The sequence below is a fragment of the Cavia porcellus genome, unplaced genomic scaffold, assembly GCF_034190915.1.
Source record: "Cavia porcellus strain 051 isolate PalLab524CR breed Dunkin Hartley unplaced genomic scaffold, mCavPor4.1 scaffold_7, whole genome shotgun sequence".
In the NCBI taxonomy this organism is placed as follows: domain Eukaryota; kingdom Metazoa; phylum Chordata; class Mammalia; order Rodentia; family Caviidae; genus Cavia; species Cavia porcellus.
In genome coordinates, this window is record NW_026947490.1 from 48,647,924 (window position 1) to 48,769,006 (window position 121,083).

Below are 121,083 nucleotides of genomic sequence, written 5' to 3' on the forward strand. Positions count from 1 at the left end.
TGGGGCTTCCATAGATACACACTGTCGGGGGATTGTGAGGGGAGTCCTGATATCTTATAGTGGAACTCACCCAACATACCCTTGACCCTCCCAGAAAGGACTTCGGCTTGAGGTCACCTTGGAGACTGCCTGCCAGCAGAACTATACTCAGTTGTGACCTCTAGCAAGCATGATTGTTCCCCTAGGTCAGAGAAAATTATATTGGTGCGGGTTCTTCTCCCCTTTCTCCCCTCCAGTCAATAAGGCTTTTGGCCAAAAGACAGTGATAAGCGATCTCTTGAGCCTCAGTCTTCCTCTCACTAGCAGTCTAAAAAAAGTCCTGAGATACTGCCAGGTGACCCTGAGGACTTCATTTTCTTTTTTCATTGCTCAGCCATCAGCTTGTCTGTTTCCCAGTTAGGATGAGGCAGCTTCACTGTCAAGGAGGACACTCAAGGTATAATGGAGAATGTCACTGAGGGGCACAAGTGCCAATCTTTGTGCCAATCTGTCTTTCATGGCACCTTTCTGCCATGGCCTGAAGCACAAGAAATGCAGTGTGCATGGTTCCACCCACACCTTAGAGAAGCTTGCAGGGAGCACCTCCATTGTACTGTTCAGCAACACAGGATCCTGTGTTCCTTGTCCAGCATCTAGCAGGACATTGACACAAAGATGTCATTACTGTGTGAAGCCTTGAAGCATAATGGATATACAAACAAGGGGCCTGGGAAGGGAGCCAAGTGTTACAGTGCTCACATCAGATGTGTGAAGCCCTGGGTTTGGTGTTCACCAATCCCTGCAAAACAAAACAGAAACAACTAGGGCTACAAATCTTGTAACTGTGCTGGGTGCATCAGAGCAGCAACTACAGAAGAGGCAACTTCTAAGCTGATTCTTGAGAAATAGGCAAAAATCCATGAGGTAGTAATGTAACATGTTGAAGGATGTATGCTCAGGGCTCCTAGTGTTTCAGAAGGGATGTGATGTTGAGGGAGCTGCAGGGTGTTTTGCAGCACTGGCGTATAGGGTGTAAGACCAAGAGAGTCTTACAGTCTTTAAGAAAGAGGGAGATATGTCCCCTCCTAGGCAAGAGCACCAAAGGAATTCAAGAAGAATTTTATCAGGGACACTGAGAATGAATGTTCAGAAAAGTGGAAAGAAAGTCATCAGGCATGATGGAAATAAAACTAAAGGAAGAGAGATTGTTATGAGTGTAATAGATCAATACGACCAAAGGACATTTCCAATGTGGAACAAAGACTTTGCCACTGAGATATCTTTAGCTTTACCTGCTGATCTCTCATTACCCTTTCCTCCTTTTTTTTTTTTTTTTTTTTGTAATAGGGATCAAACTCACAACTGTGTGCTTGCAGAGCAGACACTTATGCCACTGAGCTAATTCCAAGCTCTCCTTTCCTTCTTTTGTAGCATTGCGTTGGTGGAGGAGGCTTCTTCCCAGAGGGCAATCCTGTGCAGTGTGGAGACTTCTCTGCCTTTGACTGGAACGGATATGGAACTCATATTGGATCGAGCAGTAGCCGGGAGATAACTGAGGCAGCTGTGCTCTTGTTCTATCGCTGACACCGTCCTCCTATGGGACCCACGATTCTTCTCTCAACTGCCAGTCCCTGTGATGGAGACTAACTTACCTAGTGTCTAGAATTCAGTGGCTGAGCAAAGGAAAATAAATAAATTTTGTTGAAGGCTTGGTGTTTCTATGAATTTTATTTTTCATGCAAGGGTGAAGAACTGTAGGAGTTTTCAAAAGAGTGTGTACTGTGGAGTGATTCCATGTCAGCTATGTCTTTAGAGTTTGGAGTGTTAGAGTGTGACAGCACTACAGAAGACATTGTCTCCCCAGGACCCTCTCATGTAGCCCCTTTAAATAGTGGAAGGAATAAACGGCAAGGAGGAGGATTTATCTACCCCTTCCTAACTCACATTGACTGAGCAATCCAAAACTGTATATCTTAAAGAAGATAATAGTAGTGCACCACAGAAGAAAGGGATTACCCACATTCATATTTGGTCCATTCATAGGTATCTGTGGCTCTTTTCTTATGGAAAAATGGGCCCAAAAGGCATGTGGTGATGATGACTCTCGAGTGTCTTACACTGCTGTGCTTCCACTTTGAGGGACTACTTCATTTTTTTTTACATTTTATTTAAGGAGAAAAAAAATACAGAAAAAGGGTATAAGTTATAGAGAATTTCAGAAAAAATAAACAGTAGGAAATCACTAGTTAATTACATATTGTCATCTTAGAAATAGTTGTTGAAGTTACACAATTAAAGCATATAGAGGGGACTTTCAAACAGTGAGACGGCAAACAGTTTTGTTCAATGATCCAACAAAACTCAGCAATATGGTTATCTATCTTATACACTTAAATATATATGCAGTTATATCTTTTAGAGAACTTTCTTTTCCTTTCTTTTGTACAATGACAATTACACATTTTGGGTTTTATTACTCCCACAGTTCTTACTACTGTTTTTTTTTTAAGAAAGCAAAACCAAATGTGACATAACAGGATAGAGTAAGTCAAATCAAAAAAATGGACATAATACATAATGTAAAAACAAAATACAAGGTGATCAACAATGGTTACCATTATGCATCTTGTTATCTTAAAAAGAATTGCCTATATCATCAGTTACAATAAAATTGAACAAAACAGTGAAGAATAAGACCAATAAAACCAAAACATTGGAGACATTAGAGAACTTCAAAAGAAGATAATAGTCAACCAGAGTGGGCGTCACAATGAATCTTATTGTCTTCATAGTTGTTGCCTATACTTTCAAACTTGGTACTATCAAGCATAACAGAATAGAGGAAAATCAGTCAAAACAAGATGGTGAGAGCAATACAGAGTTTCAAATCAAGTTAATAGGAAATCAAAGTGGGTTACTACAATATATCCTGCTATTTTTTATTTATTTTTTCTTTAATTAAAAGGATAAAAATGAAAAAGTAGATAATAAAAAGGAGATTGAGATAAAAAAAGAGGGCATAACAACAAAACAGTGCAGGTCAAAACATAGCCATTTAAACAAAATAGTGTTTCACCACAAGATAATCTCAACATAATAGTAGTTACCATAGCGTCTCTTCCCTTAAAATCTTTGGGTAGAACTTCGTATACTGTAGCATCAAACATATCAAGACAATGTAAAACCGTTCAAGAGAATTACAGTATTACAGGGCATTTAGAATCAACTAACAGAAAAGGAACAATGGTTTCTTTATAATCACCTTGTCTATAAAAGTTTTTGTTTATATTATCACATATAATAAAATCCAAGAAGATACAACAGGTTAAAACCGATGGAAACAGAAGAACAAAAGCTCGATGGGACTTCAAAACAAGAGGATATTAAATCAGCACTACCTATTCTGATGTCTTTTTTCTCCAAAATGGCTGTTCCTACCATCCAACCTTCTCTGTCTCATTTCTGTTGAGCTCTTTTTCTGTCATTAGTTGTCAGTTTGTCCTCTTCATTTCGCTTTCTGCTCCATTCATTGTGGCCGCTCTGCCACTGTTTTTGGAATCTTGGTATTTTTCATTTTTAGAATATCCTGCAGTAATCTCTGTAGAGTTGAATTGGTGGTTGCAAATTCCCCTAGTTCCTCTTTATCCTGGAAGCACCTTGTTTTTCCATTAATTTCTAGGGACAGTTGTGCAGAATATATCAATCTTGGCTGGAGGTTATTATCTTTCAAAGCTTGAATTATTTCCTCCCGTGCTCTTCGTGATTTGATGGTTTGTGCCGAGAAGTCTGCTGTAATTCTGATGGGTGTTCCCTTGTAAGTGATCTGTTTCTTGTCTTTGACAGCTTTTAATATTCTGTTCTTATATTGGATTTCTGGAATTTTGTTTATTATATGCCTGGGAGTAGCTCTCTTTGGGTTGTAGGTGGCTGGGGTCCTGTATGCCTCATACATCTGAGTATCTTTACTTTTTGCTAAATTAGGGAAATTCTCCTGGGTTATTTCTCTGAATAGCTTTTGTAGTTCATTTGTTTGAGTCCCTACTTCTTTTTTTTTTATTTAAGAGGTAAAAGAGAAAAACACAAAACAAAACAAAGCGGTGTAAGGGTATACGTAATACGGAACTACAAAAAAACAAAACAAAACAAAACAAAAAACATAACAGTAAGGAATCACTTGTTAGTAGATTACATATTATCATCTTGAAAATAGTTGCTCAAATCACAGTATCAAAGAATACAAGGTGGACATTCAAACAGGGAGACTGCAAACAGCTGTGTTCAATGATCCAAAAACATTGATACAGTCAGCTATTTAACACCCCTAAACACACTTGCTGTTATATCCATTAGAGCTCTTTTTCTCTTTTTTTCCCCTCTCTTTTTTACAACAAAATTTACACTTTTTGGATTTTATTACATCTTAGTGCTTATTACTTTTTGGGGGGGGGGGATTCAGTCAAATATGGCAAAACAAAGCTGTCAGTCAATACCAAGGATAGACATAGCACATGGTGTAGAACAGAGTACAAGTTTATCAACAATGGTTATCAACGTTGTCCCTTGTTTCCTTAAAAAGAATTGTCTATCTCATTAGATATTATAAAGTTGGACAAAACAGTAGAGAACAAGACCAATGAAACTTAGGCATTGTAAACATTACAGGACTTCCAAAGAAGACAATAGTCAAACCAGAATGGGTATCTTAGTGAATCTTATTGCCTTCAAAGTAGTTGCCTATGTCTTCAAACTTGATACTATCATATAGAATGGAACAGAGTCTAATTAGTCGAAACAAGATCGTGGGAGTACTACAGGACTTCAAAACAAGTAAATAGGAAATCATAAAGAGTTACTATTTATATATCCTAATTTTTTAAATTTTTTCTTTAATTAAGACAAACATAAGAAATGACTAAATAATTTTTTTAAACAATAAGGGGGAGATTGAGATAAAACAGGACATAACAATATAACAATAGAGGTCAAAGCATGACTGTTTCAGCAACCTAGTACTTCACCACGATATAACCCGACTTAATAGTAGTTACCACAGTGTCTGTCTTTTTCCTTGAAATATTTGGATAAAACTTCATATACTCTAGCTTCAAATATTTTCATATCAAGAAGCCCAGAATAAAGCCTTTTTAATTAATGAGTGAAAACTTTATAAGGCTTCAAGGCCACATAATGGGGAATCATGATTACCACTTATTTTTATGTATTTGAATCATTACTTACATTAGGGAAACTATTCGGTATTCACACATGCGAGATTGATTTATTTCACTTATGAGTATGGTCTCAAGCTGTGCCCATTTATTGATAAATATCTCAATGTGATCCTTCTTTATAGCTGAATAATACTCCATTGTATAGAAATACCACACTTTTTTATCCATTCCTCAGTTGATGGACACTTGGGTTGTTTCCAAGATCTGGCGATTACAAATTGTGCTGCTATAAACATAGGTGCACATATATCCCTGTGGTATGATGCTTTCAGTTCTTCTGGGAATATGCCTAGAAGTGGAATACCTGGAATAAATGGGATTCCCAGACCCAACTTTTTGAGAAATCTCCAGACAGATCTCCACAAAGGCTGTACCAGTCTATACTCCCACCAGCAATGCAGGAGAGTTCCTTTTTCCCCACAGCCTCTCCAGCATTTGTTGTCGGTTTTCTTGATCCTGGCCATTCTTTCAGGAGTGAGATGGTATCTCAGTGTGGTTTTAATTTGCATTTCTCTAATGACCAATGATGATGAGCATTTTTTCATGTATTTATTTGCCATTTGCATTTCTTCATCTGAGAATTGCGTATTCATCTCAGATGCCCATTTTTGGATTGGATCTTTGAATTTTGGAGGTCTGAGTTTCTTTAATTCTTTATATGTTTTAGACAAGAGTCCCTTGTCTGAGAGAGAGTTCACTAAAATCTTTTCCCAGTTTGTGGGTTTTCTTTTCACTATGCTGGAGATTTCTTTTGACATGCAGAAACTTTTTAATAAGAAGTGGTCCCAGTTATTGATTCTGGGAAGTATTTCCCATGCGGTTTGAGTCCTGTTCATGAATTCTTTACCTACTCCTATGTCGCCAAGGTTTCTACCTAATTTGTCTTCCAATAGATTTAGTGTTTCTGTTTTAATATTCAGATCTTTGACCCATTTAGATTTTAATTTAGTACATGGTGATAGACATGGGTCTAGCTTTAGTTTTCGGCAAATGGAGAGCCAGTTTTTCCAGCACCATTTATTAAAGAGACTGTCGTTTATCCAGTGAACCTGCTTGGCTCCTTTATCAAAGATAAGGTGGTTGAGTGTGTTCGTAGTTGTGGTTGTATCTTCTAATCTATTCCACTGATCTTCGGCTCTGTTTTGATTCCAATACCATGTTGATTTTACTACTGTTGCTTTGTAGTATAACTTCAAGTCGGGATTGTGATGCCTCCTGCTTTGTCTTTGCTGCTTAGAATTGCCTTTGTGATTCTAGGTCTCTTCTGGTTCCAGATGAAATTTAGGAGTGATTTCTCTAGATCTATAAGGTATGTTGATGGTATTTCTATTGGGATTGCATTGAATCTGTATAACAGTTTTGGGAGAATGGCCATTTTCACAATGTTTGTTCTTCCTATCCATGAGCAAGGGATGTCTTTCCATTTTCTGAGATCATCTTCAATTTCCTTTTTCAGTGTATTATAATTTTCACTGTATAAGTCTTTCACTTCTTTCGTAAGAGTAATTCCTAAATATTTCATTTTTTTGCTTGCTAATGTGAATAGTCCAGTTTCTCTTATTTCCCTCTCTGTAATTTTGTTGTTCGTGTATAGGAATGCTATTGATTTCTGAGTATTGATTTTGTATCCAGCCACATTACTGAATTTATTTATTGTATCTAAGAGTCTTTCAATGGATTTTAGGGGGTCTTCTATGTAGAGTATCATGTCATCTGCAAACAATGATAATTTAACTTCTTCTTTTCCTATCTTTACCCCTTTTATTTCTCTTTCTTGCCTAATTGCTCTGGCTAGTACTTCCAGTACTATATTAAATAGGAGTGGTGATAAAGGACATCCTTGTCTTGTGCCCGATTTTAAAGTAAAGGCTTTCAATTTTTGGCCATTTAGTATGAAGCTGGCTGTTGGTTTGTCATAAATGGCCTTTATTATATTGAGGTAAAGACCATTTATTCCAATTTTCTGTAAAGTTCTTATCATGAATAAGTGTTGGACCTTATCAAAGGCTTTTTCTGCATCTATAGAAATGATCATGTGATTCTTATTTTTGGCTTTATTGATATGGTAGATTACATTTATTGATTTGCGTATGTTGAACCATCCTTGCATTTCTGGGATGAATCCCACTTGGTCATGATGTATAATCTTCTTGGTGATTTGCTGGATCCTATTTGCCAATATTTTATTGAGGATTTTTGCATCTGTGTTCATTAGGGAGATCGGTCTATAGTTCTCTTTTATAGTTGGGTCTTTCTCAGGTTTTGGTACTAGAGTAATATTTGCTTCCAGGAATGACTTAGGAAGGATTGCTTCCCTTTCAATTTCATTGAATAGTTTGAGGAGTGTCGGCATTAGGTCTTCTTTATATTTCTTGTAGAATTCTGCAGTGAATCCATCTGGGCCTGGGCTCTTCTTGGTAGGTAAGGACTTAATTACATTTTCAATTTCATTAGCAGAGATTGGGTTATTCAACAGTTTTATATCCTCTTGATCTAGCTTTGGTACTTCATATGCTTCTAAGAATCTGTCTATTTCTTCTGTGTTATCAAACTTTTGAGAGTAGAGGTTTTCGAAATAGGTGTTGATGATCCTCTGTATTTCTATTGGGTCTGTAGTGATTTCTCCTTTTTCATTTCTTATTGCATGAATTTGAGCTTTTTCTTCCCTTTTTTTAATAAGGTTGGCTAGGGGATTATCAATTTTATTTATTCTTTCAAAGAACCAACTCTTTGATTTGTTGATTCTTTGGATTGTTTTCTTAGTCTCTATTGCATTGATTTCAGCTCTGATTTTTATAATTTCCTCTCTTCTTTTGGCTTTGAGCTTGACTTGCTCTTCTTTTTCTAGCTGTTTGAGGTGTAGCATCAAGTTATTTATTTGTATTCGTTCTGTTTTCCTGATGTGGGAACTCAGTGCAATAAATTTTCCTCTCAGAACGGCTTTCATTGCATCCCACAGATTCCGGTAAGTTGTATCTGCATTTTCTTTTTCTTTTAGGTATTGTTTAATTTCTTCTTTAATTTCTTCTATGACCCACTGATTACTCAAGAGTGTGTTATTTAGTTTCCATGTGTTTTCGGAATTTTTGCAGTATCTTTTGTCATTAATTTCTAATTTCAGAGCGCTATGATCCGATAATATGCAAGAGATGATTTCAACTCTTTTGCATTTGCTTAAATATGTTCTGTGAGCTAATATATGGTCTATTTTAGAAAATGATCCATGTACTGCTGAGAAGAATGTGTATTCTGATGTTGTTGGGTGGAACATTCTGTATATGTCTATCAAACCCATTTGTTCACAGGTGTGATTCAGTTCTGTTATTTCTTTGCTCATTTTCTGTCTGGTTGATCTGTCCCTTGGTGTCAGTGGCATATTAAGGTCTCCTGTTACAATTGTGTTACTGATAATTTGAGTTTTCATTTCTGTTAATAATTGTTTTATATAACTGGGTGCTCTGGAGTTTGGTGCGTATATATTTAAGATAGTTATGTCTTCCTCTTGGAGTTTTCCCCTTACGAGTACGTAGTGACTTCTTTGTCCTTTATGGTCATTGTTGGTTTAAAGTTCACGTTGTCTGCAAACAGAATGGCTACTCCTGCCTTTTTTTGGATTCCTGCTGCATGGAGAATTGTTTTCCATCCTTTGACTTTCAGTCTGTGAGTATCCTTCTAGGTTAGATGGGTTTCCTGTAAACAGCATATGGTTGGATTTTGTTTCTTGATCCATTCTGCTAGTCTGTTTCTTTTGGTTGGTGCATTGAGACCATTTACATTAATGATTATTACTGTTAAATGCTGGTTAATTGTAGGAATGTTATCTCTCTGCTGTTGCATCTTTATCTTTCTGTTCTGTTTAATTATTTGCTTTGCTTAGTGGTTTTTCCCTTTGTGTTTCTAAACTGTCTTTCAATATTTTTTGCAGGGTTGGTTTGGTGTTCATGAAGTTCTTCAGCTGTTCTTTGTCATGGAAGTATCGTATTGCACCATCTATTTTGAGTGATAGTTTTGCAGGATATATCAGTCTTGGTTGGAAATCATTTTGCTTTAGGATCTGGAATACTTCACTCCATGCTCTTCTTGACTTTATCGTTTGTGCTGAGAAGTCTGCTGTGATTCTGATAGGTTTTCCTTTATAAGTGATCTGTCTTTTCTCTCTGACAGCTTTTAATAATCTATTCTTGTGTTGGATTTCTGTGATGGTGATTATTATATGTCTGGGTGTAGTTTTATTTTGGTTATGACTGTTTGGAGTTCTATATGCTTCACTGATCCTGATGTCAGTTTCTGATCTCATGCTTGGGAAATTTTCAGCTATTACTTCTCTAAATATCCTCCTGACATCCTTCATGTTGTCTCCCTCTCTTTCATTAATCCCTATCATTCTTATATTATTCTTCTTTGCATCGTCTTGCAGTTGTTGAATTGTTTCCTGATTCGTTGTTATTTTCAAAAGATCTTTCCTTTCCTGTTCACTAGCTGCAATCCTGTCTTCAAGGTCTGAAATTCTATCTTCACTTTCATTAAGGCAGTTTTTACAACTTTCAGTGGAGATTTTTATTTCCTGTATATCTCTGTGCATCTGCATTATGTATTCTGTTTGTTTCTTATATTGCTCGTCTAGGGATTCTATCTTTTTGTTTAGTTCCTCCAATTTTTTATCTGTGTTTTCTTTAGATATATTTAGAATCTCTTTCATTTCTTTTATCATTTCTTCTTTTATCTGGGAGATTATTTCGAGTTTGAATTTCTTTAAAGCTTCCTGGAGTTGCTTGTCAATTTCAGTGGCTATTGTGTCCGATATATGAGGTGGATGGGATATATTTTCTTCTATATACATCACTCCTAGGGTTTCTTGAGATGGGCTGGAGGTTTGAGGTTGTGATTTGGTCTTTCGTTTTGTCATTTTCCTATATTTCTGTGTTTCAAGTGTTATTTGAAAGCTTCCTCAGGATCTGTTGAAAATCCCCTTCTATGTTTGGAGCTACTGAGACTCTGGCACCACGCTACCCCAAGCCAGTGGGCCTACAGAACCAGTGGCCCTCCTGTGCCTGCTCAGAACTCTGCAGTTCCAGACAAGCTGGGCCTCAGGGACACTGTGCGCCCACCTGCCCCTTGGAAGCTCCACAGTTCTTCAATCGCAGCCGGGTTAGGGTACTCACCACAGGCCGCAGTGCCTCAGGCACCTGTGGACCCTCCCTGGTTGCAGAGATATCCACAGTCCTCCAGACACATGGAGAGGCCGACGCAGGCACCCCAGATCTGCCCAGCTCCTCCTCTGCAGACCGATGGCCAGGCTCGGCAGCTAAACAGGCTGGGCTAGGCTGATAGTGTGGGCCCGCCCACCCATCGGCAGCTCAGCAATTCTCCAAGTGAAGCCGGAATGGGGAGGCTGATGTGGAAGCCTCAAACCCACCTCTCCCCTTCACTGCACCTGGAAGCCTGGGGGAACTCCAGCAGTCTGGGCGGAGATATCCAGAGTCCTCCAGACATGCAGAGAGGCCGGTGAGGGCACCCCAGATCTGCCCAGCTCCTCCTCTGCAGACCGATGGCCAGGCACAGCCTTGAGTCCCTACTTCTTCTTCTAGTCTTTATATTATTGCTGTTTGTTTTCTTGTTATTTTTTAGAAGTTTTTCATTTCATGCTTCCATCTTACAAATCTGTCCTCCAGGTCTGATGATCTATCCTTAGTTTCTTTTCAAGCTGCTATGCCAGCTTTCAATAGAGTTTTTAGTTTCCTGGTAATCTCTTTGAACTTGCTTGATGCATTCTATGTTTTCTCTATTTTCTCCATCAAACAATTTTCCCCTTTTTTTCTGTTCTTACATTTCACCATCTGTTTTTTTCTTGGGTGGTGCTTAGTATTGCTCTAACTGTTCTAGGTATTTCTTGCTTTATTTCATTAAATACTTCATTTTTGAACTCGTCTATGAGGCTCCGGAGATGCTGCTTTATGTCTATAGGTGCCGTGTCAGATATTACATGTTTTATGTCTTCATTCTCTTTTGCATTTACCTTTCCTGGATCAGTGTTCTCAGGATTGGGGACTGAGGATCCTTTCTTATTGCTCTCTTTTCCCATACTTTTTGTTCCTTCCATACAAGCATATATAGGAGGCCCAGGTTTTTTTTTTTTTTTCTCTTTGTCTGTTACAGTTTGTTTGAATCTGCCAGCTAGGTGTTCCCGCCCATTGCAGTGTACTAGGGAGACACACACCTGGGCAGCCTCTGCTATGCCCGTCCCTCCCGGTCAACCTACTGAATGCTTCACTGCACACCAGGCGCAGGGACCTGATTTGGGCTAGCCTGATGAATCTTAGTCCGTGGTGTCACCAGGCCAAGCGCTCCACACCACTCCTGCTTGAGAGGGGAGTATGTGACTAAGTCACTGCAGGGCCCTGTTCCGGCTAGTCTGCTCATTCCCAGAATGTCCTCCATTGGAGCCTCCTAGTCTATGAAAGGGTCCCCATTTCTCTCACTCACTTCAGGTCGATGCAGGGCTCCTGCCAGTCATGCTCTCAACTTTCATTTTTTTTTTTGTCTTTTCCTTTTTATCGGTATCAGGGATCGAACTCATGACTGCCTGCTTGCAAGGCAGGCACTTATGCCGCTGAGGTAAATCCCCAGCCCCTGAGGGACTACTTCAAATGAAACCAGGTTGTCAAAGCATCCCCATATTGCTATTGGTACACATAAGATGGATAAAGACATCAGTCCCAATGCATAGAATGAATATTGGATGTTTTGTTGAGTTCCCTCCAGAATGAAAGTATTATTTTTTCAGATTTTTACTTTGCAATGCGTAATGATGACATTCATCCTTTGGAGTTGGTACATATAGATAACACAAAGCTATTTCCCATCTGGGCATTTTCTCAAAAGTGCTAAAGACATTATATGACAATGGTGTTTGCACACCCATGTTTAGACTAGCACAATTCATAATAACCAAACATTGGAAATAGCCTGTATGTCCATCAACAGATGAATGGATAAAGAAAATTGATGCTTTTTCACAATGGAGTACTATCTTGCCAGAAACCACGAAAAATTTAATCATTTGGAGGCAATTGGATAATCAGGAGTATAACATCAAGCAAATGAAATCAAATATATGAGCTTAAATATTATATAACTTCATTTATATGAGGAACTCAAGCATAAATAATTAAATAAGAAAATAAAGGATAGCTAATAGAAAACACCGAGATAGATCTTTTGCAAATGGGAGGAAAACCAAGAGATTGAGGGGTATCTGTGGCTCTTTTCTTCAGGGGTGAGAGAGGGAAAGGTTGGGTACATAAAAAGAATTAACACGCTAATTCCCAAACTGTAGGTTGTCCCTTCATTCTGTGGATTGTTTCCTTTTCTCTGCTATGCTTTTTAATTTAATATAACCCTATTCTTTATTTTTCACTTTATTTCTTGTGCCATTGATGTTCTGTTCGAAAGGTCCTTGCCTCAGGCCAGGAATGTATGGAATTCATCTCAGTGGTGTAAGTGCCTGCCTGACAAGTGTAAGGTCTTGAGTTCAATCCCAGGTAGATACACACACACACACACACACACACATGCACACATGCACACGCACACACACATGCACACAAAGTCCTTACCTATGCCTACTTCTTCAAGAATTTTATCTAGTGTATCCAGAAACTTAAATGTTTCTTTCTAAATATTTTTCTCGCTTATATCTAGTTGTCCACCCAAAAGCTCATGCAGCCAGAGGTGGGGCATTTGGAGGGACCTGGATCTAGCCTGTGTGATTTTTGAATTAAGGGTGTGATTCTGGTGTTAAAAATGCCCCAGTCTGTGTTTGAGTTAAAATGGAAGGTAGGGCTGCTGATGCTCTCTATTTTTGCTGTAACCTACTTTCCATGCTATGAACTGTTATTTCTTCTCTGTGATATGGTCCTACATTAGAGCCAGCTGATTATGAACTGAAACATCTTCAAACTGTGAGCCAAATGAACCTTTTCTTCTTTAACTTGGGAGTCAGGTATTTTGTGGCTGAAGTCACCACCGCGCCCTACTCCCGCAAGTCTGTCCAGTCCCGGAATGTCCTCTGCTGGAGTCAAACTGTGGTAGAGTGTCAGTTTCTCTCACTCACCTCACCACAAGTCAGTGCACACCTCCCTGCCCGTCCTGTTTTTGACTCCGTTCGCAGATTCCTGATCTCAGAGCTTCCGCGCATCTCTCTCCTTGCCGAGCCGATGTAGAAGCAGCCGCCTTTCAGCAGGAAACCCAAATCGCGGCTTCCAATGGTGCAGGCTCCAGCCTCCACACTGAGGCTTTTCTGTTCCTGTTCTAGCACCAGGACTGCATTCCAAGTTGGTTTCTCTCAGCCCAGTTCGTTCCTGGGTAAGCAGAGCATATCTCCACCGGCTTATGTCTCCTTACTCCGCACCATTCCTGACTTCTGAGACGGGTATTTCAGAGAACCCCCGCAGCTGCTGTTATCTGTCTGCCATGTTCTCCCGGAAGTCCCCATTCTGTTATTGATTCTGAACAATATTATGTTGTTCTTCTTTGCATCACCTTGCAGCTGTTGGTTTGGTTTTTAATTATTCCTTTTTATTTTAAATTTTAAGGAGCTGAAACAATATAACAAAAATTTGAAACAAGATATAAAGGTAACAATCACTTACATTGTCAATTGTTATCTTTAAATTAGTTACTCAGAATATAAGATATTGCATTTAGTTGTCCAAACAATATTAACACAATCCTTTCTTTTCAGTGAACTAAGAGAAATCAATATCATATCTATCATATATTTTTAATGTAATTTTTTTGCTTTTTACTTTCTTCTTTTCTGCTTTCCCTTAATCCATTTTCCCTTTCCTTTTGAGGATTCTTCCCATTTTATAATAGCTATTGTATATTTCAGATCTTATTTACTCTTTAAGCTTCTCACAGTAGGGAGACCTTTACACATATGCATCTAGTTTATTTCACTTAGGAGTGTGATCTCTAGGTGGATCAATTTACATATAAAAGCCTCCAATTTATCCTTCTTTATGACAGAGTAGTACTCCATGTTTAAAAAGGTCACATCTTTTTTACCCATTTCTTGGTTGATGAATATTGGGGTTGTATCCAAGATGTAGCTATTATAAACTGTGTTGCTATAAACATGAGTGTTCTGCTGGGTAGATACTGAGAAGGAGAATATTTGGCTCAAATGGAACCTCCAATCCTTGTATTTTTATTTATTGTTATTATTGTTATTTTTGCTAATGGGGATTGAACTCATGATCTTGTACTCACTAGGCAGGCATGTATGCACTGAATCAAATCACCAGGCCTTCCAATTCTCGTTTTTGGAGGAATCTCCACACTTATTTTCACATTGGTCATATCAATCTACATTCTAACCAATAGCAGAGAAGTGTTCCTTTTACATCTCAGACACTCCAGCATTTTTTATTGGTGAATTTCTTGATAATAGCTATTCATTTTGGAGTGTGACGGAATCTCAGTGTTGTTTTAGTTTGCATCTCTTGAATGACCAATGATGTCAAACATTTTTTCAGATATTTATTTGCTGTTTGTGTTTCTTCATCTGAGAATTATGTATTCATCTCAGATGTTCATTTTTGGATGGGGTCTTTAAATATGTTGGGTGTGGTTTTTAAAGTTCATTCTATGTTCTAATAGTAATCCTTTGTCTGAGGAACAGCTGGCAAACATTTTTTCCAACACTGTGGGTTGTCTCTTCAATCTGTTGGTGGTTTCTCTTGTATTGAAAAAGCTTTCAAGTAGCTCATAATTGTTGATACTTTGTGATAATTCCTGTGTGGTTGAGTTACTTCTATAGAGTTTTGCCTACACAAGTGTCTTCAAGGATTTTCCTTATTTTATCTTCCACCAGATTTAATATTTCATTTAGATCTTTGATCTATTCCAAATTTACTTTATGGCACGGTGAAAGTTATGGGTTCAATCTTAATGTCTGGCATGTGCAGAGCCAGTTTTTCCAGCACTGTTTATTGTTGCAAAACAGTGCAGCTCTTGATGTTTCCTGCAGGAAAGACAATGAGAGGGTAGGAAAATCAAGAGATGAAAACTGAGGTCAGGCAGGACCCTCTCTCTGAATGGGAGGAAGGAAGCTGCTAACCACTGTAATGCATTTATTTAAACACTAGCACTCAGCTTCACGTGGTAGTCTATTGCCTAGTAATCTGCATCCATGGCAACCTAAGAGCTTGGTGTTCTTGAGTCTGGAACACCTGTTTGGAGTAGTCATTGTTTTCTAACAGGCTTGCCTCACCCGGGAATGTGTGATCAGTCTCCAGCTTCAGCCATTCCCTACATCTCCCCAGTCTCTGTTTTTTAGTTGCAAGTAATGGGTTCTCTGTTAAAGATGGAGGATAAAATTGAATTATGTAATTGTTTTATGATTTTAGGAACTTATGGCTATGAATAGACTAGCCAATTTTTGTTGTTTGTTAATCAGCAGAACATTTTACAGGTTTCTTTTTTAATTTTTTATTTATTTTTATTTTTTATTTTGTTTTAAAGAGAATAAAACAAAACAGAGCAGAGTAAAGCAGATAAGAACAAAACAATGCAAGCAACACTGCACTTCACAACAAGAAAACCGGATATCACCAGTAGCTACTGTAACATCTTAGTTCTTTAATTGAGCACACCTTTATACACAATCATATTAAACATAACAAAATAGTGTAAAACAATTCAAGAAAATGAAAGTATTACAGGACATTGAAAATCAAATAATATAAAATGAACAATGGCTACTACATTGGTAGACCCAACAGAGACAGAAGAAAGAAAGCATGGGGGCTGGGGATTTAGTTCAGTGGCATAAGCACCTGCTTTGTGAGCGTGTGGTCCTGAATTGCATTCCTGGTACTGGTAAAAATACAAAAAAAAAAGAAAAGAAATCATGGTTGGACTTCAAAGCAAGATGATATTAAATCAGCAATGGCTGCCACAATGTCTTGTTTGCTTCAAAGTAGCTGTTACATACCATCACACATAATAAAATCAAAGAAAACAGAATAAAACCATTCCAACCTATGAATGACATATGACTTCAAAGCAATATAATGGGGAACCATGATTACCACATAGTTTTATGTATTCTTACTATTTCTTACATTTGGGAGACTATACAGTATTTAAACATGTAAGTTTGATTTATTTCATTTATGAGTATGGTCTAAAGTTGCGACCACTTATTTTTAAATATGTCAGTGTGATCATTCTTTATACTTGAGCAGTACTCCATTGTATAAAAATACCACATTTTTAAAAAATCTATTCCTCAGTTCATGGACATTGAGGTTGTTTCCAAAATCTGGCTATTACAAATTGTGCTGCTATAAACATGGGTGCACATATATCACTGTGGTATGATGCTTTCAGTTCTACTGGAATTTTCCCAGAAGTGGGATAGCTGGGTCAAATGGGACTTCCACTCACAGCTTTTTGAGGAATTTGTAGTGGCACCAGACTACACTCCCACCAACAGTGCAGAAGAGTTTCTTTTTTTCGTAACCTCTATAGCATTTGTTGTTGGTAATTTTCTTGATCCTGGCAATTCTTTCCGGAGTGAGATGGAATCTCAGTGTGGTTTTAATTTGCATTTCTCTAATGATCAATTATGCTGAACATTTTTTCATGTATTTACTTGCCATTTGTATTTCATCGTCTGAGAACTATGTGTTCATCACAGATGCCCATGTTTGGAATGGGTCTATGAATTTCAGGCATCTAATTTTTTAAAATTCTTTATGTGTTCTAGACAAAAGTCCTTTGTCTGAGGGAGAGTTCACTAAGATTTTTTTCCCCCAATTTGTAGATTTTCTTTTCACTATCCTGGAGATTTCCTTCATCATGCAGAAACTCCTTAATAGATGTTATCTCAGTTATTTATTTTGGGAAGTATTTCCTGTGTAGTTTGATATTTGTCCATGAATTCTCTTCCTACCTCTATGTTTTCAAGATTTGCACCTACTTTGTATTCCAACAGATTTAGTGTTTCTGTTTTTAATATTTAGATCTTTGATTCATTTAGACTTTTGTTTAGTACATGGTGATAGGTATGGGTCTAGTTTTATTTTTCAGCGTATAGAGAGCCAATTTTTCCAGCACCATTTATTAAAGGGACATTCTTTCTTCCAGTAAACCCCTTTGGACCATCATCAAAGATAAGGTGGCTGAGTGTGTTTGTAGCTGTAGTTGTATCTTCAAATCCATTCCATTGATCTTCAGGTCTGTTTTTGTTTCAATACCATGCTAATTTTATTAGAGTAGCTCTGCAGTATAAGTTCAAGTAAGGGATTGTGATGCTTCCTGCCTTGCCTTTGTTGCTTAGAATTGCCTTTGCTGGTCTAGGTCTCTTCAGGTTGCAGATGAATATTAGGAGTGATTTTTTTATGTCTATGAGGTATGCTAGTGGTCTTTTGATTGGAACTGCAATAAATCTATGTAACAATTTTGGGAGTATGGCCATTTTCACAAGGTTTGTTCTTCCTATCCATGCACAAGGGATGTCTTTCCATTTTCTGAGATCCTCTTCTATTTTTTTTCAGGGTATTATAATTTTTCCTGGATAGATCTTTTACTTCTTTCATTAGATTGATTCCTAATTATTTCATTCTTTTGGATGCTATTGTAAAGTATATGACTTCTCTTATTCCTCTCTCAGTGAATTTGTTATTAGTGTGTAGGAATGCTATTAATTTTTGAGTTGACTTTGCATCCAGCTACATTGCTAAATTTATTTATTATACCTAGGAGTTTTTCAATGGAGTTTTGGGGATCTTCTATGTAGAGCATCATGTCCTCTGCAAATAATGATAATTTAACTTCTTCATTTCCTATCCTTATTCCTTTTATTTCTCTCTCTTATCTAATTGCTCTGGCTAGTATTTCCAGTACTGTGTTGAATACAAGAGGTGATAATGGACATCATTGTCTTGTTCCTGATTTTAAGGTAAAGGCTTTCAGTTTTTGGCCATTTAATATGACACTGGCTGTTGGTTTGTCATAGATGGCCTGTATTATATTGAGGTAAAGACCATCTGTTCCAATTTTCTGTAAGGTTTTTATCATGAATAAGTGTTGGACCTTATCAAAAGCTTTTTATGCATCTATAGAAAAGATCATGTGATTCTTACTTTTGGCTCTATTGATATGGAGGATTACACATATTGATTTACATATGTTGAACCATCCCTGCATTCATGAGATTAGTCCCACTTGGTTGTGGTGTATAATCTTCTTGATGATTTGCTGCATTCTGTCTGCCAATATTTTATTGAGAATTTTTGCATCTATGTTCATTAGGGAGATTGGGCTCTGGTTCTCTTTTTTTGTTGGATCTTTCTCAGGTATTGGTACTAGAGTAATATTTGCTCCCAGGACTGGTTAGGAAGAATTGCTTCCCTTTCAATTATATTGAAAAGTTTGAGGAATTTTGACCTTAAATCTTCTTTGAATTTCTTGTAGAATTCTGCAGTAATCCATCTGGGCCTGGCCTCTTACTTATTGGTAAGGCTTTAATTAATTTTCAATTTCCTTAATAGAAATTGGGCTATTCAGCAGTTTTACATCTTCTTAACCCAGCTTTGGTACTTCACATGGTTCTAGGAATCTGTCTATTTCTTCTGTTTTATCAAACCAATGGGAGTAGAGGTTTTTGAAATAGGTGGTGATGATCTTCTATATTTCCACAGAGTCTGTAGTGATTTCATCCCTTTCATTGCTTATTGCATGAATTTGAGTTTTTTCTTTCCTTCTTGAAATAAGGTTAGCTAGTGGCTTTTCAATTTATATATTCTTTCAAAGAACCAACTCTTTAATTCATCAATTCTTTGTATTGTTTTCTTAGTCTCTATTGCATTAATTTCTGATATGATCTTTATAATTTCCTCCCTTCGTTTGGCTTTAAGCTTGACTGCTCTTCTTTTTCTAGGGTTTGAGGTGTTGTTTACTTGTGTTCATTCTGTTTTCATGATGTGGGAATGCATTACAAAATTTTCCTCTGAGGACTGCTTTTATTACATCCCACAGATTCTGATAAGTTGTATTTGTATTTTTGTTGGCATGTAGATATTTTAAATTTTTTCTTTCTGTGTCCCACTGATTGCTCAAGAGCTCCATGTGTTAGTGAGGCTTTTGCAGTTTTTATCATTAATTTCTACTTTCATGTTGCTATGATCTGATAACATGCATGGGCTAATTTCAATTCTATTGCATTTACTTAAGCATGTTCTGTGGGCTATTGTATGGTCTATTTTAGTGAATGTTCCATGTACTGCTGAGAAGAATGTATATTCTGGTGTTGTTGCTTGGAACACTCTGTATATGTCTATCAAGTCCGTTTGTTCACAGGTGTGATTCAGTTCTGTTATTTCTTTGCTGATTTTCTGTCTGGTTAATCTCTTCCTTTCTGTCAATGGCATGTTAAGCTCTCTTGTTATAATTGTATTACTGCTTATTTGGTTTTTCATTTCTGTCAATACTTGCTTTGTATAGCTGGGTGCTCTGATATTTGGTGCATATATATTTAAGATTGTTATCTCTTCCTCTTGAAAGGAACTAGTATGTAGTGACCTTGTTTATCTCTTTGGATCATTCTTGGTTTGAAGTATACATTGTCTGCAAACAGAACAGGGGTCCCTGATTTTTTTTTTTTTTTGGATTCCTGTTGCATGAAGTATTATTTTCCATCCTGTGACTTCCAGTCTATGAGTTTCCCTTTGGGTTACTTTGGTTTCTTGTAGACAGCATATGGTTGGGTGTTATTTTTGATGATTTTTGTCAGTCTGTTTCTTCTAATTGGTGAATTGAGGCCATTTAAGTTAATGGTTATAACTGTTATATATTGATTTCCTTTTGACATGTTATCTTTCTGCTTTGCTTCTTCATATTTCCACTCTGTATAATTGTCTGCCTTGTTTAGTGGTTTTTCCTATGTCTATCTAGAATATCTTACAGTATTTGCAGGGTTGGTTTGGTGATTATGAAATTCTTCAGCTTTTCATTGTTGTAATATCTTATTTTTCCATCCATTTTGAAAGGCAGTTTTTCAGGATACATCAGTCTGGATTGGAAGATGTTTTCCTTTAGGGTCTGAAATACTTCACTCCATGCTCTTCTTGACTTTATTGTTTGTGCTTAGAAGTCTGTTGTGCTTCTGCTAGGCTTTCCTATATAGGTGATTGGTCTTTTCTCTCTGACAACTTTTAATATTCTTTTCTTATGTTGGATTTCCGGGATGGTGATTATTACATGTTTGGGTGTAGTTTTATTTTGATTATGGCTATTTGGACTTCTATATGCTTCACTGATCCTGATGTCAGTTTGCAGTTTCATGTTTGGGAAACTTTCAGCTATTACTTCTCTAAATACCCTCTTGACATCCTTTATGTTGTCCCCTCTTTTTCATTTATCCCTATCAATCTTATGTTGTTTTTCTTTGCATCATCTTGCAGCTGTTGAATTGTTATTTCCTGATTGTTTCTTATTTTTACATCTTTCCTTTCCTGTTCACAATCTTGTCTTCAAGGTCTGAAACTCTATCTTCACTTTCACTGAGGCAGTTTTTACAGCTTTCAATGGAATTTTTGATTTCTGTATATCTCTTTGCATGTGCTTTATGTATTCCATTTGTTTCTTATATTGTTCATCCAGGCATTCTACCTTTTTGTTTAGTTCCTCCAATTTTTTAAACTGTGTTTTCTTTAGATATGTTCAGCATCTCTTTCATATCCTTTATCATTTCGTCTTTTATCTGGGAGATTATTTCTAGTTTGAATCATTTTAAAGCTTCTCAGAGTTGCTTCTTTATTTCAGTTGCTATCATGTCAGGTATTTCAGGCATAATGCATGTATTTTCTTGTATTTGCATGACTCCTAGGCTTTCTTGGGATGGGCTGGATGTTTGAGATTGCATTTTGTCTTTTTTTTTTTTTTTGTCTTTGTCTTGTATTTCTGTGTTTCAAGTAATATTCCAACTCTTCCCCAGGGCCTGGTGGAAAGCATCTTCTATGCCCTGAGCTCCTGGGACTCTAGCCACCCAGTTCCCTGGACTGAGAGAGGGTCATTGGGGTTTGGGGAGGCAAACCCAATCCCTGCAGGGCAAGGTGAGTATGGAGGATGCTAAGAAGTTTGTGGCTGGTGGGAGCAATGATCCCGAACTTCCAGGTTTGGGATGGTGCAGAAACACTTATGTCAGGCCAGCCAGTCTCCAGAATTTAGGGCACAGGCAGGCTCAGAACTCCAGAGTTCACCAAGCATGGCAGGGAGTGGGGAGGCCAGTGGTGGCCCAGGCATGCTCAAGGCTCACTGAGCTTCTCCAGTGCTACAGGAAGCCATGAAGTTCCCTGTATGGGCTGAGTGAGAATCCTAAACTCGGTGGGCTTGGGGGATGGTGCAGGTACACTTACCCCAAGCTGCCCAGCCTCTGGAACCAATGGTGCTGGCGGGCCCAGAACTCCCCAGCATGACAATTTAAAGAGGTGCAAAATATTTAAAAGGTTGTGAAGGAGCTCAGGGCAAAGGCCTTGTGTTCAATTCCCAGTAGAAGGGAGGAAGAACAAGAGGGGAGGGGAAGAGAGAAGGTGGAAAAAGAAGAGAAAAGGAAGAAGCCTCAACCTTGATTTCCAGCATTTTTCTATGCTTCTCTAGTCTTAAAATACATTTCTAGTTCATGCTGAGCAAGTTCTTCATTATACTTATTATAGCCATCATGAATTTTTGATCTGAAATATGATTTCTTCTTTGTTTCCTCTGTAGCCTCTTAGTTTTACTTATTTGTTTATTTATTTTTTACTTTTTTTGTAATTATCCTAGAAAACTGAGGGAGTGACTTCTGATTTGTCTTATTGCATCATGTCCTGGATTTGTCCTGGGTCAGCTGGAGGTCTGGTTACATTTTGTTTCTGCATCTTGTCATTTTCCATTTTTAAACTTTATTTTGTTTTCTGTGTTGATGCTTGTAAATTGCTCATAATGACAGATTTATGTCTAATACCAAGGCTTCCCTAGAAAAGGTCTATTCCTCCGATATGTCTTTTAGGTGTAGATGGTTCTGGGTCTTTGTATCTTTCCCAAGATCCTACATTCGCAATTTTTTTAATGTTCCCAATTTATGAAGGAAGAGATGTTGTTGTCTATTTGGCTCACCACTCAGATCTTTGGTACTGGACAATAGTAATGGTAATGACCTTAGTCACAGTGTTGCTTATAAAGGTAGAATAACAGATTATAACAAGTATAATATCCTGCCTAAGTAGTGTCACTAGCAATAGCAACAGATCAAACATAGCTTAGTATCTTAAAAACTATGGAGACTATTAATTTGGTATCTTTAACCATAGGGTAAGACCTATAGTTATATAACAAAATGTAATATAAGTTAAAAACTTGTGCTCAAATAGTTTTCCCTTAGAAGAGCAATCTTACTCTGTGGTGGGAGAATTCAAGAGGGCTAGGGGACAAAACACAGAGATAATTGAAGGGATATGTAGTGGAAGCAAGGATAAGGAACAAACATTGATCACACAAGCTTTGGGAAGCTGGAGAACAAGACAGGAAAGAGAGAGAATCCAGCAGAAGGCAAAAGGTTCTCAAGGTGGACCAGAAATACCTGATCCAATGTTTGCTCTTATGAAAATGTCATAAAAACAATAAAAATTTTGGCAGACAGAGAGAAATTAGATGAATATAACAAAACATACACAAAGGTAAAAATCTAAACACACTTAAAATGTAACACAAAACAAAACAAAATAAAAAGATTCCTGCACAGAGACAAGAAAATAAAACAGAAGAAACAGCTACAACAAATTCCTTTTGTAGCCACAGTTCTTTGGTAGTGTCTCTATCAGTTATATAAACTGCATGTTAAGCCATGGAGCTCTGCAGTAGGATTAGTGCTAGGTAGGGGATGATCTTGGCCTCCAGATAGGGGAACTGGGGCCAGGGACTTCAGCCAGTGACTTTCTGTATGTGCCTGCCAAACCACACACTCCTTACCCTGTTGATCCCTGTGTTGCTCTTCTGGTTGCTGTGGCATCCTCAGACAGAGGCAGGCTGACGGTGCTCCATCTTACAGAGAGTTGGCTTCTCCCATCATCATACAGGTATCTCTGTCCCATTTTCCCTGACTTTGCCTTTTGTCCTCTGTCTTCTTTTGCAAGATGGAGTGTGTGGGAAACTGTGACCTAACTGCTCCTGCTGCCACTGCAGTGTCAGTTGATCCCACTTTGATCTCCTCTGCCCATGGGAAGAGCGTCAGCCTCCTAGTTATTGCTGTGATACCGTGCAAGGTTGCTTAAATTCTCTGAAGTCCCTGGCCACATGGCATGAAGGATTTTGCTGTTTCATTTACTGCTTTTGCACAGCTGCTGCCAGGATGACACCAGCACCACCACAACTTCTGGAGACTACTACAAAGTTGCTCTGAGCAAGATTTAAAATAAACTAGTTGACTTTCCATGTTTATCAGTGTACCTGTTCTAGGTTTAGGTCCCTCGTTGGGAGATGGGCAGTGATTCATAGTAAGTGTATCTCTATGAATCACTGGTCCTGGCTGAATCCTGTAACGCCAGAGACACCTCAAAGGGCCATGTAAGGCTACAGCTGTGGACACCTCTCTCCAACCATAATTAACTAGGTAGAGACTGCAACTCCAGGCATCTCCCTCCTGCTGTGTCACTCCTACCTTAAATTTCATCATAGAGATAAGACAGTTCTCTTAAATTGGTATAATTTACTATGTGGAACAGTCTTTGAAGTGACTCTGAAGGTCCTTCTCAGTTCCCACACATTCCTCCTTATTCTCTTTTTTGTTTGAAAACTTAATAAATATAGGCCACCCACAGAAGATCTTTGTCTCTAACACTGCTAGAAGCTTTTTTTTCTCCCACAGCCCTAGAATCATATTACTTGTCTAAAATATTTAAGCCTTTTCTGTAAACTTGTTTGGTAGATTAGGAATCTTGACCAGTGCTCCTGTACAACACCACCACCCCTGCAGGAATCACTAACCATAGTGACTCATTGATTCTGTCCCACAATGGAGATAGCTCACAGTCTACCTGGTCCCGCTTGAATTTCCTTTCTCCTAGAGTGTGCCACAGTGTTCAAATTCTATGCATCCCTCTTTCATCCCTCTTTCACACTACAGGGCAGGAAGGGTTGTGGACTGCTTTTGCTTTGGTCTCTAACCTTTTTGGTGGGATTCCAATTAGCTGCTAGCATACAAGACAAAAAAAATCTGGGTGCCCATTGAGGAGGGAGTAGTGCTGGTGAAATCTTCTGCATCCTCAGCATGGAGGAAGGCGTAAGAATCAAGGTGCCTTTCATCCCAAATCTATCTTGTTTGGCTTGAGTTAGTCACACATTTGCAGTCTATCAGCTTCTTGAGGACATCTTAGTTTGGTGCTTCTTGCTCAGTACACAGGCAGTAGTGCCACCAGCAGCATGGTGATCTTGATCACCATTTCATAAAATCCTATGTCTATGGTTTGTTTGATGTGCACGTGTCCTATTTCAGGTTGTTTCGGGGGTCAGGATATATGTACCTCCATTTCCCCCAGTTACCTTTGTTTTTAGTTGATTTTCACCAAGTAATTCAATGTGGCTCCTTTTCTATTCAGCCACATTGAATTCTTTGTTTTTAATCATTGAATTTAATTCTTTTTTTTTCTTCTTTTGGCAAGTGTACCTAAGTATTTGTCTTTTTTCTTTCTTCTTTCAAAAACTACTCTTCAACTCATTGAGAGTTTTGTACTTTTTGGGAGGAGAGGAGAATGGGAAAAATGATTTAACACATATCACGTGCAGGTGTAAATTCTCTACTGTGAATGTGAACAATATGTATATCTAAAATATACCAATAAACTTAATAAAAATGAAAATATATGTATCTGTTTAAACACATTTTATCAGTTCTTGTTCACAGTACATAATGATTATACTCATTGCAATGAATTGCTACGTAAATATAAAACATCTTAGTTCTGCTTAGCCCCAATCCCCTCCTATGTGTACAGTCTTACACTTTTATTTTAGCATAAGTACAAAATGTACCTGAGTTTGACTATTCGTTTTCTTCCTCTAACAGCTTGATATTGTGCCTACAGTCTCTGATAGACTGCTGTGTTGTTCTTTACAAAAATTTTGTAGTTCTTAGGAAAGCATTGTGAGATATTTGCAGACAGTAAGATCTGCTGTACACCAGGAGCCCTTCCAGCAACTTGAAATGGTGGATGGGAAATTTGGAGATCTATTGAGCATGGTAAGCTTTGTTTTATTGTTGTTCCCATCTCTAGTCTTGAGCATCAAGAGTTCGCCTTAAGTCTTCTCTGCACCAAGTTGCCAATATCTGTGGAATTCTGTAGTTATACTTAATTTTGACATGTTTTCTAATTGGTGCTGGGTGATCTTCCTGGTCCTTTACAGGATAATCCTGGGCCTCATGACAGGTCTGAGGGTAGCCAGGATGCTGGGGAGCAGATGGTTGTCAGAACTGTAGGCAGTGTACTTTTGTTGGAGATTTTCTTAATGCATGCTGTTATTGTATTCCATTAATGTATTTGAGTATTTTATATAAATTATTGCATTGAACCTAGAGAGGCAGAAAAGAACCAAGAAGACAAAGTTTTTTCTCCAAATTATCACCACATTGTCAGTGCTATAATAAAGTGGTGTATGCAGTATGTGATATCACTGAGGTAGAGCTAAGCAGACTGGGATTTGAAAACTGAAGAAGGGCTCTGGGAAAGGAGATATATACGGATCTGAAGCATTAAATTCATTTTTAAAATGCAGATAGTCATTACTAAAGATTCAGCAGTTCATAACAAAGTGAGGAAATTAAAGATAAAGTCATGATATTGAACTAAATTTATTCAAGGTGAAATAAAGGTTTAGAGTTTTGTGAAGTGATCTTTTTCCTGTTTTGTTGTTCATACTTTCTTTTTATAAAATTATTATATAATGGCATATTTTCTTCTTCCTTTTTGAGACAAGTTCTTTCTATGCATTTCAGGCTGGCCTTGAGCTCACTTTGTAGCCCAGGCTGGTCTTGAACTTTGAAGGATCCTCGTGCCTTGGGCAGGATTACAGGTATGTGCTTACGAGTCCTGATGGTATATGATTAAATTTAATAAAGTGTGCTTGGTATGAAAGATACAAATAAAATTCCCCAAAATACAAATCAACTCTTCTTAGTGGTCATCTTCTAAAAATTTTGGGGGGTAATTGGTTCCTGAAATTCCTGAATCTGGAAGCAATGCTAGTAAATGGCCTTTCAGAATTGTCCTTGACTGCCAGCTCTTTCTGTTATCAAGAATAGAGGCCTCACTTGCACTGCGCATAATGCCAGTAGAGGGTGAGGCTGGAGATCTGGTCAGTACCCACTGGGATTTCTCCATAAAAGACTCAGAGCCTCACTCCTCCTCAGCATCTTTGTGGAAGGAACACACAGTCTCCACCTGGTTGGCAATGCTCAGCTCCAGGCCCAGTGTGGAGGGAAGAGAGATGCTGTCTGTGAGTTAGGGGAAGACTCATTTCTGCCCAGTTCTGATTTAGGTGCCAGATGTGTGGAGATTAAAAAAGAAAACAGGAAAAGAGCTGAGGACCCGTTAGTGTATATTAGACTAGATAGGAGTATGGTAGTGACAAGGACATGGAAGAAGGATGGTTACAACAGTGACTTTCATCTTGATTTTCCTCAGATTGCAGTGACCCAGCTTGGTTTTCTGATGCTTCTTATGGCAGCCACCCGAAGGTGCAATGCAGATGAGTCTCCTTGCACGAGCCTGGGCTTCCCAGCTCATCTTTACTTTTGGAAGAAAGTAAGTAGCTGAGTTACTTCCAGGATCTGAGCCTCTTCTGGGCTTAAGATGACATCTTTAAGATGAGCTCAGGTCACCTTGGATGTAGGCTGAATGCTGATTTCTGACCTCTTGAGGGATCTGACCTGTTGCAAGGAGCGTATTACTAAGGCCGACCTTGGTTCAGGCTCTGGGCCTCATTTTACCTGAAGGGACTCTGGGAGGGCCTGTTTGTCCTCCAAGCCATTCCTCACTCCTATGACCTGGCCTTGGACTTGTGTGGCAATTGCGTGGTCTGCTTTGTATCCAGAGACCGTTTTCTTTTTAGCCCTCCTTTCTGCAATGAGAAGCAAGGATTTTCAAGATTTCTCTTCATTATGTATTTTTTAAAGAGAGAAGCAAGTTTTGCTAAACATCCCCATATGTGTTCTTCATAAAAGCAGTATTTGTTAGTTGCATTTGAGGCATGGTGTGGCCAAGGTACTAGATGCTGAGATGTTTTTACAAGGACCATGAACTCGTGAGTATCAAATACCTTATATCTGAATGTTTCTGAATACAAAACTTGTCACTGCCTCTTTTCTTCTGATTTGTACTGGAGTGAAGATCAGTACTGAAGGTCCTTTACTCTATGTCCCTGTTAGTCTCTTAAACACAGCCAAAACTATCTGCCTTCTACCCTGTCTTTCAAGCACATCAACCTATCTATACTTCTTTGTATGGTGGATATTTTTTGCTTTATTCTTTTCTCTGGGCCTTTGGACATGTTGTTTCTTCTCTTGCATTTTCGTCTCTTTCATCCTACTGTTAGTAATATTCATTCTCTCACAATAAGCTGAGGTGTCATTGTGTTGGACTTCTGTGACTGAGACCTGCTGTGCTAGATCATTTCTCTACCTCCTGTCAGGCCTCTCCTTCTCCATTTTCTATTCTTTGTCTCTATTCTCATCTGAATCTCTCTTTGTTCTCCTAAACTTCTGTTTATTCTCAGTATACTTTTTTGTTGGATTTTTGGAAATGCTCTAGAAGGTTTTTTTTTTTTTCTTGGCAGCTTGGCCAGTATTAATTCCTTTGAATGCCCTGAGCCCTGGGCAAGGCCTAGCATCTCCATCAGGTTATGTGGGGAGGTATATGTTAAGTCTGTGCTGGATGCCAGGCCAGGTGGGCTGAATGGAGATGACACTGGCCATCTCAGCGCTTTTCATCCCAGACAGTGAAGCTCTGGTTCAGTGGAGAAATGAGTTTGAGATTAATGATAAAGGGAGGCTGGATTTTGTGTCAAACCAGCAATGAGAATAAAACTTTACATTTTCTCTAGCTTTGGCCAGTGCTTTTCTTGAGGAAGAGACTTGTTCTTTGTCTCTATTTCTGCCCCAAAGCTGCAGTGAAGCCAAGCAGAGGTGCCATAATGCCCATGGTAAGTGTGGTAGCACAGACATTGGAGCAAGCATGGGGTTTTATTTCTGGTAGGTTTTCATTTTTGTATAAAAAGAATGGGAAACTGTACATACATTATGTATTGGGTAAAGCTTGGGATTTCAATTATTTTTAAACATTCATTTGTGTGGCATAAATTACTTTCACATTGTTGTGCAACCATCACTGATGTCCACCCACTGAAAATTGTCATTTCCTCTAATTGGGACTCTATCTACTAAGTAACACCTTCATATCTCCTTTCCCCTGTTGTTCTATTTATGCTTTGGATAAATTTGCTTATTTTGGATACCTTTTAAAAGTAGATCATAAGTTAGTTGCCTTTTTATGCATGACTTATTTTTCTTAACGTAATGTCAGCCAGGTTCATACATATTATACCATGGATAATTTATTTATGTTCAACTTCAACCATTATGTTTGCATACCTTTATCAGTAGATATACACTTTCCATGTAATATACACTGTATTTACACACATAGGGACAATGTTTTGCTTATGCATTCATCTGCTAGGGAATATTTGTGTTGTTTCTACCTTTTGTATGTTGTAATCAATGATGCCATGAACAATAGCATACTGATATTGGTGGGAGTTCAGACTTCAGTCTTTTAGGTATATGTTTGGAGTGGAATTGCTGGACTGTGATAAATCCATGTTTAACTATAGGAGGAGAGTTTCAGGGAGTTTTGGTAATTCTGTTTTGACTCATTCACAAGGATGTGGTCTTCTGAGCTCAGGAGATCCAGTGGTCCTAAGGACACAAAATGATAGGCTTAAATGAGGAGTGTTGGGGTCGTGTTTATTTTTCCAGATGTGTCCTGCCTTTGTGGCTGAAATGGACCATGAGTGCAGACAGGTAGGCTCTGGGCTGCTTCTCCTTACAAATGGCCTGTATTGCCTTCACACCAAGAATGGCATCATTTACCAGACCTTCTGTGACATGACCACTGCGGGTGGCAGCTGGACCCTGGTGGCCAGTGTGCACGAGAACAACATGTATGGGAAGTGCACAGTGGGTGACCGCTGGTCCAGTCAGCAGGGCAATAGTGTCAACTACCCTAAGGTGACAGCAACTGGGCCAACTACAACACCTTTGAGACTGCAGAGGCGGCCACAAATGATGACTACAAGGTTGGTGCCTTTGCCACCACTGTGGGATGTGGTGAGGCCTGGAGTGTGGCAAGGCCACAAAAATGCAGGAGGGAGGCTTGAAATATGGGGTGTGGAGCTACAGCTGGAGCAGGTTAGAGAAATACATGTCTCCAATCTCAGCTTTCTCCCAACAGAGCCCAATAAAAATACAGCTCTTGGATGGTGGTGGAAACCATCATCATCTGAAATTGGGAGTGTTTGATTCCACCTGTCCATCTATAAACTTGAAACAGCTGTCAAAGTCAGCCGAGTGGTTCATGTGTGTGTCTTGTTTTTCTCATGGGGTCTCCTGACCTGCTCAGGCTCAGTGTTGGCTGCTTTCTAGAATCCAGGCTACTATGACATCCAGGCCCTCGACCTGCGTATCTGGCACCTGCCAAACAGTATCCCCATGGACAACTGGAAGAATAATTCCCTGCTGAGGTACCGCACGGCAGTTGGGTTCTTCCAGAACCTGGGACACAATCTGTTTGGCCTCTACCAGGTACATTGGGCTTCTGGCTGAGCTGATTTTCATGATATAGAGAGTAGTAGAAATTTGAATTCAGGAGGGAGTCATTCTCCCCTGGGGCTGTCTTGCCTGTTTACTATACCATAATTCATACCTAGCTTCTGTCTGATTCCATGAAGAATTCTTACGAAGGAAAAGCAATCTGTTAGAGTGAATTGGAAGAGAAAGACCAGTAGTGGCTAGAGCAAGAGAATTTGAGACTGAGACCAAAGGGAATGGTATGTTGGAGAAGCACAGACAGAGGGAAAGATTCTATGCTGTCCATTTTAAACAATGTCTGTGGTCTGGGAATGTGGATCAGCGGTAGAGCTCATGCTTTGCATGCTCTAGGCCCTAGGCTTGACCACTAGCACAACAAAAAATAAAAATGAATACAATGAAATGAAACACTGTCCGTTCATCAAAAACCAAATGTTTTTACTCTAGACAGCATCCTAGTGAGAGCCAACCCCATTTTGCTCGCTCAATGATGTTTTCACTTCCCACAGAAATACCCAGTGAAATACGGAGCAGGAAAGTGTAAGATTGACAATGGGCCTGAGAAACCTGTAGTCTACAATTTTGGTGATGCCGAGAAGACAGCATCTTATTACTTCCACTACGATCTCAGTGAGTCCTCAGTGCTCCTCTGAAGTCTTTGTAGGAAAGATGATAAATGCAGTTATAATGAGTAGCAGTTATCTATCACTTACTGCAGCCTAGTTCTCCTCTATGCATGTTATGTGTACAGTATTGCTCCCTTTAATCTACATGGCAGCTCTTGAGGCTTGAAGTAGTATAGCTTTTTTTGTGCAGATTAGGACAAAATCAGAAAGAGATTTAGGTAATTACCTTATTTCAAAGGCATGTGTGGATTGGCTACAATTTGAACTAGAGAAGTTTGCCTGTGGACTCTACTCCTAGAAACCATATTTCTAACCCTTTATAAGTTGTGAGAAGCACATCACATCCATATGAACAGGGAAGAATAACAATGTTGAGAAAATTGTATTTCTTTTTTCCAATTTTTTTTTTTTTTTTTTGGTACTGGCATACTTGCTTCATGCTTGCCTTGCCAGGCAGATGCTTATGCTGCTGAGCTAAACTCCTGTCCCTGCATTTCTATTTTCCATAGAAACTACAAATCAACTATAAATTTGTTTAATGTAAATCTAAAGTTTGGCAGCATATCCATCCTAGAGGCTCAGCCTGTGCTGTAAGATCCACATATGTTTTTATGTACATTTGCAATTTGAGATTTTACAATGAAAGTGAACAAAAAAGCATGAAGAAGATCAGTGTGAGTGCCTTGCCTGCTGCAATGTGCCTGGAGTGATGATATTAATGATGATTTTCTTGCATTGTTGAGTTTCCCTCTCTGCAAATCTCTGCCAGCACAGAGGCACCTATGAGGACCAACTCTTGGATTTTTGCGTGTGGCAAGGTTCCTTGTGCTCAGCCTTGGGCCTGGCATAAACCATCCATTGGTCACAGTGGTTTTGGAGTCCACTGGTGGAGCTGGAAATGGGCTGCATATTCAGTCTGGCACAGACGGCTTCTGTCCTTGTCCAAAGGAATCGATTTCTACTATCTTCCTTAAATTTTGTTTTCTCTCTCTTGTTTCCAGAGGAGTTCACTGCAGGATATGTCCAGTTCAGAGTATTCAATGATGAGAAAGCAGCGAATGCCTTGTGTGCTGGAGAGAAGGTCACTGGGTGTAACACCGAATTTGTGAGTTTTTGTGGATTCCAAAGGGATCTGTGAGAAATGATCTCTCTAGATCGCTCTCTCTCTCTCACTCTTTCTCTCTCGTTCTCTCTGTCTCTCTCTATGTCTCTCTGTCTGTGCCTCTCTTTGTATGTGTTTGTGTGTGTGTGTGTGTGTGTAGTGTGGTCTTCCCTTGCATTCCCCTGGATCTTGAAGACCAGAGGCATCAGTCTCTCTATCCAGGTATAATTGTTCTATGCTTTTGAGGCCCCAAATCAAGAATTGAGGTTGAAATGCACCATTGATGTCTACTCAGCTTTTGCAAAAAACACTCAGTTGCTTGGGGCTATGGTGTGGATTATGCTCAGGACTAATCTGTGAAACATTTTGGATCTAAGACAGACCAACAGCCAGCCATGTTATTCTCCACCTGACATTTAATTTTCAGAATGAATTTTGGTGTTCCTTGTGTCTAGGGTATGTGTAGATACACACTGTGGAGGGACTGTGAGGGGAAACCTGACATCTTATAATGAGATTCACCCAACTCATCCTGACCACTCTTACTAAAGACTTTGGACTGAGGTCATCATAGGAACTGCCTGCCAGCACAAGTGTACTCGGTTGTCACCTGTAGCACCATGATATCCCCCTAGTTCAGAGAAATATAGACTCATGCTGTTTTTTGTTTTTCGGTCAATAAGGCTTTGGCCAAGAGAAAAGGATAAGGGATCTTTGAGCTGTTCACTTGGGCCCCCGTTTTCCCCTCACTAACAGTCTGAAAAATGTCCTGAGCTGCTTGCAGGTGACCCTGAGGACCACTCCCTGTTGTTTTTTACAAGCCCTCAGCCATCAGGTGTCTCTTACCCAATTGAAGAGGATGCAACTTCTCTGGCAACAAAGGTATGAATGCATAATGGAGGATGATTATTGGGAGGCCCCCAAGGGACAGGTCTCTTTGTGACAACCTGTCTTCTTTAGCACTTTACTGACATGGCCCGAAGCACAAGTAACGCAGTGTGCATGGGTTCCACCTACACCTTAGAGAAGCTTTCAGGTAGCACCTCCCCTGTGCCATTCAGCAACACAAGATAGTGTGTTCTTTGTCCAGCATCTAGTAGGACATTGACACAAAGCCTCTGAAGTGTAATGGATATATAAACAAGGGGCTTGGGAAGGGAGCCAAATGTCACAGCCTTTACTGTGTATGTGTGAAGGTCTGGGTTTGATGTTCACAAATTTCCCTCAAAACCAAACAGAAACAACTAGGGGCTACAAAAGAATGTATCTGTGCTGGGTGTATCAGAGCAGTGACTATAGAAGAGGTAACTTCTAAGCTGAGAAATAAGCAGAAATGCATGAGGTATTAATGTAACTTATGTTGAAAGAACAGTATGCGCAGGGCTCCTAGTGTTTCAGAAGAGATGTGATGTTGAGGGAGCTGCAGGGTGCTTTGCAGCTTTGGCATACAGAGTGTAAGATCAAGAGAGTCCTACACTCTCTAAGAAAGAGGGAGATGTCTCCCCTCTTAGGGAAGAGCCCCTATGGAATTCACAGAGTCCCATCAGGGACATTGAGAATGAATGTTCAGAAAAGAGGAAAGAAAGTCAGAAAACGGGATGGAAATAAAACTAAAGGAAGAGAGGTTTTCACGAGTGTAATACATCAATACCACCAATGGAAATTCCCAATGGGGAGCAAAGACTTCCACTGAGATATCTTTAGCTTCACCAGCTGATCTCTCATTACCCTTTCCTCCTTTCCTTCTTTTGTAGCACTGCATTGGTGGGGAAGGCTATTTCCCAGAGGGCAATCCCAAGCAATGTGGAGACTGCTCTGCCTTTAACTGGAATGGATATGGAACTCATACTGGATGGAGCAGTAGCCGGGAGATAACTGAGGCAGCTGTGCTTTTGTTCTATCGCTGACACCATCTTCCTATGGTATCCGGCATTCATCTTCCATCTACCAGGACCCAGTGATGGAGACTAACTTACATAGTGTCTAGAATGCCAGTGGCTGAGCAAAGTGAAATAAATCATTTTTCTTGAAGTCTTAGTGTTTCTGAATATTTTTCATGCAGGGTGGAGAACTGTAAGGATTTTCAAAAGAATGTATATGGTGGAGTGATTTTGTATCAGCTGTATCTTTAGTGTTTGTAGTCTTAGAGTTTGGAAGTTCTACAAAGGACGATGTCATCCCCCAGGACTCTCTCAAATAGACCCTTTAAATAGTGAGAGAAATAAAGGGCAAGGAGGAGGCATTTTATCTGACCCCTTCCTAACTCTTATGGACTGAACAAAGAAAATCTGAATATTTCAAAGAAGATAATATTAGTGTACCACAGAATAAAGGGATTACCTCTATTTGTATTTGGTTCATTCATGGGTGTCTGTGGCTCTTTTCTTATGTTAAAATGGGCCTGACAGGTATGTGGTAATGATGACTCTTGAGTGTCTAACCCTGCTGGGCTTCCATTTTCTGGGACTTCTTCAAAAGAAAGGAAGTGGTCCAATCATCCCCATGGTGTTGATATAGAGGAATGAAACTCCCAACCTGCTATGTCCATGAGTTCCTGTTCTCTAAAATTGAAGAATGAATTTTGGGAACAATGGAGGTTAAGAGTAGAATATATTTATTGAGAGAAAGAAAGCTTCTGTCTGACAGGATATAGAAGGGGTCCTGAGTGGGTTGCCAAGGACTCTGTCTTTTCTAAGAATTTTTATAGAGCAAAATCATGGGGCGAGATTGGTTTAAGGCAAGGGAAGACTGGGAACTCATGAAGCAAATGGTCATAAGGTGGGTCATAACTGTAGTTATCCAATAAGATTAGTAGTTCAGGTAAAATTGATTAAATTGGGGACAAATAGGAAAGCAAGTCATGTAGGAATCAGGCATTCTTAGAGCTGTGACTCTTCCCTAAGGGGATAGGATGGTGACTCTAGGCTTCCTCAGGGTGATAAGGAACTAATTAGAACATCAGTCCTTAGGATGTGGATGCGTTTGTTTGATTTTTTGTATTGAGGCCTGGTCCACATCAGGAGGTGTCTTTCTCTCCCACAGTTGCAAGGTATCTTTAATGGCTCCATCAAGGACCCAGCCCTGTCTGACTGCCTATAATATTTCTAACAAACTCAGCTGCCTGCAAAAATCCCCCCTCTGAAGAAGTAACTCAAACTTCCATGAGAGGGTAACAGGCAGATGGCTGGCCTTGCTTGTGCAGGCTAAGAGGGTCGCAATTGTTGAATGGCAGTCAGAGGTTTCTCCACAGAGATCCTGTCTAGAGGCCCTCCATAGACACCAGGCACTTTCATCTTGGGTACGTGCACAGCTTTAAGATGGAGAAGAAAAAGCCAAATAAATAGTTAAGTATGGATGGGCCAAGGATAAGATTAATAAGACAATTATGAGTATAATTAACAAAGATTTCCATCAAGAAGAATTGTTAATAGCTTTCCATAAGGAGGAGAAAGACAAGATCCAGGGAATCTCAGAGTCTGACATGTTGTTAATTTGTTGTCTAATGTCTTGAATATCTGCTGAGACATTAGCAAAAGAATCAAGAATGCATATACAGCATTCAGTTTTTACAGTTGCACAAGCATCCCCCTGTGATGCTGCCAGAACATCTAATGCAATCCAATTTTGAAGGACAGCCTGTCTCATTAATTTTGTTTCTTCATTTAGAGGTTAGAGACTAGCAGCAGTGTCATCTAAGGCCCACTGAGTATAGTTAGTCAAGGCCTTGATAAGTTGCATGATGTTTTATAATCCTAGGGAAGGGATAAAGACAGAGGCCAAATGATCATAGCAGTGGAACATGCTTCTGGACCATCGATGTGATAGGTGAAGAAAATTTGCAGGTTTCTCAATACTTTTGACACTTCTGCCTTGTAACCATGCAAATCCTGATGTTCATCTGCATATCCCCCAGGGGCCAGCCAAGGTCACAGATTGGCTCCACAAGACCAATGAGTGCCATTGGGTCTCCCCATCTAATTCCAGGGTGATTAAATCAATCTGTAGCAAACCAGTCATTAGCCTGTAAAGTTACTGTGTGTACACATTGTTTAAGTGGTGTCCATCCCAAGTATTTAGTGGCATGAGGCCATTGGGAATAAGAGGGCTTTTTTGTTGTTCCAAAACATAAGGGAGGGGGCTTCCAAGAGAACATGGCGGATAGATAATAGCAGCTATGGAGGCTCTCTGAAAGACTCGGCTCATAATTCAGGAATGGTGCGGACTAAGGAGTCATAAGCAGGTGGAGATATGCTCTGCTGACCCAGGAATGAACTGGGCTGAGAGAAACCAACTTGGAATGCAGTCCTGGTGCTAGAACAGGAACAGAAAAGCCTCTGTGGAGGCTGGAGCCCGCGCCATTGGAAGCCTGGATTTGGGTTTCCCACCGCGCGACGGCTGCCTCTACGTTGGCTCGGCAAGGAGAGAGACGTGCGGAAGCTCTGCAGGACGGGCTGGGAGCCATGCACTGACTTGTGGTGAGGTGAGTGAGAGAAACTGACACTCTACCACAGTTTGACTCCAGCGGAGGACATTCTGGGACCAGGCAGACCTGCAGGAGCAGGGTGCGGTGGCGACTTCAGCCACATATCCCCCTCTTAGGTGGGATTGGTGAGAAGTGCCTAGCCTACGTGATGCTGCTGGTGGACCCAGTAGGCTAGCCCAATCCAGATCCCAGAGCCTGATGGTGGCCTGGAGGCGCAGCCCCTCATAGGCTGCCTGACTTGCAACTTCCTGGTGGGCTGCAGTGGGCAGGAACACCTAGCTGGTGCAATTCAATCAGGCTGTGGCTGACAGGAGGGAAGCTGGGCCTCCTATATAAGCTTGCATATTTAAGGAATAAAAAATATGGGAAGAGGCCCCCAATCCTAAGAAACAGGTAATAGCGGACACCGCACCAATAGACATAAAGCGCCATCTAGAGAGCCTCATAGATCAATTCAGGAATGAAGTTATCAATGACCTGAAGCTAGACACAAGCAGAATAGTTAGAGAAATGCTAAGGACCACCCAAGAAAAAACAGATGGTGGAATAGAAGAACAGAAAAAGAGGGGAGAATTGTTTGATGGAGAAAATAGAGAAAGCATAGAATACGTGAAGCAGGTTCAAAGGGACTACCAGGAAACTAAAAAGTCTATTGAAAACTGGCATAACAGCTTGAAAGAAACTAAGGACAGACTATCTGAACTGGAGTGCAGACTCGTAATATGGGAGAATGAAATGAAAAACTTCTTAAAAGTAACAAAGAAACAAACAGCAATAATATAAAGACAAGAAGATGATAAGAGGATCCATAACTTAAGAATTAAGAACATAAAAGAAGAAGTAGGGACACAAACAAATGAACTACAAAAGCTACTCACAGAAATAATCCAGGAGAATTTTCCTAATTTAGCAAAAGGTAAAGATACTCAGATGTATGAGGCATACAGGACCCCAGCCACCTACAACCCAAACAGAGCAACACCCAGGCATATAATAATAAAAATTCCAGAAATTCAATACTAGAACAGAATATTAAAAGCTGTCAGAGACAAGAAGCAGACCACTTACAAGGGAACACCCATCAGAATTACAGCAGATTTCTCAGCACAAACCATCAAATCACGAAGAGCGTGGGGGGAAATAATTCAAGCTTTGAAAGATAATAATTTCCAGCCAAGATTGATAAATCCTACACAACTGTCCCTGGAAATTGATGGAAAAACAAGGTGCTTCCAGGATAAAGAGGAACTGGGGGAATTTGCAACCACCAATTCAACTCTACAGAGAATATTGCAGGATATTCTAAAAAAGAAAAACACAAAGAATCCAGAAATAGTGGCGGGGAGGCCACAATGAATGGAGCAGAGAACAAAATGAAGAAGACAAACTGACAACTAATGACAGAAAAGGAGCTCAACAGAAATGAGGCAGAGAAGATTGGATGATAGGAACAGCTATTTTGGCGAAAATGATGTCTTAATAGGTAATACTGATTTAGTATCATCTTGTTTTGAAGTCTCATCAAACCTTTGTTCTTCTGTCTCCATTGATCTAAACAGGTTGTATCTTATTGGATTTTATTATGTACGATAGTATAAGCAAAAACTTTTATAGACAAGGAGATTATACAGAAACCATTGTTCATTTTCTGTTATTTGACTCTAAATACCCTGTAATGCTGTTATTCTCTTAAATGGTTTTACATTGTTTTGATATATTTAATGCTACAATATACGAAGTTGTATTCAAGGATTTCAAGGAAAGAGACAATATGGTAACTACTTTTATGTCAGGATTATCTTGTGGTGAAACACTATTCTGCTTAAATGGTTATGTTTTGATCTGCACTGTTTTGCTGTTATGCCCTCTTTTATCTCAATCTCCACTCCATTATTTACTTTTTTATTTTTAACCTTTTAATTAAGGGAAAAATAAATAAAAATAGCAGGATATATTATAGCAACCCACTTTGACTTTCCATTATCTTGATAAAGCCCTGTATTACTCTCACCATCTTGTTTTTGATTGATGTCCCCCTATTCTGTTTGCTTGATAGTACTAGATTCAAAAGTTTAGGCAACAGCTGTGAAGATACTGAGAGTCATTATGATGCCCATTCTCGATGACTTTTATCTACTTTTGAAGACCTACAATGTCTCCAATGTTTTGGTTTTGTCAGTTTTGTTCTTTACTGTTTTGTTCAATTTTATTATAACTGATGATATAGGCAATTCTATTAGAGATAGCAGGAGGCATTATGGTAACCATTATTGATCACCTTGTATTATGCTTTTACATTATCTATTATGTCCACCCTTTTGATTTGATTGACTCTGTTCTGTTATGTCACATTTGGTTCTACTCCCTTCCAAAAAAGTAATAAGAACTGTGGGAGTAACAAAACCCAAAATGTGTAATTGTCATTGTACAAAAGAGAGGAAAAGAAAGTGCTCTAAATGATATAACTGCATGTATGTTTAAGTGTATAAGATAGAAAATGATATCACTGAGTTTTATTGGATCATTGAACAGAACTGTTTGCAGTCTCACTGTTGGAATGTCCACTTCACAAGCTTTAACTTTGTGACTTGAACAATTATTTCTAAGATGACAATATGTAATCCATTAACTAGTGATTTCCTACTGTTTATTTTTTTCTGTAAATCTGTATAACTTGTACCCTTTCTCTGCTTTTTTTTTTCTCCTTAAATAAAATTTTTAAAAAAACATAAGGGAGCTTCTCTACTGCGATATCCTATGGTGGGAGTTAACCATAGATACTCATCCCATATTTAAAAATAACTATATTGATATCTATGGTTGTTGGCCCTTAAGACAGGACCTTTATTTTTATCTAATAGGGGCCATATTAGTGTTTGTAAAGAGGTTTTAGTGGCATTGTTAGAAAAAAATCCGATTATGTCCGGGATCATTAAGAGAATAATTTATAAGCCATTTTATTACTTTGTAATTGTGGGCAAAACTATGAACTACTGAATCTCTTTGTATCTCATTAATATAGTCTTGTAATTTATTCCAATCATCTGCTTGAATAGGAGATATCCACCAAGGAAGTCCTGATGTACTGCACAAGGACAGTAAGCCACATGTCCAGAAAGAGGTTTGTTGCAATGATTTTGCATATTTTTGTGCCCACATTAAAAAGGAATTGCATCCTCCTTTGAGCACTGAAGTGAACAGTAAAAGGGCTAATAGTAGCATTGCTTTTCTGAAGTCCTTGTTTTCTTTTTGAAGAAGAATCTTAAGTCTTCTGTGGGTTCACAGGAGTAAGTGGGTGATTGTTTAATTCCAGTGACAGTCTTTGGTTCCCAGGGTTTGAGTCTTGTGTGATGTATCCAGGTGTCCAAGCTTGTTGTCTTGACTGTGGAAGGAGCAAACAGAATCACAATATAAGGTCCTTCCCAAGTTGGTCCTAGGGAAGGAGATAATGAGGGAGGAGATTTTACCAGTACGAAATCTCCAGGGTGGAATATAGGATTTCCTTTTTCTGTGGGCTGAGCTTCTGTTAGCTCTTGAAGAGTTTGTTGAAATTTAAACAATGAAGTGATGTCTTTTAATAAAGCATCAGTTTCTTTGTCAAAGAAAAAATCATTAGTGCGGAAAGGATGTCCATAAAGCATTTCAAATGGACTGAGGCCTAAGATTTGAGGTGTATTGATAAGAGCTAAAGGCAGTAAATAAGACCACTGAAGATGGGTTTCCTGAACCATTTTATGAAGATGTCTTTGTAGAGTCTCATTTACCTTTTCTACTTTCCTGATAACTATGGCCTTCATGCACAATGGAGATGACAGAGAATGCCCGGTGCCTGAGAGATACTTTGTGTTACTGTTGCTTTAAAAGGAGGTCCATTATCACTTTGTAAGCTCTTAGGAAGTCCAATTCTGGGGATGATTTCTGAGACCAAAACTCTTACTACCTCCTGTGCTTTTTCTGTTTTGCAAGGGAAGGCCTCAACCCAGTTTGTGAAAGTATCTACCCAAACCAATAAGTACTGAAGTCCCTTACTTTTTGGCATATGAGTAAAATCAATTGCCAGTCTTCTCCAGGATATTTACTATGTCTCTGTATGCCTGGAGGAACCATGGTTTGGTTAAGAGGATTGTTCTTTTGACAGAGCTCACAGGTCTTAGTTACCTGTCTTATTGTCTGAGCAAGTCCTTTTCTATGAATAACTTTGAGGCCATCTGCTGAGGTTTGTCTCCCCCCAGAGGAAAGGTTTGGTGTAAAGAGTTAATTATTTTCCATTGACCAGCACTAGGAAGAAACAATTTTCCATCATCTGATTGTAACCATCCTGATGGAAGAAGCTGGCATCCATGGGAGAGAGTCCATTCAATTTTGGCCTGAGAGTATTTGGGTCGAATATGTTCAAGGGACCCCTCCCAGATCAGGGGGGCTTGAAGATGGGGTCCTCAAGCAGCCTTTTTAGGTGTTGCATCAGCCAGTTGATTGCCCTGAGATATTTCATCAACTGCTTTTTGATGTCTTTTACAGACTTGGTAGGGTAGATAAACAGATAATAAAAGATCACCTATTTCCTCATTATATTTTATAGGAGATCTGTTGGTTGTTAGGTAACTTTTTATTTCCATATGACTGCATGAGCATGTAATACTAGGAAAGCATACTTAGAAGCAGTATAAATATTGACCTTTTACCCCTTGCTGAATTGTAAGTCTCTGGTCAGAGCCATGAGTTCTGTTAGTTGAGCACTAGTTCCCAGTGCAAGTGAAGAGCTTTTAAGAACATGGTGTAAAGTTATCACTGCATATCTTGCTTTTGTTTTAATTTTCTATAAAGGAGCTTCCATCACAGAAGAGGGTTAAATCTGAGTCAGTAAGTGAAGTGTCTAATGAGTCTTTTCTGACTGCATATGTATGAAGAATTACCTGTTCACAGTCATATTTATCAGTCTCATTTCTTCCTCATGTTCTGGCAAGAAGGTGATGGGATTTATGGAAGAACATCTCTTTATTTGAATGGCTGGTCCTTCTAGAAGTAGAGCCTACTATTTAAGAAATTGGTTATCAGACAGCCATAGATGTCCCTGAAAAGAAAGGAGTCCTGACACATTGTGAGGTGTGTATACAATGAGATCTTTGCCTAAAGTCAATTTGGTTGCCTCTGGCAATAAGAGAGCCACAGCTGCCATGGCTCTAAGGCAAGCAGACCACTTCTTAGCTACTATGTCTAATTCATGACTCAGATACCCTATAGGCTTTTGAGCAAGTCCTTGATCTCAAGTAAGCACTCCCAAAGCCATGCATCACTTCTCTTCTACATATAAATTTTTTTTAATTTGACTTAAAGAAAGACAAGAACTTAGGATGCTGAGAAGCCAAGCAAGCACCTCTCTTCCCTGGTAAGCAGTGGCGGTGTGGTAGACTGTGGCCCTTCCAGGGGGAGAACCACCAGCAGCTCTTGAGATCCACACCAAGTTGGAACTTAGGACACTGGGAAACCAAGCAAGCACCTCCCCTCCCTGTTAAGCAGTAGTGGTGTGGCAGACTGTGGCCCTTCCAGGGGGAAAACCAGCAGCAGCTCCTGAGATCTGTGCCATGTTGGAACTTAGGACACTGTGAAACCAAACAACCAGCCTGCCTCCCTGCTAAGCAATAGTGAATCTACTGATGCACGGCCTAGAGTCAAACATCCCACTTCCCCTACCCGCTTTCTCCTGCCCCCCCCCCATTAGCAAATGGGAACCATAAATCTGAGCGTCTCCTGGGAGGTTCACCAGAGCAAATAAGGGGACTTCCTTCTACCATTTCGTTGAAGGCAAATATTTTTATTACTGTTTTGCTCTATTCTGATTAATGGTACTGCTCTATTCAATATTCTGTTTTGATAAGTTCTGTAATGTTCTGTATTTCTTCTCATTTTGATATACATGATTGAAAGAACAACCATTGAAAGATAATGAAATATACTGTGATACCTATTACTGTTATCCCGGTAACCTGCTGTGAAGTTCTGTACCAATTTCCCTGTACAACCTTAGTTGGCTTTATTCTGTCTTGTTCTGTTGTATTTTACTACATTCAAAATAAAATTTAAAAAAATAAAGACAAAACAAAATGGAAAATGGGTAGAAACAGTACATACTTTCAAAGAAAAAAATAAAGAGTAATAAATCACTTGTTGATGTTTACATATTGTCCTCTTACAAATAATCATTCAAGATACAAAAGTGGAACATATAAATGGGAATTCAAACAGTGAGACTGCAGATAGTTCTGTTCAAGTGTCTAATAAAAACTTAGTAATATGGCTATCAATCCTATACACTTAAACATGTATGCATTTATCCATATCTTCATTTATGTTGAGATTAAATAAACTAAAGCAGACTAAAATCGCTCTGAACAAAGAATAATAGTATTGCTGGATTTCACATCATGACACTCCAGAATCAGCATTTGGGTACTGAAGTGGTTTTTTTTTTTTCCTTCAAAGCATTTGTTCATTTCATCATGTGTCATAAGATCGGTTCTCGTAAACTGTTTATAAGTTTTACTCAAGCATGAGTCTTAACATGTATTTCTATCCTTTCTATATTAGAGGGAGAAACAGAACAAAGCAGGACAGAACTAAACATGTTCCTATAGACACCTAAAACTAAAAAGACATAAAACTGCTGTACAAGGAGTTCTACTCTGTTGTCTCTTGTTATCATCAATAGAATTGGCTATATCATCAGATAAAGTATAATTGAATATATCAGTAAATAACAGTATTAATAGAAATACAACCTTGTAGATAGTATAGAACTACAAAAACAGGTGGTAATCAAATCAGAATGGGTATCATAGTGAATCATTGTCATTTTCAGTATAGTTATCTATACTCTCTGACTTGATACTGTCAACCTAACAGTTTTGAATAAAATCTGTCAATAACAAGCAGCAATCAAACAAATCAGATCTATGATCAGTCATGATATAACAGTGTAAGTTATACAGCGATCCAGATTAAGTTAATAGGAAATTAAAGATGGTTACTGTGCTATATCCTGATAATTTTGGGATAGCTGTCTGTTCCCTCAGATCTAGTGCTTGTATACAAACTGGGAAGAAATAAGTTCTGTCTAAGCAGAGTGGTGTGAGTAATATGGGTTTTAATTCCTTTTTAAAGATTTTATTTAAAAAAAACCAAAACACTAAAAGGGTACAAGTAGTACAGAATTTCAAAAAAAGAAAAATAAACAGTGAGAAATTACTAGTTAATAGATTACATATTGTCAGCTTAGAAATAGCTATTCAAGTTACAAAATTAAAGCATACAAGGTGGACATTCTAACATTGAGAATGTAAACAGTTGTGATCAATGATCCAACAAAAACCTAGTAATATAGTCATCTATCTTACACTACTAAACACACTTGCAGTTGTATCCTTTAGAGCACTTTCTTTTCCTCTATTTTTTACAATAACATTTACACATTTTGGGTTTTATTACTCCCACTGTTCTTATTACTTATTTTTGAAGAGAATAAAACCAAATGTGACAAAACAAAGCAGAGTCAGTAAAAACAAAAGGACAGACATAGTACATGTGTAAAAACAGAATACAAGGTAATCAACAATAGTTACCATAATGACTATTGTTACCTTAAAAAGAATTGCCTATATATCATTCAGGTATAATAAAATTGAACAAAATAGTACAAAAGAAAACCAATAAAACCTAAACATTGAAGACATTACAAAGAAGATTCAAAAGAAGATAATAGTCAATCCAGGATGGGCATCATAATGAATCTTACTGCCTTCAAATTAGTTGCATATAGCCTCAAACTTGATACTATCAAGCAGAACAGAATAGAGTAAAATCAGTCAAAACAAGATGGTGAGATCAACAGAGGGCTTCAAATCAAATTAACAGGAAATAAAAAACGTTACTATAATATATCCTGCTAATTAAAAAAAATTTTCCCCTTAATTAAAAATAATTTAAAAATCCATTAAAAAAAGGGGGAGGCTAGGGCTGGGGATTTGGCTCAGCGGCATAAGCGCCTGCCTTGCAAGCAGGCAGTCATAAATTCGATCCTCAGCACCGATAAAAAGGAAAAAGACCAAAAAAAAAAAGGGGGGTGGAGATTGAGATAAAAGAGGACATAACAACATAATAATACAGGTCAGAACAGAACAATTTAAGCAGCATAGTGTTTCACCACAAGATAACCCGACTTAATAGTAGTTAGCATAGTGTCTCTTTCCTTGAAATATTTGAGTAAACTTCATATACTATAGCATTAAACATATAAAGACAGTGTGAAATGATTTAAGAGGATTTATTTATTTATTCTTTCAAATATTTATTTATTCTTTCAAAGAATCAACTTTTTGATTCATTGATTTTTTGGATTGATTTCTTGGTCTTTATTGCATTGATTTTTGCTCTGGTTTTTATAATTTCCTCCCTTCTTTTGGCTTTGGGCTTGACTTGCTCTTGTTTTCTAGATGTTTGGGGTGTAACATCAGGTTATTTATTTGTGTTCATTCTGTTTTCCTGATGTAGCATCTCAGTGCAATAGACCTTCCTCTGAGGACAGCTTTCATCGTATCCCACAGATTCCAGTAAGTTGTATTTGTATTTTCATTTACTTGTATATATTGCTTAATTTCTTCTTTAATTTCCCCTGTGACCCACTGATTACTCAACCGTGTGTTTTAGTTTCCATGTGTTTGTCGGATTTTTGCAGTATCTTTTATCATTAATTTCTAATTTCATAGCACTATGATCTGATGACATGCATGGGATAATTTCAACTCTTTTGCATTTATTTAAATATGTTATGTGAGCTAATAGATGGTCTATTTGACAGAATGACCCATGTACTTCTGAGAAGAACGTATAATCTGATGTTGTTGGATGGAACACTCTGTATATGTCTATCAAGTCAGTTTGTACACAGGTATGATTCAGTTCTGTTATTTCTTTGCTGATTTTCTGTCTGGTTGATCTGTCCTTTGGTGTCAATGGTGTGTTAAGGTCTCCTGTTATAATTGTGTTACTGCTAATTTGGGTTTTCATTTCTGTTAATACTTGTTTTATATAACTTTGTGCTCTGGAATTTGGTGCATATGTATTTAAGGCAGTTATCTCTTCCTCTTGAATTTTCCCCTAACCAGTACGTAATGACCTTCTTTATCTCTTCTGATCATTCTTCGTTTGAAGCTCACACTGTCTGCAAACAGAATAGCTACCCCTGCTTTGTTTTGAGTTTCGGTTGCATGCACTATTGTTTTCTGTCCTTTGACTTTCAGTCTCTGAGTATCCTTTTGGGTTAGATGGATTTCTTGTAGACAGCATAGGGTTCAGTTTTGTTTCTTGATCCATTCTGCCTTCTGTTTCTTTTAAGTGGTGTGTTGAGACCATTTATATTAATTGTTATCACTGTTATATGTTGGTTCATTCTTGACATTTTATCTGTATGCTGATGAATCTTTATCTTTCTGTTCTGTTTAATTGTCTGCTTTGCTTAGTGTTTTTTTTCCTAAGTGTATATAAACTGTCTTTCAGTATTCTTTGCAAGATTGGCTTGGTGACCATGAAGTTTTTCAGCTGTTCTTTGTCATGGAAGTATCTTATTTCTCCATCAATTTTGAAGGATAGTTTTTCAGGGTACATCAGTCTAGTTTGGAAGTCATTTTCCTTTAGCATCTGAAATACTTTACTCGATGCTCTTCTTGATTCATTGTTTGTGCTGAGAAGTCTCCTGTGATTCTGATAGGCTTTCTTTTATGAGTGATGTGTCTTTTCTCTCTGACAGCTTTTAATATTCTATTCTTATGTTGGATTTCTGGGATATTGATTATTATATGTCTGGGTGTAGTTTTATTTTGGTTATGACTATTTGGAGTTCTATATACTTCAATGATCCTGATGTCAGTTTCCATTCTGTCGTTTGGGAATTTTTCAGTTATTACTTCTCTAAATGTCCTCTTGATATCCTTTATGCTGTCCCCTTCTTTTTCATTTATCCCTTTCAATCATATTTTGTTTTTCTCTGCATCATCTAGCAGCTGCTGAATTGTTATTTCCTGATTACTTGTTGTTTTTAAAAGATTTTTCATTTCCTGTTTACTAGCTGCAATCTTGTCTTTGAAGTCTGAAATTCTATCTTCATTTTCATTGAGGCAGTTTTTACAACATTCAATTTAATTTTTGATTTCCTGTATATTTCTTTGCATCTGTTTTATGTATTCTGTTTATTTCTTCTATTGTTCATCCAGGGATTCTACTTTTTTGTTTAGTTTCTCCAATTTTTAGCTATCTCTTATTTAGATATGTTCAGCATGTCTTTCTTTTATCATTTGTTGTTTTACCTGGGATATCATTTCTAGTTTGAATTCCTTTAAAGCTTCCCACAGCTGCTTCTTTATTTCAGTAGCTATTATTTCAGGCATTTCAGGTGTATGGCATATATTTTCTTCTATGTTCATAGCTCCTGAGATTTCTTGGGATGGGCTAGAGGTTTGAAATTGCATTTTGGTCTTTCACTTTGCCATTTTCCTATATTTCTGTGTTTCAAGTGTTGTTCCAAGGCTTCCCTGGATGTGTTGGAAATCATCTCCTGTGTCCTAGGCTCCTGGGACAGAATGGAGGTTTCTGAGCCTCATCCAGTTAGGGCCTCAGGCCTTCCCTTGCCACCTTCAGTGTTCCAGGTAGCTGGGCAGGCACCTAACCACTGAGGATGATGGGCTAAAGCTCTTCCTTGGTGAGGACCAATGCCCTGGAATTCACTTCACTTGCTCTCAAATGCCGTAATTCAAGAAGGTCACTGAGCATAATATACTTGGTCCACAAAACCTCCCAAGGCTAATCTAATGTGGCTGGGCTCTGGCTGGTTCCTTGAGCTCCAGAAGAGATGATCTTAAAGTTTCCCAGAGCTTGTTGTGGTGTGCACACTCACTCCTGCTGCTAGCTGAGTCTCCTGGTTTGGGAGAAGGTCACTGGGCATTTCCTGCAGAGACCTGAAACCTTCCAAGATTAGCCTATTATAGATGGTTTCTGGGTGAGTCCTTGAGCTCCAGAAGAGATGATCTTAATGTCTCCCAGGGCTCTTGATGGCAGGCTGACTTTTGTTGTGTTTAATTTTACCACCCTTTATTTATATTTTAAAAGGGGTAAAATTAAACACAGCAAAACAGAACAAAAAAGCCATGAGAGCAACATAAGAGATAAAAATTTCAAAGCTAGATGACCTGATGTCTTCAGTATTGTTCATAGTCTCTTGTTTTCTTCCAAATAGTTGTCCATGTCTTTGCATACAGAGAATTCATACAAAACAACATGGTATAAAACTGATCTGAACAGAATGAGGATCACAGTTTAAGTCCTCAAGACTAGACAATAGGTAAGTCACTAATGGCTGTCATAGAGTCACTCACTCTCTTCAGATAGCTACCCATACTTTCATGTACACTGAAGTTCAACAAAACAAAACAGGCTAAAATAACACCATTAATTAGAAAAAAGCAAAACAGGGATAAAAGTGTTTGCTTTCAAAGAGATGGTAGAAGGAAATCCCTCTCAAGGGATGTCCAGATCACTGGCTCCCACTTGCTAATGAAGAGAGGGAGAAATCTGCGTGTGTGTGTGTGGGGGGGGGGGTTACTTGGTTTCCTGGTGCTCCAGGGCCCAGCATGGTGCAGGTCCCAGTAAATGCTGGAGGCACCCGTCTTGGGATGCCAGAGCCTGCCACACTCACAGTCACTCCCTGTAGAGAAGGGGTTGCTTGGTTTTCAGTGCTCCATGTCCCAGCATGGTGTGGGTCCCAGTAAATGTTGATGACTCCTGTCCTGGCCCACTGGAGCCTGTCACAGCCACAGCTGCTCATGGGGGGAGGGGATGTTACTTGGTTTCCTGGCACTCCAGGTTCCAGCATAGTGTGAGTCCCAAAATACCAGTGGCTCTTGTCCTGGGCCACTGCAGCCTGCCATGCTTTTGGCCACTTGCCAGGTTGGGGAGAGTTTGTTGGTTTCCTGGTGCGCCAGGTCCCATCATTATGTGGGTCCCAGTAAACTCTGGTGGCTCCCATCCTGGGCCACCTCAGCCTGCCTGTGGGCCATGCTCACAGCTGCTCACAGCGAGAGGGTTGCTTCAAGCTGTGTCTTTCTAATGAATTGACCATTTCACTGCCCAAGTTCTGAAATGGCCAACAGACCACAGAAAAACATCTCTTTAGGCTACTGCTTGAAACCAACAGCCTCAGGAAGCTGCCAGCCTTGATTCATGGCCAGGATCTGTGTTTTTGTGACAGCGGGGTATTAAATATAATTGTATTTGTGCTTACATGATTTTTAATGCTTATTAACATTTGTTTTACATAGTTGGGTGCCCTTGCATTAACTGTTTACATATTTATGATTGTTATCACTTGCTCTTGAATTGTTCCCTTTACAAGGGTGTAGTGACCTTCCTCAGACTTGGCTTGATATTCACTCTGTCAGCAAACAGGATAGCTACTTCTGCCATTTCTAGGTTCCTATTGCATGAAATATTGTTTTCACCCTTTGACTTACAGCCTATGAATTTTTTTACCATAAAGAGAAAAAATAAGACAATAATTCAAAACAATGATTAGCGTGTAACAATGGTTAATACATTGTTTTTTGTTGTCTTTAACTGAGTTACTCAGAGTGTAAGGCATCTGCATTTAATTATCAAAATATATTAGCCCAAGCATTTGTTTTCAATGAATGCAAGGAAATTAGTAATGTAACTATCTTTATGTGTGTGTGTATGTGTGTGTGTGTGTGTGTGTGTGTGTGTGTGTATTTCAGCTTCTCACACTAGGAGACAACATGATGTGTACACTTGTGAGTCTGATTTATTTCATCCATTAGTCACATCCATTTACAAGTTCCAAATTTATTCTTCTTTATGGCTGAGTAATTCTGCATTGTATAACAACACAACATAATATTTTTATCTATTCTTCTTTAAATGTGCATTTAGATAATTTCCAAGATGTAGATATTATAAGCTATGTGGCTATAAACATGAGTGCCCATATAACACTGTGGTATGATATATTTAATTCTGCTGGGAAGATATGTAGAAGAGGCATAGCCAGACCAATGGAATTCCAATCATAGTTTTTAAAAAAATTTTATTTAAGAAGAAAAGGAAGAAAAACAGAAAAAGGGTATAAGTTATACAGAATTTTATAAAGAATATACAGTAGGAAATCATTAGTTAATAGATTACATATTGTTATCTTAGAAACAGTTGTTCAAGTTACAAAATTAAAGCATATAAAGTGGACTTTCAAACAGTGAAACTGCAAACAGTTTTGTTCAGTGATCCAACAAAACTCAGTAATGTGGTTATCTATCTTATACACTTAAATATATATGCAGTTATATCCTTTAGAGCACTTTCTTTTCCTTTCTTTTGTATAATGAGAATTACACATTTTGGGTTTTATTACTCCCACAGTTCTTATTACTTTTTTTTGAAGAGAGTAAAACCAAATGTGACATAACAGAACAGAGTCAGTCAAATCAAAAGGATGGACATAATAGATAATGTAAAAACAAAATACAAGGTGATCAACAATGGTTACAATACTGCCTCTTGCTATCTTAAAAAGAATTGCCTATATCATCAGTTATAATAAAATTGAGCAAAATAGTAAAGAATAAAACCAAAATATTGGAGACATTACAGGACTTTAATAGAAGATGGTTCTTTTAAACCATCAAACAAAATGGGTGTCATGAATCTTATTGTCTTCACAGTTGTTACCTATACTTTCGAACTTGGTATTATCCAGCAAAGCAGAATAGGGGAAAATCAGTCAAAACAAGATGGTGAAGGCAATACAGGATTTCAAATCAAGTTAATAGGAAATCAAAGTGGGTTAATATAAGGTATCCTGCTATTTTTTATTTATTTTTCCCTTATTAAAAAAATAAAAATAAAAAAGTAAATAATTAAAAAAGGAAATTGGGATAAAAGAGGGCATAACAATAAAACAGCACAGGTCAAAGCATAACCATTTAAGCAAAATAGTGTTTCACCACAAGATATCCTGACATAAAATTAGTTACTATAGTCTCTTTCCTTGAAATCTTTGAGTATAACTTCGTATACTGTAGCACTAAACATATCAAGAAACTATAAAACCATTCAAGAGAATGACAGTATTACAGGGTATTTAGAACCAACTATCAGAAAATGAACAATGATTTCTGTATAATCTCCTTGTCTATAAAAGTTTTTGCTTATATAATCACATATAATAAAATACAACCTGTTAAGAACGATGGAGACAGAAGAATAAAAGCTTGATGGGACTTCAAAAGAAGACGATACTAAATCAGCACTAGCTATTATAATGTCTTGTTTTCTCCAAAATAGCTGTTCCTACATTCCAATCTTCTCTGCCTCATTGCTGTTGAGATCTTTTTCTGTCGTTAGTTGTCAGTTTGTCTTCTTCATTTTACTTTCTGCTCCATTCATTGTGGCCTCTCTGCCACTGTTTCTGGAATCTTGTTATTTTCCTTTTTTAGAATGTCCTGCAGTATTCTCTGTAGAGTTGAATTGGTGATTGCAAATTCTCCTAGTTCCTCTTTATCCTGGAAGCACCTTGTTTTTCCATTAATTTCTAGGGAAAGTTGTGCAGCATATATCACTCTTTTTTTTTTTTTTCGTCTTTTTCCTTTTTATCGGTACCCAGGATCGAACTCATGACTGCCTGCTTACAAGGCAGGTGCTTATGCCACTGAGCTAAACCCCCAGCCCCAGGATATATCACTCATGGCCTGAAATTATTATCTTGAATTATTTCCCCCCATGCTCTTTGTGATTTGATGGTTTGTGCCGAGAAGTCTGCTGTAATTCTGATGGGTGTTCCCTTGTAAGTAATCTGTTTCTTGTCTCTGATGGCTTTTAATATTCTGTTCTTACATTGGATTCCTGGAATTTTGATTATTATATGCCAAGGTGTAGTTCTGTTTGGGTTGTATGTGGCTGGGGTCCTGTATGCGTCGTACATCTGAGTATCTTTACCATTTGCTAAATTAGGGAAATTCTCTTGGATTATTTCTGTGAATAGCTTTTGTAGTCCATTTGCTTGTGTCTCTACTTCTTCTTTTATGTTCTTAATTCTTGAGTTATAGATCCTCTTATCATCTGCTAGCCTTTGTATTATTGCTGTTTTTTTCTTGTTATTTTTAAGAAGTTTTTCATTTCATGCTTCCCATTACAAATCTGCCATCCAGTTCAGATAACCTATCCTTAGTTTCTTTCAAGCTGTTATGCCAGCTTTCAATAGAGTTTTTAGTTTCCTGGTAATTTCTTTGAACCTGCTTCACATAGTCTATGTTTTCTCTATTTTCTCCATTAAACAATTTTCCCCTTTTTTTCTGTTCTTCCATTCCACCATCTGTTTCTTCTTGGGCTGTGCTTAGCATTTCTATAACTATTCTACTTATATCTTGCTTTATTTCTTTAAATACTTCTCTTTTGAACTCATCTATGAGGCTCCGGAGATATTGCTTTATGTCTATTGGTGCTGTGTCTGATATTGCATGTTTTCTTTCCTCATTCTCCTTTGCATTCACTTTTCCTGGATCAGTGTTCTCAGAATTGGGGGCTGAGGACCCTTTCTTGTTGCTTCTTCTTCCCATAATTTTTGTTCCTTCCATACAAGCAAAAATAGGAGGCCCAGTTTTCTTTTTCTATTTGTCTGTTGCAGTTTGTTTGAATTGCGTCGGCTAGGTGTTCCTGCCCACTGCAGTGTACTAGGGAGATACAGAATTGGGCAGCCTCTGCTAGACCCACCCCTCCAGGTCAACCTACTAAAGGCTTCACTGCTAGGGTGCACCTCCAGGCACTGGGACCTGATTTGGACTAGCCTACTGGGTCTTAGTCAGTGGCGTCATGCAGGCCAGGCACTCCCCACCAATCCTGCTTGAGAGAGGAATATGTGACTGAAGTCACTGCAACATCCTGTTCGGGCTAGTTTGCCTGGTCCCAGTATGTCCTTTGCTGACACCTCGTACTCTATGGAAGGGTCCCTGTTCCTCTCAGTCACCACAGGTTGATGCAAGTCTCACTGCCAGTCCCATTCTCAACTCTGTTCACCGATTCCCACTGTCAGAGTTTTCTCGAGTCTCTCTCCCTCCCGTGCTGATTTGGACGCAGCAACATCAGCAGGAAATTCAAATCACGGCTTCCAATGGTGTGGGATCCAGCTTCCGCGCTGAGATTTTATCTGTTCCTGTTATAGCACCAGGACTGCACTACCAGTTGGTTTCTCTTAGCTTAGTTCGTTCCTGGATTGGCACGGTATATCTCCCCTTGCTTAGGACTCCTCGCACTGCCCCATTTCTGGGTTCTAAGTGGGGTATCTCAGAGAGCCTCTGTAGCTGCTGCTATGTATCTGCCATGTTCTCCTGGAAGTCTGTAAGTGAATCTCTGTGAATCACTGCTCCTGGCTCAATCCTGTGATGCCAGTGACACCTCAAAGGGCCATGTAAAGCTATAGATGTTGACACCTCTCTCCAACCAAAATTAACTAGATAAGAGACAGCAACTCCAGGCATCTGCCTCCTGCTGTGTCACTCCTACCATAAGTTTCATCATAGAGCTAAGATAGTTCTCTTAAATTGATATAATCTACTATGTGAAACAATCTTTGAAGTGACTCCCAAGGTCCTATTCAGTTCCCACACGTGCTTCAGTGTTCTCTTTTTTGTTTAAAAACTTAATAAATATAGGCCACCCACAGAAGATCTTTGTCTCTAACACTGATAGAAGCTTTTTTTATTTTTTTTTGTCTTTTTCATTTTTATTGGTACCAGGGATCAAACTCACGACCGCCCGCTTGCAAGGCAGGTGCCTATGCTGCTGAGCTAAATCCCCAGCCCCATCTAGAAGCTTTTGATTCTCCTGCAGCCCTAGAATCATATTATTTGTCTGAAATATTTAAGCCTTTGCTGTAAACTTGCTTGGTAGATTAGTAATCTTGACCAGTGCCCCTATACAACACCACCACCACACTGCAGGAATCACTAACCATACTGACTCATTGATTCTGCCCAAAATGGAGATAGCTCACAGTCTACCTGATCCCACTTGAATCTCCTTTCTCCTAGAGAGTGCCACAGCGTTCAAATTCTATGCATCCTTCTTACATCCCTGTTTCACACTACAGGGCAGGAAGGGTTGTGGACTGCTTCTGCTTTGGTCTCTAACCTGGTTGTTGCTGGGATTTCAATTAGTTGCTAGCGTACAGACAAAAAAACATCTGGGTGCCCACTGTGGAGGGAGTAGTGCTGGTGAAATCTTCTGCCAGGTCCCTGCATCCTCAACACGGAGGAAGGCATAAGAAGCAAGGTGCCTTTCATCCCAAATCTATCTTGTTTGGCTTGAGTTAGTCACACATTTGCAGTCTATCAGCTTCTGGGAGACATGTTAGTGTGGTGCTTCTTGCTCAGTACACAGGCAGTAGTGCCACCAGCAGCATGGTGATCTTGATTACCATTTCATAAAATCCTATGTCTATGGTTTGTTTGATGTACACATGTCTTATTTCAAGTTAATCCGGGGGATGAACAAGTGAGAACATGGCGGACAGACAACAGCAACTACTGAACGCTCTCTAAAGGCTCGGCTCAGAGGCCAGGAATGATGCGGACTAAGGAGATATGAACCAGTAGAGATATGCTCTGCTGACTCAGGAACGAACTGGGCTGAGAGAATCCAACTTGGAATACAGTCCTGGCGCTAAAATAGGAACAGAAAAATCTCGGTGTGGAGGCTCGATCCCGCACCATTGGAAACTGCGGTTTGGATTTCCCGCCGCCCGGCGGCCGGCTGCCTCCACAGCGGCTCGGCAAGGAGAGACACGCAGAGGCTCGGGAACGGGAGTCTGCGAATGGAGTCGGAAACGCGACGGACAGGGAGGAAGGCTGACTGGTGGCGAGGTGAGCGAGGAACTGACTCCCTACCGCAGTTTGACTCCAGCGGAGGTTTTTCTGGGTTCGGGCAGTCCTGTAAGAGCAGGGCGCGGTGGCAACTGCAGCGGCACATTCCCCTCTCGGACGGGATTGGTGAAAGGTGCCTGGCCGGAGAGACGCTGCTGGCGGACTCCCTAGGCTGGCCTAACCCAGATCCCAGAGCCTGACGGTGGCCCGGAGGAGTGACCGACTCCCGCGTAGGCTGCCTCCTCCGCAACTCCCTGGGGCGCAGCGGTGAGCCGGAACAACTAGCCAGCGCAATTTGATCAAGCTGTGGCTGACAGGCAGGGAAGCCGGGCCTCCTGTGTAAGATTGCATTTTATAAGGAACAGAAAATATGGGGAAGGGAAGCAACAAAAAAGGCTCCTCGGCCCCCAATCCTGAGAATCAGGCAATAGTGGACACTGCACCAATATACATTAAGCGCCATTTAGAGAGCCTCATAGACCAATTCAGGAATGAAGTTATCAATGACTTGAAGCTAGAAGTATGCAGAATAGTTAGAGAAATGCTAAGCACCACCCAGGAAAAAGCAGATGGTGGAATGGAAGAACAGAAAAAGAGGGGAGAATTGCTTGATGGAGAAAACAGAGAAAGCATTGAGTATGTGAAGCAGGTGCAAAGGGACTATCAAGAAATTAAGAAGTCTACCCAAGACTGGCATAACAGCTTGAAAGAAACTAAGGACAGACTATCTGAATTGGAGGGCAGACTTGAAACATGGGAGAATGAAATGAAAAACTTCTTAAAAATAACAAAGAAACACACAGCAATAATACAAAGACAAGAAGATGATAAGAGGAGCCATAACTTAAGGATTAAGAACATAAAAGAAGAAGTAGGGACACAAACAAGTGAACTACAAAAGCTACTCACAGAAATAATCCAGGAGAATTTTCCTAATTTAGCAAAAGGTAAAGATACTCAAATGTATGAGGCATACAGGACCCCAGCTACCTACAACCCTAACAGAGCAACACCCAGGCATATAATAATAAAAATTCCAGAAATTCAATACTAGAACAGAATATTAAAAGCTGTAAGAGACAAGAAACAGATCACTTACAAGGGAAGACCCATCAGAATTACAGCAGATTTCTCTTCACAAACCATCAAATCACGAAGAGCATGGGGAGAAATAATTCAAGCTTTGAAAGATAATAATCTCCAGCCAAGATTGAGATATCCTGCACAACTGTCCCTGGAAATTGATGGAAAAACAAGGTGCTTCCAGGATAAAGAGGAACTGGGGGAATTTGCAACCACCAATTCAACTCTACAGAAAGTATTGCAGGATATTCTAAAAAAAGAAAAATACAAAGAACCCAGAAATAGGGGCGGGGAGGCCACAACGAATGGAGCAGAGAACAAAATGAAGAAGACAAACTGACAGCTACTGACAGAAAAAGAGCTCAACAGAAATGAGACAGAGAAGATTGGATGATAGGAACAGCTTTTTTTGGAGAAAATGACATCTTAATAGGTAATGCTGATTTAGTACCATCTTGTTTTGAAGTCTCATCTAGCTTTTGTTCTTCTGTCTCCAATGGTCTAAACAGGTTGTATCTTATTGGATTTTGTTATGTACGATAGTATAAGAAAAAAACCTTTTAAAGACAAGGAGATTATACAGAGACCATTGTTCATTTTCTGTTAGTCGATTCTAAATACTCTATAATGCTGTCATTCTCTTAAATGGATTTACATTGTTTTGATATACTTAATGCTACAGTATATGAAGTTGTACTCAAGGACTTCAGGGAGGGAGTCAATATGGTAACTATTTTGGGGTCAGGATTATCTGGTGGTGAAACACTATTCTGCTTAAATGGTTATGTTTTGATCTGCCCTGTTTCGCTGTTATGCCCTCTTTTTTCTCAATCTCCACTCCATTATTTACTTTTTTATTTTTATCCATTTAATTAAAGGGAAAAATATAGCAGGATATAATATAGTAACCCACTTTGACTTTCTATTATCTCGATTTGAAGCCCTGTATTACTCTCACCATCTTGTTTTTGACTGAGGTTCCTCTATTCTGTTTTGCTGGATAGTATCAGGTTCGAAAGTTTAGGCATCAGCTGAGAAGATAATGAGATTCATTATAACGCCCATTCTCGTTGACTTTTATTTACTTTTGAAGACCTACAATATCTCCAATGTTTTGGTTTTGTCGGTTTTATTCTTTACGGTTTTGTTCAATTGTATTACAACTAATGATATAGGCAATTCTATTAGAAATAGCGGGAGGCATTATGGTAACCATTGTTGATCACCTTGTATTATGTTTTTATATTATCTATTATGTCCACCCTTTTGACTTGACCGATTCTGTTCTGTTATGTCACATTTGGTTTTACTCTCTTCCAAAAAAGCAACAAGAACCGTGGGAGCAATGAAACCCAAAATGTGTAATAGTCACTGTACAAAAGAGAGGAAAAGAAAGTGCTCTAAACTATATAACTGCATGTATATTTAAATGTATAAGATAGAAAATGATATCACAGAGTTTTATTGGATCATTGAACAGAACTGTTTGCAGTATCATTGTTGGAATGTCCACTCTACAAGCTTTAATTTTGTGACTTGAACAATTATTTCTAAGATGGCAATATGTAATCCATTAACTAGTGATTTCCTACTGCGCATTTTTTTATTCTGTAAATCTGTATAACTTGTACCCCTTCACTGTTTTTTTTTCTTTCTATTCTTTTCTCCTTAAATAAAAATTAAAAAAAAAAAAAGTTAATCCGGGGGTCAGGATGTATGTCCCTCCCTTTCCTCCAGTTACCTTTGTTGTTAGTTGATTTTCTCCAAGTAATTCAATGTGGCTCCTCTTCTATTCAGCCACGTTGAATCCTTCTTTGTTTTTAATCATTTGATTTAATCCTTTTTTTCTTCCTTTGGCAAGTGTTCCTAAGTATTTGTCTTTTTTATTTCTTCTTTCAAAAACTACTGTTCAACTCAGTGAGAGTTTTGTACTTTTTGGGAAGATAGGAGAATGGGAAAATGATTTAACACACATCATGTGCAGGTGTAAATTCTCTATTGTGGTTGTCAGTATGTATATCTAAAATGTACCAATAAACTTAATAAAAAGGAAAATATATGTATCTCTTTAAACACGTTATCAATTCCTGTTCACAGTACATAATGATTATACTCATTGCAATGAGTTGCTACATAAATATAAAACATCTTAGTTCTGCTTAATCCCATTTCCCTCCTATGTGTACTGATTTTATGGTTTTATTTTAGCATAAGTACAACATGTACCTGAGTTTGACTATTCATTTTCTTCATCTAACAGCATGCCATTTGGCCTGCTCTCTCTGATAGCCTGCTGTGTTGTTCTTTACACAAATTTTGTAGTTCTTAGGAAAGCATTGTGAGATATTTGCAAACAGTAAGATATGCTGTACACCAGCAGCCCTTCCAGCCACTTGAAATGGTAGATGGGAAACTTGGGAATCTATAGAACTTGATAAGCTTTGTTTTATAATTGTCCCCATCTCTAGTCTTGAGCATCAAGAGTTCACCTTAAGTCTTCTGTGCACCAAGTTGCCAATAGCTGTGGAATTCTGTAGTTATACTTTATTTTGACGTGTTTTCTAATTGGTGATGGGTGATCTTCCTGGTCCTTTTCAGGATAATCCTGGGCTTCATGAGAGGTCTGAGGGTAGCCAGGATGCTGGGGAACAGACAGTTGTCAGAACTGTAAGCAGTGTATTTTTCTTGGAAATTTTCTTAATGCATGTTGTGTTATTTTATTCCATTAATGTATTTGAGTGCTTTATATAAATTATTATATTGACCCTAGAAAGACCGAAATGAACCAAGAAGGCAAAGTTTTTTTCTCCAAAGTATTGTCATATTGTGATTGCTATAATAAAGTGATGTATGTGATATCACTGAGGGGGAGCTGAGCAAACTGGGATTTGAAAAGTGAAGAAGAGCCCTGGGAAAGGAGAGATATATGGATCTGAAGCATCAGCTTTATTTAAAAAATGTAGATAGTCATGAGTAAAGATTCAGCAGTTCATAACAACCTGTGAAAACTGAAGATAAAGTCGTGGTATTGAACTAAATTTATTCAAGGTGAAATAAAAGTTTAGAGTTTTGTGAAGTGGTCTTTTTTCCTGTTTTGTTGTTCAGACTTTCTTTTTTTGAAATTATGGTGATAATGGCATATTTTCTTTTTCCTCTTTGACACAGGGTCTTTCTATGCATTCATTTCAGACTGGCTTGAGCTCACTTTGTAGCCCAGGCTGGTCTTGAACTTTGAAGGATCCTCATGCCACAGGCTTCTGAATGCAGGATTACAAGTATGTGCTTACAACCCCTGATGGTATTTGTTTAAATTTAGAAAAGTGTACTTGGTATGAAAGATAAAAATAAAATCCCCCCAAAATACACATCAACTCTACTTAGTGGTCATCTTGGAAACAGATTTTGGGGGTAATTGGTTCATGAAATTCCTGAATCTGGAAGCAATTCTAGTAAATGGCCTTTCAGAATTGTCCTTGACTGCCAGCTCTTTCTGTTATCAAGAATAGAAGCCTCACCTCCACTGGGCAAAATGCCAGTAGAGGGTGAGGCTGGAGATCTGGGCAGTACCCACTGGGATTTCTCCATAAAAGACTCAGAGCCTCACTTCTCATCAGCATCTTTGTGGAGGAAACATACAGTCTCCACCTGGTTGGCAACGCTGAGCTCCAGGCCCAGTGTGGAGGGAAGAGGGATGCTGTCTGTGAGTTAGGGGAAAACTCATTTCTACCCAGTTTTGATTTAGGTGCCAGATGTGTAGAGATAAAAAAGAAAACAGAAAAAGAGCTGAGGACCCTTTACTGTGTATTGGACTAGATAGGAGTATGGTAGTGACAAGGACATGGAGGAAGGATGGTTACAATAGTGACTTTCATCTTGCTTTTCTTCAGATTGCAGTGACCCAGCTTGGTTTTCTGCTGCTCCTTATGGCGGCCACCCAAGGGTGCAGCGCAGGTGAGTCTCCTTCAGGGAGCCTGGGCTTCCCAGCTCATCTTTAGTTTTGGAAGAAAATAAGTAGCTGAGTTACTTCCATGATCTGAGCCTCTTCTGGGCTTACGGTGACATCTTTGAGTTGAGCTCAGTTCACCTTGGATATAGGCTGAATGCTGATTTCTGACCTCTTGAGGGACCTGACCTGTAGCAAGCAGGGTGCTACTAAGGCCGACCACAAATTTTCAAGAATTTGATTCACAGTACTGTTTGAAGCAGGAAGAACTTGGAGCTTCCCTAACCTCCACGTAGAGCAAACGCAGAAGAGCTGTCTGCAGGATGCTATTCACTGCAGCTGGGGGGAATCCTGTCCTGACCCCAGGGCAATAGATGTGTGGGTCTTGGTTTAGGCTCTGGGCCTCATTTTACCTTGAAGGGACTCTGGTAAGGCCTGTTTGTCCTCCAAGCCATTCCTCACTCCCATGGCCTTGGCCTTGGGCTTGTGTGGCAATTGCATGGTCTGCTTTGCTATAGTATATGAAGTTTTATTCAAATATTTCAAGGAGAAAGACAGACACTATGGTAACTACTATTAAGCCGGTTATTTGGTGGTGAAGCACTAGGTTGCTGAAACAGTCATACTTTGACTTGTATTGTTATATTGTTATGTCGTCTTTTATCTCAATCTCTCCCTTATTCATTAAAAAATGATTTAGTTATTTTTTATGGTTTTTTCAATTAAGGAGAAAAATTTTAAAAATTAGCATGATATATAATAGTAACATTTTATGATTTCCTATTAACTTGTTTTGAAGTCCTGTAATACTCCCACGATCTTGTTTTGACTGATTAGACTCTGTTCCATTCTGTATGATAGTATCAAGTTTGAGGGTATAGGCAACTACTTTGAAGGCAATAAGATTCACTAAGATGCCCATTCTGGTTTGACTATTGTCTCCTTTGGAAGTCCTGTAATGTTTACAAGGCTTAAGTTTTATTGGTCTTTTTCTCTACTGTTTTGTTCAACTTTATAATATCTAATGAGATAGACAATTCTTTTTAAGGAAACAAGAGACATTATGGTAACCATTGTTGATAACCTTGTACTCTGTTTTTACAGCATGTGCTATGTCTATCCTTGGTTTTGACTGACAGCTTTGTTTTGCCATATTTGACTTTATTCTCTCCCAAAAAAAAAAAGTAATAAGAACTAAGGAGTAATTGTTGGGAGCCGCAGCCCCGAGCCCAGTCGCCTCACTTGGCGGACGTGAGGCCTGTAGTAAAGAGTAAAGCCTGAGGTAGATTACCCCTCCCATCGAGCACATTAGTTTCCTGCTTACCGCGTAAGCAACCCGCTCAACAATATAGTCTGCCTGGCAACTGATGATGTTAGCCAATCAGCTTGCCTTGCTTACTTTAACATGATTGGACACTGTGTCCGTATATATACTGGTGCCACCCCTGGGGGGGAAGAAGAAGCCCGGAAGTAGAAGCCCAGAAGGAGCCGCGGGGAGCGGACCAAAGGAGGCTTCGGCTGGGAGCGATCCCAGGGCAGGCTGTACGGAGAAGAAAAATAAAAGAAAAGGTTGTCCACTACCAGACTTTGTCGTGTGTCCTTCCTGCCGGCCGGGAGCGACATCGACATTTGGAGGCCCGCACGGGGACTGATCACCCCCGAGACGTGACAGCGGACAACGCTCCAGTACAGAGCTGCGAGACAGGTGAGTTGGGGATAAGCCTGGGCTCTGGGTGGCGCGCACCTACAGGGCTTTTAGACTCCCCTCAGGCTCACGCGTAAGTGGCGGATTCCTTGGGCCTCACGCGGTGAGTAACATATTAAAAGATGGGAAACATGCTAGGTAGCAACACTAAGAGTGAGGGTGGTTGTGGAGAAAGCTCTCAAGAGCTTACAAAAGTACGCAGGGTATTTGAGCAGGCCCAGTCGGGGAGCTCCCGAGAGGGGCCCATCAAGGGGAACAAAGATGCTAAGGAGAAGGACGGGGCTCTAGCCTCGGAGTCGTCTGACTCCGAGGACGAGGGAAAGTTGAATGGCAAGGAGGCCAAAGAGACCAGCTGTCAGGAGCCTAAGTCGCTCGATAAGGAGTTGCAGGGTTCTTTCCCAGCGTTGCGCCGTGAATTGCGCTCCGCTCAACTTGGTCTGCAGAGGAGTAGAGAGCTCCTGAGCGCTCCCCGGCGCGAGAGGGAGGCGAAGCCTTCCGCCCCACCTTGGGGGCTGTTCCCGGAGGCGATCCCTCGCTGCGAGGCGGCCGCCCGGGAGCTCCCTTCCCCTTCGCCAGAACAGGAAGTGATGCACGGGCCCCCATTTTCCGCCCAATCATGGCCGCCGTCTTATGCTCCGCCGCCGGTGGGTCGGTATTTTTACAGGCGGCTTTGGCAGGGGGGACGTTTGTCTCATGAGGTACATCCACCACCTGGGATAGATAGTGGCCCCTACGGGATATTTCCTGTACAAGTAGCTATGGGCCAGGGACGTAATGCATGGGAGCCTTTTGAGATAAAGCAGATTAGAGAACTTAAAAATGCAGTTACAACCTTTGGGCCGACTGCGCCTTACACCATTGCCATGCTGGAGAACCTGTCTTCTGGGCCCCTCACCCCCGCGGACTGGATTCAGCTGGCAAAGGCGTGTCTGCCCTCGGGTAGTTACCTGGATTGGCGAGCCTGGTACGCAGAGTTCTCTGCAGAGCAGGCTGAGAGAAACGCCAATCGGGGAAACCGGGGGTGGAACAAGGAAATGCTTATGGGAGAAGGTCGGCATGCTGATGATCAGACTCAGTTCCCCGGCGCTGTCTATGAACAAATCAACGCCATAGGGCTCCGCGCCTGGAAGCAGGTAAGTGGTGCCGGAACAGCCTCCTTGTGTCTTTCAAAAATAATTCAGGGTACCACAGAGCCATTTGTTGACTTTGTGGCCCGAATGCAAGATGCTGCCGATAAGATATTTTCTGATCCGGGAGTGGCTCGACCGCTGGTAAGGCAGCTGATTTTTGAGCAATGTACAAAGGAGTGCAAGGCAGCGATAGCTCCTCATAAGAACAAGGACCTCAACGCCTGGATTAGGATATGTAGAGAGATAGGGGGGCCGCTCTCCAACTCGGGAGTGGCTGCTCTCCTGGCCGCGGCTGTACAGCAGAGGGGACCTCGCGGGTTAGAAGGGGAATGTAAGGCTAAAGGGTGTTTTGCCTGCGGGGAGCCAGGACACATTAAACGTCATTGCCCAAACAATGCAGATGCTAGGCCTCGCCCTAGGAATGAAGAACCATATGTTTGTGGGCGATGCAAGAGGGGATCACACAAAGCTGAGGAGTGTAGGTCGGTCTTTGATGCTCAGGGCAACCGTATTTGTGGACGAGATGCTAGAGGGCCAAAAAACGGCCAGAGGGGGCCCCCTTCACAGGCGGGCCCCCGCCCCAGAGACAGGACAGCTCAGGATGGCAGCCTTCAACAAGGGCCACCCCTGGGTCAGCAGGTGTGGACCTCAGTGTCACCTCCAGACTTATATTAGTGCCTGATATGGGTGTTCAAGTGGTTGAAACCACCTTTAAGGGACCGTTACCCGAAAATTCCGTGGGTCTGGTGATCGGGAGATCCTCCACGGCCCTTCGGGGTCTCATAGTAGTCCCGGGGGTCATAGACTCAGACTACACAGGACACATTAAAATTATGGTTCAATCTCTTGTGGGTACTATGGTAATCAATAAAGGAGACAAGATAGCGCAGCTCTTGCTGCTCCCCAGTCTCCACAAGAGATTCCCCTCAAAGCAGAAAATTAGAGAAAGTCAAGGTTTCGGTTCCTCAGGGGAAGTCTTCGAGGGACTCCATATAATACTTGATAAAAGGCCCATGCTCTCACTTAAGGTCAATGGCAAGAATATAACAGGGCTCCTAGACACAGGAGCTGACCGTTCCATTATCTCTAGAAAGGATTGGCCCTCCAACTGGCCCACCAACACTGCAGATAACACGCTGCAGGGCCTGGGGATGGTGTCAGCTCCTCAGGTTAGTGCTTCAACCCTGTTCTGGTGCGATGAGGAGGGTCATCAGGGCCATTTCCAACCATTTGTGTTGCAGTTGCCAGTGTCTCTATGGGGAAGGGACATCCTCACTCAGATGGATGTCACGCTTACGTCAAACTGCTCCCCCCAGGCTAAGGATATACTCAGGAACCAGGGATATACCCCCGGCAAAGGCTTGGGCAATGCCCTACAGGGTCGGACATCCCCAATACCAGTAGAGAACAAAAAAGGTAGGCAAGGGCTGGGTTTTTCTTAGGGGCCGCTGAAGAAGCTCTCCTACCCACTTCGATCAAAATCACCTGGAGGTCAAATGATCCGGTTTGGGTACCTCAGTGGCCCCTGCCTAAGGAAAAGCTATTAGCCTTGTCAGAAATAGTCAGTACACAACTTAGATTAGGACACATTAAGCCGTCAACCTCCCCATGGAACACCCCCATTTTTATAATTAAGAAAAAGTCTGGCAAATGGAGGCTGCTCCATGATCTAAGGGCGGTCAACGCACAGATGCAGTCCCTGGGGGTGGTCCAGAGGGGGCTGCCAGCTCTCTCAGCCATCCCTCAGTCCTGGCCAGTTTATGTTATAGATCTTAGAGACTGTTTCTTCTCAATCCCCCTGCATCCAGAGGACACCCATAGGTTCGCCTTTACTTTACCCACCATTAACCAAGAAAGCCCTGATCTCAGATACGAGTGGATAACGCTGCCCCAAGGTATGGCCAACAGTCCCACTATGTGTCAGATTTACCTTGATTCCCTACTGGCCCCCCTACGGAAATCCTTTCCCAAGATAAGATGTGTGCATTACATGGACGACCTTTTGCTCAGCGGCAGGGACCCAGACATGCTAAATAATATGCTCGGCCAGTTGGTCGAGGCCCTGAGACAAGCTAATCTGCATGTTGCCCCCGACAAGATTCAGGGAGGAGAAATGGTGACCTACTTAGGCGCGAAAATCTCCCCTATGCTAGTCTCTCCACAGAAGGTCACCATTAGGACGGATGGCGTTAGGACCCTAAATGACATGCAAAAGCTATTGGGAGACATTAATTGGATTAGGCCATATTTACATATACCAAATTCAGATCTCAAACCCCTGTTCGACCTTCTGAAGGGAGACCCAGATATAGCCTCCCACAGGAGGCTCACTCCTGAGGCAAGAGCTGCCTTACAGAGAGTGGAAAAAGCCTTAGGTGGGGCTACCTTACACAGAATTGAACCAGGGCGACCCTTTGATGTCTGTTTGCTACAGACTAGTCTACAGCCCACAGCGGTGATTTGGCAAAAAGGACCATTACTGTGGATACACCCTAAGGTCTCACCTGCAAAAGTCATAGAGCATTACCCGGAGGCAGTCGCTTCATTGGCCCTTGAAGCGCATGATAGAGCTGTCCAACATTTTGGCTCAGGACCACAAGCCATCCGAGTACCCTATACCGCCAGCCAGATCAAGACCCTGGCTGCCTGCATAGATACATGGGCCATTCTGAGATGTGTTTTCCATGGGGATATAAACAATCAATACCCTAAAGACCCTATCTTGTCATTTGTCACTCAGCACCCTATAATTTTTCCAAAGGTTACTGCCTCTGAGCCATTAGTCCCAGCAACTACAATATATACAGATGGCTCCAAGACGGGGATAGGCGCCTATGTGATCCTAGGCAAGCCCCCGGTTACCATACAATTTGAACCTGATCAGCCTCAGGTGGTGGAACTGCAGATCGTTAAAATGATTCTTGAACGGTTCTCAGAAGCCATTAATATTGTCTCCGATTCTAGGTATGTGGTCAATGCTATGCAAGTGCTTGAGACTGCCGGTTTAATTAGATCCACTTCCACAGTGGCTGGGCTGTTCCTGTCTATCCAGACATTGCTTCAGAACAGACACCATAAGGTCTTCACCACCCACATAAGAGCACATACATCCCTGCCAGGGCCTATGGCACAGGGGAATGCGGCTGCTGATACTGCCACTCGCCCGTTATGGATTTTTACCTTACTAACACCAATCGAGCGAGCCCGTGCCTTCCATGATAAGTTTCATGTCAATGCCAGGACACTAGCAAACCATTTCCATGTTTCCAGAGCAGATGCACGAGATATCGTGCGACTATGTGACTCCTGTGCCACATACAAACCTGCCATACCGATGGGAGTAAACCCTCGAGGTTTGATCCCTGGTGATGTTTGGCAGATGGACATCACACATATACAGGAGTTTGGGACTCTTAAATATGTTCATGTTTCCACAGACACTTGTTCTCACGTCATATTTGCAACAGCAGAAACAGGTGAAAAAGTGTCTAATGTGATCAATCATTGCCTGGCGGCTTGGGCCGCATGGGGCAAACCAAAAATATTAAAAACTGATAATGGACCAGCCTATATAGGCAAAGCCTTCAATGAGTTCTGCAAAATGATGGAGGTTCAATTAAAACATGGTATCCCATACAATCCCCAAGGTCAAGGAATCATTGAGAGGGCTCATAGAAGCCTCAAAGAAATTTTACAAAAACAAAAAGGGGGAGTAGGCCAAGGCCTGGCCCCAAAGGCACGATTATCCATGGCACTATTCACACACAATTTTTTAAATTTAAATAATGATAATTGCTCCCCAGCCGTGGAGCACTGCAACCCTTCCCCCAACCATAAAGGGTGGGTGAAGTGGAAAGATGTCCTGACAGGACAATGGATGGGCCCGGATCCAGTGGTCAGCTGGAACCGAGGCGCGGTTTGTGTTTTCCCACAGGAATCGGGACGAGAACCACTGTGGGTACCGGAGAGACTGACACGGGCGACAAAGCCCTCGACTAAAGATCAGACCTGCCCTACCGGAGATCCATCACAGACCAACCAACAAGATGAATAGAAATAGCGGTAGCCCGAAATGGACAAGAAGATCCTCAGGCATATGCATGGCTCGCTCGCCTAGCCTACGACCGAGTCTAGGGGTGGTGAGCTTCCCACACTCCTCCTCTAAAAAATTATGATATAGCAGGGTAGATGAGTCAATGATGGGTAAGAGCATGCCTCCCCAGCATGACTCAACCTAAGACAGGCCCTACCCCATCCTGCACGTAAGCCGCTGGACTGTTAGATGCTGCCCAGGTCTAAATTTCTCTCCGAGGGGATTTCTTTATGGAGAGGAAATGAGTGCAAGCTTGTGTGCATCCAGGTTCCGTCCAGTTTGTGCCTGGCCCTAGAAAAAGGACGAGGGCCTCAGGGCCTTGGCAGACCATGGGACGGCCGACCAGGGTCTAAGCCAAGGACCTACGGTGGGCCTACGCATAGGGCATAAGCCTCTGCACCCAGTCCAGGAAGGGCTACGATGCGCACATTCATAAAAAATAAAAAAGGGGGAGATGTTGGGAGCCGCAGCCCCGAGCCCGGTCGCCTCACTTGGCGGACGTGAGGCCTGTAGTAAAGAGTAAAGCCTGAGGTAGATTACCCCTCCCATCGAGCACGTTAGTTTCCTGCTTACCGCGTAAGCAACCCGCTCAACAATATAGTCTGCCTGGCAACTGATGATGTTAGCCAATCAGCTTGCCTTGCTTACTTTAACATGATTGGACACTGTGTCCGTATATATACTGGTGCCACCCCTGGGGGGGAAGAAGAAGCCCGGAAGTAGAAGCCCAGAAGGAGCCGCGGGGAGCGGACCAAAGGAGGCTTCGGCTGGGAGCGATCCCAGGGCAGGCTGTACGGAGAAGAAAAATAAAAGAAAAGGTTGTCCACTACCAGACTTTGTCGTGTGTCCTTCCTGCCGGCCGGGAGCGACATCGACAAGTAATAAAACCCAAAATGTGTAAATTTTGTTGTAAAATAGAGAAGGAAAAAAAGTGCTCTAAAAGATACAACAGCAAGTGTGCTTAGGGGTGTTAAATAGCTGACCATATTAATGTTTTTAGTTGGATCATTGAACACAACTGTTTGCAGTCTCACTGTTTGAATGTCCACTTTGTATCCCTTGAATCTGTGACTTGAGCAACTATCTGTAAGATGATAATATGTAATCTATTAACTGGGATTTCTTACTGTTTTTTTTTTTTTTTTGGTAGTTCTGTATTACTTGTACCCTTACACAGCTTTCTTTTGTTTTGTTGTTTCTCTTTTTCCTTTTAAATAAAATTTTTAAAAAATAATTGAAATCCCACGCTTTACCCAATACATAATGTATGTACAGTTTCCCATTCTTTGTATACAAAAACAAAAACCTACTAGAAATAAAACCCCATGCTTGGCTCCAATGTCTGTGCTACAACACTTACCACAGACATTATGGCACCTCTGCTTGGCTGCACTGCAGCTTGGGAGCAGAAATGGAGACAACGAACAGGTCTCTTACTCAGGATAAGCACTGGCCAAAACTAGAGAAAATGTAAAGCTTAATTTTCATTGTTGGTTTGACACAAAACCCAGCCTCCCCTTATCATTAATCTCAAACTCATTTCTCCACTGAACCAGAGCTTCACTGTCTGGGATGAAAGGCGCTGAGATGGCCAGTATCTTCTCCATTCAGCCCACCTGGCCTGGAATCCAGCGCAGACTTAACATATACCTCTCCACATAACCTGATGGAGATGCTAGGCTCTGCACAGAGCTCAGGGCATTCAAAGGAATTTAACACCACCCAACCTGCCAAGAAAAAAAAAACTTCTAGAGCATTTCCAAAAATCCAACAAAAAAGTATACTGAGAATAAACAGAAGTTAGGGAGAACAAAGAGAGATTCAGATGCGAATAGAGACAAAGAATAGAAAACCGAGAAGGGGAGGCCTGACAGGAGGTAGAGAAACGATCTAGCACAGCATGTCTCAGTCACAGAAGTCTAGCACAATGACACTTCAGCTTACTGTGGGAGAATGAATATGACTAACAGTAGGAAGGAAGAGAAGATAATGCAAGAGAAGAAACAACATGTCCAAAGGCCCAGAGAAAAGAATAAAGCAAAAAATATCCACCATACAAAGAAGTATAGATAAGTTCATGTGCTTGAAAGAGAGGGTACAAGGCAGATAGTTTTGGCTGTGTTTAAGAGACTAACAGGGACATAGAATAAAGGACCTTCAGTACTGATCTTCACTCCAGTACAAATCAGAAGAAAAGAGGCAGTGACAAGTTTTGTATTCAGAAACATTCAGATATAAGGTATTTGATACTCATGAGTTGATGATCCTTGTAAAAACATCTCAGCATCTTGAACCTTGGCCACCCCATGCCTCAAATGCAACTAACAAATACTGTTTTTATGAAGAACACATGAGGGGATGTTTAGCAAAACTTGTTTCTGTCCTTAAAAATACATAATGCAGAGAAATCTTGAAAATCCTTGTTTCTCATTGCAGAAAGGAGGGCTAAGAAGAAAGCAGTCTCTGGATACAAAGCAGAACACGCAATTGCCACATAAGGCCAAGGCCAAGGCCATGGGAGGGAGGAATGGCTTGGAGGACAAACAGGCCCTCCCAGAGTCGCTTCAAGGTAAAATTAGGCCCAGAGCCTGAACCAAGGTCGACCTTAGTAACACCCTCCTTGCTACAGGTCAGATCACTCAAGAGGTCAGAAATCAGCACTCAGCCTACATCCAAGGTGACCTGAGCTCATCTCAAAGATGTCACCTTAACCCAGAAGAGGTTCAGATCCTGGAAGTAACTCAGCTACTTACTTTCTTCCAAAAGTAAAGATGAGCTGGGAAGCCCAGGCTCCTGCAAGGAGACTCACCTGCATTGCACCCTCGGGTGGCCATCATAAGGAGCAGCAGAAATCCAAGCTGGGTCACTGCAATCTGAGGAAAATCAAGATGAAAGTCACTGTTGTATCCTTTCTTCCTCCATGTCCTCGTCACTACCATACTCCTATCTAGTCCAATACGCACTAAAGGGTCCTCAGCTCTTTTTCTGTTTTCTTTTTTATCTACACACATCTGGCACCCAAATCAGAACTGGGCAGAAACGAGTCTTCCCCTAACTCACAGACAGCATCCCTTTTCCCTCCAAACTGGGCCTGGAGCTGAGCGTTGCCAACCAGGTGGAAACTGTGTGTTTCCTCCACAAAGATGCTGAGGAGGAGTGAGGCTCTGAGTCTTTTATGGAGAAATCCCAGTGGGCACTGCCCAGATCTCCAGCCTCACCCTCTACTGGCATTATGCCCAGTGCAAGTGAGGCCTCTATTCTTGATAACAGAAAGAGCCCGCAGTCAAGGACAATTCTGAAAGGCCATTTACTAGCATTGCTTTCAGATTCAGGAATTTCAGGAACCAATTACCCCAAAATTCTTTTAAAATATGACCACTAAGAAGAGTTGATTTGTATTTTGGGGAAATTTTATTTGTATCTTTCATACCTAGTACACTTTATTAAATTTAAACATATACCATCAGGAGTCGTAAGCACATACCTGTAATCCTGCACTTGGGAGCCCGAGGCATGAGGATCCTTCAAAGTTCAAGACCAGCCTGGGCTACAAAGTGAGCTCAAGGCCAGCCTGAAAAGCATTGAAAGACCCTGTCTCAAAGAGGAAAAAGAAAATATGCCATTATAACATAATTTCATAAACAGAAAGTACAAACAACAAAACAGGAAAAAGATCACTTCACAAAACTCTAAACCTTTATTTCACCTTGAATAAATTTAGTTCAATACCATGACTTTATCTTTAATTTTCTCACTTTGTTATGAACTGCTGAATCTTTAATAACGACTATCTGCATTTTTTTAAGTAAAGTTGATGCTTCAGATTCATATATCTCTCCTTTCCCAGGGCCCTTCTTCAGTTTTCAAATCCCAGTCTGCTTAGCTCCCCCTCAGTGATATCACACACTGCGTACACCACTTTATTATAGCGCTGACAATGTGGTGATAATTTGGAGAAAAAACTTTGTCTTCTTGGTTCTTTTCTGCCTCTCTAGGTTCAATGCAATAATTTATATAAAATACTCAAATACATTAATGGAATAAAATAACACAGCATGCATTAAGAAAATCTCCAACAAAAGTACACTGCCTACAGTTTTGACAACCATCTGCTCCCCAGCATCCTGGCTACCCTCAGACCTGTCATGAGGCCCAGGATTATCCTGTAAAGGACCAGGAAGATCACCCAGCACCAATTAGAAAACATATCAAAATTAAGTATAACTACAGAATTCCACAGATATTGGTAACTTGGTGCAGAGAAGACTTAAGGCGAACTCTTGATGCTTAAGACTAGAGATGGGAGCAACAATAAAACAAAGCTTACAATGCTCAAGAGATTCCCAAATTTCCCATCCACCAATTCAAGTGGCTGGAAGGGCTCCTGGTGTACAGCAGATCTTACTGTCTGCAAATATCTCACAATGCTTTCCTAAGAACTACAAAATTTTTGTAAAGAACAACAGAGCAGTCTATCAGAGACAGTAGGCACAATGTCATGCTGTTAGAGGAAGAAAACGAACAGTCAAACTCAGGTACATTTTGTACTTATGCTAAAAAAAACTATAAAAACTGTACACATAGGAGGGGATTGGGGCTAAGCAGAACTAAGATGTTTTATATTTATGTAGCAATTCATTGCAATGAGTATAATCATTAGGTACTGTGAACAGGAACTCATAAAATGTGTTTAAAAGGATACATATATTTTCATTTTTATTAAGTTTATTGGTATATTTTAGATATACATACTGATCACATTCACAATACAGAATTTACACCTGCACGTGATGTGTGTTAAATAATTTTTCCCGTTCTCCTATCCTCCCAAAAATTACAAAACTCTCAATGAGCTGAACAGTAGTTTTTGAAAGAAGAAAGAAAAAAGACAAACACTTAGGTACACTTGCCAAAAGAAGAAAAACATAGAATTAAATCAAACAATTAAAAGCAAAGAAGGATTCAATGTGGCTGAATAGAAGAGGAGCCACATTGAATTACTTGGAGAAAATCAACTAAAAACAAAGGTAACTGGGGGAAATGGAGGGACATATATCCTGACCCCCGAATCAACTTAAAATAAGCCACGTGTACATCAAACAAACCATAGACATAGGATTTTATGAAATGGTGATCAAGATCACCATGCTGCTGGTGGCACTACTGCCTGTGTACTGAGCAAGAAGCACCAAACTAAGATGTCCTCAAGAAGCTGATAGACTGCAAATGTGTGACTAACTCAAGCCAAACAAGATAGATTTGGGATGAAAGGCACCTTGATTCTTACGCCTTCCTCCATGCTGAGGATGCAGAAGATTTCACCAGCACTACTCCATCCTCAATGGGCACCCAGATTTTTTTTGTCCTGTACGCTAGTAGCTAATTGGAATCCCAGCAACAAGGTTAGAGACCAAAGCAAAAGCAGTCCACAACCCTTCCTGCCCTGTAGTGTGAAAGGGGGATGAAAGAGGGATGCATAGAATTTGAACAATGTGGCACTCTCTAGGAGAAAGGAAATTCAAGCGGGACCAGGTAGACTGCGAGCTATCTCCACTGTGGGACAGAATCAATGAGTCAGTATGGTTAGTGATTCCTGCAGTGGTGGTGGTGGTGTTTTACAGGGGCACTGGTCAAGATTTCTAATCTACCAAACAAGTTTACAGCAAAGGCTTAAATATTTTAGACAAGTAATATGATTCTAGGGCTGCAGGAGAATCAAAAACTTCTAGCAGTGTTAGAGACAAAGATCTTCTGTGGCTGGCCTATATTTATTAAGTTTCCAAACAAAAAAGAATACTGAGGAATGTGTGGGAACTGAGCAGGACCTTCGGAGTCACTTCAAAGACTGTTCCACATAGTAGATTATACCAATTTAGGAGAACTGTCTTATCTCTATGATGAAATTTAAGGTAGGAGTGACACAGCAGGAGGGAGATGCCTGGAGTTGCAGTCTCTACCTAGTTAATTATGGTTGGAGAGAGGTGTCCGCAGCTGTAGCCTTACATGGCCATTTGAGGTGTCTCTGGCATTACAGGATTCAGCCAGGATCAGTGATTCATAGAGATAAGCTTACTATGAATCACTGCCCATCTCCCAACAAGGGACCTAACCCTAGAACAGACACACTGATGAACATGGAAAGTCAACTAGTTTATTTTAAATCTTGCTCAGAGCAACTTTGTAGTAGTCTCCAGCAGTTGTGGTGGTGCTGGTGTCATCCTGGCAGCAGCTGTGCAAAAGCAGTAAATGAAACAGCAAAATCCTTCATGCCATGTGGCCAGGGTCTTCAGAGAATTTAAACAACCTTGCATGGTATCACAGCAATAACTAGGAGGTTGACGCTCTTCCCATGGGCAGAGGAGATCAAAGTGGGATCAACTGACACTGCAGTGGCAGCAGGAGCAGAGTTAGCCCACAGTTCCCCACACACTCCATCTTGCAAAAGAAGACAGAGAACAAAAGGCAAAGTCAGTGAAAATGGAACAGAGATACCTGTATGATGATGGGAGAAGGCAACTCTCTGTAAGATGGAGCACCGTCAGCCTGCCTCTGTTTGAGGATGCCACAGCAACCAGAAGAGCAACACAGGGATCAACAGGGTAAGGAGTGTGTGGGTTGGCAGGCACATACAGAAAGTCACTGGATGAAGACCCTGGCCCCAGTCCCCCTATCTGGAGGCCAAGATCATCCCCTACCTGGCACTAATCCTACTGCAGAGCTCCATGGCTTAACATGCAGTTTATATAACTGATAGAGACACTACCAAAGAACTGTGGCTACAAAAGGAATTTGTTGTAGCTGTTTCTTCTTTGTTTCTTTCATTTTCTTATCTCTGTGCAGGAGTCTTTTTATTTTGTTTTGTTTGGTGTTACATTTTATGTGTGTTTAGATTTTTACCTTTGTGTATGTTTTGTTATATTCATCTCCTTTCTCTCTGTCTGCCAAAATTTTTATTGTTTTTATGACATTTTCATAAGAGCAAACATTGGATCAGGTATTTCTGGTCCACGTTGAGAACCTTTTGCCTTCTCCTGGATTCTCTCTCTTTCCTGTCTTGTTCTCCAGCTTCCCAAAGCTTGTGTGATCAATGTTTGTTCCCTATCCTTGCTTCCACTACATATCCCTTCAATTATCTCTGTGTTTTGTCCCCTATTCCACTTAAATTCTCCCACCACAGAGTAAGATTGCTCTTCTAAGGGAAAACTCTTTTGAGCACAAGTTTTTAACTTATATTACATTTTGTTATATAACTACAGGTCTTACCCAATGGTTAAAGATACCAAATAAATAGTCTCCATAGTTTTTAAGATACTAAGCTATGTTTGATCTGTTGCTATTTCTAGTGATACTACTTAGGAAGGATATAATACTTGTTATAATCTGCTATTCTACCTTTATAACAACACTGTGACTAAGGTCTTTACCATTACTATTGTCCAGTACCAAAGATCTGAGTGGTGAGCCAAATAGACAACAACATCTCTTCCTTCATAAATTGGGAACATTAAAAAAAATTGAGAATGTAGGATCTTGTGAAAGATACAAAGACCAAGAACCATCTACACCTAAAAGACATATCTGAGGAATAGACCTTTTCTAGAGAAGCCTTGATATTAGACATAAATCTGTCATTATGAGCAATTTACAAGCATCAACACAGAAAACAAAATAAAGTTTAAAAATGGAAAATGACAAGATGCAGAAACAAAATGTAACCAGACCTCCAGCTGACCCAGGACAAATCCAGGACATGATGCAATAAGACAAATCAGAAGTCACTCACCTCAGTTTTGTAGGATAATTATAAAAAAGTAAAAAATAAATAAACAAGTAAAACTAAGAGGCTACAGAGGAAACAAAGAAGAAATCATATTTCAGATAAAAAAACTCATGATGGCTATGATAAGTATAATGAAGAACTTGCTCAGCATGAACTAGAAATATATTTGAAGACTAGAGAAGCATAGAAAAATGCTGGAAATCAAGGGTGAGGCTTCTTCCTCTTCTCTTCTTTTTCCATCTCCTCCTCTCTTCCCCTCCCCTCTTGTTCTTCCTCCCTTCTACTGGGAATTGAACACAAGGCCTTTGCCCTGAGCTCCTTCACAACCTTTTAAATATTTTGCACCTCTTTAAATTGTCATGCTGGGGAGTTCTGGGCCTGCCAGCACCATTGGTTCCAGAGGCTGGGCAGCTTGGGATAAGTGTACCTGCACCACCCCCCAAGCCCACCGAGTTTAGGATTCTCACTCAGCCCATACAGGGAACTTCATGGCTTCCTGCTGTACTGGACAAGCTCAGTGGGCTTTGAGCAGGCCTGGGCCACCACTGGCCTCCCCACTCCCTGCCATGCTTGGTGGACTCTAGAGTTCTGAGCCTGCCTGTGCCCTAAATTCTGGAGACTGGCTGGCCTGAGATAAGTGTTCCTGCACCATCCCAAACCTGATAGTTTGGGATCATTGCTCCCACCAGCCAAGGAACTTCATGGCTTCCTCCACACTCACCCTGCCCTGCAGGGTTTGGGCTTACCTCCCCAACCCCCAGTGACCCTCTCTCAGTCCAGGGAACTGGGCGGCTAGAGTCCCAGAAGCTCAGGGCAGAGAAGATGCTTTCCACCAGGCCCTGGGGAAGTATTGGAATATTACTTGAAACACAGAAATACAAGAAAAAGACAAAAAAAAAGACAAAATGCAATCTCAAACATCCAGCCCATCCCAAGAAAGCCTAGGAGTCATGCAAATACAAGAAAATACATGCATGATGCCTGAAATACCTGACATGATAGCAACTGAAATAAAGAAGCAACACTGAGAAGCTTTAAAATGATTCAAACTAGAAATAATCTCCCAGATAAAAGAAGAAATGATAAAAGATATGAAAGAGATGCTGAACATATCTAAAGAAAACACAGTTTAAAAAATTGGAGGAACTAAACAAAAAGGTAGAATGCCTGGATGAACAATATAAGAAACAAATGGAATACATAAAGCATATGCAAAGAGATATACAGAAATCAAAAATTCCATTGAAAGCTGTAAAAACTGCCTCAGTGAAAGTGAAGATAGAATTTCAGACCTTGAAGACAAGATTGCAGCTAGTGAACAGGAAAGGAAAGATCTTCTAAAAATAACAAACAATCAGGAAATAACAATTCAACAGCTGCAAGATGATGCAAAGAAAAACATAAGATTGATAGGGATAAATGAAAAGGAAGGGGACAACATACAGGATGTCAGGAGGGTATTTAGAGAAGTAATAGCTCAAAATTTCCCAAACATGAAATTGGAAACTGACATCAGGATCAGTGAAGCATATAGAAGTCCAAATAGCAATAATCAAAATAAAACTACACCCAGACACATAATAATCACCATCCCAGAAATCCAACATAAGAATAGAATATTAAAAGCTGTCAGAGAGAAAAGACAGATCACCTATATAGGAAAACCTAGCAGAATCACAACAGATTCTAAGCACAAACAATAAAGTCAGGAAGAGCCTGGAGTGAAGTATTTCAGACCCTAAAGGAAAACAGCTTCCAATCCAGACTGATGTATCCTGAAATACTGCCCTTCAAAATGGTTGGAGAAATAAGATATTACAACAATGAAAAGCTGAAGAATTTCATGATCACCAAACCAACCCTGCAAATACTGAAAGAAATTCTAGATAGACATAGGAAAAACCACTAAACAAGGCAGACAATTAAACAGAGTGGAAATATGAAAAAGCCACAGCCGAAAGATAACGTGTCAAAAGTAAACCAATACGTATCAGTTATAACCATTAACTCAAATGGCCTCAATTCACCAATTAGAAGAAACAGACTGACAAAAATCATCAAAAATAACACCCAACCATATGCTGTCTACAAGAAACCAAACTAACCCAAAGGGAAACTCATAGACTGGAAGTCAAAGAATGAAAAATAATACTTCATGCAACAGGAATCCAAAAAAAAAAAAAACCACAGGGATACCTATTCTGTTTGCAGACAATGTAAACTTCAATCCAAGAATGATCCAAAGAGATAAACAAGGTCACTACATACTAGTTCCTTTCAAGAGGAAGAGATAACAATCTTAAATATATATGCACCAAATTTCAGAGCACCCAACTATACAAAGCAAGTATTCACAGAAATGAAAAATCAAATAAGCAGTAATACAATTATAACAAGAGAGCTTAACATGCCATTGACAGAAAGGGAGAGATCAACCAGACAGAAAATCAGCAAAGAAATAACAGAACTGAAACACACCTGTGAACAAACGAACTTGATAGACATATACAGAGTGTTCCTAAAAACAACATCAGAATATACATTCTTCTCAGCAGTACATGGAACATTCACTAAAATAGACCATACAATAGCCCATAGAACATGCTTAAGTAAATGCAATAGAATTGAAATTAGCCCATGCATGTTATCAGATCATAGCAACATGAAAGTAGAAATTAATGATAAAAACTGCAAAAGCCCCACTAACACATGGAAATCTTGACCAATCAGTGGGACACAAAGAAGAAACTTAAAATATCTACATGCCAACAAAAATACAACTTATCAGAATCTGTGGGATGTAATAAAAGCAGTCCTCAGAGGAAAATTTTGCAGTGAATTCCCACATCATGAAAACAGAATGAACACAAATACACAACACCTCAAACCCTAGAAAAAGAAGAGCGGTCAAGCCTAAAGCCAAACGAAGGTAGGAAATTATAAAGATCAGATCAGAAATTAATGCAATAGAGACTAAGAAAACAATACAAAGAATCAATGAATTAAAGAGTTGGTTCTTTGAAAGAATAAATAAAACTGAAAAACCCCTAGCTAACCTTATTTCAAGAAGGAAAGAAAAAAGTCAAATTCATGCAATAAGCAATGAAAGGGGTGAAATCACTACAGACTCTGTGGAAATATAGAAGATCATCAACACCTATTTCAAAAACTTCTACTCCCATTGGTTTGATAAAACAGAAGAAATAGACAGATTCCTAGAAACATGTGAAGTACCAAATCTGGGTTAAGAAGATGTAAAACTGCTGAATAGCCCAATTTCTATTAAGGAAATTGAAAATTAATTAACTTAATTATGAATAAGTAAGAGGCCAGGCCCAGATGGATTACTGCAGAATTCTACAAGAAATTCAAAGAAGATTTAAGGTCAAAACTCCTCAAACTTTTCAATATAATTGAAAGGGAAGCAATTCTTCCTAACCAGTCTTGGGAGCAAATATTCCTTTAGTACCAAAACCTCAGAAAGATCCAACTAAAAAAGAGAACCAGAGCCCAATCTCCCTAATGAACATAGATGCAAAAATTCTCAATAAAATATTGGCAGACAGAATGCAGCAAATCATTAAGAAGATTATGCACCACAACCAAGTGGGACTAATCTCAGGAATGCAGGGATGGTTCAACATATGTAAATAAATAAGTGTAATCCGCCATATCAATAGAGCCAAAAGAAAGAATCACATGATCATTTCTATAGACGCATAAAAAGCTTTTGATAAGGTCCAACACTTATTCATGATAAGAACCTTACAGAAAATTGGAACAGATGGTCTTTACCTCAATATAATAAAGGCCATCTATGACAAGCCAACAGCCAGTGTCACATTAAATGGCCAAAAACTGAAAACCTTTACCTTAAAATCAGGAACAAGACAATGATGTCCATTATCACCTCTTGGAAATACTAGCCAGAGCAACTAGATAAGAGAGAGAAGTAAAAGGAATAAGGATAGGAAATGAAGAAGTTAAATTATCATTATTTGCAGATGACATGGTACTCTACATAGAAGATCCCCAAAACTCCATTGAAAAACTCCTAGGTATAATAAATAAATTTAGCAATGTAGCTGGATACAAAGTCAACTCAAAAATCAGTAGCATTCCTATACACTAATAACAAAATCACTGAGAGAGAAATAAGAGAAGCCACATCCTTTACAATAGCATCCAAAAGAATGAAATAATTAGGAATCAATCTAATGAAAGAAGTAAAAGATCTATCCAGGAAAAATTATAATACCCTGAAAAATATATAGAAGAGGATCTCAGAAAATGGAAAGACATCCCTTGTGCATGGATAGGAAGAACAAACCTTGTGAAAATGGCCATACTCCCAAAATTGTTACGTAGATTTAATGCAGTTCCAATCAAAAGACCACTAGCATACCTCATAGATATAAAAAAAATCACTCCTAAAATTCTGGAACCTGAAGAGACCTAGAACAGCAAAGGCAATTCTAAGCAACAAAGGCAAGGCAGGAAGCATCACAATCCCTTACTTGAAGTTATACTACAGAGATACTGTAATAAAATTAGCATGGTACTGAAACAAAAACAGACCTGAAGATCAATGGAATGGGTTTGAAGATACAACTACAACTACAAACACACTTAACCACCTTATCTTTGATGAGAGTCCAAATGTGTTTACTGGAAGAAAGAATGTCTCTTTAATAAATGGTGCTGGAAAAATTGGCTCTCTATATGCTGAAAACTAAAACTAGACCCATGCCTATCACCATGTACTAAACAAAAGTCTAAATGAATCAAATATCTAAATATTAAAAACAGAAACACTAAATCTGTTGGAATACAAAGTAGGTAGAAATCTTGAAAACATAGAGGTAGGAAGAGAATTCATGGACAAATATCAAACTACACAGGAAATACTTCCCAAAATAAATAACTGAGATAACACCTATTAAGGAGTTTCTGCATGATAAAGGAAATCTCCAGGATAGTGAAAAGAAAATCCACAAATTGGGGGGAAAAAATCTTAGTGAACTCTCCCTCAGACAAAGGACTTTTGTCTAGAACACATAAAGAATTTTAAAATATCAGATGCCTGAAATTCAAAGACCCATTCCAAACATGGGCATCTGTGATGAACACATAGTTCTCAGATGATGAAATACAAATGGCAAGTAAATACATGAAAAAATGTTCAGCATAATTGATCATTAGAGAAATGCCAATTAAAACCACACTGAAATTCCATCTCACTCCAGAAAGAATGGCCAGGATCAAGAAAATTACCAACAACAAATGCTATAGAGGTTACAAAAAAAAGAAACTCTTCTGCACTGTTGGTGGGAGTGTAGTCTGGTGCAACTACAAATTCCTCAAAAAGCTGTGAGTGGAAGTCCCATTTGACCCAACTATCCCACTTCTGGGCATATTCCCAGTAGAACTGAAAGCATCATAACACAGTGATATATGTGCACCCATGTTTATAGCAGCACAATTTGTAATACCCAGACTTTGGAAACAACCTCAATGTCCATGAACTGAAGAATAGATTTTTTTTAAATGTGGTATTTTTATACAATGGAGTACTGCTCAGCCATAAAAAATGATCACACTGACATATTTAAAAATAAGTAGTCACAACTTGAGACCATACTCATAAGTGGAATAAATCAAACTTACATGTTTAAATACTGTATAGTCTCCCAAATATAAGAAATAGTAAGAGTACATAAAACTATATGGTAATCATGGTTCCCCATTATATGCTTTGAAGTCTTATATTTCATTCATAGGTTGGAATGGTTTCATTCTGCTATCTTTGATTTTATTATGTGTGATGGTATGAACAGCTACTTTGAAGCAAACAAGACATTGTGGCAGCCATTGCTGATTTAGTATCATCTTGCTTTGAAGTCCAACCATGCTTTCTTTTTTTTTTTTTTTAATTTTTACCGGTACCAGGGATGGAAATCATGACCACATGCTCTAAAGGCAGGCGCTTACGCCTCTGAACTAAATCCCCAGCGCCCATGCTTTCTTTCTTCTGTTTCTGTTGGTTCTACCAATGTAGTAGCCATTGTTCATTTTATATTATTTGGTTTTCAATGTCCTGTAATATTTTCATTCTCTTGAATTGTTTTACACTATTTTGTTATGTTTAATACGATTGTGTATAAAGGTGTGCTCAATTATTTCAAAGAAATAAGATGTTACAGTAGCTACTGGTGATATCCGGTTTTCTTGATGTGAAGTGCAGTCAGTGTTCCTTGCATTGTTTTGTTCTTATCTGCTTTACTCTGCTCTGTTTTGTTTTATTCTCTTTAAAACAAAATAAAAAATTAAAAAAGAAACCTGTAAAATGTTCTGCTGATTAACAAACAACAAAAATTGGCTAGTCTATTTATAGCCATAAGTTCCTAAAATCATAAAACAATTACATAATTCAATTTTATCCTCCATCTTTAACAGAGAACCCATTACTTGCAACTATAAAACAGGAGACAGGGGAGATGTAGGGAATGGCTGAAGCTGGAGACTGATCACACATTCCGGGGTGAGGCAAGCCTGTCAGAAAACAATGACTACTCCAAACAGGTGTTCCAGACTCAAGAACACCAAGCTCCTAGGTTGCCATGGATGCAGATTACTAGGCAATAGACTACCACGTGAAGCTGAGTGCTAATGTTTAAGTAAATGCACTACAGTGGTTAGCAGCTTCCCTCCTCCCATTCAGAGAGAGGGTCCTGACTTACCTCAGTTTTCATCTCTTGATTTTCCTACCCTCTCATTGTCTTTCCTGCAGGAAACATCAAGAGCTGCACTGTTTTGCAACAATAAACAGTGCTGGAAAAACTGGCTCTGCACATGCCAGACATTAAGATTGGACCCATAACTTTCACCATGCACTAAATGAAATTTGGAATAGATGAAAGATCTAAATGAAATATTAAATCTGGTAGAAGATAAAATAGGGACAATCCTTGAAGACACTGGTGTAGGCAAAACTTTATACATAAAACTCAATCACACACAAATTATCACAAAGTATCAACAATTATGAGCGACTTGTAAGCTTTTTCAATACAAGAGAAACCACCAACAGATTGAAGAGACAACCCACAGTGTCAGAAAAAATGTTTGCCAGCTGTTCCTCAGACAAAGGATTACTATCAGAAACATAGAATGAACTTAAAAAACCACACTCAACAAATTTAAAGACCCCATTGAAAATTAACATCTGAGATGAATACATACTTCTCAGATGAAGAAACACAAACAGCAAATAAATATCTGAACAAAAGTTTGACATCATTGGTCATTCAAGAGATGCAAATTAAAATAACACTGAGATTCCATCACACTCCAAAAAGAATGGCTATTATCAAGAAATTCACCAATAAAAAATGCTGGAGTTCCTGAGATGTAAAAGGAACCCTTCTCTGCTGTTGATGGGAATGTAGACTGATACAACCACTGTGAAAATAAGTGTGGAGATTCCTCCAAAAACAAGAATTGGAGGGGCTGGAGATTTAGGTCAGTGCGTAAGTGCCTGCCTAATGAGTAAAAGATCATGAGTTCAATACCCATTAGCAAAAATAACAATAATAACAATAAATAAAACAACAAAGATTGGAGGTTCCATTTGACTCAAGTATTCTCCTTCTCAGTATCTACCCAGCAGAATTAAATATGCTGTATGTGCACTTGTGTTTATATCAACACAGTTTATAATAGCTACATCTTGGATAAAACCCCAATATTCATCAACCAAGAAATGGGTATAAAAGATGTGAACTGTGTAAATAAGAAGTACTATTCAGTCATAAAGAAGGATAAATTAGAGGCTTTTATATGTAAATTGATCCGACTAGAGATCATAATCCTAAGTGAAATAAACGAGATGCATATGTGTAAAGGTAGTATTGTCTCCCTACTGTGAGAAGCTTAAAGAGTAAATAAGATCTAAAATATACAATAGCTATTCTAAAATGGGAAGAATCCTCAAAAGAAAAGGGAAAATAGTATAACGGAAAGCAGAAAGGAAGAAAGTAAAAAGCAAAAAACATTACATTAAAAATACATGATAGATACAATATTTATTTCTCTTAGTTCACTGAAAAGAAAGGATTGTGTTAATACTGTTTGGACAATTAAATGCCAATATCTTATACTCTGAGTAACTAATTTAAAGATAACAATACACAATGTAAGTGATTGTTACCTTCATATCTTGTTTCAAAATTTTATTATATTCTTTTTCCTCCTTAAAAATCTAAAAAAAAACAAGGAATAATTAAAAACCAAACCAACAGCTGCAAGGTGATGCAAAGAAGAACAACATAATATTTTTCAGAGTCAATAACAGAATGGGAGTCAGCACAACTCGCATAAAAAAACCTGTTCACTAAAGTAATGGCAGAAACCTTGCTGAAGGTGAGCAGATCAGCGAGTTAAAAAAAAAGCAGCCACAGACAATGCTGAAAACTCAGTGGATGCAAAGTCCATTAAAAATTTACAAATTAAGATTACATGGAAGTAAATCAGTTAACTCTGGAATATTATTGGGCAAGGGATTCAAAATGAGTTATTCTGAAATGGGCTTATGTACAGTAATTAATAAGAACTTTCACTAAAGCACTGTAGATGCAGCAAACATCAGAGAAATATTAATAAACTTCAACTATGAATTGAGCAATAAAAATGATCTTACATGTGAAGAAATAATGGAATTAATAAGCAAAATTCCTAAAGAAGACCATAGCAAAATGAGCAGCATTATTTGCATAATGCTAAGCCATGGTGAAGAAAAAATCTTGGAAGAAATGGACCTGTTGACTTGAAAAAATTAACAGCCTTTAAGAAGATATATCTGTAAACACCCAGTCAGGAAATCTAAACTTTTCATTATTCATATTTGCTAGGATACAGAACTGGACTGTGGCATTGAGACAGACAGTGGTTTTGATGATGGCTTGGCATGCCAGAAACCACCAGGAGAGGCCAACTATATGTATGCATATTCACAGCACCAGGTTACTATTCCTGGTGAAATTCAAAGGATGGATTCCAGTTCATTCAGTCACTGTTGTATTTTTTGCAGGCTGCAACTTTACAGGCCTTCCTTTCTGGTCAAACTCAAAATATTTGAAACCATTCTGCTGGGCTCTTTGTTCTTGATTCTCAACATATATCTGGCCAACAGCTCCCAACAGTAGCCATGCCACCACCTCAATGTGATTTCTGCCTTGAAATTCCTTCTGCTAGGTGCTTAGCTCAGTGCCCTTCATCTCAGTTGCAGGCAAAGTCTTTGCACATAAACAAAATGCAGAGAGATATTTCTGGAAGCTTAACACCCAGAGTCAGTCCTCATTCCTAACTGAAATCTCCTAAAACTGGTCTTTGCTGCCTGCTTTTATATCTGCCTTCTGGTCTTCTGAGTGGAGAGCAGAACCTCCCAACTTACATTCCCGCACTGCCTCTTCAGCCAGCATCTCCAAACTGTTCCAGGTTCTTCCACATGCCAATTCCAAACACTCTTGAACCATGTGGTCAGTTATAGGCACAGTAACATCCATCTTCACACCAAAATCTGTCTTTTATTTTCTCATTGATGAGACAAAATACCTGACTCCCAAGTTAAAGAACAAAAGGTTCATTTGGCTCACAGTTTGAAGATGTTTCAGTCCATAATCAGCTCTCTCTAATGCAGGACCATATCACAGAGAAGAAACAACAGTTCATAGCATGCAAAGTAGGTTACAGCAAAAATAGAGAGCATCAGCAGCCCTACCTTCCATTTTAACTGAAACACAGACTGGGGCACTTTTAACACCAGAATCACACCCTTAATTCAAAAATCACACAGGCTAGATCCAGCTACCTCCAAAAGCCTCACCAATGGCTGCATGAGCTTTTGGGTGGACAACTAGATATAAGCGAGAAAAATATTTAGAAAGAAACATTTAAGTTGCTGGATACACTAGATAAAACTCTTGAAGAAATAGGTATAGGTAAAGACTTTGTGTGCATGTGTGTGTGTGTGTACTTGTGAGTGTGTGTGTGTGTGTGTGTGTGTGTGTGTGCATGTGTGTGTGTGTGTGTGTGTCTACCTGGGATTGAACTCAAGACCTTACACTTGTCAGGCAGGCACTTACACCACTGAGATAAATTCCATAAATTCCTGGCCCGAGGCAAGGACCTTTCGAACAGAACATCAATGGCACAAGAAATAAAGTGAAAAATAAAGAATAGGGTTATAGTAAATTAAAAAGCATAGCAGAGAAAAGGAAACAATCCACAGAATGAAGGGACAACCTACAGATTGGGAATTAACATATTAATTCTTTTTATATACCCAAACTTTCCCTCTCTCACCCCTCACCCCTCCTTTAATCTCTTGGGTTTCCTCCCATTTGCAAAAGATCTATCTCTGTGTTTTCTATTAGCTATCCTTTATTTTCTTATTTAATTATTTTTGCTTGAGTTCCTCATATAAATGAAGTTATATAATATTTAAGCTCGTATATTTGATTTCATTTGCTTAATGTTATACTCCTGATTATCCAATTGCCTCCAAATGATTAAATTTTTCGTGGTTTCTGGCAAGATAGTACTTCATTGTGAAAAAGCATCGATTTTCTTTATCCATTCATCTGTTGATGGACATACAGGCTATTTCCAATGTTTGGCTATTATGAATTGTGCTAGTCTAACCATGGGTGTGCGCACACCATTGTCATATAATGTCTTTAGCACTTTTGAGAAAATACCCAGATGGGAAATAGCTGTGTATTATCTATATGTACCAACTCCCCAGGATAAATGTAATCATTACACATTGCAAAGTAAAAATCTGAAAAAATAATACTGTCATTCTTGAGGAAACTCAACAAAATGTCTAATATTCATTCTATGCATTGGGACTGATGTCATTATCCATCTTATGTGTACCAATAGCAATATGGGGATGCTTTGACAACCTGGTTTCATTTGAAGTAGTCCCTCAGGGCCTGGGGATTTACCTCAGTGGCATAAGCGCCTGCCTTGCAAGCAGGCAGTCATGAGTTTGATCCCCGGTACCGATAAAAATGAAAAGACAAAAAAAAAATTGAAAGTTGAGAGCATGACTGGCAGGGAGCCCTGCATCGACCTGCGGTGGGTGAGAGAAATGGGGACCCTTTCATAGACTAGGAGGCTCCAACAGAGGACATTCTGGGAACGAGCAGACTAGCCGGAACAGGGCCCTGCAGTGACTTAGTCGCATACTCCCCTCAAACAGGAGTGGTGGGGAGCGCTTGGCCTGGTGACACCACGGACTAAGATACATCAGGCTAGCCCAAATCAGGTCCCTGTGCCTGGCGGTGCACCCTAGCAGTGAAGCATTCAGTAGGTTGACCTGGAGGGGCGGGCCTAGCAGAGGCTGCCCAGGTCTGTGTCTCCCTAGTACACTGCAATGGGCGGGAACACCTAGCTGGCAGATTCAAACAAACTGTAACAGACAAAGAGAAGAAAAACACCTGGCCTCCTACATAGGCTTGTATGGAAGGAACAAAAAGTATGGGAAAAGGGAGCAAGAAGAAAGGATCCTCAGTCCCCAGTCCTGAGAACACTGATCCAGGAAATGTAAATGCAGAAGAGAATGAAGACAGAAAACATGCAATATCTGACATAGTGCCTATAGACATAAAGTGGTATCTCTGGAGCCTCATAGACAAGTTCAAAAATGAAGTATTTAATGAAATAAAGCAAGAAATAAGTAGAACAGTTAGAGAAATGCTAAGCCCTGCCCCCCCCCAAAAAAAAACAGATGGTGGAATGGAAGAACAGAAAAAAAAGGGGAATATTGATTGATGGAGAAAATAGAGAAAACATAGAATATGTCAAGCAGGTTCAAAGAGATTACCAAGAAACTAAAACCTCTATTGAAAGCTGGCATAGCGTCTTGAAAGAAACTAAGGATAGATTATCAGAACTGGAGGACAGATTTATAAGGTGGAAGCATGAAATGAAAAACTTCTAAAAAATAACAAGAAAACAAACAGCAATAATACAAAGACTAGAAGATGATAAGAGGATCTATAACGTAAGAATTAAGAACATAAAAGAAGAAGTAGGGACTCAAACAAATGAACTACAAAAGCTATTCACAGAAATAACCCAGGAGAATTTCCCTAATTTAGCAAAAAGTCAAGATACTCAGATGTATGAGGCATACAGGACCCCAGCCACCTACAACCCAAACAGAGCTACACTCAGACATATAATAAACAAAATTCCAGAAATCCAATATAAGAACAGAATATTAAAAGCTGTCAAAAACGGGAAGAAACAGATCACTTACAAGGGAACACCCATCAGAATCACAGCAGACTTCGGGGCACAAACCATCAAATCACGAAGAGCGTGGGAGGAAATAATTCAAGCTTTGAAAGATAATAACCTCCAGCCAAGATTGATATATCCTGCACAACTGTCCCTAGAAATTGATAGAAAAACAAGGTGCTTCCAGGATAAAGAGGAACTAGGGGAATTTGCAACCACCAATTCAACTCTACAGAGATTACTGCAGGATATTCTAAAAATGAAAAATACCAAGATTCCAAAAACAGTGGCAGAGCGGCCACAATGAATGGAGCAGAAAGCGAAATGAAGAGGACAAACTGACAACTAATGACAGAAAAAGAGCTCAACAGAAATGAGGCAGAGAAGGTTGGATGGTAGGAACAGCCATTTTGGAGAAAAAAGACATCAGAATAGATAGTGCTGATTTAATATCCTCTTGTTTTGAAGTCCCATCAAGCTTTTGTTCTTCTGTCTCCATCGGTTTTAACCTGTTGTATCTTATTGGATTTTATTATATGTGATAATATAAACAAAAACTTTTATAGACAAGGAGATTATAAAGAAACCATTGTTCCTTTTCTGTTAGTTGATTCTAAATGCCCTGTAATACTGTCATTCTCTTGAATGGTTTTACATTGTCTTGATATGTTTGATGCTACAGTATACGAAGTTCTACCCAAAGATTTTAAGGGAAGAGACACTATGGTAACTACTATTATGTTGAGATTATCTTGTGGTGAAACACTATTTTGTTTAAATGGCTATGTTTTGACCTGCACTGTTTTGTTGTTATGCCCTCTTTTTTATCTCAATCTCCTTTTTATTATCTACTTTTTCATTTTTATCCTTTTAATTAAAGAAAAAATAAATAAAAAATAGCAGGATATATTGTAGTAACCCACTTTGATTTCCTATTAACTTGATTTGAAACTCTGTATTGCTCTCACCATCTTGTTTTGACTGATTTTCCTCTATTCTGTTATGCTTGATAGTACCAAGTTTGAAAGTATAGACAACAACTATGAAGACAATAAGATTCATTGTGACGCCCATTCTGGTTGAATATTATCTTCTTTTGAAGTCCTCTAATGTCTCCAATGTTTTGGTTTTATTGGTCTTATTCTTCACTGTTTTGTTCAATTTTATTATAACTGATGATATAGGCAATTCTTTTTAAGATAACAAGAGGCATTATGGTAACCATTGTTGATCACCTTGTATTTTGTTTTTACATTATGTAAAATGTAATATATTATGTTTGTATTACGTCCATTCTTTTGATTTGACTGACTCTGTCCTGTTATGTCACATTTGGTTTTACTTTCGTCAAAAAAACAGTAGTAAGAACTGTGGGAGTAATAAAACCCACAATGTGTAATTGTCATTGTACAAAAGAAAAGAAAAGAAAGTTCTCTAAAAGATATAACCGCATATATGTTTAAGTGTATAAGATAGATAACCATATTGCTGAGTTTTGTTGGATCATTGAACAAAACTGTCTGCTGTCTCACTGTTTGAAAGTCCCCTCTATATGCTTTACTTGTGTAACTTCAACAACTATTTCTAAGATGACAATATAATTAACTAGTGATTTCCTACTGTTTATTTTTTCTGAAATTCTCTATAACTTATACCCTTTTTCTGGTTTTTTTTCTCCTTAAATAAAATTTTTTTTAAAAATGAAGTAATCCCTCAAAGTGGAAGCACAGCAGTGTAAGACACTCGAGAGTCATCATCACCATATGCCTTTTGGGCCCATTTTTCCATAAGAAAAGAGCCACAGATACATATGAATGGACCAAATATGAATGTGGGTAATCCCTTTCTTCTGTGGTGCACTACTATTATCTTCTTTAAGATATACAGTTTTGGAATGCTCGCTCAATGTGAGTTAGGAAGGGGTAGATAAATCCTCCTCCTTGCCCTTTATTCTTTCCACTATTTAAAGGGGCTACGTGAGAGGGTCCTGGGGAGACAATGTCTTCTGTAGTGCTGTCACACTCTAACACTCCAAACTCTAAAGACATAGCTGACATGGAATCACTCCACAGTACATACTCTTTTGAAAACTCCTACAGTTCTTCACCCTTGCATGAAAAAAAAATTCATAGAAACACCAAGCCTTCAACAAAATTTATTTATTTTCCTTGGCTCAGCCACTGCATTCTAGACACTAGGTAAGTTAGTCTCCATCACAGGGACCTGGTAGTTGAGAGAAGAATCGTGGGTCCCATAGGAGGACAGTGTCAGCGATAGAACAAGAGCACAGCTGCCTCAGTTATCTCCCGGCTACTGCTCGATCCAATATGAGTTCCATATCCGTTCCAGTCAAAGGCAGAGAAGTCTCCACACTGCACAGGATTGCCCTCTGGGAAGAAGCCTCCTCCACCAATGCAGTGCTACAAAAGAAGGAAAGGAGAGCTTGGAATTAGCTCAGTGGCATAAGTGTCTGCTCTGCAAACACACAGTTGTGAGTTTGATCCCTATTACAAAAAAAAAAAAAAAGGAGGAAAGGGTAATGAGAGATCAGCAGGTAAAGCTAAAGATATCTCAGTGGCAAAGTCTTTGTTCCACATTGGAAATGTCCATTGGTGGTATGGTCTATTACACTCATAACAATCTCTCTTCCTTTAGTTTTATTTCCATCATGCCTTCTGACTTTCTTTCCACTTTTCTAAACATTCATTCTCAGTGTCCCTGATAAAATTCTTCTTGAATTCCTTTGGTGCTCTTGCCTAGGAGGGGACATATCTCTCTCTTTCTTAAAGACTGTAAGACTCTCTTGGTCTTACACCCTACACGCCAAAGCTGCAAAACACCCTGCAGCTCCCTCAACATCACATCCTTTCTGAAACACTAGGAGCCCTGAGCATATATCCGTCAACATGTTACATTACTACCTCATGGATTTTTGCCTATGTCTCAAGAATCAGCTTACAAGTTGCCTCTTCTGTAGTTGTTGCTCTGATGCACCCAGCACAGTTGCAAGATTTGTAGCCCCTAGTTGTTTCTGTTTTGTTTTGCAGGGATTGGTGAACACCAAACCCAGGGCTTCACACATCTGACGTAAGCACTGTAACACTTGGCTCCCTTCCCAGGCCCCTTGTTTGTATATCCATTATGCTTCAAGGCTTCACACAGTAATGACATCTTTGTGTCAATGTCCTGCTAGATGCTGGACAAGGAACACAGGATCCTGTGTTGCTGAACAGTACAGGGGACGTGCTCCCTGCAAGCTTCTCTAAGGTGTGAGTGGAACCATGCACACTGCATTTCTTGTGCTTCAGGCCATGGCTGAAAGGTGCCATGAAAGACAGATTGTCACAAAGATTGGCACTAGTGCCCCTCAGTGACACTCTCCATTATGCCTTGAGGGTCGTCCTTGACAGTGAAGCTGCCTCATCCTAACTGGGAAACAGATAAGCTGATGGCTGAGCAATGAAAAAAGAAAATGAGGTCCTCAGGGTCACCTGGCAACAGCTCAGGACCTTTTTCAGACTGCTAGTGAGAGGAAGACTGAGGCTCAAGATATCCCTTATCACTGTCTTTTGGACAAAAGCCTTATTGACTGGTGTGGGGATGGAGTGGGGACAACTGAGTATAGCCCTGTTGGCAGGCAGTCTCTCAGGTGACCTCAGGCTGAAGTACTTTGTGGGAGGGACAAGGGTACGTTGGCTGTGTTCCACTATTATATCAGGACTTCCCTCACAGTTCCCCCGCAGTGTGTATCTATGGAAGCCCCAAACACAAGGAACACCAAAATTTATTCTGAAAACTAAAAGTCAGTAGAAGGACATGGCTGGGTGTTGGTCAGTGTTAGCTCCAAAATGTTTCACAGGCTGTTCCTGAACATAAGACTCACCCTAACCTCAAGCAACTGAGTGATTTTGGCCAAAAGTTGAGCAAATATCAATGGTGCGCTTGACCCTCAATTCTTGATTTGGGTCTTCAAAGAGACAGAGTATCTATTCGTGAACAGTACACACACACACACAGAGAGAGAGAGAGAGAGAGAGAGAGAGAGAGAGAGAGAGAGACAGAGAGAGACAGAGAGGGACAGAAAGACAAACAGCACATTTCTCAAAGATCCCTTTGGAATCCACAACAACTCACAATTTCAGTGTTACACCCGGTGACCTTCATTCCAGCACACAAGGCATTCGCTGCTCCCTCGTTATTAAATACTCTGAACTGGACATATCCTGCAGTGAACTCATCTGCAAACAAGAAGGAGAAAAAAAATTCAAGGAAGATAGTGGAAATCGATTCCTTTAGACCAGGACAGAAGCTGTCTGTGCCAAACTGAGTTTCCAGACCCACATTTCAGCTTACCAGTGGACCCCAAAACGACTGTGCCCAGTGCATGGTTTCTGCCAGGAACAAGTCTGGCCAAAAGAGACCTTGCCACACCCAAAAGTCCAACAGTTTGTCCTCACAGGTTCCCCTGCACTCTCAGAGGTTTGCACAGAGAGAACCCAACAATGCAAGAAAATCACCAATTAGCATCACTCCACATACATTACAGCAGTTGGCAAGGCACTCACACTGATCCTCTTCACGCTTTTCTTTTTCTCTTTTATTATAAGGTCTCTAATCCCAATTATACATAATAGCAGCTGGGGATTTTATAGCACAGGCTCAGCCTATAGGATGGATAGGCTGCCAAATTCAGATTTAGGTTAAACAAATTTATAGTTCATTTATAGTTCCCACTCACAATAGAAATACAATTGTCTCAACATTGTTGCTCTTCCTTGTGCACGTGGGTGTTGCCTGATACTGACAACTTACCAAAGGACAAGAAATAGAGTTGTTAAAAGTAGAGTGCAGAGGCAAATTTCTCTAGTCCAAATTCTAGCCAACCCACCCATGCCTCTGAAATGAGGTAAATACCTGAACCCCCCCCCTGCTTGCTTCCTAACCTGCACAAAGGAAGCAATATTACTTCAGACCTCAACGGTTGCCATGCAGATTAGAGGATGCAATACTGTGCACATAACATGCATAGAGGAGAACCAGGCTGCAGTATGTGATAGATAACTGCTACCCACTGTAAGTGAATTTATCATCTTTCCTACAAAGATTTCAGAGGAGCACTGAGGACTCACTGCGGCCATTGGGGGAGTAATAAGAGGCTGTCTTCTCAGCATCACCAAAATCATAGACCACAGGTATCGCAGGCCCATTATCAGTCCAACACTTTCCTGTTCCATATTTCACTGGGTATTTCTGTGGGAAATGAAGCAGTCATTAGACAAGGACAATAGCATCGGCTCTCACTGGGATGCTGCACAGAGGAGAAATATTTGGATCTTGATAACAAAGATTTATTTTATTTTATTTTATTTCTATTTTTATTTTTATTTTTATGATGCTGGGGATCAAACCTATGATCTTGCCATACAAACCAAGATCTCTATCCATGAGCCACATTCCTAGCCCACTCAGATATTGTTTAATTTTTACATAACATAGGAATCTTTCTTTCTGGCTATGCTTATCCTACATACCACCCTCCTTGCACGCCCTCTCAAATTCTCTTGCTTTACCCATTTCTGATCTTTCTTCTACAGTTCACTCTAATGTGTCTCTTGCTTTCCCTGGGTCAGATTAATTGGAGGAGAAGCTAGGAGTAAATTATGGAAGAGAAAACAGGCAAAATAGCCTCAGGGGGAAATGACTCCTTCCTGAACTCAAATACTTGCTGCTCTCTATAGTATGAAAATCAGCTCAGCCAGGAGCCCTGTGTACCTGATAGAGTCCAAACAGATTATGTTCCAGGTGCTGGAAGAAGCCAACTGCTGTGCGGTACCTCAGCAGGGAGTTATTCCTCCAATTCTCCAAGGGGCTATTGTTGGGAACATGCCAGATGCCCAGGTCCAGGGCCTGGATGTCGTAGTAGCCTGGATTCTGTAAAGCAAACAACAATGAGCCTGACCAGGCCCTGAGACCCCATGAGAAAAACAAAACACACACGTCAACCTTCAGCTGAGCTGATAGCTGTTTTCAGTGTATAGTTGGAAAGGTGAGATCAGACACTCCCAAATCCAGAAGATAATGGCTTCCACCACCACTCAAGAGCTCTAGTTTTATTGGGTTTTCTTGGGAGGAACTGACCTTGAAGGCATGTGTTTCTCTCACCTGCTCCAGGTGTAAATCCACACCCCATATTCCAAACATCCCTGCTGCATATTTGTGATGTTGTCACACTCTAGGCTGCCCCACTTCCCACAATGGTGGCAAAGGCACCAACCTTGTAGTCATCACTTGTAGCTGCCTCTGCAGTCCCAAAAGTGTTGTAGTTGGCCCAGTTGCCATCACCTTCGGGGTAGTCAGCTCTGTTTCCCTGTTGACTGGACCAACGGTCACCCACTGTGCACTTCCCATACATGTTGTTCTCATGCACACTGGCCACCAGGGTCCAGCCTCCACCCGCAGTGGTCATGTCACAGAAGGTCTGGTAAATGACGCCATTCTTGGTGCGAAGGAAATACAGGCCATCTGTAAGGAGAAGCAGCCCAGAGCCTACCTGTCTGCATGCAAGGCACATTTCAGCCACAAAGTCAGGACAGCTCTTGAAAAATAAACACGGCCCCAACACTCCTCACTTGGGCCTATCATTTGGTGTCCTTAGCACTACTGGCTCTCCTGAGCTCAGAAGACCACATCCCTGGGAATGAGTCAAAACAGAGTTACCCAAACTCCGTGAAACTCTGCCTAAAGATAAACATGGAATTATCACTATTCAGCAATTCCATCCCAAATATATATCCAAAAGACTGAAGCCTGAACTCCAATCAATATTTGTATGGTAATACTCATGGCATTATGGATCACAACATGCAAAAGGTAGAAACAACCCCAGTGTCCCTCAACAGATGGATGCATAAGCAAAACATTGTGCCTAGGCGTAGAGGTACAGTGTCTATTACATATATAGTATACATCTACTGATAAATGTGTGCAAACACAATGGTTGGAGTTCAACAGAAATCAAATATCCATGCTATAACACGTATGAATCTTGTTGATATTATTTAAGAAGAATAAGCTAAGCACAAAAAGACAAATCATTTATGATCTACTTATAAAAGGTAACTTAAATAAGCAAATTTATCCAAAGCATAAATAGAACAATATAGAAAAGGAGATATGAAGGTATTGCTTAGTGGCTAGAGTCTCAATTAAAGGAAATGCAAATTTTCTGGAGAAGTGACGGTTGCTTAGCAATATAAAAATAATTTATGCCCACACAAATGAATGCTTAAAAATAATTGAAATCATAAACTTTATCCAGTAAAAATGTATGGACTATTTCCCATTCTTTGTATACAAAAAGTAAAACCTCCCAGAAAGCTTGGCTCTGCTAGAATGTCTATCCTGCAACACTCACCACGGGCATTACGGCACCTCTGCTTCACTTCATTGCAGCTTCGGGGCAGAAATCCAGACAAAGAACAGGTGTCTTCCTCAAGATAGGCACCGGTCACAGCTGGAAAAAATACGGGAGTTTCATTCTCATTGCTGGTTTGACACAAAACTCAGCTTCCCCTTATCGTTAATCTCAAACTCATTTCTCCACTGAACCAGGGCTTCACTGCCTGGATTAATGACCCTGAGATAGCCAGTGTCATCTCCATTCAGCCCATCAGGCCTGGTATCCAGCGCAGACTTAACACATACGTCTCCACATAACCTGAAGCAGATGCTAGCCACTGCCCTGGGCATTGGGTACTCAAAAGAATTAAACACCTTCCCCTTCCAAAAAATAAAATAAAATACCAAAAACAAACAAAGCAAAAAAATCCTCTACAAGCGAGTTTCTAAAAACCCAACAAATGGCCAGGGATTTAGTGCAGTAGTCTAACTGCCTGCTTGGCCAGCACAAGGTTATAAGTCCAAGCCCCGGTACTAGATGGGAAGCCAAACAGTCCTTAGCAGGGTCCCTTCAAAGTAAAGTGAGGCCAAAGCATGAACCAAGGTGGGCCTGAGCAACATGCTCCCTGCTACAGGTCAAATCCCTCAAGAGGTCAGAAATCAGCATTCAGCCTATATCCAAGGTGACCTGAGCTCATCTCAAAGATGTCATCTTAAGCTCATAAGAGGATCAGATCCTGGAAGTAACTCAGCTGCTTATTTTTTTCCAAAACTAAAGATGAGCTGGGAAGTCCAGGCTCCTGGAAGAGACTCACCTGCAATGCACCCTCGAGTGGCTACCATCAGCAGCACCAGGCAACCAAGCTGCATCGTGGCAATCTGACAAAAAGCAAAATGAAAGTCACTATTGTAACCATTCTTCTTCCATGTCCTTGTCACTACCATACTACTTTCTAGTCCAATACACACTAAAGTGTTTTCGGCTCTTTTTCTGTCTTTTTTTCTTAACTCCGTACATCGGGCACTTAAACCAGAACTGGGCAGAAACTATTCTTCCCATAACTCACAGACAGCATCCCTCTTCCCTCCACTCTGGACCCGGAGCTGAGCATTGCCAACCAAGTGTGTGTTTCCTCCACAGAAATAATGATCAAGAACAAGGCTCTGACCTTTTTATGGAGAAATCCCAGTGGGCACTGCCCAGATCTCCAGCCTCACCCTCTACTGGCATTATGCCCAGTGCAGGTGAGGCTTCTGTTCACATCAGGCAAGGCTCTTTATTGACAACAGAAAGAGCTGGCAGTCAAGCACAATTCTTAACAGTCATTTACTAGCATTGCTTCCAGATTCAGAAATTTCATGAACCAATTACCCTCAAATTTTTTTTTTTTTAATTTTATTTAAGGAGAAAAAGAAATTAAAAAAAACAGAAAGATGGTACAAGTTATACAGAATTGTACAAAAATAAACAGTAGGAAATTACTAGTTAATAGTTACATATTCTCATCTTAAAAATAGTTGTTCAAGTTACAAAATTAAAGCATATAAAGTGGACATTCAAACAGTAAGACTGCAAAAAGTTCTGTTCAATTACCCAACAAAAACTCAGTTATACGGTTATCTATCTTATACATTTAAATATACATGCAAGTTACACCCTTTAGAGCACTTTCTTTTCCTCTCTTTTTTACAATGACCATTACACCTTTTGGGTTTTATTACTCCCACAGTTCTTATTACTTTTTTCTGAAGAGAATAAAACCAAATGTGACATAACAAAACAGAGTCAGTCAAATCAAAAGGATGGACATAGTACATAATGTAACAACAGAATACAAAGTGATCAACAATGGTTACCATAATGCCTCTTGCTATCTTAAAAAAATTGCCTATATCATCAGTTATAATAAAATTGAACAAAACAGTAAAGAACAAAACCAATAAAACCAAAACACTGGAAACATTACAAGACATCAAAAGAAGATAATAGTCAAACCAGAATGGGCGTCATAGTGAATCTTATTGTCCTCACAGTTGCTGCCTATACCAAACTTGGTACTATCAAGCAAAACAGTATAGAGGAAAACCAGTCAAAGCAAGATGGTGAGAGCAATACAGGGTTTCAAATCAAGTTAATAGGAAATCAAAGTGGGTTACTATGATATGTCCTGCTATTTTTTATTTTATTTATTTTTTCCCTTAATTAAAAAGATAAAAATAAAAAAATAAATAATAAAAAAGGAGATTGAGATAAAAGAAGACATAACAACAAAACAGAACATAACCATTTAAGCAAAATAGTGTTTCACCATAAGAAATCCCAACATGAAAGTAGTTACCATAGTGTCTCTTTCCTTGAAATCTTTGAGTATAACTTTGTATACTGTAGCATCAAACATATCAAGACAATGTAAAACCATTCAAGAGAAATGACAGTTTTACAGGGTATTAGAACCAACTAACAGAAAATGAACAATGGTTTCTTATTATCTCCTTGTCTATAAAAGGTTTTGTTTATATTATCACATGTAATAAAATCCAATAAGATACAACATGTTAAGACCGATGGAGACAGAAGAACAAAAGCTTGATGGGACTTCAAAACAAGATGATATTAAGTCAGCACTAGCTATTATGATGTCTTGTTTTCTCCAAAATAGGTGTTCCTACTATCCAACCTTCTCTGCCTCATTTCTGTTGAGCTCTTTTTCTGTCATTAGTTGTCAGTTTGTCTTCTTCATTTTGCTTTCTACTCCATTCATTGCGGCGTCTCTGCCACTGTTGCTGGAATCTTGGTATTTTTCTCTTTTAGAATGTCCTGCAGTATTCTCTGTAGAGTTGAACTGGTGGTTGCAAATTCCCCTAGTTCCTCTTTTCCTGGAAGCACCTTGTTTTTCCATTAATTTCTAGGGACAGTTGTGCAGGATATATCAATCTTGGCTGGAGGTTATTATCTTTCAAAGCTTGAATTATTTCCTCCCATGCTCTTCGTGATTTGATGGTTTGTGCCAAGAAGTCTGCTGTAATTCTGATGGGTGTTCCCTTGTAAGTGATCTGTTTCTTGTCTCTGGTGGCTTTTAATATTCTGTTCTTATATTGGATTTCTGCAACTTTGATTATTATATGCCTGGGTGTTGTTCTGTTTGGGTGGTAGGTGGCTGGGGTCTTGTATGCCTCATACATCTGAGTATCTTTACCATTTTCTAAGTTAGGAAAATTCTCCTGGATTATTTCTGTGAATAGCCTTTGTAGTTCATTTGTTTGTGTCCCTACTTCTTCTTTTACATTCTTAATTCTTAAGTTATGGATCCTCTTATCATCTTCAAGCCTTTGTATTATTGCTGTTTGTTTTCTTGCTATTTTTAAGAAGTTTTCATTTCATGCTCCCACATTACAAATCTGTCCTCCAGTTTAGATAATCTATCCTTAGTTTCTTTCAAGCTGTTATGCCAGCTTTCAATAGAGTTTTTAGCTTCCTGGTAATCTCTTTGAACCTGCTTCACGTATTCTATGTTTTCACTATTTTCTCCATCAAACAATTTTCCCCTTTTTTTCTGTTCTTCCTTTCCACCATCTGTTTTTTCTTGGGCAGTGCTTAGCATTTCTCTAACTATTCTACTTACATCTTGATTTAGATAATTAAATACTTCCATTTTGAACTTGTCTATGAGGCTCTGGAGATATCGCTTTATGTCTATTGATGCTGTGTCTGATATTGCATGTTTCCTGTCCTCATTCTCCTTTGCATTTACCTTTCCTGGATCAGTGTTCTCAGGATTGGGGGCAGAGGACCCTTTCTTGTTGCTCCCTCTTCCCATATTTTTTGTTCCTTCCATACAAGCTTATATAGGAGGCCCAGTTTCTTTCTTTGTGGGTTGCAGTTTGTTTGAATCCACCAGCTAGGTGTTCCTGCCCACTGCAGTGTACTAGGGAGACCCAGACCTGGGCAGCCTCTGCTCTGCCTGCCCCTCCAGGTCAGTGAACCTACTAAAGGCTTCACTGCTAGGGTGCACCACCAGGCACTGGGACCTGGTTTGGGCTAGCCTACTGGGTCTTAGTCCGTGGTGTCACCCAGGTCAGGGCTCCCTACCAGGGCTCCCTGCTTGAGGGGGGAATATGTGACTAAAGTCACTGCAGCATCCTGTTCTGGCTAGTCTGCCCGGTCCCAGAATGTCCTCTGTTGAAGCCTCCTAGTCTATGAAAGGGTCCCTGTTCCTCTCACTCATTGCAGGTCAATGCAGAGCTCCCCTACAGTCCCACTCTCAACTCCATTTGGTTCACCAATTCCCGCTCTCAAAGCTTTCACGTGCTCTCTCTCCCTGCTGTGCTGATTGGGATGCAGCAACGGCAGCAGGAAATTCAAATCAAGGCTTCCAGAGGCGTGGGTTCCAGTTTCCGCACTGAGATTTTATCTATTCCTGTTATAGCATCAGGATTGCATTTCCTGTTGGTTTCTCTCAGCTTAGTTCGTTCTTGGGTCATCAGGGTATATGTTCCCTTGCTTAGGACTCCTCACACTGTATCATTGCTGGATTCTAAGCTGGCAATCTCAGAGAGCCTTCGTAGCTGCTATTATGTGTCCACCATGTTCTCCCAGAAGTCCAGTTTTCCATCTTCTTGACCTAGCTTTAGTACTTCATACATTTCTAGCAATCTGTCTATTTCTTCTGTGTTATCAAACCTATGAGAGTAGAGGTTTTCGAAATAGGTGTTGATGATATTGTGTACTTCTACAGACTCTGTAGTGATTTTGCCTTTTTCATTCCTTATTGCATGAATTTGAGCTTTTTCTTCCCTTTTTAAAATAATGTCAGCTAGGGGCTTATCAATTTTATTTATTCTTTCAAAGAACCAACTCTTTGATTCATTGATTTTTTGGATTGATTTCTTAGTCTTTATTGCATTAATTTATGCTCTGATTTTTATAATTTCCTCCCTTCTTTTGGCTTTGCGCTTGAATTGCCCTTTTTTTCTAGATGTTTGAGGTGTAGCATCAGGTTATTTATTTGTATTCATTCTGTTTTCCTAATGTAGCAACTCAGTGCAATAGATTTTCCTCTGAGGACAGCTTTCATTGCATACCACAGATTCCGGTAAGTTGTATTTGTATTTTCATTTGCATGTATGTATTTTTTATTTTCTTCTTTAATTTCCCCTATGACCCACTGATTACTCAACAGTGTGTTTTAGTTTCCATGTGTTTGTGGGATTTTTGCAGTATCTTTTATCATTAATTTCTAATTTCATAGCAGTATGATCTGATGACATGCATGGGATAATTTCAACTCTTTTGCATTTATTTAAATATGTTTTGTGAGCTAATATATGGTCTATTTGAGAGAATGACCCATGTACTTCTGAGAAGAATGTATATTCTGATGTTGTTGGATGGAACACTCTGTATATGTCTATCAAGTCAGTTTGTTCACAAGTATGGTTCAGTTCTGTTATGTTTTTGCTGATTTTCTGTCTGGTTGATCTGTCCTTTGGCGTCAATGTGTGTTAAGGTCTCCTGTTATAATTGTGTTACTGCTAATTTGGTTTTTCATTTCTGTTAATACTTGTTTTATGTAACTGGGTGCTCTGGAATTTGGTGCATATATATTTAAGATAGTTATCTCTTCCTCTTGAAGTTTTCCCAAACCAATACATAATGATCTTCTTTGTCTCTTCTGATCTTTCTTGGTTTGAAGTTCACATTGTCTGCAAACAGAATAGCTACCCCCACTTTGTTTTGAGTTCCTGTTGCACAAACTATTGTTTTCTGTCCTTTGACTTTCAATCTGTGAGTATCCTTTTGGGTTAGATGAGTCTCTTGTAGACAGCGTATGGTTGGATTTTGCTTCTTGATCCATTCTGCCAGTCTATTTCTTTTAATTGGTATATTGAGACCATTTACATTAATCATTATAGCTGTTATATGTTGGTTTATTATTGACATGTTATCTTTCTGCTGTTGAATCTTTATCTTTCTCTTCTGTTTAATTGTCTGCTTTGCCTAGTGGTTTTTTCCTCAGTGTGTATAAACTGTCTTTCGATATTCTTTGGTGACCATGAAGTTTTTCAGCTGTTCTTTGTCATGGAAGTATCTTATTTCTCCATCGATTTTGAAGGACAGTTTTTCAGGGTACATCAGTCTAGTTTGGAAATCATTTTCCTTTAGGATCTGAAATACTTCACTCCATGCTCTTCTTGACTTTATTGTTTGTGCTGAGAAGTCTGCTGTGATTCTGATAGGTTTTCCTTTATAAATGATCTGTCTTTTCCCTCTGACAGCTTTTAATATTCTATTCTTATGTTGCATTTCTGGGATGTTGATTATTATATGTCTGAGTGTAGCTTCATTTTGGTTATGGCTATTTGGAGTTCTATGTACTTCAGTGATCCTGATGTCAGTTTCTATTCTCATGTTTGGGAAATTTCAGCTATTGCTTCTCTAAATATCCTCTTGATGTCTTTTATGTTGTCCCCTTCTTTTTGGTTTATCCCTTTCAATCATATTTTGTTTTTCTTTGTATCATCTTGCAGCTGTTGAATTGTTATTTCCTCATTACTTGTTGCTTTTAAAAGATCTTTCCTTTCCTATTCACTAGCTGCAATCTTGTCTTTGAGATCTGAAATTCTATCTTCACTTTCACTGAGGCAGCTTTTACAACTTTCAATGGAAATTTTCATTTCCTGTATATCTCTTTGCATCTGCTTTATGTATTCTGTGTATTTCTTGTATTGTTCATCCAGGGATTTTACTCTTTTTTTTAGTTTCTCCAATTTTTAACTGTGTCTTATTTAGATATGTTCAGCATCTCTTTTATTTCTTTTATCATTTCTTGTTTTACCTGGGAGATCATTTTTTGTTTGAATTCCTTTGAAGGAATTTTGTTTGAATTCCCAGAGTTGCTTTTTTATTTCAGTAGCTCTTATTTCAGGTATTGCAGGTGTATGGCATATATTTTCTTCTATGTACATAGCTCCCGAGGTCTTGGGGTGGGCTGGAGGTTTGAGATTGCATTTTGGTCTTTCACTTTGCCATTTTCCTGTATTTCTGTGTTTCAAATGTTGTTCCAAGTCTTCCCCTGGATGTGTTGGAAATCTTTTCCTGTGCCCTAGGCTCCTGGGACTGAATGGAGATTTCTGAGCCTGGCCCAGTTAGGCCCTCAGGCCCTCCTGTGCCACTTTCAGTGTTCCAGGTAGCTGGGCAGGCACCTAACCACTGTGGATGATGGGCTAAAGCTCTTCGTTGGTGAAAACCAATGCCCTGGAACTCACTTCACCTGCTCTCAAATCCCGTAATTGAAGAAGCTCACTGAGCTTAATATAGTTGGTCCACAAAACCTCCCAAGGCTAGTCTAGTGTGGCTGGGCTCTGGGTGGTTCCTTGAGCTCCAGAAAAGATGATCTTAAAGTTGCCCATAGCTTGGAGTGGTGTGCACACTCACTCCCGCTGCTAACTGAGTCTCCTGGTTTGGGAGAAGGTCACTGGGCATGCCTTGCAGAAGCCTGAACTAACTCTAATGGACATCATTGTCTTGTTCCTGATTTTAGGGTAAATACTTTCAGTTTTTGACCATTTAGTATGACACTGGCTTTCGGTTTGTCATAGATGGCCTTTATCATATTGAGATAAAGACCATCTATTCCATTTTTCTGTAAAGTTCTTATCATAAATGCATGTTGGACCTTATGAAAAGCTTTTTCTGCATCTATAGAAATGATATGATTCTTGCTTTTGGCTTTATTGATACGCTGGGTTACATTTATTGATTTACATATGTTGAATCATTCCTGCATGCCTGGGATAAATTCCACTTAATCATTGTGTATAATCTTCTTGATGATTTGCTGCATCCTATTTGCCAATATTTTATTGATGATTTTTTTGCATCTGTGTTCATTAGGGAGGCTGGTCTGTAGTTGTCTTTTTTGGTTGGGTCTTTCTCAGGTTTTGGTACTAGAGTGATATTTGTTTCCAGGAATGACTTAGGAAGGATTGCTTCCTTTTCAATTTCATTGAAGAGTTTGACGAGTGTGGCCTTGTACAGATGTAGATGCAGCAAACATCAGAGAAATATTTATGAACTTGAAATATGAATTGGGGAATAAAAACGATCTTATATGTGAAGAAATAATGGAATTGATGTGCAATGTTCCTAAAGAAGACCATAGCAAAATGAGCAGCTTTATTTGCATAAGGCTAAGCCATGGGGCAGGAAAAAAATTTTTGGAACAAATGGACCTGTTACCTTGAAAAAATTCGCAAAGTTCTTCAGAAGATATCTTTGTAGACATCCAGCTAAAAAACCCAAACATTTCATTTTCAGCCTTGCAAGGATACAGAAGCTGTGGCATTGAGACAGACAGTGGTTTTGATGATGACTTGGCATGCCAGAATATAGCAGTAGAGGCCAACTATATGTATGCATATTCCACAACACCATGTTAACTATTCCTAGTGACATTCAAAGAATGGATTCTGGTTCATTCAATCACTTTGTGCTCTGTTGAAATTGTATGTACACAAATTTGAGTTTATTCACATTCTTACTCGAGATAACTGGAAGTAGCAACAGAATTTGACTGCTTTTCCTATGCTTTTCCTCTGATTCCACTTTGCAAAGAAACAACTTCCTTGTATTATGTCCATGCTCACAAAAGAATGATTCCATCACAAGAATTGGTTGAATTTTTTGTTTGTATTCCAAGAAAGGAAGCAATATAAATGATACTGTATTTCCTTCTCTAATTCAATACTTTAGAACCATACCACTTCCCACAATGAAGCTACCTGAAACTCAGAATCAGGTAGTTGAAATTGAATTTAATTAGGAATAAATAAATATGGATATTGGTATAATCATTTTGAAAAGAAATTATTGTAATTGTATATCTTTCATAATTAGAAATATTTTGATGTATGCTATGAATTTTCAAATAATTATGAAGAAGTTAAACATTATTGCATTAATGACTTTTAATAACACTCCTGTACACTTTTAAGACTGTATACCCTAGTTTTGTTAAACTGTATAAATGATGATATGTACTGTTATTTTAGACCTCAAAGATCCATGACTGTTGTGATGTTTGTTCTGAGTATGTGTTTCTTATATTTTAAAAAGTCATATCTATAATTGATAAGGAAAGAACATATTTAAGAGGGTAAATTGAGTTGATTCTTTTAAGGCTAATATGCAATGTTAATGGAGAGACAGAATCATAACTATAATGTACTAAGATCTACCAGCATATTTCTTCTCACTTGTTCTTATACAAACCAGATGAAATTTACATACCAGCAGAGTACCTGGAGATCAACTATGTAAAATCCTCAAACTATTACTAGAGGAATATGGAGAAATTCTAAAGAAACATACTAAAACATTGTCTGTATAAGAAACAGTGGAATGTAAGGAAAGAACAGTAAATGGATCTGCTGGGCAATATGTAATCGAAAGAAAGTGGTTTGAAACTGAGCAGAGATACAGCTCTGTCTGAAGTAGGCAGCGCTAGAGGTTCCATTTTAGAAAAGTCCTGCCAGATAATTTCTTCAGGAACATAAAGTGTGTGGGGGAGATACTCCAAAATTATGTGAAAAAGTGAAAAATTGGAGCTTTTCCAAAAAGCCACAAAAGTTGTATTTGTTGAGCATAATTTGTAAGCATGCTGTATTCTGTTGAAGTTTACAATCAGAGGAAAAATAGTGGTGATGCTTTTACTGTTGCCTGAAATGAAAGGACCACAGCACACAGGGCTTCAGAAGCATACAGTTGGAGCCCCTCTATGCATGTGGGAAAACGGAAGACCAGAGCTCAGCCCTAGCCAGGGAGGCTCCTGGCTCATGGAGGTTCTTGGCGATGACTGACCGCACCTGTTTACTTCACAAACTTTCAGTCTGACATTTCATGTGAACTTCCTTTTGGCTCAAAGAAAGGAATTTACATTTGCAATTGACAACTATTTGTTTTGATAAGATCTATTAACTTTTGCTAAATAAATATAGCATATAATTATATCCTAAAAACACAATTATATGTACATATATATATATGCTTTAAAATAAAATAAGTGCCATACATAAAAAATAATAATAATATTTTAAGATGGATTTTTGTGTGACAATTTTGTAAGTTTTTAATTTGAATTTTTATTTCCAAACATAAATTCAAACTTAAATTACAAAAAATAAAATAAGAAATAATGGCAGAAAATTCTTAAGCATAGAAAAGAATTTGACGTATACATAAGTAAATCATATGGAACTCCAATTAGTCATGACCAAAATAAACCTACAACAAGGCATATAATAATCTAGATTCCAATAGACAACTATTTGAAAACCAGAAACAATATGATAGTGAAGATCTCCGGTTGTCTTGTTTTGAAATCTGTGCCTCTTACATTGTTTTCTTATGATCTGTTTTGTTCTGTTTTACTATGTTTAATTTTACCTTCTTTAAAATAAAATTTTTAAAAAACAATTTACTGCAAAAAAATAATAATAATCTAGATTCCAGAAATACAGCACAAGAACAAAATATTAAAAACTGCTACAGGAAAGAAACAAACAATCTATAAAGGAAAGACCATCAGAGTCACAGCAGATTTCTCAACACAAACTCTTAAGTCAAGGAGAGGTTATAGCAAAGTATATTAGCCCTGAAAGAAAACTACTTGCAGCCCAGACTGATGTGCCCCGCAAAACTGTCTTTCAGATTTAATGGGTAAATAAGACACTTCCATGGAAAACAACAACTAAAGAAATGCACAACCACCAGATCAGCTCTAGCAGTGTTCTGAAAGATACTCTAGAAAGAAATAACAAATATCTCAATGCCAAGAACACCAAGAGAAAGAAGCCACCAAACAGGGCAAGCAAATGCACAGAGAGGAAAGATGGGAACCAACAGCAAGAAAAGGATAAGCCAATACATATCAGCTATAACTATCAGTGTAAATAGTCTCTTCACCAATCAAGAGAAACAGACTGGCAGAATGGACAATAAACAAGATCCAACAGTATGCCGTGCTATGGCTTGAGTCTGGATGTTCCCCGAAAGCTTCATGCAGTCATGTAGGTGGGCTTCCAGAGTTTGTGCACCGGCTGGGGATTTAGCTCAGCAGTGTAAACACTTGCCTGGCAAGTGTGATGTTGTGAGTTTGATCCCCCAGTACAGTGGACATAGCATGCATACAATATAAGGAACAGAAAGAGTCTTTTCTCTTTGCTCCTCCCCTTTTGATCTTTTTCCCTTTTCACTCTTGTCACTTGCAATCCCCATGAACATATGTCTGTTAGCCACACCACTCTGTCTTGGAGCCAGCTGAGTATGGCTGAAACCTCCAAAAAAATAAACCTTTCCTTCCTTCATTTTGGGTGTCAAGTATTTCGTCTCAGCAACAAGAGAAAAGTAATCAAGACATACTGTATATAAGGAACACAATTAATTCAAAAAGAAATTCATAGATTGAAAGTCAAAGAATGAAACACAATATTCCATGACAGGAATCAAAAAGAAAATCAGGGATAACTATTCTGTTTGCAGATAATGTGAATTTCAAGCTAAGGCAAATCAAAAGAGATAAAGGTCACTACATACTTGTTAAAGGAAAACTCAAAAAAAAGATAATCATATATGTTGTGCACAAAATATAGGCACATCCAACTATGTAAAACAAATTTTAGTACACATGAAAAATCAGATAAGCACTAACACAAAAATTGTAACGGGGGACCTTAATACCCCACTGTCGCAAACAAATAGCTCAATAAGATAGAAATCAGCAAATAAATGTCAGAACTAAACCAAATCTGTGAACACGGGCATAGCAGATGTCTACAGTGTGTTCCACTCCACATCAGAATATATATTTGCAGTAGCACATGGGATGTTCTCCAAAATAGACCACATGCTTACCAATAGAGCATGCATAAGTAAATGCAAAGCAACTGAAGTTATCCCATGCGTATTTTCTGGCCATAATGCAATGAAATGGGAAATCTGTTACTTTTTTTTCTCTTTTCTTTCTTTTTTTTTTTTTTTTTTTTGTACCAAGAATCAAACACAGAGCCTCGTGCTTGCCAGGCAGGTACTGTGCCCCTAAGCTATGTATGTCTCCAGCCTGAAATGGGAAATCAATGCCAAAAGAAACCAAAAAAAAAAAAACTACATAAACATACATAAATTAAAGAACACCCTCCTGTATAAAATGGTTTACAGATGAAATTAAAGAAAAAATTAGACAGTTTCTGAACCTAAACAATAGTGTCAATGCAACACATCAGAGCCTATGGAACACAATAAAAGCTGTCCTAAGAGAGAAATTTACATCAGTGAATTCTCATATCAGAAAATAGAACAAGTTCAAATGAACAACCTAATGCTGAACCTCAAACTTCTAGAAAAAGACAACTCAAACCCAAAGCTCATACAAGGGAGAAAATTACAGAGATCAGACCAGAAATTAATGTAATTTAGACTAAGAAAACAATGCAAAGACTCAATGAATCAAAGAGTTAGTTCTTCAAAAGATTAAACAAAATTGACAAACCCTAGCCAATCTTAAAAAAAAAAAAAAGGTTAACATAAAAGAGGACATAACAAAACAGGTTAGAACAGAACAGTTTAAGCAACGTAGTGTTTCACCACAAGACAATCCGACATAACAGTAGCTACCATAGTATCTCTTTCCTTGAAATAATTGAGAATACCTTCATATATGATACTATCAAACATAAAAAGACAGGGAAAAACCATTCAAGAGAATGAGAGTATTACAGGGTATTCAGAATCAACAAACAGAAAATGAACAAAGGATACTATATTATCTCCTAGTCTATAAAATATTATGTTTATACTATCACATATAATAAAATCCAATAAGATACAACATGATAAAACCAATGGAGACAGAAGAACAAATGCTTGGTGGGACTTCAAAACAAGATGATATTAAATTATCACTAGCTATTATAATATCTTTGTTTCTTCAAAATAGCTGTTCATACCATCACAGACAATAAAATCAAACAACCCAGAATAAAACCATTCTAACTAATGAATGAAAACATTATAAGGCTTCAAAGCAATATAATGGGGAATCATGATTACCACATAATTTTATGTATCCTTACCATTTCTTACACTAGGGAAACAATTCAGCATTTGTATGTGAGTTTGATTTATTTCGCTTATGAGTATGGTCTCAAGCTGCATCCATTTATTTATAAATATCTTAATGTGATCCTTCTTTATACCTGAGTAGTACTCCATTGTATAAAAATAACAACTTTTTTATCCATTCCTCAGTTGATGGACACTTACGTTGTTTCCAAGATCTGGCTATTACAAATTGTGCTGCTATAAACATGGGTGCACATATATCACTGTGGTATGATGCTTTCAGTTCTTCTGGGAATATGCCTAGAAGTAGAATAATTGGATCAAATGGGACCTCCAATCCCAGCTTTCTGAGAAATCTCCAGACTGACCTCCACAATGGTTGCACCAGCCTACACTCCCACCAACAGTGCAGGAGAGTTCTTTTTTCCCCACAGCCTCTCCAGCATTTGTTGTTGGTAGTTTTGGTAGTTTTGGTAGTTTTCTTGATCCTGGCTATTCTCTTTCAGGAGTGAGATGGAATCTCAGTGTGATGTTAATTTCATTTCTCTAATGAGTAATGATGATGAACATTTTTTCATGTACTTATTTCTTCATCTGAGAACTGTGTATTCATCTCAGATGCCCATTTTTGAATTGGATCCTTAAATTTTAGGGGTCTGATTTTTTTAATTCCTTATACGCTTTAGATAGAAGTTCTTTGTCTGAGGGACAGTTCACTAAGATTGTTTCCCAGTTTGTAGGTTTTCTTTTCACTATGCTAGAGATTTCTTTTGACATGCAGAAACTTTTTAATAAGACATGATTCCAGGTGTTGATTCTGGGAAGTATTTCCCATGAGGTTTGATTCCTGTTCGTGAATTCTCCACTTACCCCTGTTTCCCCAAGTGTTTTACCCAACTTGTCTTCCAATAGATTTAGTGTTTCTGTTTTAATATTCAGATCTTTGATCCATTTAGATTTTAATTTAGTACACAGTGATAGGCTTGGGTCTAGTTTTAGTTTTCAGAATATGAAGAGCAGTTTTTCCAACACCATTTTTTAAAGAGACTCATTCTTCAAGTGTACATGTTTGGCCCCTTTATCAAAGATAAGGTGGTTAAGTGTGTTTGTGGTTGTATCTTATAATCTATTCCATTCATCTTCAGCTGTGTTTTTATGCCAGTACCATGTTGATTTTACTACAGTTGCTTTGTAGTACAACCTCAGGTCAGGGATTGTGATGCCTCCTGCCTTGCCTTTGTTGCTTAGAATTGTCTTTGCTATTCTAGGTCTCTTCTGGTTCCAGATAAATTTTAGGAGTGATTTCTCGAGATCTATGAAGTATGTTGATGGTATTTTTATTGGAATTGCATTAAATCTGTATAACAATTTTGGAAGGAGGCCATTTTCACAATATTTATTCTTCCTATCCATGAGCAAGGGATGTCTTTCCATCTTCTGAGATCCTCTTCAATTTCTTTTTTCAGTGTATCATAATTTTCCCTATATAGATCTTTCACTTCTTTCATGAGGATATTCTTGAATATTTCATTTTTTAGTTGTTAGTGTGGAGGGTGTGGCTTCTCTTATTTTTCTCTCTGTGATCTTGTTGTTAGTGTACAGAAATGCTATTGATTGTTGAGTATTGATTTTGTATACAGCTACACTGCTGAATTTATTTATTATATCTAGGAGTCTTTCAATGGGATTTTTGGGGATCTTCTATGTAGAGTATCATGTCATCCACAAATAATGATAATTTAACTTCTTTTCCTATCTTTACCCCTTTTATTTCTCTCTCTTGTCTAATTGCTCTGAATAGTATTTCCAGTACTATATTAAATAGGAGCAGTGATAAGGGACATCCTTGTCTTGTGCCTGATTTCAAGGTAAAGGCCTTAGTATGATACTGGCTGTTGGTTTGTCATAGATGGCCTTTATCTTATGGAGGTAAAGACCATCTATTCCAATTTCCTATAAGGTTCTTATCATGAATGAATGCTGCACCTTATTAAAAGCTTTTTTTACATCTATAGAAATGATCATGTGATTCTTACTTCTGGCTTTATTGATATGGTGGATTACATTTATTGATTTACATATGTTGAACCATCCCTGCATGCCTGGGATGAATCCCACTTGGTCATGGTGTATAATCTTCTTGGTGATTTGCTGTATTCTATTTGCCAATATTTTATTGAGGATTTTTGCATCTGTGTTCATTAGGGAGATTAGTCTGTAGTTCTCTTTTTTAGTTGGGTCTTTCTCAGGTTTTGGTGCTAAAGTAATATTTGCTTTCAGGAATGACTTAGGAACAATTGCTTCCCTTTCAATTTCATTGAAGAGTTTGAGGAGTGTCATCATTAAGTCCTCTTGCACTTCTTATAGAATTCTGCAGTGAATCGGTCTGGGCCTGGGCTCTTCTTTGTAGGTAAGGACTTAATTACATTATCAATTTCATTAATAGAAATTGGGTTATTCAACAGTTTTACATCTTCTTGACCTAGCTTTGTTACTTCATATTTTTTCTAGGAATCTGTCAATCTCTTCTGTATTATCAAACCTATGAGAGTAGAGGTTTTCAAAATAGGTGTTGATGATCTTCTGTATTTCTACAGAGTCTGTAGTGATTCACCTTTTTCATTCCTTATTGCTTGAATTTGAGCTTTTTCTTCCCTTTTTTTAATAAGGTTGCCTTCCCTAGCCAACCTTACCAAAAAAGAGAAAAGACTCAAATTCATGCAATTAGGAATTAAAGGGGTGAAATCACAAGGGATCCTGAAGAAATCCAGAAGATCATCAATACCTGGGTTCTCCATCAATACCAGGAGAACCTTTAATAAAATGAAAAATACAAAAGAAACAGATTCCACGATGTATATGAATTATCAACATTTAATCAGGAAGATATAAAAATTCCAATAATCCAGCACCAGTCAATGAAATCAAAAATATAATTAAAAACTTAGGGGCTGGAAATTTAACTCAGCAGCATAAGTGCCTGCCTGGTAAGTGTGAGGTCATGAGTTTGATCCCTAATACTATAAAAACAAAAACAAAAAACTTACCAACAAAGAAAAGCCAAGGTCCTGTCAGAATCGATGCAAATTATACAAGATATTTAGAAAAGATCTAATGTCCTTACTATCAAACTCTTTAATGAAATTGAAAGTTAAGTGATACTGCCAAAGTTAAGAAGCAAGTATTACACTGATATCAAAACCAGAGAAGGACCCAACCAAAAAAAAAGAACTGTAGATCAGTCTCCCCCATGAAAACAAATGCAAGGGCCTAAATAAGATCCTGGAAAACAGAATGCAGAAAATCATCAAGAAAATTGCACAACATAATCAAGTGGGATTCATCCCAGCAATGCTGGAATGGCTTCACATATGCAAATCAATAAATGTAATATACTATATCAACAGAGCCACCCTCTCTTTGACAGAGGAACCCAGCAACTTCACTGGAAGAAAGATAGCCTCTTTAATAAATGGTGAGTCAACACTCAAAAATCAAATAACAAACTCATTGAGAGAGGAATTAGAGAAACCATGCCTTTCACAATAGCAGTAAAAAAAAAAAAAGAAATACTTAGAATTGGTCTAATCAAGGAAGTAAAAGATGTTTACTTTGAAAATTGAAGTACTTTTTAAAAATGAGGTCAAAGAAGATATCAGAAAATAGAGCCAGGTATAGTGGTACATACTTGTAACCCCAGCATTTGGGAGACTGAGGCAGGAGGATCATAGCAAGTTCAAGCCCAGTCTGGGCTACACACAGAGTTCAAGGGCACCCTGAACTACATAGCAAGACCCTGTCTTAAGGAAAAGAAAAGAAAAAGAAAATGGAAAGATGCCCCTTGCTTTTGGTAGGAAGAACCAACATAGTGAAAATGATCACGTTGCCAAAATTGTTATATCTCAACCTGATGGAAGCTGATTTAAAAAAAATTGTTATATAGCTGTAATGCAATTCCAATCAAAATATATTAGTATACCTCACAGATCTAGAGAAAACATTTGTAAAAATTATTTGGAAGCAGAAGAGACCCAGAAAGAGACCTAGAATAGCAAAAGCAATTTTGGGCAACAAAGGCAAGGTACAGGTCATCACAATTCCAGACTTGCAAGTATACTACAGAGCTAGTGATAAAAACAGCAGGGGAGCCAGGTGTGGTGGCACTTGCCTGTAACCCCAGCACTCCAGAGGCTGAGGCAGGGGGATCACTGTGAGTTTGAGGCCAGCCTGGGCTACATAGTGAGTTAAGGCCAACCTGAATTACATAGTGAGGCCCTGTTCAAAGGGGGAAAAAGCATGGTACTGGCATAAAAACAGACCTGCGAGTCACTGGAACAGCTTAGAAGATGTAGAAACAACTCCAAATACATTCAGCCACCCTATCATTAACAAAGGAACACAACAACTTCACTGGAAGAAAACTAGCCTCTTTAATAAATGGTGCAGGAAAACTGGCTTTCCATATGTCAAAGGTTAAAACTAGGCCAATGTCAATCACCATGTAGTAAACTAAAATCAGAATGGGTCAAATATCTAAATATTAAAGCAGAAACAATTGGTTCAAGAGCAAATAGGCAGAACTCTTGAAATATAGGTGTAGGCAAACACTTCATGAGCAAAATTCTGATTTCACAGAAAAATTACAAAGAATCAACAACTGGGATCTCATTAAAAAGTTTTTGTACAGCAAAAGAAATCACAAATGGAGTGAAAAGACAACAAACCAAGTGGAAGAAAATTTTAACCTCTTGTTCCTCAGATAAATGACTAGAACACAGACAGTTAAAAAAAAAAAAAACAGACCTCCCAAATTTAAAGACTCAGCGCAAAAATGGGCATCTGAAATGAAGAGACAATTCTCTGATGAGGAAGTAAAAATGGCACTACATACAGTGAGCCCAAGGCCAGTCTGCACTATGAGACCTTTTCTCAAAGAAATGAAGAGACAGAGACAGAGACAGAGACAAAAACAGTGATAATAGAGACAGAAAGGGAGAGACATAACCAATTTCCATACAGAATTTTTACTTACCAAACATGTTTTTCTCTCTTATTCATTTTGATTATTGATGTGTATATTATCTTGGATTTTCTACATTATAATTACAACATCTGAAAAACAGTAATTATATTTCTCCCTTGCCAACCTCCACACATTTAGTTTCTTTTACTTGTCTTACCGCACTGTGATTAATGTCACCATCATGGGTAGATAATAGTGTGGATACCCAAAGAAAATATGAATATCATCTTTTCCCATCACACCAGATCATATTTCAGTACAATGAAAGATGACATTGCTGTTTATTTTGTGAAAACCTTTCTCAGACTGTAAAAGTCCCTTCTGAGTATTTATTATCAGTAAATGTTCAAAAGATCTGTGAGTGGATGTTTCTTCATGAGTGAAGTTTGAATTGTATATATCACCTTTTTTCACATCTATCAAGATAATCATGTTATTTTTCTCTTTATTTTGCTACTAGACAATAAAAACTCATTCTAGCATGGCAGTGGCTGCATTTTTTGATTTTGGTTTTGGTTTTGTTTTTGAGACACCATCTCACCATGTGTTCCAGGTTGGACTTGAACTCCCTGTGTAGCCCAGGCTACAGAGTGCTAGGATTACAGACACACACCACCATGCCCAGCCCGACAGCACGGTGGACTGCTGATCAGTACACACGTCCTCTGATGTGCCCTTCCCTGTGCCACTACATCTGTCCCAGTGTCGACCCTCAAGCTCCCAAGCAGAGCTTTTATCCTTCTCCTTTCTCATAATGCGGTGGATCACTTCCTGCTACCAGTAAACGTGACTTCATCCCTTATGCATACAGTTACCAAAATATAATTGCATTTCATTTTATTGTTTGTCTCTCTTAAGAGTTCTTGGGAAAACCTTTATCAGATGCTATATTTACTAAGCCAATATTTTTTGTGTAGCTGTACATACCTCCAAGTACATGCACAGGAAGACATGAAATTGTATCTAGGTCTGAGACAAATATTCAAATAAAATTTATACTTCTTCTAGGGCTAGATTTAACACATTACTACCCCTGACAGTGGGTATAGAGCTGAGATGGTGTATGACAGTTTATATGTGATGCTGCAAAAAACAATGGTACAGTTTATCAATGGCATTTAAACGCTGTGGAAAATGCTGGCTCTGTCATCAGCAGAGTTAGGACACTGCAATGAAGAACTTCCTGCAAGCCTAAAGACTTGAGCTCAAATCTAGGATCAGAATGTAATTAGATTTGTGACACTGGAGAAACCACTGCATCTCTCGACATTTCAGTTTCTGTACCTGTAAACCACAGGTAGCAAGCTCTACCCACAGGACAGTTGTGAGGAGCCAGATAATGAGGGGGAAATGCGGACTGCATGAAAGTATGATGACCATTAATTATAACCTCGACAATCTTGGCTTCTCGTGTGTACCACCAGGATCAGCTGCTCACCGCAGCTGGGAAGCCCAAAATTAAATCAACAAGCACACCCCCAACCATGTTTACACACGGCCCTCCACTGTATGCACGGTATGAGACCAGGCGAAGGGATATAGTTCCAGTCACGGTACTGTGGCAGCTGACACTGGAGGATCTCTTGATTCCAGCAGCTCAACATCAGCCTGAGCAATACAACGAGGTACCATCTCAAAGAAAAAATGCAGCAAATGGACTATGAGGACACTGCAGGAGAAGAGTCCAGAGTTTCCCATTAAAAGGAAGGAAGGAAGAGAGATTGGATTTAGGTGAGTTATATGCTGCATTAAACCAACTTTTATATATTCGAAACTTTGCTTCGGCTGCAGCACTCTGGCTACATCTTTTCTGTTCAGAATCCTATCGAGGGGTCTTCATATTGTTGGAAGCTCTACTTGCTGATAGCATAAGAAGATGAGGCATCTTGCACATTGACTGTTCACTTGCAGCTCACCCAAAGCCAGTCAAGACTTAAATCTCAGCCCAGAGTGGTGGTGCACACCTGTAATTCCAGCCCTTGAGAGGCAGGTGGATTGTTGTGAATTCCAGACCACCCTGGGTTACAAAGTGAGCTCAAGACCAGCCTGAACTGCATAGCAACATCCTGTCTCAAAAGGACAGAGTGAGAGAGAGACAGAGGGAGTGAGCCAGAGAGAGAGAGAGAGAGAGAGAGAGAGAGAGAGAGAGAGACTCAAATCTCCAAGCAAGGATCCCTGTTTTGAAGGTGCTAATGATTTAAGAACTTAGCTCTTCTGAAGATCACATGAAGCAGAATAAGAGCGATTGAGAAAGACAATTATAGCATGTTTCCCCTAATACGTGGAGTAACATGGGGAGCCACAGATCCAGCCCGCGAGGCTGCTGGAGCCCACCGCCCACAGGCCGCGGGCAGGCAGAGGCAGGACACATGTAGGTGGACCCAGCCACCGCCAGGGGGCGATGCGGAGTTGACCTCAGCGGCCCAGGGACGCAGGTGAGAGAGGGTCCAGACAGACGCCCAGGGAAAGTCACCACGAGGAACTGCGAAGGGTCTCTGTCTGGAGGAGTGGATCCTGGAACGGCTCCCGGGCCTCTGCGGCTGCCAAGATGGGGTGATCCCTGAGCTGGAAACTGGTGTGGACAAGCGCTGAGCAGGAAAAATGACCATTCCCCGGCTGCCAGGCCAGAGCTGAGGGATGACTGTTACAAACTCACCGAAGCCTATGTCGGAGGCCTGCTGGACACGATCCAGAGCGTGCAGACGTGAGCGCACCCAGAAGTTAGGGGTCTCTGGCGCCTGCCAATGGTGGTCCCCACACGACAATCACTGCCCTGACCTAGTAACGAGAGCGATAACAGGGCACCCAGCAGCTAGGTCTGATGCCATGATCAGGGCTCCCCGTGCCTGTGGTCTAGGGGGTCTTTCCCCTTCCTCCCTCAGGTTTCCAGTAGAGGTGGAGACATTGTTATTAAACTGATGAGACTTAAAAATAAAAATAAAATAATACAACTAGAAGAGAAATTATTATTAGACACGAAGGAAATAATTAAAGGGAAGAAAGGAGCAGACTGTAAAGGAAGGTAGTGAATTGGTGGGTATAAACAAATGCTATATGAATGTATGAAAATACCACATGAAGATCTAAAAAATACATTTCTCAATTACTTCTTTCGTGGAAAGGCCTTACTTATCCTCCTGTTTTAAAGATTGAATACAGTGGCAGAGCTCTCCGATTCTGTAGAGTCAGCAGGGAGAAAGAGCCAGGTCCAAGCAAGCTGAAGGGCCTGGTTCCCCTTCAGAGCCCTCTGACTGCCTATGGTGCAAGCAGGTGGCCTAGGTTTGCCCGGTCGGAGGGTGCAGCCCAGAATTCTGAAGATGGAGGAGCAAATTCAGAGTCAGCTATGGCAGGAGTGGCAGCACCAGGAGCCCACCATAACCTTGGGGGAGCTGGTGGTCACAGTGTCCACTGTGTCCTGAGAAGACTGGTTTTGTAGCCCAGACATGGCCATGTTCCCTGCAATTCATGCTTTAAGTTCCGTCCCACTTTCCAAGCCCAATCTCCCCACTGGTTCCAGAATAGCCCTGAATGTTTTTAATTAATGTAAATAAATTTCTTTTTGCTTTAGTTGACTGTGGTGTGAGAGAGACAGACAGACAGACAGACACACAGACAGAAACAGAAAATTCCTGAGTGTGAGAAAAGAAAAACATCAGAATAACTCCATAAGCAATATTTCAAGTTGAATTTTATGGGAAATAGACAAAAATGTGGGGGAAAAAAATATACATTCTAACTGTGGAGGACTACCTAGACCACTGTCCTTGAAAGAAGAGCAATTGTCTGCACTTTGGCTAAACCTGACCCTATTTCTGTGTACTGATATGTGGAGAGCTAAGTTTTGTCCTTATTCTCCTCAGCTGGCTTTAAGCAATGCAAATGGATCTAGCAGAGGTGCTGATGTGTTGTCTTTGAAACAATGTGACAAATCCGTGAAGCACTGCCCATAGCTCCCAGTATGTGTGGAGCTACTGGAGTGACCCCTCATGCTGTAGGCTGAGAATGAGCCTCAAGAAAGGAGGCTAGGGGCTGGGGATTTAGCTCAGCAGCACAAGCACCTGCGTGACAAGAGTGAGTTTTATCCCTGGTACCAAAAAAAAAAAGAAAGAAAAAAGGCTATGCCAGGCATGGTGGCACATGCCTGTAACCCCAGTGTTTGGGAGGCTGAGGCAGTGGGATCATTTTGAGCAGCCTAGACCACAAAGTGAGCTCAAGGCCAGCCTGAATTGCATAGTGAGACCCTGTCGCAAAAAGATTTAAAAAAAAAATCTAAGTGCCTGTCTGGCAAGCACTAGGCTGTGAATTCGATCCCTGGTACAAAAAAAAAAGAAAAAAGAGGCTATAATTTCTCAGGTCTTGAAAATTATACATCAAAACTACTGCACCGACCTCAAAACACTAGATACTGCCCCAATCTGTGATATACAGATTACTCTTTCTGCATATTGCAGGGGTGATTTCAGACCTCCTATCTAGCCCAGCTCACAGCACTCATGTACATCCTGCCACCTTGCAGTCCCTCATCCCCAAGCCACTCCCCTCTTCACCAGTTAATAAAATCTGGGTTTAGCCCTGGGTCAAGGCCTTTGCTCCAGTTAGCTATTATTCAGGTTGGACTTAGGACTCCCCTGGTTCCCCATCATCTTAGATATATATTTGTATTTGTGTCGTAGGTTGCACTGGAAATAGTAGATTGGAATAACAGGCTAAAATTCCAACAATTTTCCCTTGAGATTACAAATACAAGGTTCACCAAACCATGATGAGGTCCTAGAAAAGCTTCAATACTAAACTTTCACCTGAAGTGACCATCTTCATAATGCAGTCCTCTTGCAATGTATAAATCCTTATTTTAGAAAAAGAATGAATATAAGCAACACAAGGAAAACCCAAGAAGATGCTGAATAAGCTCAAGATGTCCTAGCAAATGTTGACCTTTTGACCACTGATACCAGTGACAGATATAGCAACTACAGGAAACATAATCAGAGTGTGAGACTTATACTATTGCTTTGACACTTCTTTTTATAATGAAAATTCCTTTCCCCCTTGAAATGGGAGTCAGCCTTCTAGTTTCACAGTGTATGTATCACAACACAATGACCAGTGGCAGGACAGGCTGACCTTTTCTGGTGCCCTGCACCCTCCAAGAATGAACAGCAACACCTAAATAGTACTCCTGCTAGAGAGGTTCAGCTGTGGTCTAGTAAGCTTAAGGAAACACATGGACAAACCCAAAATGACATCTGAGCCCCTTGAAAAATGACAATATCAGGGCTGTAGCTCAGTGGTAAAGCACCTGGCTAACAGATGCAAGAGCCCAAGTTCAGTCCTAAATATGGCAGAGGGAAAGGGGGAGGAAAGAAAGAAAAGAGGGAGGCTTTTATTGGTTTTTTGGTTTGTTTGTTTTGTTTTTCTGTAGGTCAGTTGGTTTCATTTTGCTTGTTTTTTGAAACAAGGTCGGGCTTTATAGTTCAGGCTAGCCTTGAACTCACCATGTAACCAAGGCTGGCCTAAACTCGTGTGATCCTTCTGCCTCAGCCTCTCAAATGTTAGCATTACAGTCAAGCACCTCCATGCCTGGCTATGTAGGAGGGACTTTATGAGGAGATTAGGTCATGGGAGTAGAGCCATCAAGTGGGATTCATGCTCTAATAACAGAGACCCCAAAAAATGTCCTTCACACCTTCCACCAGATGAGGTTACAGTGAAGAGACAGCTATGTGTCAGGAACAGACCCTCGCCAGACCTCAAATCTGCCAGGGTTATAATTTTGGACTTCTCAGCCTCCACTTGAAAACTAGATCTCTGTTATTCTTAAACTACTTGGTCTATGGCATCTTGTTATAGCAGCCTGAGTAGACTAAGACCAGCATTGAATCACACATAATCTACTGTGTGTATGGAAAAAACAATACATCCAAAACAAAGACACAGTATTAATAAATCCATAAGGCCTCCAGATAACAGTCATCAGATATAATGTTTATGTTTACCACATTAAAAGTAATGAAAGATGAACTGTCTAACAAATAATTGAAAACTCTGTTTAAAATTTCAGAATTTAAAAAGAATTTTAAAAAATAAAACTGCATTACACTCCCAGGAAAAAAAAGTACTTTAGAATTTAGAATTGTAGGGCAGAAAAGTTTTGCTTTACAAAAAGTAACAGAGTTGGGTTGGGGATTTAGCTCAGGGGCATAAGTGCACGCTTTGCAAGTGTGTGATCGTGAATTCAATCCCCAGTACCAAAAAAAGATAACATAAAAAGTAACAGAGTTGAAGGGAGAGTTAGAGACTTTCTAAAACGTCTAAACATCATTATGTCTCTTGGAACAACAGACTCCAACATCTGAGTCCTCTCAATTGTTAGAAATGAGAGAAGAGGATCCCTGAGTAATAGCATCTCTGAGCATGCTGCAGGGGCAACATAAATCCCTCTCTGAAAGCAAGATGCACCATCCTCTCTGAAATTCTGACTTTACTGCCAACTATGACACAAAAGAAATTCCTGCTTTCATTCATTTTGTTCTCAATGTGCTCATGATATCAAATTCATTCATTCTGCTCAACCAGTTAGAATCAAATTCTTTCTACAGGCCTTGCAATTAGCTATTGATGTTGCCCCTTTGAATCTATTGCTTATCAAGTATATTATGAAATTATTAAAGGAAAATGCATTGTCTGTCTTTCCTCCACTAACCATGACCAAGAGCAGTGTGTCATGGCTCACATCTGTAATCCCAGTGCTCAGGGGGATTGCTGTGAGTTTGAGGGCAGCCTGAACTACATAGCAAGACCCTGCTTCAAAAAAAAGAGACAGAAAGAAAAAATCCCTGACCTAGGTGATTACAGCTGAAAGATTGCCTGGTTCATATGAGAGATACCTCAACCTCAAGATTTTAAATGATTCCAGATAGTTCAAAGGAGTTCTCTTACCTGGACTAAAGTTTTAAGAATGGTGGGAAAGACTAAAATTGAGTGAATACAAAAATAATCTGTAACATAAGGAAGAAACTGAACATACTTGTGTGAAACTTTTAAGCAAAAACAGATTTACATGGTGTTTTGAGGAGGTTTAAACTTCTGGGAATGAACTAAATTTCATAAAACAAATAAAGATCTGGTCAGCTTTCCCCTAGATGAAGTCAATTACCTTTTAATTATAAAATTATAATTTAAAGGCAAAACAATTTATTTGGCTCATACTTTCAGGGAATTCAGTCCATGGTTGTTGGGAGCCTGCCGTATTACCCATGAGAATATAGCCACAAGATGGCGTCCGCCTACCGCCTCGCTGCTCCCCCGCCCATTGTGTGCCCAAGATGGCGCACACATCCTGCTTCCTGGTTCTTGCTCGGCTTACTGTCCCCGCCATATATGGTAATGATTGATTGCTTCCTTGTTGCCGCCCAATCGCCTGTCCCCACGTGTAATCCCATGATTGGATAACATTAGCTATATAAGCCCAAGTATAGGAAGTGCCCGACGCACAACACAGAAGAAGCCGTCGAGGACGGACATGTATTGAGGTTGCTGCCTGTTGGGAGCCACCACATTGCCGAGCCGCCGCATATAGCGATCATGCGGCCTGTGGTAAAGAGTAAGCCTGAGTTAGATTACCCCTCCCATCGAGCACGTTAGTTTCCCGCTTCCTGGTTGAAACAACCCGCTCAACAATGTAGTTTACCTAGTAACTAATGACGTTAGCCAATCAGCTTGCATCGCTGGCTTTAACATGATTGGGCGCTGTATCTGCATATATACTAGTGCCTCTTCTGCGAGAAGAGAGAAGCACGGAAGGAGCCGCGGGGAGCGGACCAGAGGAGGCTTCGGCTGGGAGCGATCCCAGGGCAGGCTGTACGGAGAGAAAATAAAAGAAAAGGTTGTCCACTGCCAGACTTTGTCGTGTGTCCTTCCTGCCGGCCGGGAGCGACACCGACATCTGGTGGCCCGTACGGGGATTGATCAACCCCGAGACGAGGCAGTGGACTACGTTCTCTGACGCAGAGCTGCAGGACAGGTGAGTAGAGGATAAACCTGGGCCCTGGGTGGCGCGCACCTACAGGGTTTGTAGACTCCTCTCAGGCTCACGCGTAAGTGGCGGATTTTGGGGCCTCACGCGGTGAGTAACATATTAAATATGGGTAACGTACCGAGTAACGACACCCAGCCCTTGGTACAGGTCCTCCGGAAGCTCTTAAAGTGCAGAGACCTCAAGGTGGGACGCAAAACGCTGGAGAGCTTTTTTGAGGAGATTGATAGTTTCGCTCCCTGGTTCTTGCCCACAGGGCACTTAAACCTGCCCTCGTGGGAGAAGTTGGGCAGGGATCTTTCTCTAGCGGAAAGGGAGGGCGGGGCTTCGGTCTTCGCTCGGCCACTGTGGGAAATGATATATGCATGCTTGAAGAGCGAGGGTGGTTGCAGGGAAGGCTCTCAAGAGCTCATTAAAGTGCGTAGGGCATTCGAACAGGCCCAGTCAGGGAGCTCCCGGGAGGGGTCCGTCAAGGGGGACAAAGATATAAAGGAGGAAGACGGAGCTCAGGCCTCGGAGTCGTCTGACTCCGAGAACGAGGAAGGCTTAGACAACGATGAGACCAAGGAGCCTAGATGCCAAGAGGATAGGCCGCTCGATAAGGAGTCGCAGGGTTCTTTCGCAGCGTTGCGCCGCGAATTGCGCTCCGCTCAACTTGGTCTGCAGAGGAGTAGAGAGCTCCTGAGCGCCCCCTGGCGGGAGAGGGAGGCGAAGCCTTCCGCCCCACCTTGGGGGCTGTTCCCGGAAGCGATCCCTCGCCACGAGGCGGCCGCGTGGGAGCTCCCTCCCCTTTCGCCAGAACAGGAAGTGATGCACAGGCCGCCATTTTCCGCCCAATCACGGCCGCCGTCTTATGCTCCGCCGCCGGCGGGTCGGTATTTTTACAGGCGGCTTTGGCAGGGGGGACGTTTGTCTCATGAGGTACATCCACTACCTGGGATAGATAGTGGCCCCTACGGGATATTTCCTGTACAAGTAGCTATGGGCCAGGGACGTAATGCATGGGAGCCTTTTGAGATAAAGCAGATTAGAGAACTTAAAAATGCAGTTACAACCTTTGGGCCGACTGCGCCTTACACCATTGCCATGCTGGAGAACCTGTCTTCTGGGCCCCTCACCCCCGCGGACTGGATTCAGCTGGCAAAGGCGTGTCTGCCCTCAGGTAGTTAC

General features: G+C 39.7%; 2 protein-coding genes, 1 non-coding gene and 3 pseudogenes across 3 annotated transcripts in view; 4 read left to right on the plus strand and 2 right to left on the minus strand.

Moving 5' to 3' along the window:
- LOC100724831 (intelectin-1a-like) overlaps positions 1 to 1,675 on the plus strand; it is a 6,433-nt gene extending 4,758 nt beyond the window's left edge. Inside the window, exon 8 of the mRNA XM_063252414.1 lies at positions 1,411 to 1,675. Coding sequence (XP_063108484.1) covers positions 1,411 to 1,563 — 153 coding nt within the window. The 3' untranslated portion in view covers positions 1,564 to 1,675. The remainder of the gene's footprint in view (positions 1 to 1,410) is intronic.
- Positions 1,676 to 21,340: 19,665 nt separating this feature from the next.
- On the plus strand, positions 21,341 to 34,205 carry LOC100725638 (intelectin-1-like; annotated as a pseudogene).
- Positions 34,206 to 48,463: 14,258 nt separating this feature from the next.
- On the minus strand, positions 48,464 to 48,600 carry LOC111755859 (small nucleolar RNA SNORA2/SNORA34 family). Its single transcript, XR_002790417.2, has one exon. It is a non-coding gene; the product is annotated as a small nucleolar RNA SNORA2/SNORA34 family (small nucleolar RNA).
- A 10,601-nt stretch (positions 48,601 to 59,201) lies between these two features.
- Positions 59,202 to 83,948, plus strand: LOC100725905 (caspase-3-like; annotated as a pseudogene).
- Positions 83,949 to 88,488: 4,540 nt separating this feature from the next.
- On the minus strand, positions 88,489 to 94,894 carry LOC100726183 (intelectin-1a-like). Its single transcript, XM_003466683.2, has 8 exons — positions 94,806 to 94,894; positions 94,554 to 94,617; positions 93,755 to 93,853; positions 92,615 to 92,862; positions 92,113 to 92,271; positions 91,470 to 91,590; positions 90,475 to 90,578; positions 88,489 to 88,760 (listed from the first exon to the last, which is right to left on the minus strand). The coding sequence occupies exons 1-8, from the start codon at positions 94,848 to 94,850 to the stop codon at positions 88,608 to 88,610; spliced, it is 993 nt and encodes a 330-aa protein (XP_003466731.2). The 5' UTR covers positions 94,851 to 94,894; the 3' UTR covers positions 88,489 to 88,607.
- Positions 94,895 to 94,970: 76 nt separating this feature from the next.
- Positions 94,971 to 102,394, plus strand: LOC100726462 (caspase-3-like; annotated as a pseudogene).
- Positions 102,395 to 121,083: the final 18,689 nt, after the last annotated feature.

What these genes read in the sequence shown, in the direction of transcription:
- LOC100726183 (XM_003466683.2), bottom strand. Translation starts at nt 94,850, where the DNA reads ATGCTCAGCTCCGGGTCCAGAGTGGAGGGAAGAGGGATGCTGTCT. An exon ending in CTACAAGTGATGACTACAAG is followed by an intron (nt 92,272 to 92,614) that starts GTTGGTGCCTTT and finishes TTTGCTTTACAG; the next exon opens with AATCCAGGCTACTACGACAT. An exon ending in TTACTCCCCCAATGGCCGCA is followed by an intron (nt 90,579 to 91,469) that starts GTGAGTCCTCAG and finishes TCTTGTTTGCAG; the next exon opens with ATGAGTTCACTGCAGGATAT.